Source organism: Pelodiscus sinensis, chromosome W (assembly GCF_052426305.1).
Source record: "Pelodiscus sinensis isolate ZL-2025 chromosome W, ASM5242630v1, whole genome shotgun sequence".
Taxonomy (NCBI): domain Eukaryota; kingdom Metazoa; phylum Chordata; order Testudines; family Trionychidae; genus Pelodiscus; species Pelodiscus sinensis.
In genome coordinates, this window is record NC_143084.1 from 11592037 (window position 1) to 11734799 (window position 142763).

A 142763-nucleotide genomic window follows, 5' to 3' on the forward strand; every position below is an offset into this window, starting at 1 on the left:
TGGCCAGAGCGGCCACCAGGGAAAGCTGGGGAGGGCTAGCCTCCCACTAGTTCGAATTAAGGGGCTACACAGCCCTTAATTCGAACTAGTAAGTTTGAACTAGGCTTAGTCCTCGTGGAATGAGGTTTACCTAGTTCGAACTAAGCGCTCCGTTAGTTCGAATTAAGTTCGAACTAGCGGAGCACTAGTGTAGCGCCTATCAAAGTTAGTTCGAACTAACATCCGTTAGTTCGAACTAACATTGTAGTGTAGACATACCCTAGGATCCTGTTCAGTAAATCTCCTTAACATGCCCTTCAGTGTCCGATTAAAACGTTCAACCAGCCCGTCAGTCTGGGGATGGTACACTGAAGTCCGTATGCTTTTAATTTGGAGCAGGCAGCATAATTCCGCCATTAGTCGGGATGTAAAATTGGTACCTTGGTCGGTCAGTATTTCTTTGGGCAGCCCGACGCGGGCGAACAGCTTCACCAGTTCTGTTGCCAGGGTGGAGGCGTTCGTGTTTCGGAGGGGTACGGCCTCAGGATACCTCGTGGCATAGTCCAAGACGACCAATATGTACTGATGGCCCGCCCTTGACTTGTCTAGGGGCCCTACGATGTCCATCGCTATCCTTTCAAAGGGCACGTCTATTATCGGGAGGGGCACCAGGGGGGCCTTTGGTACATTCCGGGGTCCCGCCTTCTGGCATTCAGGGCAGGACTCGCAAAAGTCTCGCACCTCACGATACACCCCGGGCCAGTAGAAGCGTTGTAATAGTCGCTTTACTGTTTTTTCCTGTCCCAGGTGCCCCGACCAAGGGTTGGCGTGGGCCACCTCCAGAAGGCGGTGCCGGTACCGGCGGGGTACGAGGAGTTGCCGCCGGGGTGTCTGCTCCTCCCCCCCTCCGTCTACCCTATATAAGCGGTCAGCATGTACCTGAAAGCGCGGTCCCCCCGGTCCTTCCGCCATTGCCCCTTCCTCCTCGGTCTCCTCTCGTGCCGTGGCCCAAGCATGGCGCAACGTGGGGTCCTCCCGTTGTTCCTGGAGGAAGTCACCGTCGTCGAGTTCAAGGGAGATCTCGGTCTCTGGGTTTGGGCCTTCCGCTCGCGGGGTGCTAGGGGTTTCGCCCCCCGGGGGTTCCCCGAGGGCTCCCAGTTGGTCCCCCGCCGCCGCCGGGGACCCGCTAGCCTGCCATTCTCTCACTGCCCTGCGGAAGCCGGTCCAGTCGCGGCCCAGCAAGGCCAGATAGGCTAGCTGGGGTGCCAAGACCACGTAACACCAGTTGTCTTGGTTCCCGTCGCGGATCTGCACCCACGTGGTGTCATATTGGTGTACGTCCCCGTGCACACACTGCACCTGTACGGGGGGGCCCCGTGGACCTCTCGGGTGGACTAGGTCAGCCCGCACCATGGTTTGGCTACAACCCGAGTCCAAGAGGGCGGTCACCCGTTCGTCCCCGATCATGACCACGCGCATTAGCTTACCTTCCTCGGCGGGTGCCCCATCCCCCGCCAATGCCTGGGCGTAAGAGCAGTCCATAAAGGGACAGTCTTTTATGAGGTGTCCGTCCTGCCCGTACCGAAAGCATGGCCCCCTGGGCGCGACGGGTTTCGGGGGGTTTGCCCCGGCCTCGGGAGAACGGCCGTCCGTCTCTCGGAGACCTTCCTTGGACGGGAGAGACCCCGCTGGCGCCAATGGCCGACGAGCTATACCTCTTCCAGCCCCCCACCTGTCGCTCCTCTCGGGGCTCTCCTTGGTGTGGGGACCTCTCCCCGATTCCGCTCTGCGGGGTGGCAGTGGCCGTTCCATCCTGTGGCCTCTCTCCCACCCCTCGGCGGCTTCGTAGTCGTTCATTAATTCGACCGCTTCGCTTAACGTTGAGGGGTGGTGCCATCGTACCCAGCGGGCGCCCCCGCTAGGCCATATATTGACGAATTGTTCCAGGACCACCAGCTCGGCCACTTGCTGCCCGGTGCGTTGGTCGGGGTCCAGCCATCTCTACCCGGCCTCTCTTAGCCGCTGGGCTATGACCCTGGGCCGGGTCCCTGGGGTGTAATGCTCACCCCTAAACTTTTGCTGATACGTTTCGGGGGTAATGCCCATCTGGTCCAAAATAGCTTCCTTCAGTTTGTAGTAGCGTAGCGCATCTCTGTCGCTCAAACTCCGGTACGCTAACTGGGCCTGCCCCGTCGGATAAGGAGCCAAAATGGTGGCCCAGTGAGTCTCCGGCCACCTAGCGGCTGTGGCCACCCGCTCGAACGTTGTTAAATACGCCTCTGGATCGTCGGCGGCCCCCATTTTCGTCAATCGGATACTCGGGCGTGGTACGGCCCCCACGTCCTCTTCTATGTCTTCCTCCTGGGTGGTCGCTCCCAGCCTCAGAGGTACTGACAGGTGGACTTGCTCCCAAAATTGCTCCGCCAGCTCCTTTATCAATTGTCTTTGTTGCTCTTGGTGTTGTATGGACAACTGCTGGATCAGCACGTTCTGCTGCTGCTGACTCTCCCTTTAGGCTTCCTTCATCCACTCCAACACCTGAGCAGGATCCATCTCATGGGTCCTTTCCTGGAGACGCTGAGACTCTCAGCGTTCCCTTGCTTTCGGCTTCTACCGAAAAAAATATTCGTAAGTCTACTCCCTTTTGGGAGCGTTTCCCCTCCTTACCAGGGGTGTGGATCCCTCTTCAAGGTGCCCACATTCTCCACCATGTGTACCCCGTCACACCCCAGTGTACCCCGGGGTACCCCAGTCCCTGGCCGGTACCTCCGGTCCTCTACTGACCTTGCAGGCTGTGTACTTTCTTCCTTTGCTGCGTAATAGTCCCCTCGACCGCGGGGTGGGGGAAGGGGGGCCTGGGCCCGCCCTCAATCACGGGCCCCAGCCCAGGACCCTAAGGACATGGAACTGGCTTGCTCCGTTCCGGCTGACGGGGCTCCTGCTGTAACTCGTCAGCCCACCAGCCCACGTAGGCTCTGTCCTGGGCTGCTTCCTTCCCCCGCCCCGGCGTTCCCCGCTCGGGGAGTTTACCTTAGTCCTGGCCGACAGACTGCTGACCCTATCGCCACCCCCGCCCCGGGAGGGCTGTGCGAATGGGGGAGGGCTATGAGCCGTGCCGCCACCCCAAGGATGTCGCCCGATCCCCGCCGAGCGCCAGCCCTGGCCGCCACGCCTCCTAGCCTGCCGTTCCTCTCCCCTTTCCTGGCGGCGACGCTCTCCTTTTCAAGCGTCCCGCCGAAGACACCCCTGGGGACGTCACAGGTTGGGGCGGGGCCGTAGCTGCCCACTCCGGCCGCTGGTTGGCTGCCGGCGGGGTCTGTCAGGGCGGGGGAACTCCTCCGCACTGACCCCTCCCCTGCTGCTGCGCCGCGGCCGTGCGCCGCCGGGTCCGCCGGCGTTTCCAGCCCCGGCGCGGCCTGGGTACACGCCGCGCACTCTCGGGCCGGCCCCCCCCAGGTGCCGAACAGCGCCTGTGCGGCCGGGCTCAGGAGGCGGGGAGGGGCCGCCCCGCCACAGTTGTTTATTGGGAGGTAAGGAGGGAAGGGGAGGGGATGGGAGGGAGATGTCAAGGGCGACAGAGGCAACCCTACTATGGGGCCTGGGAGAACATCTCCATCAGGGCCTGCCGGATGCACACCCCATCCTGGCGCGCCTGGCGGACGGCAGCTGTGCGAGGCTGTTCGAAGGCCTGGCCCTCGCCTGCCATCCATGCGGGGAGGAAGGCCTCCCTCCTCCGCTCCACAAGATTGTGGAGCACGCAGCACACGGCCAGTACCTCCGGGACATTCCGCTCACCCATCTCCAGACGGGTGAGCAAACAACGGAACCAGGCTTTCAGGTGCCCGAAGGCGCACTCCACTTGGTTGTGGGCCCGGTTGAGGCGATCGTTGAACCGGGCCCGGTTGTGGTCTGGCCGCCCCATGTAGGGCTGCATTAGCCAGGGCAGCAGGGGGTAGGCCGCGTCCCCCACAATACACGTGGGCATGGGCACGTCCCCGACAGTCAACTCCCGCCGGGGGAAGTAGGTGCCCGCCTCCAGCCTGCGAAACAGTCTGGAGTTGTGGAGGATGCGGGCGTCGTGTGCCCTGCCGGACCAGCCCACATAGACGTCCAGGAAGCGGCCCCGGTGGTCCACGAGAGCCTGGAGAACAATAGAGCAGTACCCCTTCCTGTTTGTGAAATGGGCCGCTCGATGCTCCGGGGCCCGAACGGGGATGTGGGTTGCATCCAGGGCTCCCCCGCAGTTGGGGAACCCGAGGGCAGCAAAGCCGGCCAGCGTAGTGTCCACATCTCACAGGTGGATGACTCTCGGTAGCAGGACGTCGTTGCTGGCGTGGACGACCTGCAGAAGGGTGCAGAGAAACACTGGGGAACACATCACATACGGCAGGGTGAGTGTGCGCTCCCTTGCCCCCCCCCCCCGTGATTCCCTCTGTCCTCACGCGCACACACACATGCGCACACACACACCAGGGCCCCCTCGCCCCCCCCCCCCCCCCCACCAGCAGGCCTGTGCAAGGGAGGGACGGCCCAAACCCCGGGTGACCCAGCCTGGAGTCTTGCCTGCCCCTGGGCATGGAGTGCAGCACCCTCCCCCCCGCCCCCCCCCCCCACTCCCCCCAGGACTTACCTGCATGACGACAGCACCGACGGTGGATCTGCCCACCCCGAACTGTTGTGCCACCGATCGGTAGCTGTCCGGGGTGGCCAGCTTCCAGACTGCGATGGCGACCCTCTTGTCGAGGGGGATGGGTGCCCGCAGCCGGGGGGTGGCTCTCTGGAGCGCAGGGGTGAGCCAGGCACACAGCTCCAGGAACGTCCGCTTTCGCATGAGGAAATTCCGGAGCCATTGCTGGTCGTCCCATTGCCCCAGGACCAGCCGGTCCCACCAGTCGGTGCTGGTGTCCAGTCTCCACAGTGGCCTCTCCACGCTGGGGTGGGGATGCCACAGGGACGCCATGGCCTCCCTGGTGAGGGAGTCCAAAGCAACCTGCGCCTCAAGGTCCTGAACACGAGGGCACCAGCCTGGAGCAGCAGCTGCAGGCACTCGAAAATGGCCGAGAGGGGCCAGAGCAGGCACATGGCCACCCCTGGCTCCATGGCACAAGAAACAAGCTGAGATAGAAAAATCAGCCAAAGGCACTAAAGGCACAAGGCTGTGGTGTCCAATAAGGCATAGAGCAACCACAAATAGAACTGCTACAGCTGTCAGTCCCTACAAGAGGTCCTAACGCACGCAGCAGGAGACAAATGGCTCTCCAGAGAGATCCCTTTAAGCACGTGTCTGAACGGAGCTCCAGCCCCGCCCCCGGAAAGGGCTGGTGGCCTTTTGCCCTCTGCAAAATGGTTCCAGGCTTCTGCTTTTGCACAAAAGCATCCCACCAATGTAGACGCACTTTTGCACAAAAGCATCCCACCAATGTAGACGCACTTTTGCACAAAAGCATCCCGCCAATGTAGACGCACTTTTGCACAAAAGCATCCCGCCAATGTAGACGCACTTTTGCACAAAAGCATCCCGCCAATGTAGACGCGCTTTTGCACAAAAGCATCCCACCAATGTAGACGCACTTTTGCACAAAAGCATCCCGCCAATGTAGACGCGCTTTTGCACAAAAGCATCCCGCCAATGTAGACGCACTTTTGCACAAAAGCATCCCACCAATGTAGACGCGCTTTTGCACAAAAGCATCCCGCCAATGTAGACGCTTTTGCTCAAAAGTGCATCGTTCTTATGATGAGTCCCAGACCAATATAGATGCTCTCTTGCGCAAATACTCTAATGCAAAAACTCTTGCGTTAAAAGTATTTGCGCAAAATCATGCCAGTGTAGACATAGCCCAAGAGTGATCCAAAATGGCAGCCTCATGGCCACATTATCTGGGTTTTTTCTTAGAGCCCCAGCTGATGGACTCAGATTGCAGGACAACCACATCTTTCATGTAACAAAAAAAAACCAAACATGCGGGCTAGAAGCTGGGGAACACAATGGGATCCCCACTAAAGGCTTAAAAATCGGAAAGCAAATTTTAAAACAAATTATGAAAAGAAAAATCTCAAGTTATTTAAACCAATCTCATGGTTTTTGGGGTTTGACTTGATTTTTGAATGATTGAGGTTAGATCTGAAGCAGAAAGATTGACAGTTTTTGATATCATCCTAACTGCTGTGTGGTAGTGTATGCCCACCCTGTCACAGGAATAGGGTTATTCTGGAGAGCGGTCGCCGCCTCATTGGTCACCTCATGCCCCTTACTTCAGGGCAGTAGGGCCTAATAAGCAGAGTCAATGAGTGGGGAGTTTTTACCCTGGTAGGGGTACCCATGCCCACCCTGCTGCACTGGGTCCCGACCCAAGGCCCTATGAGCATAGGGCAGTGTTTCTTAGTGTGTTCCGTGGCACACTGGTGTGCTGCGAGGCAGTCGGAGGTGTGCTGCAGAGAGAACAGAATTCAAAAGGACCACCCTTAAAGGGGCAAGCCTCTTTTTTTGCTCAACAACTTTTCCCTGGGGCTGTGTTTCCCGAACAGTGAGATGTGGAACTCAGGGTTCCCCCCAAAAATTCTGCTCCCCCGCCCCCTGCAGAGCCCATAGGCAGCTCCCGCTGCAGCTTCCCACTCCCCAGCCTGCAGGACAGCCCCTCTCCCACGGGGACTATGTTGCTGCGCAGCCTCCTCCTCCTCCACGTGTGCAGGCGGCTGCTTTTACAGCAGCCGTTGCTGCTGGGAGGGGGAGGGGTGGCTGGAGCTGAGGAGCAGCTCCCGGACCTCGGCGATTTAAAACTGCCGTCTGCAGGGAACCCGGCTCAGGCTCTGTCCCCTGCCCCCACCACCTCGGGGCGTGCTCGGGCTCTGCTGCCCCCCATGCGCTGCTGCTCTCTCTCCCCTGCGCCCCTTCCCAGCCTGCTGGGGAAGTGGAAGAGTTTAATCTGGCGGGGACGGTCGGGGTTTCTACTCCCCGCCCTGCCAGTGGGAAGCCTTGCCTGGTGCTGCAGCTGTGCTGGGTTCCCCGCTGCATGGGCGGCGGGGGGGAACTGAGCTCTCCAGCCCCCCCGGCCCCCCCCCAAGGAACAAGAGCATGCTCCCTGGAGGCTTTCCCTGCTACAGCAGGGTGCCAAGCCAGGTAAGCGTCCCCCCCTCATGCCCAGACCCCCCACCCAAACCCCCTCACTCCTCTCAGCCCTGCCAAGACCCCACACTCCCAGCTTGCTCTGACACCCTGCCCCAAGTCCCCTCCTGCACTCTCCCTCCTGGCCAGACACATGACCTTATTTAGCATTTGTTTATTATTAGCCTTACTTTTTTTTGGTCTACATTTTCAGCTCCACGTACCAGACTGTTATTAGGGCAGTCTTCCTGGAGGGGGCGGGGGGCGTCATGGTGCATTTCAACCCCCAGGCCCATTGGTTGGTTAGTTTTTTTTACTCAACAAATTTTTCCTGGAGGCTGTTCTGTTTTGTTTTTTTGCTCGACAAAAAAATCCTTGGTGTTCCCCTATAAAAAAGTTATTGTTCGGTGTTCCTCAGTCTTAAAATGTTTAAGAAACACTGATCTCTCCACTTGCTTGTAGGGATCATCAGTTGGAGTCCAGGCAGCCTCTTCCCCTGCTAGACAGCCAGCTCACTTATTAACCAGTCAGTGAAGTCAGCCTTTCCCAATCACTGGTCCCTGAACTGCTGGCTGCTGAGCCACAGCGGCTGCCAGAGCTGAAGCCAGCTGTTCAATGTGGCTCAACTTTGGCAGCCATGGTGACATATTTTGCTCAGTGGCCATGATGGGTCTGAGGCAGCAGCAGTAGAAACCTCCCTCCCTACCTCCCACCCAAATAAGATGACCACCTGGCCAGGGCTCTGCACTCCCCCCCCCCCCCGGCCTCTACTTATGGGGGCACGAGACACACTTGGGGAGGAAGGGGGTACAAAGGATGAGGGAGCACATGCGCTGCCAGCAACCGCTCTCCCTGCCCGCATGGCAGTCACAACTACACTCCCTAGTGGGGGCAGCCTTGCTCTGGAGAGTACAAGGGTGGGATCAAAGGGGTGTTGGGTGAGGGTGTGGTGGGGTCATGGGGCAGGAGGATGTTGGCATGGGCTGTAGGGGTCAGAAGTTAAAGGGTCAAAGGGTCTTAGGCACTGGGGAGCAAGATACTGTGTTGGGGCTAGGTGGACTTGTAACAGTTGCATATTTGCAGAATGAATATGCAAATAAAATGTTACCAGTCTGCCAAAAGTTTGTGAATGGGTTTGCTGGTCCGTGGTATAAAAAAGGGTTGGGAACCACTGAGTTAAGTCACAAGTGAACAGATTTAAAGAAAACCCGGTTACAAGAAAATACAAAAACTGAGAACAAAAAATTAAAAATGACTTTCCCCATTACTACATTACAGAGGAGCTGAAGAATCACACGGACTGAGAAAGTGAACTAAAACAGTTTGGCTATGTGACGGGGCACTCGCGCCCCGCACGGAGAGCGCGCCGGGAGGCGCCGGGCGGTGTGACGGGGCACTCGCGCCCCGCACGGAGAGCGCGCCGGGAAGCGCCGGGCAGCCACACCGGGGGGCGGGGAACACGGCCCAGCCCGCCGCGGCGGGCTGCAGGAACACTCCGGCAGCCGGCACAGGGAGCATCGGGAGGCAGCGGGCGCCGGCCGGCAGGGCCCAAGAGGGAGGGGCCGGCGAGGCGCAGGGGGATGATGTCACGGGGGAAGGGTGGCTGGGAGGCGTCGCAGGGGAAGTGACGCGGAGGGGGAACGGAGCCAGCGGGGGATTTAAACCCGGGGTCGGCACGGTGCAGGGGAGCGCGGCAGACGGAGCTGGAGGAGGGGAGAAGGAAGGAGAGGTGAGGCAAGCGGGGTCAAGGGAGACGGGCCGGGAGGCCTGGTGGAGTAGGAAGCGGCCCAGGGCGGGGTCGTGGAGCCCGTGAGCGGGTGTGTTTTGGGGCATTCCCCCATCCGCTAGGAAGGGACCGTGGGTCCCTGCCTTTAGGGCCCTGGGCCGGGGTTCGGAGAGGGGGCGGGCCCGAACCCCCCTACTCCGCCAGCAGGCCGATCCGACTCGGGTGTAAACGCGAATGTGCGTAATAAAAGGGCCACCGGCCTTAATGGTGACTGCTCAGGCTGAACTCTATGTACCACAATTAGCTCGTAGTGGACTCTGAGGGTCGAATCCGTTTATAGGCTACAATCAAAACAGCATTCAAATCATACAATTAACACAGAAGAATTTATTTTTCCCTCCCAGTTTCCCCTTGCTAGAATTAACATGCCCATGGTCTCTGGTAGAGGGTTAACATCCTCACTACGGGTGTGTCTAGACTACAGGGTTTTGTCGACAAAAGTGGACTTTTGTCGACAAAACTATACCTGCGTCCACACTACTGCTGAGTTCTGTCGACATAACGTCAACAGAACTCAGCAGTTTTGTCGACGCTGGTAAACCTCATTTTACGAGGCATAACGCCTTTTGTCGACAGAGTTTGCATGTAAACTGTCCTTTGCGTCTACACTACCATGTCGACAGAGCAGCTTGCTTTGTCAACAGAACTCAATGCAGTCTAGACGCTCTTTGTCGACAGAAGTCTGTCGTCTAGACGTGCCCTACCTGCTTGCAAAGTGCTTCAGAGTGAGGGACAGCAGTCTGCTTTCTGCTCCTGGCTCAGCCTCTCCGAGCTAATACAGGGCATGAGGTCCTTAGAAAAGCAGCTGCCCTTCCTGCTTGACCATGGGGTCTGACCCCAGCAACAGAGACAGACACTATTGGAGCAGACCCCAAACTACCACACCCAATGCCAGAAGCTTCTGGGTGTGCACTGCTAAATCTGCCTAGCAACAGTGACCCAGACACTACTCACTCCTACCTCCTGGCTGGGGGTCTCCGGTGCTGGAGATTGAGAAGAAGAGGGCAGCAAGGGGCAGATCGCCACCTCGGCACTGTAGGGGAGCATGCACAACCCTGCCTTGGCAAAAACTGGCAGGCTTTGTCTAGACTGGCAAATTTTTCCGCAAAATCATCTGCTTTTGTGGAAAAACTTGCCAGCTGTCTACACTGGCCGCTTGAATATCCGCAAAACCACTGACGATCTCATGTAAGATTGTCACTGCTTTTGCAGAAAAACTATGCTGCTCCCGTTCAGGCAAAAGTCTTTTTCCGAAAGACTTTTGCGCAAAAGGGCCAGTGTAGACAGCAGAGATTTCTTTTCCGCAAAAAAGCACGTCTAGATTGGCACGGACACTTTTCCACAAAAAGTGCTTTTGTGGAAAAGCGTCCTGCCAATCTAGACGCGCTTTTCCAAAAATGTTTTTAACGGAAAACTTTTCCGTTAAAAGCATTTCCAGAAAATCATGCCAGTGTAGACGCAGCCGTGATGTCTGCCTTGTCCAAAGTGTGGATTTCTGGCCTGTCTCAAGTCTGGTGCAACAAAGCACGCAGGCAGGGCCTGAGAGTCAGGAACTGTTTTGCATAACAATGTAGATTAAGCCTGGTACACGAGACCACGTCAAGAACACAGGACAAGCGGGCTTGTACTGGTACTCGTTTCTGACAAGCAAAAAGTACAGATGAAGCCATAGAACTATCAACTACGCACATAGCAGCAACATCCTGAGTAGCAGGCTGTATCCCAAATAGGGGCAGTGGGCATTTGACGTATCCTACACAATACGTAATCAATTGGTAAATATTATTAGAACAACCAAGTCTCACTTTGGGTTTAGTAAGAACAATCGTTGGGAGGGAATGGGCAGGATTGATCCACAAGTCCTGCTCCAGGTAACTAGAAGTGATTAGGCCCTCCACACCAGCTATGTCAGTGGTGGCATTCCTATGGGTGGGAAAAGACGGAACCATGACTTCCTGCCTGGCACTGTAGGTAGCATACGGGTGAAGTGGAAGTGAATTAGGCTTTATCATTGTATATAGTAGATCTATTATGAGAGGGGTAGCCATGTTAGTCTGGATCTGCGAAAGCAACAAGGAGTCCTGTGGCACCTTAGGGTATGTCTACACTACCCCGCTAGTTCGAACTAGCGGGGTAATGTAGGCATACTGCACTTGCAAATGAAGCCCGGGATTTGAATTTCCCGGGCTTCATTTGCATAAGCGGGGCGCCGCCATTTTTAAAACCCCGCTCGGTCGAACCCCGTGCAGCGCGGCTACACGGGGCACGAACTAGGTAGTTCGAACTAGGCTTCCTAGTTCGAACTACCGTTACTCCTCATTCCACGAGGAGTGACTATAATGCTTGCAGCTTCAAACTGAGGTTGTTCAAAGGTTCAAAAAGTGTCCACGAGGTATGCTAGTGAAAGTTGAAATGTTTGGTCTGTAAATGCATGATATAACTCTGTTTTCTTCTGTTGCTTGAGGAAAATTTCCACTTCGTCTTTCAGTTTGAATAATCTTGAAAGCATGTTACCTTTGGAAAGCCATCGTACCTCCACGAGAAACAAAAGAGTTATGATCCGCTCCCAAATCTATGCAAAGAGCATCAAAAAAGCCTCATATTTAAAGCACTGTTCTTCACAAAATTGACAATTTTGATGGCCAAATTCAATGAGTCACGTAGGTCATCTGGAAGGGTTTTAGCAGCCAACGCTTGTCTGTGTATGACACAGTGAGTTGTGGTTACAGCTGGATTTTTTTTTCTTTCACCAATGTCACAAATCCAAAGCGAAAGCCAAGCATTGCTCGAGTCTGTGCATACACCAACCAGTATTCCCCATGAAAGTCTATTTTCTTCAAAAAATCTGAAATCGTTTTCTAAATATCAGAAGCCTTTGATGTGGTTGTCAAGTCCTTTGAAAAAAAGCAGTTCTTCTTTCACAGTTCCATTGTTAATTAATCGAAAGTAGACAAGCAACTGACAGCACTGTGCTACATCAGTGGTATCGTCACACTGAATTGCAAAAAAAAAAAAAAAGGAGAAGCCAAAACTGCCTCCACAACTTGAAATTTAAGATGTTTTGCCAACTCATTGATGGGACATTTCATGGAATTGTCAGAAAGTGAAATTTCTTGCTTTCCACACCAAGCACAATATCAGCTGCTTTTAACAAGCAAGGCTGCACAAGAGTTTCTCTGATTGTGTGCGCTTTCTTGGCTTTAGTGATGAGCAATGACAGTTCATAAGATGCTTCTTCCACTGTGGCCGATACTTGATGAAAAGCTCCAGTAGTGTCCAGCTTCATGTGTTACAAATTTTGAAGTTTAGCAGCAAAAAGCTCTCTTTTGGTTTCTCTGTCAAAGCACTGTAGTTCTTTGTCCAGTGTCACTCAAGACGAGTAGGTCTCAAGGCGTCATTGCTAAGAACTGTGTGGTATACTATGCATTGAGGATGATCGATCCCGTTTTTTTCTATGACAGTGAAGCCATACCTAATGTAGTCTTCCTTTTCTTAATCGCAGCCATAATATATTAATTAAAAAAAATCTATAAAACTAATTTTCCCAATTAGAATAAATTTAATGGACACAAGTTACTTTGATAAGTTATTGCAAACATTTATTTACTACTACTATTACGTACGGATGCGTGCTGAATTATATATACCCCAGCACCAGTAACCGTGCAAGACTGGTTACCTACTCCCACGACAGAACAGTCCCAAACACTCCCACAAGCGTGCTAGAAAGTTCAAAAAAAGTTTCATTGCCTTCTACATCATTCTTTGGCCTCCCCACAAACCAAACTGGTACCCCTACACGTCAAAAGGCAAATATTTTCCTGGTATAAAATGTGAAAATTAAAAATTGTTTACCTTACTGTCTCCAATCTTTTTACACCCAAGATCACTTTTTAAATGTCAGGGCAAGCCTCAAGATCCCACCCCTTTCTAGAGGCCCTGCCCCCTCCATTTCCCTCCTCTCCATCATTTGCTGCCCCCAGCCCTTACCTAACGCTCACTGGGTTGAGACAGAATGTGCGGACTCTGGAGTGGGAATGAGGGATTTGGGTGTGGGAAGAGGTGGAGAAGGGGGGGCTCCAGGCTGGAGAGTGTTGGGGTCAGGCGGAGGGTTGTTGTGCTGAGCAATCCACAGGCTTGTGGCTATGAGAGTGCAGGAGTTCAGGTTGGGGTGTATGAGGGGCTCGGGGCAGGGGGGTTGGGAGTATGATGGGCTCAGGACACAGATTTGCAGTGTGTGGATTGGGCAGTAGTGTTGTGACAGAAGACTGAGGATGTGAGACACTCAGGACAGGGGGTTCCAGTGTGTGATAGGCTCAGGATTGAGGTGTGTGTGTGCGGATGCAGGAGTGTTATGATGCTGCGGCCAGATGGGGGCCAATTGGGGCCAGCACAAATGTTTCAGCATTGTCTTTATTTATAGGAGGAGCGGGGAACCTGTTATGGGTCAGGGGTCACTGACCCACAGAAAAATAAGTCAGGGAACACACAAGTGAGATGCAAAAAAACCCAAACCCAAACCCAAACACTCCTACCCCCCCCCCCCAATATTCCACTGATGTGGCCCCAACTGAGTCACCTCCCTCCCCTGGCACCCCAGTCCCATGGGGGGTAGGTAAGACTGAGGCTCAAGGCATCAGGCCAGATTAATTCTTCTGGGGTTTGAGGGTTAGTGGAATTTGTGGGTCCCTCTACACTCTGAGGTGGGGCCAAAATGAGGGACCCAGTGTTCGGGACAGGGCTGCCAGTGAGTGGGATAGGGATGGGGGTGCAGAATTTGTGAAGAAAATAGGCTACAGGAGCAAGCTGGGGGTAGGTGTCTGGCCAGGAGGTAGGGGGCAGGAGCAGAGTCCTGGTGGGGCCCTAAGCAGGGGGCACCCTGAGCAGGGGGCAGGTGAGGTCCTGGGCAGGGCACTCGTGGAGGTCTGGGCAGGGGGGACAGGGTACTTGTGGGGGTCTGGGCAGGGGGGCAGGGCATTTGTGGGGTCTGGGCGGGGGGGGGGGGCAGGTACCAGTAGAGGTTTTGGGCAGGGGGGCATGGTGCTTGGGTTCTGGGCAGGGGGGGCATGGCACTCAGGGGGTCTGGGCAGGGGGGCCAGGGCACTCGTGGGGGTCTGGATGTGGGGAGAGGACAGCTAAGCTGGTACCTAGGGGTTGCGCAACCAAGTCCGGGGGCTCAGAAAGCATGTGTGCCACTTGTTCCCTGGGCTGCTTCCTGAGTCTGAGCTAGCAGCTGTTTGCAACTCTGCTGGCATTCGAGCCTTTTTAATCAGTGATTATTCAAGGAGCGGAGCTCCAAGGCCCCTATTGGGGGGGAGAAAATTAGCACCTTTTCAAAGTCAGCTCCAAATTAGCACCTTTTCAAAGCAGCTCTGGGGCTTGTCTGTAGCCCCAGGAGGAGGGAGGGAGACAGACCTGGGGAAGCCACAGTGCAAAACAAACAGTTAAAGATGAACTTTGGGTGAGGTAACGCCAGTGCAGGCTCTTTCTTGGGAGGGGGTTGGGTCACCTCGTGCCCCCACCCCGAATGTCTTCACGCCCCCCCAGTTTGGGAACCTATGCTCCAGGGCATGTTGATCCCCCTCTGAGGCAGCTGGGGACAACCCTAAAGCCTCCACCTCTTGGGAGAGTGTGATGGGGTGAACAGGACCCGCACTGAAGGGCTGGGAGTAGCCCAGGCCCAGCTGGCTGAAAGAGCCCCGCCCTTCTGGCCCTGCTGGGCATGCTCCCAGCAGAGCCAGCATATAAAGACAGAGGGAGGCCGGCAAGAGGGGAGGCAGCTGGAGGGTAGAAGGGCCTAGGCTGCAACCAGAGCAAGGGCCAGCATTGGACTCCGGGAGTGAAACCGGTAGCCAACCCCATCTGAGGGACCAGACCACCTATGCCGCCAGCCCTGGCCCCGGCCCCGGCCCCGGCAAGGACTGCTGCTGAGGTGGACAGACCACAGGGGTGCCAGGGTGGTAGGAAGCAGCCCAGGGCAAGGGATTGCTATCGGCTGGATTCCCCACTGAGCAGTGTCAGCCGATGGTCAGGGCAGTGTGTGTGTGTGTGTGCACTGAGAAGAGGTTTAACGTTTGTGACTTTACTGCTAGGACTGGGGTCCCGTTGCAGAAGGCAGCCAACAGGCTGACAGACGCCCTGGGCCTATAGGAAGAGCCTGTTACATCTCAGATTTTAGCTGCTAGAATACAGGATCCCTTTGCAGCGGGCAGTCTAGAGATGCCCCAACGGATCTGTCACCTGGGAGTGACACAGATCCAAACGCCCAAGCTCTCCCTATACCTGTCCCTTTATGACCGGCTGAAGTTCTTTTAAATCGTGCTTGGTTCTGTTACAGCAACTGAAGGAGTCAGGTTAAAACTTAAACAGTTACAGGTTTATTAAAGAAGCTTATAAATCATATGGTTACAATGGCTAGTGCTCTATTTCTTAACTGCTAGCAAATATAGATCTTAAAAATGGTTACAAAGAAAATAAAGATAGAAAATAGAAATAATGGTACCAAGTGACAGCTTCATCTTTAAAGAGCTCTAAGTCTATGTGTACACTTAAGACAAAGGACACATCCAGGTACAATTTTTACCCCCTTCTGTGCCTCTCGACTCCAGCGGGTCAAGCCAGGGCTGGTCCCTCAATTCCTAGGAAAGACGAATACGAGGTGGGCATCCCCGTGGAACCTCGGGAGGTCAATCACCTAACCCAACCAGCAGATGATGGTAGATTGATGCTCAGAGTAAATGTGCTGCTGGACCCATCTTTATACCCATAGGGGCCCGTATCCTCTTTCTTATCGAAGATGCCAAATTGTACTGGTCCGTTTTGTGGCGCCAGTTCTTACAAGGGAGTTTCAACTTAATTTACACTTGCAAGAGAGAGAACTAAATTGTGAGTACTGGACATTCCTTAGTGGGTGAGAGATTCCTCCCCCCGCGGATGGATGTGTGTTCGTATCAATATGGGATTTTAGTCAAGGGCACTCCTCGGCAGCCTCTTGGTCAGCAGTTGGCATATCTCTGTTTACAGCCACTCACGGTCACAGCAGCCTGCCATATCCGGGCCTCCTGCTCAAGGCTTTTACTGCTCTGTGTGCCCTGCATGCTCCAGGCAAGCAAAGATGGATGTTACAGGGGGGTTCCTGTCTGGCTACAAGGAGGCAGGAGCAAGAGTCCCTGCCTACAGGGCCCTGGGCTGGGACCCAGTGGAGAGGGAGGGCCCAGGTCCCCCTACCACCCCTTCCTGCACCCTGGGCAATCACCCTGGCTGCGAGAGGCCTTTTCCCAGAGTTAGGCCTCAAGTACCGTATATGCCCTGGCAGAGTGGCCCGGACTTTGTAGTGGGACAGCTAATGCTGTATAAGCCCTGTTAGAGGGGCTGGGACCAGGACACGGGCCCTTAGAAGGGGGACGCACCCCACGTCAGGGTCGTAACCCCCCCCCCCCCAACAGAGAGGAAGACGAGTCTGCTGCCCGCTGCCACATGGTCGCCCTTGTCGACAGCAGGGTCAGCGGTTGCCCTCACAGTGGAGGTGGGGAGGGTGGGAGCATCCTCCATGGACACTTCCTCTTGCAGGAACTCCGGAAGGGAGGCCTTTACCCATTCTGCAACTGCTGCGGTCACCTCAGCTGCCCCATGGCGCTGTGAAGCGTCCCGGGGCTCAGAGGGAGGGATGGCTCCTATATCCACCCTCAGAGGAACGAGGGGGGTATCCTCCCCTTCAGTTGGTGAGGTGGAATGCCGGGCTCACTTGCAGCACCTCCCAGCCCTCGGAGGAGGAGGGCTGGGCCTGAATGGGGGAAGAACCAGGGGACAAGGGCAGCAGTGGGAGGGCAAGGGAGGACAGGGGCTGGGCAGCTGGGGAAGGGGAACCTCCCCCTGAGGTAGGCCCTGTCCGAGTCCTGTCCCTGACCCCGCCGCCCTTTCCTCCGCGGGCCCGGCCTTGCCACTTTTAGCGGTAGCAGCAGCACCCACTCACTCGTCTGGGCCCTGCGGAGCCTGGGCGGGACTGATGATGGTCATAGTTGGAGGAGGGGAGACCCCAGAGTCCAGACCATCAGGGCCACCGGTGATGGTAGGGCCGGTACCCTCCTGGGCATCGGGGGTCCCGAGTGCATCTCCGAGCCGGGCCAGAGGGCAGTCCCTTCAAACGTGCCCTGCCACCCAACAGAGAAAACACCAGGCATCCCCCAAGGAGTAATATACCCGGTACTGGGTCCCTTGATGGGGCACCAGAAGTGACCCTTCTAGGGCTTCTCCACCACTTCCCGCCTGCAGTAGTTGGATTTGTACCTGCCGGCGAAAGGAGGGGACGTGGCAGAGGGTAGGATCTTTACAGCCCAAAGGAAGGGGACTCAGGACTGACAGAGGCCTCCCCAGGGTGGAGAGGAAAGGCAATAGGGTGGCATTGGGGAGTAAGGGAGGAATGGAGGAAAATACCACCCGTACGCCCAAGTCCTCCAGAGGCTTGAGTGGGACATGGACTCCCCCCACCATCAAACCTTTCTCCACTGCCTCCTGCGCGGCAGACTCGGACGCCAGGAAGAATACCACCTTCCCGAACATCTTAGAGGCCACCACCACGGCTGTGAGCTCTACCACATGTGCCACCGCCCTCACGTAGGTTTCCACATGGGGCGAGGCTGACACCAAGAGACAACGGACCCCGTGCCTCCTGGTCAGGGTGGGGAAGGGGCCGCACCCATTGGAGATGGAATTCCGGGAGGCAGCTCGAGTGGAGGCAGCAGGTAGGGGGGTAGTGGCTATGTGGGCGTACGCCCTGGGAGCCGGGACACCATCACCCCCAGAGCTGGTGGAAGGAACAGGGGGACAGGAAAGAGGGGAAGCTGTGGCCATGGTTGTGGCCACAGCAGGGGGGTGAGCCTTCCCCACCGGAGGTTTTGCCTTCTGGGCGGGGCTCTTGCCCTTCTTGGTCCCCTGGCCCTTCCTGCCCTTCAGGGAGGCCTTCTTAGTGGTGACACTGGGGGCAGAAGGTGCCGTGGCAGGAGTGGTCGGGGTCCCAGAATCCCCGTCCATGTCCACCACTCTCACTGCATGAGTGGGCAGCCTGGCAGCCTCAGAGGGGTTGGCATTTGCAGAGGCAGTGAGGAGGGGTGGGCAAGGGGCAGCAGTGGTGTCACATGACTGCCCCTCCATTGTATTCATGGGTGGGTGGAAGGACAGGAACAGACAATTGGGAGAGGTCAATAGTGCCGGGGAAGGGAAGAAGGTTCACTGCTTCCCCCCCCCCCCCACCTGGAAGCGGGGTGAGAGGGCAGCAATGCACATAGGAGGAGGGGGGGGTAAAGGAATAAGGGGTACAGCTCCCAGCACAGGATGGTAAGAGAGGCTCCTCCAGCTGCACTGGGAAGGTGAAAGGGTACATTTTTTGACAGACATGGGGGGGGGGTAACTAAAGAAGAAAGGGAGGCTCAGACACCAAACAAGATGACAGAGGGGGGCCTGGGTACATGAGAGGGGAATGGTGGAGAGGGGAGGCAAGCTGTGAGGAGAGGCCTGCTCAAGATGCAAGAGGGCAGCAAGACACTGCTGGGGGGGCAGGGGAGAAACTAGTGTGCTTATGGGCACCTGAGTGGCAGGGTTGCAGCACCAGCTGCAGGACCCACCAGAGCAAGGGAGGGGCGGGGAGGCAAGCAGTGGGGCCAAGGAAGGAGATGGCCCCTGCAGCACCTGAGGCTGGGGAGGGAGCAGCAGCAGCAGAGATGCAGGGGAACCGGGGGTGGAGGGAGCACCGCAGAAGAGCTGTACCAGCTGCCACCTAGGGACCCAGATGGAAGGAGGGTCCCTTACAAACTCCCCCCCCCCCCCCGACACACACACACACACACACACAGTTCCAATACTATTACCCTTACGATTGTCAGATGGGATGTTGTGGCCTCTTTCTTTCCCCACGCGCAGAGGTGTGCACAATGCATTAGGCAGTAGGAACTGGTTCACCTTCTTGTTGCAGTGAGTAATGTAGTGGGGACACCTTACTCAATACCTCCCATGGATTAGATTTTCTACCCCTATATTTATACTCAACTTGGTTGTTCTAGTAATATCTACCAATCTACATTTTGTGTAAGATCCCTATTATGCCAATATCTATGATACATTTTGCTATGCCAAAATATTGCAAAAGCAGTTAATTAGTTTTTTGGCTGTCTCTGGAATTTTTCCCTTATCAAAAATGGGATGTACTAGTACCAGGTTGCTTCTGGTCATCTTGGCCTGGTCTTGCAGTCCTTTACAAGTTATGCATGATTGGGCAAGCACTCCTGACTCTCCCCCACCCTTTTTGGCTTTGTGTGTGTGTGCACTAGACTTGAGACAGGCCTCGGGTTTGCTTTGTTAGAGATCCATACTTTGGATAGGGCCAGGACAAGGCCTAGCAATGCAGACATTGTTGTTCTGGTCAAGGGAGAGCCATCCAGGCTCCCCTACAGCTGACCAGGAGCATCTGTCCTGATAGCCAGTTTTGCCAAGGGACAGCCCCCACAAAATGCTGAAAGGGGCAAGTGTAACCTGTGCTATAGTACCCAGACTGCAGATTGTGGGCTGAACACGGGTCTGGGACCCAGGAGTGAGACGGACCCTGTCACAGTATATGTATTTAGCTTCACTGCAAGTTTCACGTTCTACCCAACCTCCAGTGTGTCTCCCAAATTGAAGGGGCTAGATGGCAATGGTGGAGTCCAAACATGTCCATTCAATACTTGAAATGCCCAAGCAGGGGGCTAGTTAGTGGTTTCCTGTAACCTGGCCACTGAAACTAGCCTAAAGCCAGCAGCAAGCCCAGGACAAGCTCTCCTGGCCCTGGTCTACACTAGGGCTTTATTTTGAAATAACCCCCTTAGGTCGAATTTCTAATGGCAACAACTTTCAGTTGCTATGGCCCTAGGCTAGAGTTGGACTGATACAACTGGAGGTAAAGAGCTCTGTGTCAGTACAGGTCCCCTGAGCCCACCCGTGTCCCTGAAACACAAAATGCAAGGCAAGAGGATGGACCTACAAGCTATATAAAGACCTCCCTCTACCATATATTTGGTTTGTCTTCTGTGACCCAGAGAATCTGAATTACTTGATCAGGCCCTGAGTAATAACCAGACAAATGGCCCTGTGGATTTATAAACATTTTAACAAATGAAGGTTGAATTAAAGGAGCACGCTTTCCTCCTCCCTGCTCCCAATATTAATGTGTAAATGAGATCAGACAGCATCAACCAGAGCCTCGTGTACTGTAAATACATTTCTTACACTGTCCCACATAAACACTGGAAAAGACAAAGATCAAAATGTTTGGCTGTGCAGAGCAGTGTGATGAAATGAACATGTTGCTTTGTGGAAGGGGGGGGATGCCTGAGAATAACAGACTGGATGGAGACCTAGGAACCCAGATGATCTGGGGGGCCTCAAAGGGGGAAAATCCCCACTAGCAGCAGGAACAAATAAATAATTCTGTTCTCTGATTAATTTCTGCCTTTGATCTAGTGTTTTTTTTTCTTCCTCCCTCTAGCTGCCTTTCTGTCCCTCTTCCTGCTTTCACTCCCCTTCCAACACATTTTTTTTTCCATCCCCTCTTGCAGTTTGATTTATCCCATGGCCGGCTCTGAGAGCTTGACATCCTCTGATGAATTGGCATGGCTTGTCTGCTCAGAGCCCATTGCTCCTGCGTCTGGAAGGACATTCCCAGTTTTTATTCATTTTTCAAAAACCAGGCATCCATCTAGTTGGTGTTGTGCAATATATTTAATTCATATGTCGCTCTCTTCCTCATTTGGCATTAGGGAGATTGCTCTCTCACACACGGCTCAACCTGCCCCATCCTAGGGTTATTTAGCTTAACCATGACAGCTGCTAAATAATAGGGTGTTTCTCCCACAGCCAATCCCTACCTTCTGAGGCAGTAAAAATCACATGGGTGTCTCTGATATTTCCCTGCCCCGTTGCCAAAGAGATGGACCTTGGAGACAGAACAGTAGAGTTAAATGGAAGTGGTCAGGATAAATACAATCAAGTGGCTTATCTCATATTGGCATGGGTGAGGGCAACAGCCTCAGAGATTTTAAATTTAAAGAGATTTTAACGTCAATGGAGGATTGCAAGAGAGCAGGGTTTCACATTGGACATTAGACAGGGACTTCCATTAACATTTCAAAGAAGGGGAAATAGGGGCTAACAGCAAAATAAAATGTCTAGCCTCTCTCTAAGGGGGTATCTCCTTGTTGGCCACACAAATGAGCATAAAACACCTGGCCTAGAAATTTCCTTGGGCCTGGCCAAGATTTTTTCAAAACTGTTATTTATTATTATTGTTGTTAGTTATTTAGGGAGTCAATAATTTGTTGTTCAACTTGAAATGTCTTAGAGGGGCCTGGTTTCTCACAGGATGGGTGCTCGGCCCTTTCTGAAAAGCAGGGAGCTGGGTACTTAACTCCCCCACCCCCAGCAAAGTCTAGAAAACATGACTAACAAAGCCTGAAATGAGGCCCCATTTGGCTGGCTTTGGGTTGTGTAATAAACCAAAAACTTGGTGTATACTCAATGAACTAAGATTGCTGAGCTCCTGAACCTTTAAGCATGGTGTAACACACATTGGCTACGTCTAGACTACATCCCTTTTCCGTAAAAGGGATGCAAATTAGACGTATCGCAATTGCAAATGAAGCGGGGATTTAAATCTCCCCTGCTTCATTAGCATAAAAATGGCTGCCGCTTTTTTCCGGCACGGAGCTTTGCTGGAAAAAAGCACCAGTCTAGATGCGGCTCTTTTGGAAAATAAAACCTGTTCCGAAAGATCCCTTATTCCTTCTTTTAAGAGGGATAAGGGATCTTTCAGAAAAGGCTTTATTTTCCGAAAGATCCGCGTCTAGACTGGTGCTTTTTTCTGGCAAAGCTCTGTGGGGGGGGGGGGGGAGGAAGCAGCAGCCACTTTTATGCTAATGAAGCGGGGGAGATTTAAATCCCCGCTTCATTTGCAATTGCAATACGTCTAATTTGCATCCCTTTTACAAAAAAGGGATGCAATCTAGACGTAGCCATTGTTTTCCCTTCCATGGCACTCAGTGCTCTGAGACTGGGAAGAATCTGAGCCTGAAATTTCTGCTGGATGAGGACCAGTTTATGATTGTCAGTGTTAGACCATGGTCCTGTACAAGTCGTCAGAAGTAGAGACTGAACATTAGAACGGCCGTACTGGGTCAGACCAAAGGTCCATCTAGCCCAATATCCTGTCGTCTAACTGTGGCCAATGCCGGGCACCCCAGAGGGAATGAACAGAACAGGAAATCATCAAGTGATACCTCTCGTCATCCATTTCCAGCCTCTGACAAACAGAAGCTAGGGGCACCATTCCTACCCCTCCTGGCTAATAGCCATTGATAGACCTAACTTCCTTGAATGTATCTAGCTCTTTTTTTTTTTTGAACCCTGTTAGTCCTGGTTTTCACCACATCCTCTGGCAAGGAGTTCCACAGGCTGACACTGTGCTGTGTGAAGAAAAATTTCCTTTTGTTTGTTTTAAACCTGCTACCTATTCATTTCATTTGGTGGCCCCTAGTTCTTATGTTATGGAAAAGTTATTTACTTGCTCCCATATTTACTTTCTCCATACCTGTCATGGTTTTATAGACTGTACTGGGACCCAAAGGATTTGACGCCATAAGGCTCCAATGCCTGACCTAAGTGTGAGTTATAACATGCATAACTTGACATAATGTGGCAGCTCAGCTATGAGTTTTGGATGCACTAGAACTTGAAACTCCTAGTGAGTCTCCTGGCACGGACAACCCCATGCAGCAAATGATGTTTCAGGACAAAGCCAGCTCTAATTAATGGGTTAGGTAGGACCTTTCCCTGGTTAACTGCCTACTGGAGGTTTCTTGCACCTTCTTCTGCAGTCCCTGCCAGGGACAGGACACAGATAGATAGATCACCCGTCTAACCCAACTGGTAATCCCCATGTTCTGATGACTTGAAACCAGCCACAGACCTTTGCCCACCAAAAGGGCCAAGTTGCTCACAGCTCTAGTTGCTACCCAGACGGTAGATTCAATGGACCATAAAAACTTCATGAAAAGAGATTGTGCCATTGTGGTGCAGAAGCCTTACTTTGTTGTTGTGGGTCACAGAGCACCTTATTCTGGGTGGTGCTGAGTACCAGCAATTCCAACTGACATCATTGGGAATTATTGGTACTCAAACTCTCTCTGGATCATGCTCATTCACAGCACAGCTCTTTGCTCTGATTTTCCATGTGTGTGTGTGTGTGTGTGTATTTTTTTTTTTTTGCATCTTTGCTGCCTCTCTCATTGATGGGTCTTGATTTTTTTTTTTTATCCCCTGAGGAACTCACAGGAATGACATCCTCATCTTGTGTCTTCCTTGTCCCAGATTGAACTTCCATTCTCCCAGAATGCACTGGGACAGAAGTAGTAAATCTCCTCAAGGAAACTTTAAAAAATTCCATCTGTACCTCCAGTTTTTATATAATTTTGGAGCTGCTTATGCACTTTAGCCAGAGGAATATTCTATTTCAGACACTATTCACTAACCCATTCTCCAACTCCCACCTCTTTTTAGTTTTTATTTAATTTTCCATTTTTTGTTCCATAGTGAAATCATGTTTTACAAAGAAAAGTTTTAAGAGTTTTAGTATATGGCAGCTTCGATCTTTCTCTGTAGTGTAGACATAACCAAGCTGATGAGGCTCTTAGGCTGCGTCTAGACTGGCAAGTTTTTCCACAAAAGCAGCTGCTTTTGTGGAAAAACTTGCCAGCTGTCTACACTGGCCGCTTGAATTTCCGCAAGAATACGGACGATCTCATGTAAGAAATCAGTGCTTCTTGCGCAAATACTATGCTGCTCCCGTTCAGGCAAAAGTCCTTTTGCGCAAATGCTTTTGCGCAAGAGGGCCAGTGTAGACAGCTAAAAACTGTTTTGTCCAAAAAAGCCCCGATGGCGAAAATGGCGATCGGGGCTTTCTTGCGCAAAACCGCGTCTAGATTGGCACGAACGCTTTTCTGCAAAAAGTGCTTTTATGCAAAAGCGTCTGTGCCAATCTAGATGCTCTTTTCCGCAAATGCTTTTAACGGAAAAACTTTTCCATTAAAAACATTTGCGGAAAATCATGCCAGTCTAGACATAGCCTTAATGTATTTAAAAGGCTAAAGCGCAGCTGGCAGACCTGGCACAAGCCAGGAATCAGCTGGCCTGGCTCATGCTGTGTTCCCCACCCCGCTGCTCACCAGCCTTTCAAATGCATTAAGAGCCAGCAAGCTCTCTTAATACATTTAAAAGGCAGAGCTGCAGCGGGGTTAGCTCCCAGGGTGGGAGCTAACCCCGGTGTGGCTCCCCCGCTTATTGACTAATTGACTAGGTCAGCGTTTCCCAAACTATGGGCCGCGGCCCAGTACCGGGCCGTGGGGAAAAAAATACCGGGCCTCAGTATGCCTGGTGGCTTCCGGCAGGGCCGGCCTTAGGCCGATTCGGTTGAATCGGGCCCTGTGCCCCTGAACCCGGAAGTGCTGGCGAGTTACAGAGCCGGGGGCCCTGCTCCACCAATATGTGGGGCTGGGTCTCTCCCCCAGCTCTGCGTGGAGCGCACCCTGACCCGTCCCTGCCGTGTGCGGCTCCTCCTCGTTGGCTGCTGCTGCCCATGCGCAGTGTTGCACGTGGGCGGAGAGGACATTAGGATATGTTAAAGGCCACCAAAATGCAGACTAGTCAGTAGAAGCTCTTTTTAACAATAAGGTGGATGGGCTAGCAAGGACCCCTGTGTGGCTGCAGTCACCACACGTGGGGCCCTGCGCCAACAGCTGAAGCAAACTGAGCACCCGGTAGTGGTACCAGCACGGTGGGACTGACAAGAAATTGTATGTTGGGCCCATGCACTTGCTCATGAGGGGGTGGAAGGGACTTTGCAATGAGCTAGACACAGCCTGCTGGCCAGGACAGCGACAGGACGTAACTGGGTACAGAACTGTCTTACATGTGTTGCTTTTAACCCATGCCGGCCAGGGGAATCTGAGGATCACCTGCCCTTAGGTCATCAGCGGGAGCCAGGAGGCCTGTGGGCCCGCCTCCAGGTAGATTTTGTTGAAGGGTTACCCCCTGGGGAAAGAGGGTGTACCTCACTTTTGGTAGTAGTAGATGCATTTTTGGGATGGGTAGAGGCATTTCCCATGAAAACCCACAGTGCTGAAAAAACAGCCAAGGTTTTATTTAAAGAGATCATTTGTAGATATGGATCTCCTGAGGTGATTGACTCAGATAGGGGTCCCCAATTTCTGCCAGCAATCTGGAAGGCATTGTTGGATGCTCTAGGGATACAACGGAGGCTGTATATCCCCAGGCACCCTCATAGTTCTGGGCAGGTGGAACGTATGAATCGTACCATTGAAGCAGCCTTATCTAAAGTCTTGTCAGAAAAGGGGGGATCCTGGACTAAACATCTGCCTTTAGTGTTAGCTGTACTAAGGAGTAGATCTTGATACAGTAGTTCAATGACAAATACTTTGCTTCAGTTTTTAATGAGGCTAATGAAGAGCTTAGGGATAATGGTAAGTTAACAAATGGGACTAAGGCTATGGAGGTAGATATTACCATATCCGAGGTAAAAGCCAAACTTGAACAGCTTAATGGGAGTAAATCAGGGGGCCCAGATAATCTTCATCCAAGAATATTAAAGGAACTGGCACATGAACTTGCAAGTCCATTAGCAAAAATTTTTAATAAATCTCTAAACTCAGGGGTTGTACCATTTGACTGGAGAATTGCTAATATAGTTCCGATTTTTAAGAAAGGGGGAAAAAAAGTGACCCGGGTAACTATAGGCCTGTTAGTTTGACATCTGTAGTACACAAGATCTTGGAAAAAAATGTTGAAGGAGAAAGAAGTTAGAGACATTGAGGCTAATGGCAATTGGGACAAATTACAACATGGTTTTACAAAAGGTAGATCGTGCCAAACCAACCTGATCTCCTTTTTTGAGAAAGTAACAGATGTTAGATAAAGGAAATGCAGTGGATCTAATCTACCTCGACTTTAGTAAGGCATTTGATACAGTACCACATGAGGAATTATTGGTTAAATTGGAAAAGATAGGGATTAATATGAAAGTTGAGAGGTGGATAAGCAACTGGTTAAAGGGGAGACTACAGCGGGTCATATTGAAAGGTGAACTGTCAGGTTGGAGGAAAGTTACTAGCGGAGTTCCTCAGGGATCAGTTTTGGGGCCAATTTTATTTAATCTTTTTATCGCTGACCTTGGCACCAAAAGTGGAAGTGTCCTGATAAAATTTGCGGATGACACAAAGTTGGGAGCTATTGCCAATTCAGAAAAGGATCGGGATATCATACAGGAAGATCTGGATGATCTTGTAAATTGGAGTGATAGCAATAGGATGAAATTTAATAGTGAGAAGTGTAAGGTTATGCATTTAGGGATTAATAACAGGAATTTTAGTTATAAGCTGGGGACACATCAGTTGGAAGTAACGGAGGAGGAGAAGGACCTCGGAGTCCTGGTTGATTATAGGATGACTATGAGCCGCCATTGTGACATGGCCGTGAAAAAGGCTAATACGGTCTTGGGATGTATTAGGCGAGGTGTTTCCAGTGGGGATAAGGAGGTGTTAGTGCCGTTATACAAGGCATTGGTGAGACCCCATTTGGAATACTGTGTGCAGTTCTGGTCTCCCATGTTTAAGAAGGATGAATTCAAACTGGAACAGGTACAAAGAAGGGCCACTAGGATGATCCGAGAAATGGAAAACCTGTCTTATGAAAGGAGACTCAAGGAGCTTGGCTTGTTTACCTTAACCAAAAGAAGGCTGAAGGGGGACATGATTGCACTCTTTAAATATATTAGAGGGATAAATGCCAGGGAGGGAGAGGAATTATTTAAGCTCAATACCAATGTGGACACAAGAACAAATGGATATAAGCTGGCTAGTAGGAAGTTTAGACTTGAGATTAGACGAAGGTTTCTAACCATTAGAGGAGTGAGGTTCTGGAACGGCCTTCCAAGGGAAGTAGTGGGGGCAAAAGATCTATCTGGCTTCAAGATTAAACTAGATGGCTATGTCTACATTGGCCCCTTCTCCGGAAGAGGCATGTTAATTTCCAACTGCAGAATAGGGAAATCCGCGGGGGATTTAAATATCCCCCGCGGGATTTAAATAAACATGGCCGCCGCTTTTTTTCCGGCTTGGGGAAAAGCCGGAAAAGAGCATCTAGACTGGCACGATCCTCCGGAATAAAGCCCTTTTCCGGAGGATCTCTTATTCCTACTTCAAAGTAGGAAACTAACATGCCTCTTCCGGAGAAGGGGCCAATGTAGACGTAGCCGATGGGTTTATGAAGGGGATGGTTTGATGAGATAACATGATCTTGGTAACTAATTGACCATTCATTATCCGTGGGAAATAGGTCAATGGAGGGATGATAGGAGTTACTACAGAGAACTTTCTGGGTGTCTGGCTGATGAGTCTTGCCCACATGCTCAGGGTTTAGCTGATCGCCATATTTGGGGTCGGGAAGGAATTTTCCTCCAGGGTAGATTGGCAGAGGCCCTGGAGGTTTTTCGCCTTCCTCTGTAGCATGGGGTACAGATCACAGCTGGAGGATTCTCTGCATCTTGGGGTCTTCAAAGTATTTGAAGGCTTCAATATCTGAGATATAGGTGAGAGGATTATTCTAGGAGGGGGTGGGTGAGATTCTGTGGCCTGCACTGTGCAGGGGGTCAGACTAGATGATCATAATGGTCCCTTCTGACCTTAAAGTCTATGAGTCTGAGTCCTTTTGTCTGTCTGGGTGAGTCCTCTGCAGCTACAGGGAGGGACAAGCATGTCTCTCTCTCTCCAAGAAACAATTCTTCATTTTCTGTGAGTAGGGTAAAGTTTAGGTAGTTTTGTTAGGCTTTATTGTTTTAAGGGTTGGGTATGGGACCTGCTCTCTGGCACTGCTTAAGGGATGTTTGGCTTTTCTTTTTAACTAAATTCTAGCCTATGGTGTAATTCCTCCATGAGTATATTTTGTTACCTTTCCTTCTGATCCTTATGCTTGCAACAGGAATATTGTTGTAACAATAAAAGTTTTCTCCTTTCTTTTTATTAACCTGGCAGTGGTTACTTGTGTGTCCTGATTTTCATAATAGGGGTGAGATTTCCCAAATGATCTTTCCCCTAATTTCGTTGTTAATATTTGGGTGGTGGCAGCGGAAGTTTTATTCCCAAAATCTAGGTTTTTGAAGATTTTGGGAGGAAGTTTTATACCAAAGCCTGGTAGATAAGGCTTTGGGGTACACTTGCTGGTCCCCACTTCTGCATTTATCATGCCAGAGTGGGGAAGGAGCCATGACAGCCCCTGACCCAGTGGCCCCAAAATATGAGACAGCAAGCCACTGGCAGCCAGCCCTCCACCGCTCCCCAGGAGCAGTCTGCCAGCTCCCAGGAGCCTAAAAGGGGCTGGAGAAGGCGGGCGCCTTCCTGGTTCAGGGTGGAGATCATGGACCTTATTCAGGTTTGGGGGGGATACCCCCAACATCCATGATCTCAGCCCTAGACGGAGGAACACGGCCGTCTATGGTAGGATAGCTGCCAGCCTGGCCACCAAAGGCCACATGCGAACCCAGGGGCAGGTTTGCATGAAAATCAAGTTGGTCCGGTGAGACCCTGAGCTTCCCCTCCCCCTTCTTCCCCTCCCTTCCAGCTCCCTTCTCCCAGGTTTCTCCCTCCCCTCTCTTCTCCCCTGTCTCGCCTCCTTTCCCAAGTCTCACCAGCGTTTCATCGCCCACCCCCCCCCGCCCCCGTTTTGTTAACTAAAGAGAGTTTGTGTTCATGAAAATACATGTATTTTATTTGACATCAGGAAGGGGGGTAAGGGAGGGGTAAGTGGAAGGACATGAGGGAGGAATGAGGCACAAGCCCCCAGTGGGGCAGACCAGGGAGGCTCTTAGTGCTCCTCAGGGTGGAAGCTCTCCCGTAGGGCCTCCTGGATACTGACAGCCCCCCAATGGACCTCCAGGCTGGCAGCCTGCAGAAAGTGCAGCCAGGCTCGCAGCAACGCAGCCACGAGAAGCACCAGAGTGCCCGGGGCAGCTCTGGCTCCATGTTGCAGAGTGCTGTGGTGGCCTGAATGAGGGCAACCAGAGCACGCAGAGACAAAATGCTTTGCTGTCCCTCATCGAGGTAGGCAAGCAAGCAGGGAAAGCTGAGAATCGGCTGTCAAGGGGGGGTCCCTTTAAGTACAGGCCTCAGATACATTGTGTGGCTGCTGCCTGAGGCTAACTCCTGACCTGATGGCCTGCCGGACCTGGTTCCGGTCGGCCTTAAATGTGATTCAGCGTCCAGTCAGTGTGGATGCGATATTTCGAAATGCATTTTGTGTAGACGTGTTATTTCAAAATAACTTATTTCGAATTAACTATTTCAAAATAAGATATTTCGAAATAACGCTGTAGTGTAGACATACCCACACTGCGGAGTGGTGGGGCAAGGCACTGCTGGGGAAAGCTCACACTGCAGGGTGCAGAGCAAGACAGTGCTGTGGGAAAGTTCACACTACATGGTGCAGCGCATTGCTGTGTGGAAGCTTACACTGTACAGGGTAGGACACTGCTGTGGGAAAGATCACACTGCAGAGGGCAGGGCATTGCTCTGGGGAAGCTCACAGTGCACAGAGCAGGGCACTGCTGTGAGGAAGCTGACACTGCAGAGGGCAGGGGCAGGGCATTGCTGTTGGGAAGCTCACACTGTAGAGGAAAAAGCAGGGCACTGCTATGGGAAACCAAACACTAAAGAGGGCTTCAGCGGGGGAGGGGGGAGATTGGACCTGCAGACCGCGGTCCCTGCACTTCCCCTGAACGAGTGTCAAGCCCTCTGAGGTGGAGACAGAGGTCTGGCCGGCAGGGGGCACAGGTGGTACTCGGGGGGAGGGGGGCGGTCTAGGACGCAAGGGAGGAACAACGGGGGGCAGAGAAACCTCCCCCTGGGGTGATCCCTCTGCTTTGCCAGGGGCAACCACACCACCCTCTCCACCTCAGGCCCCACCGAATCAGGTTGGACAAAGGTGGAGCCTGCCTGCTCGCCAGAGAGTTGCCCCCTGAGCAGAGCCGTTGTCAGAAGGAGGAGAGGCAGCTGTGGAGGCTGGACTATCAGGGGGCCGGCGGTGTTGGGGCCAGGGCCTGGTCGCCTCCTCGGACTGGGGTGGGGGCAGTCCCTCCAGATGTGCTCCATCGCCTGGCAGAGGAAGCATCGGGTCTCCCCCAAGGAGTAGTGTACCCGATAAAGGGCCTCCTAGTAGGGCACTAGGAAGGACCCCTTGAGTGCCAGCTGTGACGGTTCACACACCCCCCCCCCAAGCTTTATGAAATGGACTTATGGACATTTATGTCCATAACTCAAAGGTGCTTTGAGCAAATTACTTCATGTAACCTTCATGTCATAATCCACTGGATCTGTGGGATGGGGTGTCTACCCTGCACTGGCCCTTTAAGGGATTAAAACCCAGCCCTGGGTGAGGGCTTGGAGGGCTGAAGACATGGAGCAAGTAGCTGCAACAGATAGATGCCAATTAGGGCCCAGCTGTGGGCTGTATAAATAAGGGCTCCAGGGGCATTGGGGAGCAGGAGGGATCTAGGTGCTAGGGAGGCTTCCTAAGCCAAGGGCCAGGCAAGGTCCAGCTCCCAGGGCCTGAAGCAAGGCCTCAGGGTACTAGGGCTCTGGGGAGGCAGCCAAGACAGGCGAAGGCAGCAGGTTCACACCCCTTGCCAATGATGAGTGGTCATTTCAGACTGCAGTTTGCCCCTGTGGTAGGGGCTAGCTGAAGACTGGCAGTGGGTCACTAAGGCAAGGTGAGCATAGGGAGTTGGGGAGCTCCCTGAGAGGGAGGACTCCAGAGTGTGGGGGCAATATCCTGGGTAGGGCACCACGGTCTGGGAGAGAGATGGGCCCTGACAGTGGTGGTGAATAAGAAGTAAGAGTGGGTGAGACACCAGCCAGAAGGGGCATTCTAGCACCAAAAATGCTAATTGCCTGAGTGACCAGCAGGAGGTGCACTTGGTGCTGAGTCTGCCCTATGACAATTTGTTTCTTTGTGTATGTATTATTTTTGTGTGTAAAATTAGACATGTGGAGTAGGGAATACTATATGGCTGCATCTAGACTGGCAAGTTTTTCCACAAAAGCATCTACTTTTGTGGAAAAACTTGCCAGCTGTCTACACTGGCTGCTTTGAATTTGTGCAAGAACACTGACGATCTCATGTAAGATTGTCAGTGTTCTTGCGCAAATACTATGACTCTCCCGTTCGGGGAAAAAGCCCTCTTGCGCAAATGCTTTTGCACAAGAGGACTGGTGTAGACAGCTGAGAACCATTTTGTGCAAAAAAAGCCCCGATGGCTAAAATGGTGATCGGGGCTTTCTTGCGCAAAACTGTGTCTAGATTGGCCACGGATGCTTTTGCGCAAAAAGTGCTTTTGCAGAAAAGTGTCCGTGCCAATCTAGACGCGCTTTTCCACAAATGCTTTTCACGGAAAAACTTTTTTCCATTAAAAGCATTTATGGAAAATCATGCCAGTCTAGACGTAGCCTATGGGTTTTAAGTGTGTGAATGAAAGTCATCAAGAGAGGCTTCAGTGTCTGAGCAGTCATTTGGGGGGGGTGTACCCTCTTGGCAGGGCTCGCTGCAGGAAATCGAGAGTGAGCTGTGACAAAGCCGCCTTCACCTCCTGGAGTAGGTACAGGGGTGTTGGGAGGGTGGAAAGCCCCATGTGCCGAGCGAGTGCTCGGGGATCCACCCAGTCCCCCCTGTCGTAGTCCAGGAGGTCTCCGACCTTTGTGGCTTCTGCCAGGATCAACCTCCAGCACACCGAGGGAGACTCCGCCACCTGCACGCACAGGGCTGGATTGTGGAGCAGGGGCTCCGCGAGGAGGTCTGCTCCCTCAGAGGCCACAACGGACCTGGTCGCCGAGAAGAGCTTCCAGGTCTGGAGGAGGTCCTGGTAGAATTCCGGCAGTTCTGAGAGGTCTCGTGGAAGACCCCTCAGGTGGATAAAAAAGAGCTGCCGGTCGTATCGGAGCCCTCAGAGGTGGCGGAGGAAGGCGCGCGCCAAAGTGCTCCACACTGGACTACCTACAGTATAGAGGAGTCTCTGCAGGGCCTGGAGGCGGAAGGTCCGCCAAATTCAACACCAGCTCCTCCATGTGAGCCCAGAATGACCTTGGCGACCCCCAGTACCTCGGGCCGTAGGGCAGGGGAGAACAGGGTGACCACCCCAGACAAGCGAGTGCTGAGGTGGCTAAAAAATACCCCGTCCCCCCACTCCAGCCTCAACGGCTTGAGTCGTGTGGGTCTCCTGCAGGAAAACCACTGAGTACCCCCCCTCCCGAACAAAGGCGAGCACCCGGCTCCTGTGGAGACCCGCCCTACAGCCCTAGGAATTTAATGTCACCATGGTGTATTTCATGATGAGGGCTGGGGTGAATCCTCATGGGCAGGATAATCGGTCCCCCCGCAGGTCCAGCAACAGGCCGCTCCCTGACCCGAAGGCCAGGAGAGTGTCATGGAACTTGCAGGACCAGCAGTAGGCCGCGATGTCCTGCCTCTTGGTCCCTCTCCTCTCCTGCAAAAGTGCCCTTGTGGCCCTGAGGATATGGTTGAAGAACTCCCAGTGCAGAAGGGCGAGCTGCACCTTGTCCTTGGCCCCGCGGGTATCCGCGAGGAACTGGCAGAGCTTGGACCTCAGCGCTGAGAGGGTTGGCGTAGCAGGGTTTTCCTCCATCTGGGCCCCTGTATGGGCCCCACGGGCCACGGAGACAGGCAAACAGGGATCCGATATCTGGTGCAGTGCCAGATGCGGTGGTGCTGCAATGCCCTTCTCCATCCCCAGCGAGGGATGGGGTGGCGGAGGGAGCAGAACAGCCCCTAGAGAACTAGGAATGGGGGACATGAAAACCATCCCCTGAGGGCTGCTCACAGCTAGTGGGAAAGAGAAGGCCCCCATGGGAGTGGCAATAACAGTGGGATGGGGGGGGCAGTGGAGGGGGAACGGGCATCGCGGTGGGGAAGGAAGGGAGAGTAGGGTCAGGAACAGACACCAGGCCTGAACAAGAGTGTGGAATGAGGGGGATGGTGGTGGTGGTGGGAGCAGGACTAGGAATGGGAGCTGGACTGGGACCCTAAATAGGGGTGGGATCAGGACCGGGGCTATGGACAGGAATGGGGGAAGGATCGAGACAGGGAGAGGGGCCAGAGCTTGCAATAGGGGCAAGGGGACAGTGCTCCAGGTCTGGGCCACCGGGCTGCGGCGCCTCCTGAATGGGGTCGGGGATTGAGGTGGGGAGGGGGCCCGCGCCGAGGCCGGGCTCGGATGGCTGGGTGGAGCTCGTGTCCTAGGCCATGGCATCGGTTACAATTATACCAATTGTTGGGCCTCCAGCAGGAAGAGACAGCGACCGCTCCGCTTCGAAGGTGGAGGGGGCACCCACAAGCCCGGGACCCGGCTGCTCGGTGCCGGCCATCGCCCCTAATGGCTTGGCGGCCTCAGACGAGGTACCTGTGGTGGCTGGGCCGACAAGGAGCATTAGGGGCGCCCTGACTGCGAGAGCGGAGATGGCCACCTGCGGCATGCGGGAGGGAGGAGGAGGAGGGGTCCGAGGCCCGTTGGCAGGGGGTCGTCCTCCTCCTGGGCTAACTGGGTCAGACCCAGGGTCTCGATCTCCTCAAAGATGGAGCAGAAATCCATCTCCACGGCCCCAGAGTCCTCCCCACCAGCCGCCGAGGCACCAGTTGCCTCGGCAGTGATGACGGGAGCGTGGATGGGAAAGGGGCCGGGGGAGCTCTATCCGAGGCCTCCTCGGAGATAGGCTCCGCGAGGGGGACGGTTCCGTCTCCCTCCGCTGCCATGGCATTCTTGTGCTGACGCTCATCGGGGGTGATGCTGACAGTGGTGGCTCCCCTCATTATTTTGCGGAGGCCTTCCCGCCTTCCTCATTCGAGGGGGGGTGGCCACGCCAATGGGGAGTATTAGGGACACCCTGAGGATGAGAACAGGGGTGGTTGTCTGGGGCATGGGGGAGGGAGGAGGAGGTGGCGGCGGCGGCGGCACCACTGAGTCGCCACCCAGACCGAGGCCTGTTGGCAATGGGTTGTCCTCCCACTGGGCAAGCAGGGTCAGACCCAGGGCCTCGATCTCCTCGAAGATGGAGCTGAAGTCCATCCCCACTGCCCCATAGTCCTCCCCGCCGGCTGCCGAGGCAGTAATTGCCTTGGTGGTGACGACAGGGGGCACGGATGGTAAAGAGGCCGGGGGAGCTCCATTTGAGGCCTCCTCGGGGATAGGCTCCACAAGGAGGACGGTACCGTCCACCTCTGCTGCCATGGCAACCTTGACCCTCGCCTCCTGCTGATGCTTGTCAAGGGCCGTATCAGCTGCTGTGGCCCCCCCCCTCAATATTTTGCATGGGGCTTTCCCACCCTCCTCATCTGAGGGTGGGGGATCGAGCTCACGGACCGCAGGCTCTGTGCTTCCCCCAAATGAGTGTCCAGCCACCTCAGAAGGAATCGAAGGGGTGGTCGGCAGGGGCAGAGCCAGGGGGCGCAGGTGATATTCGGGGGTGTCTGGGAGGAAAGGGAGGAACAATGGGGGGCAGGGAAATCTCTCCCTGGGGTGAGCCCTCTCCCTCATCTGGCAGCGAGTACACCACTCTCTCCTCCTCGGACCCCGCTGGATCTGGTTGTACAAATTCGAGGCCAGCCTGCTTACCTGGGCGTGGCACTCTTGGTGCCTAGGCGGAGCTGTTGGTAGGAGGAGGGGCAGCTGTGAAGGCCTGACCACCAGGGGTGCCGGCAGTGTTAGGGTCAGTGCTCTCTTGGGCCCCAGGGGGCTGGATGCCACCTCAGACCGGGTCAAGGGACGGTCCCTCCGGACATGCCCCGTCACCCGGCAGAGGAAGCATCAGGTCTCCCCCGAGGAGTAATGGACCCAGTAAAGGGCCCCCTGGTAGCACACCAGAAAGGACCCCCTCCAGCGCCACCCCATCACATGCTGCCAGCAGCATTTGTCACTGCATCTGCCAGCAGAATGACAGAACGTGATGGAGGGTGGGGTCCTTGCAGCCCAATGGGAGAGGGATGATGGTGGATATTGGTTTCCCCAGGGAGGAGAGGGCAGGTAACAGGGCAGCATTGGGGAGGAAGGGTGGAACGGAGGTTAACACCACCTGTACGCCCAGGTCCTCTAATGGTTCTAGGATCACGTGCATGCCACCTCTGCCAGGCCCCTCTCCACCACCTCCTGGACAGCGGCCTCCAAGGCAAGGAAGAACAGCACCTCCCCGTACATTTTGGAGGCCGCCACCACGGCCGAGGACCCCACCACCCTTGCCAATGCCCGCATGTATGTTTCGACGTGGGGCAAGGCAGGAACCAGGAGGCAGCGGATGCCGTGCTTCCTAGTCAGGGTGGGGAAGGGGCCCCGGCCACCAAGAATGGAGCTGGAGGCGGCAGTTGGGGCAGAAGATGCAGTGGCATGCAGAGGGTGGCAGTGGCCACCTGGGCGTACGCTCTGGGGGCCACGGATGGAATGCCCCCAAAGTTGGTGTGGGGAGCAGCAGGGGAAGAAGGAGTTGTGACAGATGTTGGTGCTGCAGCGGGCATGGCTGGCCTCGGGAGGTCCCTTCCGGGCCAGGCCTTTGCCCTTCTTCCCAGCAGAGGTGGAAGCCCCTCCAGAATCGGGGGGGGGGGGGGGGGGGCATCGGCCATGCCAGCAGCGGAGCCTGAACCAGGGGTCAGGAGGTCAGCCACAGTGGTCTTTGGGGCCAGTGGCAATGGGGGGGAAACATGGGGTTGACAGGATCAGGGGTGGGGGCAAGGGGTCTCCTCCATCATGACAGAGGGGATTGGAGGAGGCACAGACAGAGGGGGAAGGGGGACAAGGGTCGACTACTCCTCCCCACCAAACAGCAGGCAGGGGAGGAGGGCATCTGTCAAGGCTGTTCCCCACTCTGGCACGACGAATGCAGGAGTTGGGGACCCACAAGAGCACTCCAAAACCTTGCCTCTACAGCAGTGTTTCCCAATTCATGCTCCGTGGAACCCTGGGGTTCTGTGAAGTGAAAGTAGGGGTTCTGCGAAGAGCCAGCACTCCCCCGCCCCCTCTGAAAGAGAGAGAGCGACGGCTAGCCAGCTCCTTAAAGAAGCAGCACACTTGTTTCCCATTCCTCCCTGGCGACGCAGAGGCATAGGGAGGCGGGGGCAGAGGGAACAGTTGCTCCCGGAGGGCACACTAGGTGGGTGCCAGACAGGGATGACCTCATGTGACCCACAGCAGGGAGAGAAGCACTTCCCTTCCCCAAAGGAGCCAGCACATGTCACGTTACCGAATTGGAGGGAAGCAGCCAGATCGCTGCTGCACCCCTAGGTGGGGGTGTTGGGCCCAGAAATTGGTATAAAAGGGAGCCATGTGGGGTATTGAATGGGAGCTTGTTGTTTTCTGATCCTGTGTACACTGTTTATGTGAGTGTATAATGTCTATGTGTGTAGGTAGGAATCTGTAATCTGTGTGGAAGCTGAATATTTCTGTGAATGTGGTTGAGCATGGCTATGGACAGGCTGAGTAGTGAAGCCCTGTGGAACAATGGCCCTTGATGGCCCAAGGACACACCTAAAGCAGGAGGGCGGAGACCCAAGAGCTGCCAGCAGAGAGAGGCTGAGGACCAGGTGACCTGCTGAGACCAGAAGAGGCCAGGAAGGGGGTATAAAGAGGCCATGTGGTCGATGCCATTTGGTTCTTAGCTCAGCACTTCATCCCAGAGGCAGCACTGCAGGGATTGAAGAGCCCGGAAGACCTGTGAACCCATCCTGATCGTAGAATGTGCAATAAGAACTTTTAAACCAGCAGCTGTAACATCTCTGCTAGAGCCTGCATCGAGGACTGGGAGATTCGGTGCATGTAACGTACTGTACTTTAATAACCTTACTCTCAGGCTTTTCTTTCTTGTAATAATAAACCTTTAGATATAGATTCTAAAGGATTGGCCCAGCGTGATTTGTGGGTAAGATCCAGAGGATAAATTGACCAGGGATCTGTGGCTGGTTTCCTGGAACCGGACAGAACTTGTTCAGGGTAGGTGGGATTGGGTGCTAGGACCCCCCACCTGTGTATGAGGCCTGGGGCCATCTGGGGCACGGATACTGCTGGGGTGTCGGAGGGGTTTTGCTTGTGAGGCTTCAGGCAGGCAGCTGAAGCGCTCTGTGAGACTGGTTTGTGGCCGGTTTGGAGAGGTCACCAGTCGGGGGCTGTAAGTAGCCCCGGATTTGAGCAGTTCGCCCTGAGCGGACGCCCTCAGCTGTGCCCAGACACGGCCCAGTCCGTCACAGCGCGCTCTGCCTGAACAGCTGGGGCTGTGGCACCCGGCAACTTAGTTCCGCCGCCTTTCTGCACGGTGCGGGTGCAGGGGAGGGGAGAAGTCAGGAGACCCGGGTCTGAGCAGCTCCGACTGTGCAGGCAGCACGCTCTGCCCTGGAACTCACTGCGCCCTCCCCCCCTGCAGGACGGCATCGTGGAAGTAAGTTGCTGGAGTGCAAGAGCCCCTGCTGCTCAGGCAGCTCGCACGCCAGCTGTTTGGGGAGGGGAAGTGCAGTCGCACACTTCCCGGAACCCAGAGGTGCTGCAGGATTGCCAGGTACTGCTCCCAGCTGCCCCTGTCCCCTGCCCTGACCCCCCACGAGTACCCTGTCCCCTGACATCGCCAGCACTGTCCCCAGCACCCAGTCCCCGCTCCCAGCAGCACCCTGTTCCCAGTCCCAGCACCCTGCCGCCCACCCCAGGACCCTGGCCCTGGCCCCAACACCCTGCCACCCACCGCAGCACCCAGCACCACCCTGTCTCCGGCCCCAGCACCCTGCTACCCACCCTAGCACCCAGCAGCACCCTGTTTCTTGTCCCAGCAGCCTGCCACCCACCCCAGTGCCCAGCAGGATCATGTCCCTGACCCCAGCATCCTGCCCCATCACCCCGCCACCTGTGCCAGCATCCTGCCACCCAGAAGCACCCTCTCCTTGGCCCCAGCACCCACTAGCACCCTGTCCCCTGCCCACACCAGCAGAGTTGGGACCACATTAGTGAGGCTTTGGGGGGGTTTTTTGCATCTCACTTGTGTGGCCCCAACTGACTTTTCTGTGGGTCAGTGACCTTTGACTCAAAATGGTTCCTCACTGCTCTCATAAATAAAGACAATGCTAAAACCTTTTGAGTTTGACATAATATTTTATTTAAAAATTAAGTCAGGCCAACAAGCCCCCAATTGGAGCCAAATCCCCATTTCACTGCAGCATCATAACACTCCTGCACCACCTGACCCCAAATCTGAGCCTATCATACACTGGAACCCCCGTCCTGAGCCCCTCACATCCCCACACTCCTGCATCCCCACATCCTCAGTCTTCTGCCACAACACTCCTGCACCATCCACACACCACAAATCTGTGTCCTGAGCCCATCATACTCCCTGCCCTGAGCCCCTCACGCACCCCAGCCCAAACTCCTGCACCCTCACAGCCACAAGCCCTGGCTTGCTCAGCACCCCAGCCTTCCACCTGAACCCAACACTCCCCAGCCTAGAGCCCCCTCCCTGAGTCAACAGCCCCTTCTCCTGCATCCAAATTCCCTCCCAGAGCTTGTACTTCTCACCCCTTCCCACACCCAAATCCCTCATTCCCACCCCAGAGCCTGCACCTCCTCTCTCAACCCAGTGAGAGTGTATAAGGCCGTGGTCACCAACCGGTCGATCGATCACGAGGGCTCGACCAGTTGACTGCGAGGCGTTTGGGCCCCCACCCCCCATTTTCCCCCCACCTACCTCCAGCATAGTGCTGGCTTCCTGCGGGGTGGACAGAATTCCTGCCTGCAGCTTCACGCCACTTCCGGGGGTTCCGGAAGTGCGGTGGCTGCTCCCCTCTGACAGCTCTGTGGCGTGCTGGGTGCGCTGCAGGAGGGGGCGACGGCCCTGGAGGAGGAGTGTGTTGGCTTCCCTGCGCCGCCGGAGGGGTGAGTCCAGCGCAGGGGTTTCCCTGTACTGTGGGAGGGGGGTTTGGCCCCGGGGCAGGCATGCGCGGGGGTTAGGCTGCGCCGCAGGGGGGGGGGGGGGGGGGTTGGCCTCGGGGCTGGCCTGCACGGGGGTTTGGCTGCGCCACAGGAGGCACACGCCGGCCCTGGAGGAGACACGCGCCGGCTTCCCTCTGGGGGGGCAGGGAGAATTGTTACCTACCAGCTCTGTGATTCTTGGGGAACCAGAACATGGTCACCTGTCAGCCTTGTGCTCTTGGGGAGCCAGGGAGTGACATTCATGGAAAACCATCCCCCTCCCTCAGGCCTCTGCTAGAATCAAAGACAAAGCAATGAAAAGGCCGGGGAAGACACACCTAAACTGCTTCAGACAAGGGTGATACAATTAAGGAAACACCCCAGCCTCATTTGCATTAAAGATGGAACAGAGGGACATCTCATTAGCATACAGAATGGAGAGCAGCTCTTCCAAGGCAGGAACCGCAGTGAACTATGGGACACCAAAAGCAGAGAAGCACTGCCTGATGGGAAATCCCTGCTCCAGATGCTCACACCCAAATTAGTCATTATCAGACCAATTCTAGTAACGATCCTATTGACATCCAAAATACTGACACTGCCTAGTTGCATTGTGAGCTCGTTCAAGGAACATCCCCCATAACCAGGGGGTGATCAGTCTCTATTGTCTCTCCTCTTTCTCTTTGAACTATCCCTATAAAACTCCTATCCTTGCCCCAAGAAAACTGTTCTGATACCTGGACTTAAACTGCATCAGTTCCATTGAGACTTCTTCATCTCCTGTCTGATCGTGCTGGGGGGGCTCTGTCCTGCTTTTTCTCCTGCCCTCTGGACCCCCCGGCTCCCATCACCATCTGGGAATCCCGATCAGTGCAAGCTCCGTGGAGTGGTGAGGTCTCTCTCTCGTGCTCGCTCTCTCTCTCTCTCTCTCTCTCATCAACTATCTCTCTAAGCATAGCCTCCTGACCCTGCCCTGTGTAAACTGTTATATGGTTACCTAACGTTTGTAATCAGTTTCAATTTAGATTTAATATTGTAATTGTTAGATTTAATATTGTAACTGTTTGATATCTATTCACTACTCAGAAATAAATCACTTTCATTGTTAAGCTGGTTGCTTCTCTCTCTCTTTCTTTCTCTTTTGCTCACTCTTCCTCAAGGGGTGTTGTTTTGGCTTCCCCATTCGCTTTGCAACAACGCTTCTTGTATCCAAGCAAAAGATCCCTGTAGTGCCCAAAATCCTGTGGGGTTTGCTCATCATGTGGGTTACCAGTGTTAGGCCCTAGAAAAAATAGGCCTAGTGCAGTTATGCTAAAGCAAATGTAACAAAGGTTTCTGGGTAGTCCCTGGACAGAACTGGAGATAGGTTCAAGCAGGGACGCACCCTACACGCTTGCTCAAGTTGGCAAAATGAGATAAGCAAAAAGCTGCATTTTTGTACCTGCTGTGATGAGGAACAGTTTGTTTTGAGAACTGATAAGGAGACTCCCTGTTTCTGCTCTCCCCGTTTGTTCCAAACTCCCTGTTTCTGTTCTCCTTTGGCCATAACAAACTGTCTCCTTATTGCCCAGTACCTGTCTTTTGGGCCGATAAGAAATTGCTGATGCATTCTGAATTGCTTAAGGCCATGATGTATAGTTGGCCAGGTATGCATAGGTATTAGAGGTTTCTAACTGATAAAGGGGGGTTGGTTGCTTGGGCGAATAGTCTATGACACGACAGAACTGTCTATATAAGCCTACCTGTTAATGAAATCGTGGCTGGTTCACTTTGGAGACGGGCCGCTCTCTATTGTAAGTGCGCACTATTCAATAAAGAGCTTGTGATTGGATCTTGCTGGTGTTGCCTGTCTCTTTGCGGTCAGACAACGAACAGAGGCCGTCCGGGTTCGAGTCCCCAACACCAGTGAATGACTGTGCTGTGAAAGTGGGGATGGGGGTGCTGAACCTGGGGGCTTATGAGGATGGCAGCTTAAAGTGCTGTTTAATCCAGCCCACGGAGTCCAAAGGCACATGAGGGTGCAGTGTGGCATTGCTGTGAAACCCAGCCTGCTGAGTCCAGGGACATATGAGGGGGTCAGCTTGTGAGCGCTGAGTACCCAGTCCTCTCAGACGTGCTCTGATTAGTGGGGGTGAGTGTCTGTGTGTGTTGCTAAGGTGGGAAGAGCCCCATCCTGAGAACCTAGTTCCTGCAGGAGAGCTCCAGTGGGAGGGGGAATTGGCAGCAGGGAGAATTCAGCTCCATATGAGAGCACAAGTAAGCACCAACAGCACACTGATAGAACTGTTAACCTTCCCCCAGTCCCATAAGGGTAACCCTAATAAATGAGCATACCCCAGAGTATTGGGCAAATCTGGTAACACTGAGCCCCTCATGTACCCCAACCCAAACTCCTGTACCCGCTGCTTCTGCAGCTAGTCTTGGTGCTGTCCCCTCCAGCCATGGGCTGCTCCATCTCTGGCTCCCACTTCACAGCCCGGGGGGCTGCATCACTGGGGAAGAGCTGTTGGGGCTCAGTCCCCTATGCCATCCAAGCCCCCAATGTGTAACCGCTTATTCATTGGTATGTGTAACATTGGTATGCCATAGGGAGCTGTCTGCTGGCAGCAAGATGCAGTCCCAATCTGTTCAGTCTCTTCGCACACAACCTTTCAGGGGCTCTAATCATTTTCACTGCCTGGCTTGGAAATCTCTCCATCTTTTTGGAGTAGGGTGACCAAAAGTGAACACAGCCAGCAGTGCAGGTGAGGGCAAACTCTCAACTTGTAGAATGGCATGAAAATTAAGGTTCTCAATTAATTGTAGTTGACTCAAGCAATTAATGCAAAATAAATTAGCTAGATTTTAAAAAGCAGCATTAGGGCCTGAGCTATGGTGCTGGGAGCTGCACGAAAGCAAGTGGCCCCCACCCCACAAGCCGAGACCCCGCACTCCCACCCCGCTCATTCAAACCCCCACACTAGAGGGGTGTCTGGTTGATGAGCGTAGCAAGCAGGGAGCATGGCCCTCTAATAAGAGTAATAGAAATAACATTTGTAAAGGAGCAAAGCTACCAATAAAATGGGTTAGAGGGTTGGGAATGTAATTCAGGGAATCACTGCAAGAGATAAGACATATCTGAACTGTTATGAGACTTCATGTATTAACTGATTAGAGACTTTTAAGGCCTCAGAATGTGTTACATGCTCCCTCACAGCTGCATGTGGGGTGCTTACAGTGTTTTGCCCCACGTACTGTAGCAGTGCAGAGATGTAGGGGCTGTGGGGCTAGCAGGGAGGCACTAGGGTAGCTGTACATTTAAGAGCAAACAGGAAGCTATCCTGTGTTCAGGTACGTCTCTCCCTGAGAGAAATAAAAACCCCTCTCTGCCCCGCCCCCCAGATTTGCACACTTGGCAAGGAGCTCATCCCTTTGAGTAATTGCTACTCCGTTTGCCCCTCCCCGTGTGGGGTCAAAACTCCGTCACAGGGACTGGCAGTGTCTCCCCTAGCTCCAATCCCCCCACCTGATTTTTCCCTTCCAGCCCCCGTTCTGCCCTACCATCAAGAAAGTTAGTTAACCCCCCCGGTTAATTTCTACCCGCTGCGATTTACCCCTGAGCCCCTTGTTAATTATTGTAAAGAGCAGGGAACAGCGACTAGGTATGACATTCTATGGGGCAGCTGCTTGTGACGCTGCAGCGGTCTGCCCTGGGAGGGGCTGCACATAGCGTGCTCTAGTCCCCGCTGCCCCCAGTCTTTGCCAACCCAACAGCATTAGCCGCCTTATACCTGATTAGCTCTCAGCCAAACCTGCTCATTCCTATTGGCTCGCCGTTTTATTACTATACAAATATGGGAACTACGAGAGCCAATAAGAGAAGAGTAGGTAGTTAACGTTCAAGACCATAGGCGGTGACTGAATGGCTGGTTTCCAGCCATTTGACTAGTGCGTTCGGATACCCCTTGTCGCGGCAGGAAGAGGAGGGTGATAGATGTGGCTCGGATGGGCGGGGCTAAGCTGTGAACAGGAGCCGGAGATGGGGGTGTCTGGGGTGGCTCTGGTACTCGCGGCCCTGCTGGGGGCCTCGAGAGCCGGCCTGGCCGACAACGTGATCTGGGCCGTGAACGCGGGCGGTGAGGCCCATGTGGACGTGAACGGCATCCACTTCCGCAGGGACCCGCTCGAGGGCCGGGTGGGCCGAGGTGAGGCCTCGGGGGGAGGGAAAGAACTGGAGGCTTGGCCACGTCCCGTCTTCCTCCAGCTTGTTCTCATCACCTCGTCTGTCCCCAGGCTGCCCTCCCGCCGGGAGCCTTTCCGACCTCTCCCTTTTCCTGCTTTCTCTCTTCTCTCCCCGCCCCCCGGATCAACCCAGGCTCGCCGCTACCTTTTCCCGGGACGGGCGGGCTTCTCGCCGTGCAGCGGGCGGTGTGAGGTAGCGAAGGCGCGCATTTGAAGGGCACTTAACCATTTCCCCATAACTCCCCCTAGGGGCCTAGCCGGCTGCCCCAGCGTGTCTCGCCCTTGGGCAGGCTCGGTGAGTGCCTGGAGCACTGGCTAATGAAGCCGCCTGGAGCCAGGCTACACGCTTTTTTGGTGCCCTAGCCGGGGATATTTGGGGACCTCTGGCTAAGGGGCCGATTGGGGCCAGGTGCGGCCTGGCATAGGGCTTGCTGCCCGCCTAATCCTACCGGAGGAATGGCTCCTAGCCAGTGTCTTTGAAGGGGGGAATAAAGGGGATGACTGCTTCCAGAACTTCAGAGCCCTGCTGCCTTGAGCGTTGGATGGTGGGAGAACCCAAGCAATCTGTGAAGGGGCCGAACTCCTGGGCACAGCATGTTCTCAGTGTGCTACGTTAGCCTCTCACCCCCTTCAGCCTGTTTCTCTCCTATTGCTTCTCTCCTCAACTCTTCCTTTCCCTGTTTGAACCCCGTGGCTGTGGGGGGAACCAGGCTCTTCTGGAGGAGTTCCCTGGATCAGCAGTTCTCTGTACCAGTCACCCAGGAAGTATTGAACCCTCCTCCTTATCTGTTAAAGTGATAACTGATTCTCTGCCCCTAGACTCCTCTCTGTCTTGGCTGCCATTTCCTGCTGATAACTTACACACTTGCCTTGCTGAGTACCCATTCTGTGCCTTCTCTTGGTGTTCTGTAACTTCCAGTTGCCAAAGAGGATTTTTGTTAGGGGGAGTAGAGAGACAGGAAAGGGAATGGATGCAATTTAGTACCTTGTTGCACATTGAGCCATGTGGCAATGGAAGGCTGCCCTCAGGGCTGTTCCCTTACTGCTCTCCAGGTGAGGAAAGGGACAAGGTGATAGTACTGAACTCTAAGTCTTAAATGTTGGCAACACATGTGAACTTGTAGAATGCTCAGAGGTTTTTTCTGCCATTGTGTTGCCCTCTCTGGTCAGGTGCTTACATGAGAGCAGCTGTTTGCAGAGATGCAGTCTGACTTTACAGCATGGCTGTGTCTAGACTGGCATGATTTTCCGTAAATGCTTTTAATGGAAAAGTTTTTCCGTTAAAAGCATTTGTGGAAAAGAGCGTCCGTGCCAATCTAGACGCAGTTTTGCACAAGAAAGCCCCGGTCGCCATTTTCGCCATCGGGGCTTTTTTGCGCAAAACAGTTTTTAGCTGTCTACACTGGCCCTCTTGCGCAAAAGCATTTCCGGAAAAGGGCTTTTGCCTGAACGGGAAGGTCAAAGCATTTGCGCAAGAAGTACTGATTTCGGACAGTAGAACATCAGTGTTCTTGCGCAAATTCAAGCGGCCAGTGTAGACAGCTGGCAAGTTTTTGTGCAAGAGCGGCTGGAAAAACTTGCCAGTCTAGATGCAGTCTGTGTGTTCTGTTTCAGCAGGCAGGGCAGAAGAGTTGAGAGGTTGGTGTCATCTCTCCGATTGTCAGCCTAGCTGCTCTAGCATGTGATCCTAACTGAGCAAAAGTTGCTTATTTGTTCATCTCTCTGAAAGGTTGCACTTTTATTGAAACTGCTAGGGTACTAGCATCTCACTGAGAATAGTCTAGATCTAACTTGAGAGGGTAGCCTCCAGTGGGAGATAGGAAAAAAAAGAAATGAGCACTTTAGGCACCCTGCATCAGATTTCACAGGAGCAGAGAGCCTGAGATCTGTGTTGTCCATCTCCAGCTGTAAATATCAGTGATACTTATCAGCAACAAAAACTCTAAAAAGTTATTCAGCTTCTATTAAACAAGGCCTTTGGGGGGTGGGGGCGGGGGGTTTGCCTACAGGAGCTGATAAACTGCTATGTTGGCTATTGCCTGCAAAACTAGCTTGCCCCAAAAAAGCCCAACTTTATTGAGCATGCCGTGTGTCTCACCAGAAGTATGGTCACTCCCTGCAACTGGATGAGACTTGGAGCATTTAGCTTTGTAAAACTTCAAGATCCCTGCTTTAGACTGCAGGCATGTCATCTGAGGAGAAGTCTGTCCTCATGGACTGAAGTGGAACTTGATGTTGAGTGGTCAGGCTAGTGACATGTAACAGCTTGCTCCAGTATGACAGGCAGCTCCTTTATCTCCATCTGAGTGGGTTTCTGAGAGACCTCTCCAAACTGCTGGCCTTCTACCAGGACCTCCAGAGCTGGAAGCTGCTTTCAGCGGCCATGTCCTTGAGGACCACTGTGGAGGCAGACCATCTCACAGAGCCTCTGCTATGCAGTCTGTATCTCCATCTGCAGGCATCGTAGTCCCCCTTGGTGCTCCAGAGGTTGGTCCTGGCAGAAGTCACCAGGATCAGAGACCTCCTGGACTGCGAGTGGGAAGACTGGGTGGATCCTCTGGCGCTTGTCCAGCACATGGGGCTCTCCACCCTACATACTCCCTGGTGTATGCTTTGGGAGGTGAGGGATGCTTGACTGCTCACTGCTCAGGTTTATCTTGACTGGGTCCTGTGAGAGGGTGCACCCTGCCTGCTCCTGGCTCTCCGGATCTCTCCATCAGTGGCTTTTGTTACACCATCTTTTTGGTTCCTGGAATTACTCATTCTGCTCCCACTTGTGTAGATGAGCAGATAATGGCTGCAGCAGAAATCCTGCTACTGATAGCTTAGGAGTCCTGGGATGGTGCCTTAGGGTTTCCCTCAAGACTCAAATTCTGATCCTGGGACTTAAGGAAGAAAGTATAGCTAAGGGATTTCTAGCATATCCAGATGCCAAATAAATGAAGATTGTGGCTACTTTGGTTACTTTTAATGTGTAATGGTTTGTTTCTGTCTTGGTGCATCACTCATTCTTCACCATCACTAAAATGCTGCTAAGTCAGATCCATTTCCATTGCATCATACAGCATACTGTAGCATTCAAATGAATTAGTCATTTGTGTGAGTGGGTGAGTTCACTCTGACACTATACCCCCATATTTTTATAGAAATGTGTTTTTTAAATATGAATATGCATAGCAAAATGGGGCAAGTAACCTATCATTCAAGAGCTTGTAACCCCTGGACATGTAAATTTCATTTGTGTGCATGTATTATTCTTGTAGGTGAAGTTAGAAATATAAAGTGTACACCTGTTTGTTAATCTAGGTCAGCAGTCACCAATCAGTAGATTGGGATCTACCAGCAGATCTTGGAGCCTCTGACAGGTGATCCTGACTGGTTTGGCCAGGAAGCTACCAAGCACTGGCACTTCAGTTGCCTCTCCACCCACTGTCATGCTGCTCCTGCCCTCTGCCTTGGAGCTGCCCCACCTGGGAGCCTCCTGCTTGCTGGGCAGGGTGTGGGAGGGAGAAGGGGGGTGCTGATGTCATGGTGTCCCCCTGCTCCTGTACCCTATCTCCACACAGAGAAGGGGAGGGAGCTTGGCAATGAAAATCTGTCACTCTCACACACCGTGTGTGTCTGTCATTCTCTCACACTCAGTGTCCTTCCCTCTCATCTCCTGACCCAACACACATGTGGGGGGTGGTGGTGGTTACTACTTTTACTGCTTGCAAAGTGGGTTATTTTGGGGGTTTGAGTGGTCTGTGCATTTCATCACTTTCATTTCTCACTTACGCTAACCTGTTGTGGCTGGAGTTGTCATCCCTGTGGTAATTGCTGCTCCTGGAAGTGGCTGGCATGTCCCTGCAGCCTGAGAGAGGCAGAGCAGGGGGTCTCCACACGCTGTCCTTGCCTGCAGACACCGCTCCTGCAGCTCCCACTGATCAGTAACAGGGAACTGTGGCCAGTAGAAGCTGTGGGCTCAGTGCCTGTAGATGAGGGGCAGCACATGACGCCATGGAGCCTTTGCTGTACATGCCAGCTGCTTTCAGGGGTGGTGCAGGGCCGGGTCAGGAGCAAGCCTGCCTTAATCCTACTGTTCCACCACCTGGAAGCTGTCTCAGTTAAACAGTGCCCAGCCAGAGCCTGCTTCCTGAACCCCTGTCCCAGCCCTGGACCTCCTCCTGCACCCAACCTCCTGCCCCAGGCATGAGTCCCCCTGCACCCTAACTCCTTCCTAGAGCTTGAACCCTGAAACCCTCCTGGACCCCGACCCCAATCCCATCCCCTGCCCTAAGCCTGGAGCCCCTCCCACACTCCAAACCCCTTGGCCCAAGACCAGAGCCTGCATCCCTAACCCAGCCTGGTGAAAGTGAGTGAGGTTTGGGGAGGAAGGGGGATGGAGTGAGCAGGCTGAAGCTTTAGAGAGGGGGTGAAGCAGGGGTGGTACCTTAAAGGGGCAGGAAGGAAGTGGGGCAAAGGGTATTTGGATTTGAGGTAGAGCTTACATTGCACTTAAATTCAAAAAGTGATCTTGTGGTTAAAAAGGTTGGAGACCACTGCTCTAGGTCTTCTAGTGAAAGCCATTACTGGTACTCAAGGAACCAGTGCTCACGAGAAGCATCTGAGAATAGTCTTGTTTTTCCTGTAAGCCTAAACTGTGGTTGGTCCTACAAAAACGTGACCATACCACCTGCTTGTGGACTCCATCTTGAATTTGGTATTTTTCCAGAGAGATGAGGGGAGTGGGACAAAGACTTCCCTCCCTGGGGAAATTGTATTTAAGGAATGGGAAGCAAATGGTAATTAATCTTTAGCTGGCTTCAAAGACTGCTTCCCACCTCAAGGGGGACATATGAAAGGACCTGGAAAGAAAATAACTGATTGGGGAGGAGCTGTTAGGCCCAGGTCAGAGAGAAAGATCAGCTCTGGCCTGAAGTTCTTTACCTGAAATAAGGACTAGGGTGAGAAATGTATGACTTGCAACAATCTCTCTTAATTAGGCTTAGCTAGCATGTTTTGATTATATTAGCTTAATAACTTGCTTTGATCTGCTTATCACTTGCACCCACTTAAATCCTACTTTTTTATACTTAAAATGATGTTATGATTATAAAACCCAGGGTAAATAGTTACTGTGGTGGACAACAGCTGTGTATATCTTTCATTGATAGAGCAAACTTATGAGCTTTCTCTTTCTCAAATTTTTATACAGAGTAAGATGGATTATTTGGAGTTTTGGTCCCATGAGGGCTGTCAAGTCCCTGTAATTGAGCTCCTAGAGCTGAGCTGTTGTCTGTCTCTCTGTTAAGGATGTTAATTGACTAGTACATTTCAAAGGAGGAATGCGGAACACCACATACAGCCCGGGCCAGCGGGAAGTCCCGCTGACTAGGCTCCACAAGGGCGCTTACCCTGTGAAATGCACAAGAGTCCCAGGGGCTCTTGTGCATTTGAAAGCGGAAGCATCTGTGTGGGCCCCGGCGTCAGCAGGACTTCCTGCTGATTCTGGGCTGCACATGGGCCAGCTTGGAAATGTACAGGAGTCCCCAGCAGGGGCTCTTGTGCATTTCAAAGTGGAAGCACCCTCATGGAGCCTTGGGTCAGTGGGGGACTCAGAGTCCCCCACTGACCCTGGGTTCCATGCTGCACTGCCGCTTTGAAATGCCTGTAGAACCTGGGGTCAGCTGGGGACTGATCCCGGGCTCCGTGCAGCATTTCCATGGAACCCGGGGTCAGCTGAGGACTCTCCAGCTGATCCCGGGCTCCGCTCAGCATTTCAAAGTGGCAGCACTGCATGGAGCCCGGGATCAGCTGGGGAGTCCCCAGCTGACCCTGGGCTCCATGCGGTGCTGCCGCTTTGAAACTCCATGGCAGCGTTTCAAAAGGGTAGCACTGCACAGAGCCTGGGATCAGCTGTGCGGCGCTGCTGCTTTGAAATACTGCCCCCCCCCTTTGCTGCCTCTATCTGATAGAGGCAGTTGGGGGGGGGGGGGAATTGACGAGTCAACTCGACTATCCAATAAGGATTTGCTTATCAGATAGTCAACTAGTCCTTACTCTGCTGAGGGGCTAAGGATGTTAACAGAGACTATTACCCCAATTCTGTACCTTGGCTGTGGTAAATGAGAGTTTCTGGTTCAGCAGCATAGGGTGGTGGGGAGCCCCAGAGGGTGGGTATGAATTATTGGTTACTTGCCCCATTTTGGTTACTTGTCCCATTTTGCTATGTACATTCATATTTAAAAACACATTTCCATAAAAATATGGGGCACAGAAGTGTCACAGCAACCGTCAGTGTGAACTCACACAAATGACTATGCTCAATGGTATGATCATCCCATCAAGTGACAGTCTCAAGGGGGTCTCTGTGATCCAACCCATCATAGTCATTATCCCAGCCTGACAATGAACTTAGTTTCTCTGTACACCTGTCTCTAACCTGCAGGGTTAAATAAGAATTGATCTAGTGTTTATGGGCTATTTGAACTACTATAATTAGTTAACATGTAACTTGGGAAAAGGGATGTATTTACAGCAGGATGTGAGAACAGTGGGAGCTTTTAACCTCCTGTGGTTCTGATTATCAAAGCTCCATGACCTTCGCTGGTGATTACAGAACAATAGCAGTTTTACCCCAAGGTTCTCTCAGTGTAACTATATAGCTGTAATCTCTGTAGCATGGTAGATATGTCACTGAAGATTTAGAACTAGTGTTGGTTTCCTTTCTGTCACTTCCATTGTCTTGGACGTTGGTACTGTGCAACTGGGTAAAACTTTTGGATTACTCTGTACTGGCCAAACCAAACTAATGCCTGTTTCTGTGGACATGGCAACTGTTGGCTGACCACTAAAAGCTTGGATCTGCTTTCACTGCTGCCTGGAAGTGCCAGTTGTGCAGATGTCATCCAGCATCTCCCCTACTCCATCAGATGGAAATAGCATTTTAGCTAGTAAGCTCTTGGGGGCAGGGTTGGGGAACCTTTTTTGGGTCGGGGACTGCTGATCCACAAAAAAATCAGTTGGGGGCTGCACACAAGTGAGAAGTATTGAGAGAAGCCCCTGACTGAGAAGGAGAAAGACATTCCCCTTGCACACCAAAGCCTAGGGGGGCCCAGGCAAGTAAACCTTGTGTGCTCCAGCTCTGAGGCTGGGGGGGGCTGGAGCACCAGCGCAGACTCCCCATTGATGAGTCTTGGGGGCCAAATCCAGACAAGCTGGGGGCTGCATCTGGCCCCTGGGGCTGAGGTTCCCCACCCCTGTCTTAGGGGCTCATGCCGTCTTGTGTTTTTGTGAAGTGTCCAGTACAATAAGGTGCCAATGCTGATTAAGGTCCCAAAGTTCCATTATAGTACAGATATTAAACAAGGAAGGGCAAACAAGTATTTAACCTCCATGATGGCTTCAGATTCTGGCACAGCTGGAAATATTCTTCAAAGAGTCTTCATTGTGTGGTGTACAGCTAACAGAAGTAAAGGCTCACTGCACACGTGGCTCTGATGTATAACCCACAGAATCATAGCTGGGGTAGATTGCATGGTCATCACAGCCCTCATGTATGCACATCCTTATTGATTCAGGTTCCTTGCATGATGTTTGGATAACTATTAGCAAGAAGAAAGGAGTTTTATTAATATCCCTCTAATACATGCACCCAGCCTGCATGTTTTTGATGGAGCATGGCTTTTAATGTTTTTAGGAGAAAATGTAATCTGTTTTTAATTTCAAGTCAGTTGCAGGGGACAGGATTATATTATCTGAGGTGACTTGGTCCTAAATTGATTTCATTTCATTTGTGTACCGCATCATGATTAAAACATTAGAAGTTCTGCATGCTCTTTCTCTAGCAAAGTCTGATTTTTGTGGTCAAGTCCTCTGATGCTATAGGCCTCACCCATGTCCAGCCAGGTCTTATTTATTTGGAGAGAGGGTTAGGGAGGTAAGTGGATCAGCAGGCTGGAAACAGAATGTCTATACTAGCTAAAATAAGGGGAACGCCCAGGGAAACACTTGCGATGGACAGGGTAACAATGGATAAGATCAACCTGGAAGGTAAGCTGAGGTAAAGTGTAAGTCGTGCGTGCTGTACAGGGTTTGGTTTCTACAAAGCAATTTAAGCCAATTCCAAGATGTGTGATGCAGTGTAATTTGTACACTTATATAAAGGAAGGGATTTGCTGTGTAACCCTCTGTGTAGTATGCTCCATACACCACACCCCTTGGGCTCGTCTACACTGGCCCCTTTTCCGGAAGGGGCATGTAAATTTCACCAGTCGTCGTAGGGAAATCCGCGGGGGATTTAAATATCCCCCGCGGCATTTAAATAAAAATGTCCGCCGCTTTTTTCCGGCTTTTAAAAAAGCCAGAAAAGAGCGTCTAGACTGGCCCCGATCCTCCGGAAAAAGTGCCCTTTTCCGGAGGCTCTTATTCTTACTTTGAAGTAAGAATAAGAGCCTCCGGAAAAGGGCACTTTTTCCGGAGGATCGGGGCCAGTCTAGACGCTCTTTTCTGGCTTTTTTAAAAGCCGGAAAAAAGTGGCGGACATTTTTATTTAAATGCCGCGGGGGATATTTAAATCCCCCGCGGATTTCCCTACGACGACTGGTGAAATTTACATGCCCCTTCCGGAAAAGGGGCCAGTGTAGACGTAGCCCCTGGGTGTGATCAACTTAATCTAGCTTTACCATATGTCAAATAAAGGAAGCTGAGGAATGAGACTGGAGCTGAACTCAGATTGTGGGGAACTGAGTGGAAAAGGTCTGTGGGAACACCAGTGTACTCAGTCCATGAAATAGGACCTCTTTTCTGCTAACTGGCTTGGGGCTGGTTGCTATGCTATTAGCAATGTGTTAAGAAATGTGTTTCTGTAGGATTCTGTTGGGTTCTGGGTTTCCTCCAGCCACTGCTCATCCTGTCTCCTCCTCTACTGGATTTAAAAAAAAAGTGTGGCTGTTGGTAAAGTGGGAATGGGGATTTTTAAAGTAGTGCCCCCATTGGTCAGAATTAGGAGGTAATATGGGGCCTCGAGAATTGGTCCTCTTGCGGATGCCCGGAGGTTGTTTAGAGCTGTCTTCTGCTGATGCCTCAAAAGTTAACTCTTGCATTCTTGTTGATTTTTGTATTTGGAACCCAGCCTCTGACTATGGTGTGAAGCTGCCAATCTTGCGGTCCAACACCGAGGATCAGATTCTGTACCAGACTGAGCGTTACAATGAGGAGACATTTGGGTATGAAGTCCCCATCAAGGAGGAGGGTGACTACGTTGTGGTGTTGAAGTTTGCTGAAGTCTATTTTGCACAGTCCCAGCAGAAGGTAAGCCAAGTCTCCCCCTGACCCAGGAGCCTTTCTTGGTTATTTTCTGGTGATGATACTTTCTGTCTAGGGCTGTGTATGCCAAGTTCCTGTGATGTAATTCAGGACTGACAATTACCTTGTTTGCCCACACTGAGGGTGAGGATCTCGTGGGAGCTACACTGTATCAGTTCCCTGTACTCTGGTCTGCTAACCACCCAAACAACCTCCTTGAAAGCTTTGCAGGCCTTTACTCTGCCTTGCAGGTAAACATCACTCTCCAAAATACCTTGTGGAGTGTTTCTCTACAGCAGTATTTTTCAAACTTGGGTTGCAAGGTATCACGGCTTACAGGTCGTGCCTGCACTTGGCCAGTCAGTCCCGGGCGGAACCCCCCTCTCCAGAGAGGTAGCCCCTTCTCGGGGATTCCACTTCAAGTATAGTGGCAGTGAGACAGCTCTTTGTCAGGGAGTCCACTCCAGTGCAGCGACCCTCTCTTGAGGTGCCCACTCTCACCTGGGGGGTCTGCCTCTCTGCCTCCGGGGCACATCTTCACTCATGCCGGAGATCGACCTTCTGGCGTTTGATTTAGCAGGTCTGGTATGGACCCATAAATCGAATGCTATGGGCTGCGCCGGCCGGCAGCTTGTACTCCTTGCAGTTGTGAGGAGTAAGGGAAGCCAATGGGAGCATTTGCCCCTGTTGGCCGCCTGCTGCGGTGGCTTACCTTAAGCCGAGTTGCGTTCCTTAAGCAATCTCTTCCATCCCAAAGGTGTTTGATGTGCGCTTGAACGGTCACGTGGTGGTGAAGGACTTGGACATTTTTGACCGAGTTGGACATAGCACAGCTCATGATGAGATGATTCCCATCAGCATCAGAAAAGGGAAGCTCAGTGTCCAGGGAGAGGTTTCCACGTTCACAGGGAAGCTCCACATTGAGTTTGTCAAGGTAACAAATCCTGGCTAGTGGAAACCCTATCCAATCCCTCACACCGTGCCGCGTGGTGCAGTCGTGTATAAGGAGAGGGAGGGGAGGTGTAATATACCTGGTCAAGTCTGGGAACCTCTGAGAGGGTCTTCTCAGGGCGAATTGCTCAAAACTTGGGTTACTTACAGCCCACAACTGGACTCCTTTCCTATACAGGCAACAAACGAGTCACGCAGAGAACATCAGCTGCCAATCTGGCCAGCAAAATGCCCCAGACTTTCAGACGCCCCAGCTTTCTCCATGCCAGAACCAGACTCAGACCTTACACAGGAGAGAGGTTATAAAACCCAGTCTCACCTACTATGAACAGATCCTCCTGGTCCCGAAGGACCAGCCACAGTCCCAGGCCAATTTATGCCTCAGATCTTACCCAAAGAGCATGCTGGGCCAATCCTTTAGAATCTAAAGGTGTATTAATAAAAGAAAGAAAAGGTTGAGAGTGTTAAAGAGAATACATTACATACATCAAACACCAAGTGCTTGATGCAGGCCCTTAGTGGAGATGTTACAAACTGCCAGCTTAAAAGTCTCTGGTGTACATTCTGTATCAGGACGGGTCAGCAAATCCTTCCTGGCTCTCTGTCCCGAGTAAGGATGTTAAGTAACGGTTAATTTGCTGGTCGAGTAGTTGATGAAATTTCTATCGACTAGTCGATAGGTACTTATGCATTCTTCCTTTGAAATGTACAAGAGCCCCTGCTGGGGCTCTTGTACATTTCAAAGGAAGAATGTGGAACACCGCGTACAGCCCAGGGCCAGTGGGAAGTCCTGCTGACTCCGGGCTGCACACGGGCCAGCTTTGAAATGTACAAGAGTCCCCAGTGGGGGCTCTTGCGCTGCTGCTTTGAAATGCACACCATGGAGCCCGGGGTCAGTGGGGGACTCCCCAGTTGATCCCAGGCTCTGTGCAGCATTTCAGCGGAACCCAGTATGAGCTGGGGACTCCCCAGCTGACCACGGGTTCCACGCAGCATTTCCCCAGAACACGGGATCAGCTGGGGAGTCCCTAGCTGACTCCAGGCTCCACGCGTGGCAGTGCCGCACAACTGATCCCGGGCTCAGCTGTGCAGTGCTGCCACTTTGAAGTACCCCCCCCCCCCTTTGCTGCCTCTATCTGATAGAGGCAGCCGGGGGGGGGAGGAATCGACTAGTCCTTAGCATCCCTAGTCCCTAGCAAGGATGCATCTGGAATCAGCAGCAGTACTGAGGACAAAGATGGAGTCGGCCTCATGGCACTTGTATATTCCTGGTGTCTCCCAAACTGGAGCTGGTCACATGATCAAGTGACCTGTCTGTGTTTCACATGCAAGTAGCCATGAGGCACTGGCTGGTCTGCAGGTTTCCAGACGCATTCCTCAGGTGTGTATTGGCCACTCTGAGAGCCATTGTCCATGCAGCAGTGCTAGTTAGCACAGCCGTTCACTGAACAATCCTTCACAATAGGCAGTCCAGGCCCATTGCTCTCTCCCAGACAGAATATTTTCAATACAAGCACAGAGCCCATATTCATAACTTCACATACTCCTATATTTGTATGATATTTGTATCATACATAGAATCAGCAGAGTACATGCTTCCATTTGACACCTCATATGGCCCACTTTGTATAGAGTTTGGGGCCAAACACCCATTAGTGGGTACAGCAGTGACCTGCTTGCTCATATTAAAATCCAATAATGTGACAGGAGGTGACTCTGATAGGTGAGGGTATTCCTTTCTTTGACCCTGCAGCACTGACCTCTGCCTTCCCTTTCTCTAGGGATACTATGACAATCCGAAAATCTGTGCACTATACATTCTGCAAGGAACAGTGGATGGTAAGTTTTTAACTTCGAATCCTTCAAGACTCTAGCTTGGAGAGCAACCCATTACCTTTTAAAGCATATGTATAGTGGCAGCTTTCACTGACCTGTCTCAGCCAGGCCCATCACCCTCAGCTGTCACCTGTAAAGACTTATCCTAGCACATCCACAGGTGTATTGTCTCCCCACTCCTTGACTCCAAGGCTGTCTCTAGACTGGCAAGTTTTTCTGCAAAATCAGTTGCTTTTGAGGAAAAACTTGCCAGCTGTCTACACTGGCCGCTTGAATTTCCGTAAGAACACTGACGATCTCGTAAGAAATCAGTGCTTCTTGCAGAAATACTGTGCTGCTTCCGTTCGGGCAAAAGTCCTTTTGCGCAAAAGGGCCAGTGTAGACAGCTCAGATTTGTTTTGCGCAAAAAAGCCCCGATCGCGAAAATGGTGATAGGGGCTTTTTTGTGGAAAAGCGCGTCTAGATTTTGCGGAAAATCGTCCCTGCCAATCTAGACGCGCTTTTCCGCAAATGCTTTTAACGGAAAAGTTTTCCGTTAAAAGCATTTGCGGAAAATCATGCCAGTCTAGACGTAGCCCAAGAGTACGAGGCTGCTTCATTTGTAAAGTAGGTTGTGTGTCTAATTGAAAATCTGGGGGCCTTCTCAGTGTCACCAGGGTGTGGGGAGCCACCGGGCCCTGCACCCCCATCCGCAGCCAGATGAGACACTCAGCCAGCAGGTAGAACAGAATATTTATTAGTTCACAGGGACACCATGGAGAACAGACTTGTGAGCATAGGCACCAGATGCAGTTAGTACAATCCAACTTGGGGAGGGGGAGGGCCTAGAGCCAGCACCCTGGGCTCCCCCGTGCATCCTCCACCAGCTGGACTGTGGGTGATACACTGAGGCCCAGGTGTGCTGGACCCCACACTTCTCCCACAAGCACCGGAGCAGGACTGACATGAAGTTGGACCCCTGGTCCATGAAGACCTCCTTGGGGAACCCCACCCTGCTGAAAATGGCCATCACGGTGTCTGCCTTGATAGAGGACAGAGGCACAGTCTCGAGCTAGCAACTAATGTAATCCACCACTACCAGGATGTATTTCTTCCGACCGGGTCATCTTGCTGACGGGTCCCACGATATCCCTCTGGAAAGGCTCCTTTATGATGGGCAGGGGTCTCAAGGCAGCTTTCTCCTTGTCTCAAGCTTTCCCCACCCACCGGCGGGGCTCACAGGACCGGCAGTACTGCTGGACAGCAACAAAGACCCCAGGCCAGTAAAAGTTCTGCAGCAGCCTCTGCCTGGTGCGCTGAATCCCCTGGTGCCCTGAGAACAGGACGTCATAGGCCAGGTACAGCAGCTTGCAGCAATACTTTTGGGGAACCACCAGCTATCGCTGGACCCCCCCCCCCCCCCCCCAGCTCCACTTGCCCTGGAGGGAGCCATTCCCGGTACAGGAATCCCCTCTCCCACAGGAACCTCTCCTGGCAGCCTTTCCTCAGGGGCTGAGCTGCACCTCGGCCTGGAATTCAGCAGCCAGGGAAGGAATGGGGACCTGTTCCCCCCTCGCTACCTGGGTCTGGAGTCCCAGCCCTGCTGTGCCCAACCCCTTGGGGTCCCTTGTGTGCTGGGATGGGGCCCTGTGCCCCCTGCAGGTTGCCCTCCCCAGGGTCAGGCAGAGTGCCCCGCTCTGGCTACGGGTAACTACAGGTAACTGGCTATGGGGTCTTCCAGCCAATCCTCTAGGTCACTGCCCATCAGCTCCCCAGCTGGTAAGGGCTGGTGCACCCCCACTTCTTTAGGCCCCCCCCCCCCGTTTCATATGCACTCGGGCCACAGGTACCTTGAACAGGGTCCCACCTATGCCCATCGGGGTCGGGTGGGAGTTGGGCACCATGCAGTCTGGGGCCACTAGCTTGGGCTGGGCCAGTGTCACCTGTGCGCCTGTGTCCCAGTAGCCCATCACCTTCCTCCCATCCACCTCCAGGGGCACGAGGCACTCGCTCTGTGAGGGCTGTCATGGCTCCTTCCCCACTCTGGCATGATAAATGCAGAAGTGGGGGCCAGCAAGTGTACCCCAAAGCCTTATCTACCAGGCTTTGGTATAAAACTTCCCCCAAAATCTTAAAAACCTAGATCTTGGGAATAAAACTTCTGCTGCCACCACCCAAATACTGATAAAGAAATCAGGGGAAAGATCATTTGGGAAATCTCACCCCTAAAATAAAAATCAGGACACACAAGTAACCACTGCCAGGTTAATAAAAAGAAAAGAAAGAACTTTTATTATTACAACAATATTCCTGTGCAACCATAATGACTATATGGGAAGGTAACAAAATATACTCATGGAGAAACTCCATGGGCCTAGAACTTAGTTACAAAGAAAAGCCAAAACATCTTTTAAGCAGTGCCAGATACCAGATCCCATACCCAACCCTTAAAACAATAAAGCCTAACGAAACTGCCTAAACTTTACCCTACTTACAGAAAGTGAAGAATGGTGTCTTGGAGAGAGAGAGAGACATGCTTGTCCCTCTCTGTAGCTGCAGAGAACTCTCCGAGAGACAAAAGGAGAGGGGAAAAAAAACCAAATTCCTTTGTCCCAGTTTGAAAGTCCCACTTACATTCCTACTGGTCACTCCACCTGGCTAGGTGTAGTTAACTCCTTAATCCCCAGGCTGCTAGCTAACCCTCATCATCATGACATACCCCCCAAATCACAGACGGTGCTGGACAGCCTCTGGCCACGTTGCCTGTGATTTCTTCCTGGAGGTCTGAGATAAAACATAGTAAATACATTTATGCACACTTGACTAGATGGTTGAACACATGAAAAGTAAACAAAATGCTTCCACATCCATGGAGTACCATAACAGATATACAGAGAGTATATTTAGTTGAGTCCAGAAATGCCTCTCTGGAGAGGGCATCGGCCACCTTGTTAGAGGCTCCTGAAATGTGCTGTACCTCAAAGTCTTGTAGTGCCAAACTCCACCGAAGGAGCTTCTTGTTGGTTGCTTTGACCGAATGAAGCCACTGGAGAGCAGCGTGGTCAGTCTGTAGATGGAAGCGTCGCCCCCACGCATACGGTCTTAACTTCTCCAGAGCGTACACAATCGCATAGCACTCCTTCTCGGAGACAGACCAGTGACTTTCTCTTTCAGACAATTTTTTGCTGAGAAACACGATAGGGTGAAGTTGTTGATCTGGTCCTTCCTGCATCAGAACTGCCCCCACACCCCTCTCGGATGCGTCTGTGGTGACCACGAAAGGCTTGTCATAGTCTGGGGCCCTCAGTACAGGGTCAGACATAAGGGCTGTCTTGAGCTGGGTAAAAGCTCCCTGGCACTGGTCAGTCCACTTGACCCCATTAGGTTGCGTTTTTCTAGTAAGATCAGTTAGAGGGGCAGCGACCTCACTGTAGTGTGGTACAAATCGCCTGTAATACCCGGCCAAGCCCAAGAAGGATTGGACCTGTTTTTTTTTTTTTTTTTTTTATTTGGGGACCGGCCAGTTGTTTATAGCCTCTACCTTAGCCTGTAGAGGGTTGATAGTTCCTTGACCCACCTGGTGTCCAAGGTAGGTCACCCTGTTGTTCAAGCCAATGTGACTTTTTTTTGCTTTAACTGTTAGCCCTGCCTCCCTTACGCGTTGGAAGACAGCTTGGAGGTGTCCTAGGTGCTCTCCCCATAAATCAGAGAATACAGCTATATCATCTAGATACGCCACCGCAAATTCTCCAAAACCAGCTAATAGGGTATCCACGAGCCTTTGGAAGGTGGCAGGTGCGTTGCGCAGCCCAAAAGGAAGAACATTAAACTCAAATAGGCCAGTGTGTGTAATGAAGGCTGATTTTTTTCCTTCGCTTCTTCCTCCAGAGGTACCTGCCAGTACCCCTTGGTTAAGTCTAGGGTGGAGATGAACTGAGCACACCCCAGTTTCTCCCAATAGCTCATCTGTGCGTGGCATGGGGTAGTTGCCTGGGCGAGTTACAGCATTTAGCTTCCGGTAGTCCACGCAAAACTGGATTTCCCCAGCTGGCTTGGGAACTAGGACCACTGGAGAAGCCCACGCACTCCCCGAAGGGTGAATTATGCCCATCTCTAACATGTCCTTGATTTCCCTCTCTATAGCCAATTTGGCTGGAGGAGCCATTCGGTAGGGTTGGGCCCTGACTGGGCGAGCGTCACCAGTATCAATGGAATGAGATGCCTGTGCGGTCTGTCCCGGGGTGGCTGAGAACATTGGGGTGAACTGGGTGCACAGCTGCATGATCTGTAGGCGTTGCTCACGGCTGAGGCTCAGGGAGAGGCTTACCTCTTCTACTCTACCCTGGCTCTTCCCGTCGTAGTAGGCTCCCTCAGGCCACCCCACCTCTTCCTTCTCCTGGGCGGTGAATTGAAGAACCTTGAGTTCTCGGGAATAAAAGGGCTTTAGAGAGTTGATGTGATAGACCTTAGGCTTAAGGTCAGGATCAGGAAACGCTATAAGATAATTAACTGCCCCTAGATGCTCCTGGACCGTGAAGGGCCCATCCCAGGATGTTTCCATTTTGTTTGCCTGGAGTGCCTTCAGAACCATGACTTGCTCCCCTACTTTGAAGGACCGGTCCCTGGCATGTTTATCATACCAGGCCTTTTGCTCTTGCTGAGCATTTTGCAAGCTCTCTTGTGCGGGAGTTAGAGTGTCTCGAATGGTATTTTGGGGGTTGTAAACAAAATCCAAAACGTTAGTTCCTGGTGAAGGGTTAGTCCCCTCCCATTGCTGCTTTACCAGCTGTAAGGGACCCTTAACTTTGCGGCCATACACCAGTTCAAAAGGCGAAAGTCCCAAACTGGGATGTGGGACATCTCGATAAGCAAACAGTAATTGTTGTAAAGCCAGGTCCCAGTCATTGCAACGTTCATTCACTTGCGTATCATGGCTCGCAAAGTCCCATTAAATCTTTCCACCAGGCCATTTGTTTGATGGTGGTAGGGAGTAGCAACTAGGTGCTCTACCTCATGGGCTTCCCAGAGGTGTCTCATAACCTCTGCCAGGAAATTGGCCCCTGCATCTGTGAGGATCTCTGAGGGCCAACCTACCCTGGCAAAGATCTGTTAGGGACTGGGACATGGTCCTAGCCGTAGTGCTTCCTAGAGCCACGGCTTCAGGCCATCTGGTGGCAAAATCCACGAGGGTCAATATGAACTGCTTCCCCCTGGGGGTCGTCTTAGGGAAAGGACCCATAATATCCACAGCTACACGCTGAAATGGGACCTCTATGATGGGGAAGGGTTGGAGGGGTGCCTTGGCATGGTCTTGGGGCTTCCCCACCCGCTGGCACACCGTACATGTACGGACATAGTAACCCCCTGGCTCATCCCCTCCCAGTAGAATGACCTTCTCAACTGGTCTTTGGTTCAGCTCATCCCAGCATGGCCACTAGGGTGATCATGGGCTAAGCTTAGGAGCCTGTCCTGGTACTTAGTAGGAACCACCAACTGTCTCTGAGGATGCCAGTCCCCTTGGTGTCCACTAGAAAGGGACTCTCAGTATAAAAGTCCTCTTTCTACCACAAACCTGGTTTTGTTCGAAGAGCTGAGGGGCAGTGGTTCGCTTTTGGCTGCTGTCCAAGCACCTTGGAGGCTCTCATCTGCTTTTTGTTCGGCCTGGAACTGCTCTCTTACAGCCGGAGACGTCCAACCAGGGCCCACAAGAGGCACTGCGGGAGCAGGTAGTACCTCTACAGGTGGGGAATCACTGTCTGCTGGTGCAGATTCATCTGTGGCTGTTGACTCCATGGTGCCCCTAGTGGCTGACTTAGATCCTAGTATCGGCAGCCCCTGTCCTTCCAGTTCTTGGGCTAGCCCTACCTGGGTTTCAGGAATTGGATCACAGGTTGTGGTTGCAGCTGCTGGTCGGGGCTTGGGTGCCATGACTGCAGGGTTCAGGGTGTCTGGGTGTACAGTCTACATAGCCTTGCTACGTGTGATCACTCCCACCCTCTTAGCTTGTTGCACATGCTTGGCCACATCCTCCCCGACCAGCATAGGAATGGGGTAGTCATCATAGACTGCGAAAGTCCAAGTTCCAGACCAGCCCTTGTACTGAACTGGTAGCTTGGCCGTAGGCAGGTCGAAGGGGTCGGCCTTGAAGGGTTGAATGGTGACTAGAGTCTCTGGGTCAATGGCCTTGGGGTCCACCAGAGCGTGGTGAATCACTGATACCTGTGCCCCGGTGTCTCTCCATGCGATAACTTCCCGTCCCCCCACTCTCACAGTCTCCCTCCGCTCTGGGGGGGATCCGTGAGGCATCTGGGCCTGAGGCTCCTTGTGGCAACCCCGGAGTGATGAGTTGTAGCCGGTTGGTGCTCTGGGGACAGTCGGCCTTTACATGCCCCGGCTCATTACATTTAAAGCATCGCCTCACAGCGGTATCATGGGAACGGGGGGGGGGGCTCCCAGCAGATGGTATGGAGGAACGGGGAGAGATCTGGGGTCTTCCTGGGTGTATGTAGGGCCCGTCTCTGTGGGGTGGGGGTCGGGGGGATCCCCAGGTGTTGATGGGCCCCCTCAGACTGCTTTCCAGGCTGCTGTGGCCCCTCAGTTCCATCCATCTGGCCCCAAGCACTGCTGCCTCTCTGAGGCTTTTTGGTTTTCTGTCCAGGATGTACCCTCTAATCTGTCCTGGCACACCCTCGAGGAACTGTTCCATCTGCATCAGGAGAGAGATTTCTTCCCGAGTGTGGGCCTGCTCTCCAGAGAGCCACGTTTCCCAGTTTTTGAGGACACGACTAGCATGTTCGGGGAATGGTGTGGTTGGGGTCCACTTAGAGGCCCTGAAGCGACACCGGGCCTGTTCAGGGGTGAGGCCCATCCTGAGTCTGGCCTCCTGCTTAAACAGTTCATAATGATTTGCCAGGTCACCTGGCAGGTCCGTGGCTACCCCCAGTAAGGGACCAGCGATTTGGGATCTTAACTCTCTCATGTACTGATCAGGAGGAATGTTGTACCCCTGGCAGGCCCTCTCAAAGTTGAGGAAAAAGTCCTCAACATTATCCCCTACTTTTGGTACATGGGGAACTTTCTGGGGGGTTGGTTGATGATGGAGGTGGGAGTGTTAGGTGGGGTACTTGCGGTGTCCGGCTGGTTGGCTTTCCCCAGCGCAACTTGGGCCTCTAGTTCTGCTCGCCTCGTCCCTGCTGCTATCTCTGCCAGTTTCACCTCCTGTTGTATATGCCTGTCTTCGGCCTCGGTCTCTCGTTGTGCACGCCTGTCCTCCAGCTGTAGGAAAAACTCCATCTCCTTGTCAGTTAGGCTGTGTCTAGACTACATGGCTCCGTCGATGGAGCCATGTAGATTAGGATTATGGGCAAAGGCAAATGAAGCCGCGATTTAAATGATCGCGGCTTCATTTACATTTACATGGCTGCCGCGCTGAGCCAACAAACAGCTGATCAGCTGTTTGTCGGCTCAGTGCGGCAGCCATGTAAATGAAGCTGCGATCATTTAAATCGCAGCTTCATTGGCCTTTGCCAAAACAACAAATCTACATGGCTCTGTCGATGGAGCCATGTAGTTTAGACGTACCCTTAGAGGCCTGCTGGTCCTCATGGCATAATCGCACACAGAAGGCGCAGGTGTGGGGGAGGGAGAGCGGCAGCCGGCTGCTCCTGCCTCCTCAAGATCCCTTCCCCCAGGGCTCACAGAGGTAAGCTCTTGTTTCCCTTCTCTGGGGTTGGAATCTTTCCAGGTACTTAACATCATGCCTGGCTCTGAGGCTGTTTCTGCCTCAGGGTGTTGCTTAGGAAGGGTTGGGTTCTCTAGGGTTACCTTGCCTGATCGCAAGAGCATGTACTGGGCTCCTTCCCTGCCCTATTCTAGCCTAGCTATCCAGTTGTCACGAAAGCTATTAAAAACAAACAAACAAACTGGTTGGGATGGTCTGTGTCTGGCTTAAGCTTAACCTTCTGTCTGCCCCTCTCAAGCAGCCCAGAAAACAAAAGAAAAAGAGAAAAAACTGCAAAGCTTGCAACTCAAAGAAAAACCTGTGTCCTTTTAAAAATCCTGGGTTCTCAAAATAATCCCACTGCTATGCCACGGCTCCTTCCCCACTCTGGCATGATAAATGCAGAAGTGGGGGCCAGCAAGTGTACCCCAAAGCCTTATCTACCAGGCTTTGGTATAAAACTTCCCCCAAGATCTTAAAAACCTAGATCTTGGGAATAAAACTTCCACTGCCACAACCCAAATACTGATAAAGAAATCAGGGGAAAGATCATTTGGGAAATCTCACCCCTAAAATAAAAATCAAGACACACAAGTAACCACTGCCAGGTTAATAAAACGAAAAGAAAGAACTTTTATTATTACAACAATATTCCTGTGCAACCATAATGACTATATGGGAAGGTAACAAAATATACTCATGGAGAAACTCCATGGGCCTAGAACTTAGTTACAAAGAAAAGCCAAAACATCTTTTAAGCAGTGCCAGAGAGCAGGTCCCATACCCAACCCTTAAAACAATAAAGCCTAAAGAAACTACCTAAACTTTACCCTGCTTACAGAAAGTGAAGAATGGTGTCTTGGAGAGAGAGAGAGACATGCTTGTCCCTGCCTGTAGCTGCAGAGAACACACCCCGAGAGACAAAAGGAGAGGGGAAAAAAAACCAAATTCCTTTGTCCCAGTTTGAAAAGTCCCACCTACATTCCTACTGGTCACTCCACCTGGCTAGGTGTAGTTAACCCCTTAATCCCCAGGCTGCTGGCTAACCCTCATAATCAGTGGTCCCCAACCTTTAGAGGCCTCCCGGGGGGTGGGGCCGCGCATCCGGGGGCATGCCAGGGGACGGGGATGCCCTTGCACTCGGTGCCAGCATGTGCCCCGGGGCTGAGGCTGTCCGAGGGCCGTGCGCCCGGCACCGGTGCGTGTCGCGCACCCGGGACCGGCGCCTCCCGTGCGCCGGGGGCAGGCTGGCCCAGGTTGGGGACCACTGCTCATAATCATGACAGGGGCAGCCCTGCCCCTACCTGGTACACTGAGAAACCTGCCTCTGGAGTGTCAGGCCCCCCAAAGGAGCTAGTCCAAGGGACTCACCACTCCTGAGCTGAGGGCAGCCTGCCCCTCCTCCAGCCCTACCCAGTTAACCCTGTGAGGTCTCGGTTTGCTCAGCCTGTCTTAGAGTTTGGGACACTGAGCCCACAGTGATGACAGGTCAGGTTCCATTGGTTCCCTTGGGACCGGCTGGTTTGCCTGGGTATTGGCTGTCCCCATAGGGAGGAGGTTGCTGGATCCTCCCTTCTGGGGGGCACTAGTGGGTGCCTCTCCTCACTCCACTGTTGTGAGCTGATCTTTCTGGGATTCCCTTTCACAGGTGGACCGGCTGTTTGTAAGCTCATCAGCCAGCTTCCCTGTACTGTGCTGGTCCTCTGGCTTCCTGTCCTTCAGTCACAGTCTCAGGGCCCAGGGGACGGGGGCGGGGCAGAGTTCATAGAGCTGTTCCAGGACCATCAGCTTAACCAGGTCCTCTGGGGTCTGGACCCCAGCCCCAAATACCCGTTTGTGAATGTATCACACCATCCAGGAGACCAGCTCCATGTAGGTCTCCCCAGGGCCCTTCTGCACACTCCAGAATTTTTTCCTGTATGCCTCAGGGCTCGGCCCAACGTGTGCAGCAGGGCTTGTTTGACCCATTCATAGTCCCCCTTCTCAAGCTCGTCCATTTGGCTGAGTGTCTGTCATGGCTCAGGTCGTCATCCCCCCCCCCCCCCCCTGCAGTGCAGCAGCCCCTTCTGTAACCGTACCGGACTCAAACCGGTGTAACAGAATGACACGGATGCCCGAAGGAGGATTTACCAGACCTTTATTAATCAGCGCTGATGGTCGTCCCCTCGAGCTTTACAGCAAAAATGGCAAGGAGCGACCCCGTGCCGCTCTGTGCATAGCCTTTTATCGGATACATGAATAACAGCTTGATTGGCTTTTACATTTCATTGGTTAAAGCACAGCAATACATTATTTCTAACGTTCACGATTGACATTCCAGTAACTGGGGAGGGGTACTCTTATCTTATGCCTATGTGCGGTTTTACTCTGCCTGCTTGTGCCTGTCACAAGTTAGAAAATGTGAAATACAGCTTCATTCTTGCTCACAGGCTAGTGGGCCCCTAATTGCTGTTAGGCTAGTTCCTTATCTTTTTCGGGCAAGGGGCAAATTCCACTACACTTCTCGGGGAGCCCACTCCACTCCAGCGGCAGTGATACAGCCCTTTCTCAGGGGGTCTACTCCAGTGCGGCGACCCTCTCGTGGGGTGCCTACTCTCACCTGGGGGGTCTGCCCCTCTGCCTCCGGGATGGCGCCTCGCAGGGCCTTCAGCCGCCTGCCTCTGCCATGAGCCCCTTCGGGGGTCCACTCCCTCTGTACCCCTGGAGCCTTCACTCCCAGAGGGAATAGTGCAGCCCTGTTCTCCAGCCCAGAGCGACTCTCAGCGAGCACCAAACAGGAGGGTTTATTGAGCTTTGAATGCAGCAAAGGATCTCTCAGGCCTGTAGGCCTGGCCTCCCTCAGCCAGGCATGTCTGAGTCCCCCCTGCAGCCAGGTGGGCTCTGTCTGCTCCCATTCTGTCCCGACCACCACCCCCTCCCCCAACTTCCCTCAGAGCCTCCAATATCCTCAGCAACAGCCCCTCCCCTGTCCATTGTCTTCCCTCCAGATAGACAGGGTTGCCTGGGCCCCTCTCTTCTCCGCCTCCCCTCTCCTCCATCCATTGTTCTCCCCTGGCTGGAACCAGCTGGGTTGGTCGCAGGGGTCTCCTCTCTGCAGCCCATTGTCTTTCATCTGCCCAGAACCGGCTGTGTCCTCTGAGCAGGGTCTTCCCGTGACCAGGGCACCAGATGCCAGGGCTCCAGTTCTGTGCTGTTCCCTGCAACAAAAAACTCCCTCTCCCCTTGTCACATTTAACCAGTAACATCCCGGGGCACTAAGTGCCCCACTCTACATGCAACCCCCCTCCTCTTGAGCCCCCAAAACTCCCTACTTCCTCACATCTCTCCCCCCCCCCCCCCCGACCAAATTGAGCAGGGTCACTCAGGGTATGTTTACACTGCCACCCTAGTTCAAACTAGGGTGGCTAATGTAGGCAATCGAAGTTGCAAATGAAGCCCGGGATTTAAATATGAAAGCCTAATTTGAACTACCTACTCGGTGCCGCGTGTAGCCGCGGGCACAGAGTCCGAACTAGCGGACGTTTAAAAATGGCGGCACCTGGCAAGATGCAAATGAAGCCCAGGAAATTCAAATCCCGGGCTTCATTTGCAACTTCGATTGCCTACATTAGCCACCCTAGTTTGAACTAGGGTGGCAGTGTAGACATACCCCCAGTGACCTGGGGAAGTTCAGACCTCCCACTATGGGATGAAGCATCAGCTATGACATTAGCGCTCCTCTTAACATGGACCACATCCATGGCGTAGTCCTGCAGGAGCAGGCTCCATCGCAGCAGCTCGGCGTTGGCCCCCTTCATCTGGTGCAGCCAGGTCAGAGGGGAGTGGTTGGTGTACATGGTGAAATGTGGCCCAAATAGATACGGCTGCAGTTTTTAAGGGCCCACCCTAGCTCCAGGCATTCTTCTCTATGGCCCTGTAGTGCTGCTCCCGGGCAGCAGCTCCTTGCTGAGGTGCATGATGGGGTCCCCCCCTTGGAGTCAGTTTGCATCAGCACCGCGCCTAGCCTAGTGTCGGAGGCAGCAGTGAACAGAAGGAAGGGTTTGCTAAAGTCCAGGTTGACCACCACCAGGCCCTGGATGAGGGCCTCTTTCAGTGCGCAGAGAGCCCCCTCACACTGCTCAGTCCAGACCACCTTGTCAGGCTGGCCCTTCCTACACAGCTCTGTCAGGGGCGTGGCCAGGGCACTAAAATGGAGCACAAACCTCCAGTAGTACTTGGCCATCCCAACAAAAGCCTGGACCTGCTTCTTAGTCTGGGGAGTGGGCCAGTCCCGGATGGCTTCCACCTTAGCTGGCTGCAGCTTCAGCTGGCCACTCCCCACCTTGTGGTCTAGATACATCACTTCCGCCATCCCCCCACTACACTTCCTGGCTTTTACGGTCAGCCTGCCATCTTCTTCACCTGGATTGTATGGGCTTCCCAGGTCCAGCTAAAGAGACAGATTGTCAGTATAAGCCAAAGCAAAGTTCTCCATCCCTCTCAGTAACTGATCCACCAGGTGCTGGAAGGTGGCAGAGGCCCTGTGACAGGGTGCTTGCCCTGCACTGGCCCTTTAAGGACAAAAACCGAGCCCTGAGTGAGAGCTGTGGGTGAAGCCCCAGCTGAGGCAGTTCTGGCTAATGAGGGCCCAGCTGGGGGCTATATAAAGAAGCGCTCTTTGAGGGAGAAGGGGAAGCTCACTCTTGCTCTAGCTAGGGATCAGTAGGGACCTGACTGCCAGGGAATCAGGAGGCTTCCTGGAGGTAGAGCGGTGCTGGGGAGACTCTGGCCAAGCAAGCCCCCAGACTGCAAGGCTGGAAGCTACTGGGGCTGCGGGAGGCAGGCAGGGGCAGCAGGTCCACACCCCTTTGCTAGTGATGAGTGGCCATTACAGACTGCAGTTGGCCCCTGAGGCAGGGTCTAGATGAAGACTGGAAGTGGGTCACTGAGGCAAGGTGGGTGCAGAGGAACTAGGTGTTACCTGGGAGAAGAAGTGGGTGCCCCTTGGGAGGGGAGGACCCTGGAGTGCATAGTTGGGTAACCCTCCCCCCCCCCCGAAGGGGACACGGAGACTGGAGTGGGCACAGCCAGAGGGCAGTGGCCTGAAGAGGATGCTGTGGTCAAAGAGTGACATGGGTCTGGACTAGAGGGAAGAACAAGGGGAGACACCAGCTAGAGGTAGGCATCCAGTGAGCTGGCAAGTTAGTTCCCAGACTTCTGGCTAGAGGTACCATGGTACTGAGTCTGCCCCCTGATAGGCCCCTTTGAGGCCAAAAGGCAGGACCAGGAACTCAGAGCCCTATTGGGGTGGTGAAGGTCGACTTCACTCTGGCCTTTGGGCTCACTTCTCCTCCCGGCCTGGGCTCACTAACCTGGCTGTGCATTGGGTGGAGACAGGAGGAGAACAGCTTCTGGGAGGAATGCAGTGGTTCTCTGATCTCTGCCAGCTGGGCTGGAATTAGCTGGTCAGAGAGGGGAATTGACTAGAGCAGGGTGCCAGCCTCAGCCTCTGGGAGGAAACCTATAGAATCCTAGGGCTGGAAGAGACCTCAGGCGTCAGAGTCCAGCCCCCTGCCCTGCCGAAAGCAGGACCAATCCCAACTTGACAAAGCCCTGGCTGGGTTGATTTAAGCTGAGATATGAAAACCTCTAGGGATGGAGATTCCACCCCCTCCCTAGGTAACCCATTCCAGTGCTTCACCACCCGCCTAGGGAAATAGTTTTTCCTAATATCCAACCTGGACCTCTCCCACCACAACTTGAGACCATTGCTCCTTGTTCTGCCATCTGTCACTACTGAGAACAGCCTCTCTCCATCCTCTTTGGAACCTCCCTTCAGGAAGCTGAAGGCTGCTATCAAATCTCCCCCTCACTCTTCGCTTCTGTAGACTAAACAAGCCCAAATCCCTCAGTCTCTCCTCGTAGGTCATGTGCTCCAGCCCCCTAATCATTTTGGTTGCCCTCCGCTGGACCCTCTCCAATGCGTCCACATCCTTTTTGTAGCAGGGGGTCCAGAACTGGACACAATACTCCAGGGGCTCGTCTACACTGGCCCCTTTTCCGGAAGGGGCATGTAAATTTCACCAGTCGTCGTAGGGAAATCCGCGGGGGATTTAAATATCCCCCACGGCATTTAAATAAAAATGTCCGCCGCTTTTTTCCGGCTTTTAAAAAAGCCGGAAAAGAGCGCCTACACTGGCCCCGATCCTCCGGAAAAAGTGCCCTTTTCCGGAGGCTCTTATTCCTACTTCAAAGTAGGAATAAGAGCCTCCGGAAAAGGGCACTTTTTCCGGAGGATCGGGGCCAGTGTAGACGCTCTTTTCCGGCTTTTTTAAAAGCCGGAAAAAAGCGGCGGACATTTTTATTTAAATGCCGTGGGGGATATTTAAATCCCCCGCGGATTTCCCTACGACGACTGGTGAAATTTACATGCCCCTTCCGGAAAAGGGGCCAGTGTAGACGTAGCCCAGATGTGGCCTCACCAGTGAGGAATAAAGGGGAATCATCACATCTTTAGATCTGCTGGCAATGCTCCTCTTAATGCACCCCAATATGCCATTCGCCTTCTTGGCTACAAGGGCCCCTGTTGACTCAGATCCAGCTTCTCATCCACTGTAACCCCCAGGTCCTTTTCTGCAGAACTGCTACTTAGCTGGTTGTCAAAGTCAGACAGGACTCACAGATTTGGCAGACTGCTCTGTTTATTTCAGCAAAGCTTTGCTAAAATGCATTCAGAAAATGTGAGTACCATACAAGGTTCAAACCCCTTGATTTTATACAGTCAAAAGGCCAAGTTAACAAGATCAAAGGGTGTGGCAAAACTTCACATTATTAGTGTGGTTAAGTATCTTCATTTCAATATCAAGCACACAGCAATCTCCTGGCTATATCTCCCTGATTATCTAGAATTGCTTTCTGTCTAACACCTAATGTTTCTCTTCCTGTTAAACTCAGGCCCAAATTGGCTAGCACCTTGATCTGCATACCTACAATCAACATTAACATACTTTTCTTCTTCCTCTTAAAAGACAAACAGAATTCCTTCAACTTATTCAATTATTACAGTACAATTCATCTTTCTCCTACAGTATAATTCTTTCTACTTTCACAATCCCTCCTTTTGGTCAAGCCTCGCCTATGACCAACAATTACTGGGTTCCTTGCATTAACCGTTCTTTGTCTTTTTGTTCATTAGTGATATTTAAAAGCATCAGATTAGCACTCTGGTGAGGGGACATGTCTGTGACATGTCTTGCACAGTTTTGGATACAACAGGAGATTAACTGAAAACATACAAACATTATTAAGATTCCAAATAGGATAGTCAGGGCTTCCTGAAACAACCAGTTTCCTATGCCAGAGAAATTGGACAAGTTACTTAGCCATTTTCACAGGGAACTTGGCTCTTCGTTGGAAAGGTATGCAATCTTTTTTAAGTAGCTAGCGCGATCTATTCTATCATTGGTGTTGTCTGGTATATATACACAACATTCTTTGCCAATGAGAGCACAGGTCCCTCCTTTTGCTGCCAGCACTATATCCAATGCCTGACGGTTTTGGAGGACCACTTGTCTGATCGCTCCTGTTTCTTTGGCCAGGGCCCTTAAACTTTTTCCAGTTTCATTTTCCATGATTTTAACTACTGTTTGTAACCTCAGAAGCCTTTTTGCATGATGTATTACTCCCCCAAGTGGGTCAAAGGAACCACCAATAGCCTCTTCCCAAGTTAAAGGGCTTATGTGATTCACATACCATTGGGCATCCGACAAGTCCCTTCTTTTTCGCCTAAAATTACGGAGGCGTTCTCATGGGAAGGACTCTAACACTCGGAATTGTGGGAAGAGTTGGGCGGGATAACAGATACCTGACCAGTTAACTGGTAATGTGGTATAGGCCTTTGTCCCACAGACCCAATGATGCCCTATCAAAGCCGGGAAGGGTCGGTTGCACCCCTTTGCCATATAGGTGTCTACAAAGGAGGAGTAATATCCCCCGAAGGGCACACGGTGATTCTCCTTACGGGGAGTGGTGTTATTTGCATGGCATTAAAGATTGTACTGATGTTACAATATGCTGGAGACAACTGCTCCTCCCCAGATTCAGCCCCGTCCCATTACACACCAAACACCAGTGACCTTTTTTCTCCTCCACACTTATCCGTTTAGATACATTTATTCCCACAATTATTCCCACTGCTTCCCAAGTGTCATTACTGTTCCATGTCTTGTTAAACGGGTGAGGCCTGGGGAATTAAGTGGGATTGCCAAGACAGGAACCAGCTTGTGAGTGGGATGGAATGTGGCTGCAGACCCAGCAATTAGAGATATTAAGGGTCTGAGTGATCCATACTTGCTGGTGGATAAAAGAATTGTCATTGTCATTGTGGATTCCCCAGATCTTAAGACACCAGTGGCCGAGGAACAGGCCCCACCAGAGGCACATGTTGGAGGCAAGACCCTTTTGGTTCTGACAACCTCCACTGAGGGACCCGCAGTTACGGTTTTATGTCCACCAGGCAGCAGGCGCTAGGCTCACTACTGCTTCTTCTTGGGCCTTGCTTTTGGTCCTCATCTGCTTCAGGCAATCCTTACGCGAACGTAGGTTGTAAGGTATTGCAGGCTGTTCCTCTACCGTCTTCTTCTGGAGTCAGAATTGACTCTGCATGGTCCTGAGGTGATGATTGGTCCGCTGGGGATGGTGCCTTCTTACACTGCGAAGCCTGTATCCATGCTGCGATGCCGGATAACTTAACAGCCGTCTGGGCAGTGAGCAGCACCTGATGCAGGCCCTTCCACCGGGGTTCCATGGCGTGTTTTCGTTGGTGGTGTCGTACGTAGACCCAATCACCTGTCTCGAGAGTGTGGCAGGCATCCGAGGTGGGTTCCGTCGGCCAGGCGGCTCGAACCTGTGAATGGAAGTGACTTACAGCTTGCATTAGTCCCTTGCAGTACTGAAGGAGTGTACTGTGAGTCAAGTTCAAGTCTGAGACTGGAGTAATGGTAGCCATTGTTCACGTAAACAATTTCAAAAGGACTTAATTTATGTCTTTGGGATGGTAGGGACAGTGCAGCAGGTGTGTGACATGTAACACACGATCCAGTGCTGAACAAGTTGTTCAGTAAAACGTGTACCCCGGTCACTGGACAGAGTGGCAGGAGTTTCTTTGGCAGGCATAATATGATTTAACAAACATTTGGCAACAGACAGCAAATCAGCTTTGCGACAAGGAAAGACTTCAATCCAACCCGAAAATAAGCATACCATAACCCAAATAAATTCATATAGTTGACACACAGGCATTTGTACAAAATCAAGCTGCCAATGCAAGAACAGTGCTTGGGGCAGGCCCCAGAACCCTTGAGCTACCTTTACAGGTTTGCCAACATTGTAGCTTTGGCAAGTGGTACAGGCGGCACAGTGGTGAGCTGCAAAAGAGCTGAAATGGGGGGCCCACCATTCTGCCTTAGTTACAGCAGAGATCATACCCTCCTTTCCGACATGCGAAATGCCGTGTAGCAGGGCGGCCAGAGCTGGGTAGAGCGAAAAGGGGGCCACAAAGGCACCAATAAGGGGGCGCCAAAGGGAATCAGGGTGTAGAGAGCAACCCCGGGCGACCCAGGAGTCTTTTTCTGTTTCTGAGGCAGAGTCTTGGAGCAGGGTGACTTTAGAAAGGGACTGCGGTGGTACAGAAACAGAAAGGGAACCGAGAAACGCACCTGGGGAAGGTTCTATGGCAGCATTACCCTTAGCAACATCAGTATCTGCTGTGGAGTGACCAGGGCACTTAACAATAGCTAATGCAGATGGGAGTGCATACAAGAGAGCAGCAATGTAGGGGCCATTCTTGATAGGGGTACCAGCAGAGGTAAGGAAACCCCGAGCTTGCCAGAGGGTGCCAAAGTCATGTACAACCCCAAAAGCATATCGAGAATCAGTGTAAATGGTGGCGGAGCGTCCCTCAGCCAGAAAGCAAGCGCGGGTTAGGGCAACTAGTTCAGCGACTTGTGCTGAGGTCACAGAAGGTAAAGGCGCAGCTCCTAGGGTTTCAGAGAGTGATACCACAGCGTATCCTGCGAGGAGACGACCTTGGCTATCTCTAAAGCAGGAACCTTCAGTGAATAACACAAGGTCGGAGTTAGAGAGAGGGACATCAGAAAGGTCGGGGCATGAGACGGTGACAGCAGAGACACTTGCAAGGCAGTCGTGGGGTTCACCGTCATTAGACAGAGGAAGGAGAGTGGCAGGGTTCAACTGAGAACAGCACTTAATGGTGATATGCGAAGCCGAAAGCAGTAAAAGTGAGGCGGGCGGAGGAAAGGTGAGCTGTATTACATTGTAGCAGGAGAGTATCTATAGAGTGAGGGACCATGAGAGAAACAGGAGAGCGGAGGACAAGGGACTCAGACATTTCAATTAGGCATGCCGCGGCAGCCACAGCACGCAGACAGGGGGGTAGACCTTGGGCAACAGGATCCAAGGTGGCAGAGAAATAAGCTACTGGACGATTTTTGCCACCATGCTCCTGAGTAAGAACCCCAAGTGCACAACCAGATTGCTCGTGGCATAAAAGGGTAAAGGCTTACAGTAGTCAGGTAACCCTAAGGTGGGGGGGGGGGGGGCAGTGAGAAGCACTAAAGAGTCAGTTTCTGAGGCAGATAATGAAGGGGAACAGAGGAGTAGATCATTTACACATTGGACCAATGTGGACCCAGAGGGGAAGACCAGGTTAACAAGGTCTTTGGCTAATGCTTGGGAAAAGTAAGACGGGCTTTCTGTGTACCCCTTGGGAAGCATACTGCTGCTCCTTGTAAGAAAAGGCAAAAAGATACTGGAACTTAGGGTGAACCGGGACAGAAAAGAAAGCAGAACACAGATCAACATCAGTAAAATGAGTTGCATCTGGCAGGATAGAAGCCAGATTAGTTGCTGGGTTAGGGATTACAGGAAAGGTGGGTACAACAATGCAGTTAATAGCTTGAAGATCCTGAACAAACCGCCATGATTTACCATCAGCTTTTCGAACTGGGAGGATAGGGGTGTTACAGGGGCTGGAACAGGGGACAATAATGCCTTGTTCCCACAGGGTGGATATGACCGGAGCTGAAACCTCTAAATCCCCAAAACCCGGTGCCACAACCCCTTCTCCGACCTTATCCCCATTCTTGGTACCCTCCCCGTTCCCAGTACTGTCTGCCCTGCCCTGAATAATGCTGTATTTGCAGAGCTATCAACTTTTGTGAGGACTGCTTCTCTTTTCTTTTAGAGTGCAGTGGCAATGCTCTGCCACTGCTTGCAATTTGTCCATGGTCTTGGCCTCCCATCCAACACTTATTTGCTTTAACATACTGCTAATAGCAGATAAGAGGCTATTAACAAACGCATGCGCCAGGGCGCCCTGTCCATTTTTACCTGGTTGCTGTACCCCAAAAACCCCCAAAAAAACCCAAACAAACAAAAAAAACCACCAGTCAGTCTGTGTGATAGTTGCCCGGGTTTTTTTTTTTTTCTTTGTTGCTGTTTACGGGGTTATAAGTAGCTTACACAGTTGCAGGAGGTCTGCTTCAGAGGGTTCATAGGCATTGCACACTAGCAAAATTTCTCTGCAAATTTGGTAGGGTTTTCCTGGGGCTTTGGAAAACCTTTTAAAATCGAGTGGAGCTCCGTGTGGGCCAAGGGTTTATAGCTTCAAGTAGGACCGGTCTGAGTCTTCTTGGAGGACGGGGTAAAGGGAAGCGCTCGATCTGGTGGTGGGAGAGGAGGTTTCCAATAAAGCTTTTTCTTATAATTAGAATTTTTAAGGGAGGCGAGCTTCGATTCAGTTCATTTAAGATTTGCCTCGTCCCACCACTGCATGAAGCTATCTACCTCTCCTCTAGCCAATTTAGTTTTGGGAAGGCCAAGTTTGTCTTTTAAGACGTCCACTTGGTCTTTGTTCCAAGATCCTAACAGTGGCCACTGAGTTTTGGGATCCCCCCAGAGTCAATCTAGATCATTTTTCCAGAAATTTACAGGAGTCCAGACCCTTTCTAAAATATATAAACTGAGCCAGGGTCCCTTTAGGGAACTATCCCTGCTTAGACGTCTAGTTACCCATACAGGAGGACTTCATACACCAATCACACAAGGAGGAAATTCGGGTTCGTCAGAGCGGTGCCCAGTGCAACACACAAAAGAAGCCCATAGGCTACTGCCTCAATCGCCCTTGCGTTCACTCCAAGGATTTTATCCAAGGTGCGGTGCGGCTGCGATTGTGCAGATTCCAGTCACACAGACCGCGGGGACAGGAGCCCCTTGGTCGGCCAGTCCCTGGACAGGGATGGCTCCCAGACTCACTCACACCACAGGGAAGACGGATAGACACAGAGACAAGACAGTCCTCAGTCCGGACAAAATAATTACCTGACCAGAGTCCTGATGTTAGATCCCGGGATCCCTACCAGAACAGAGCAGGAACCAACAGGTTCGATGGCGTAGACTTCGCTGTGGTTGTGCACCTTTCCGTTCTGGTGGAGGACCGCTCGGGCCAAATGCCCAGGTGCCGGCTACCACGGTCATCCTGCAAAACAGTCAGGGATCACACAGCCTCAGCGAAGACGGTTGCCATCTCGGTGGAACCTCCAAATTGTCAAAGTCAGACAGGACTCACAGATTTGGCAGACTGCTCTGTTTATTTCAGCAAAGCTTTGCTAAAATGCATTCAGAAAATGTGAGTACCATACAAGGTTCAAACCCCTTGATTTTATACAGTCAAAAGGCCAAGTTAACAAGATCAAAGGGTGTGGCAAAACTTCACATTATTAGTGTGGTTAAGTATCTTCATTTCAATATCAAGCACACAGCAATCTCCTGGCTATATCTCCCTGATTATCTAGAATTGCTTTCTGTCTAACACCTAATGTTTCTCTTCCTGTTAAACTCAGGCCCAAATTGGCTAGCACCTTGATCTGCATACCTACAATCAACATTAACATACTTTTCTTCTTCCTCTTAAAAGACAAACAGAATTCCTTCAACTTATTCAATTATTACAGTACAATTCATCTTTCTCCTACAGTATAATTCTTTCTACTTTCACAGCTGGTTGGTCCCCAGCCTGTACCAATGCTTGGGATTCTTCCGTCCCAAGTGCAGGACTCTGCACTTGTCCTTGTTGAACCTCATCAGATTTCTTTCGGCCCAATCCTCTGTCTAGATCACTCTGGACCAGGGGTGGGTAATAATTTTTGAAGGGGGGAGGGGCTACTTCACAAATTTCAGAAGTTTCCAAGGGCTGACCCGTAAGGGGCACGGCCTTGGTCCATGTGGTGTAAAAAGATACCCATATGTATTTTTACACAAAGTAATTAAAGTGTAATAATTAACTGCATACAACATTATCCAAAGGTTATCATAGAAGGGAACACTTGTTATTACAAATTTTACACTAACATTGAGAACACTTGTAACAACAACACTAATGCTAAACTTTTAGTTCCATCAGTGGTGGGCAGTATCCGACCCGCGGAGTGGACAGGGTTCACCAGGGTTAGCCCTGGCAGGCCACCAATACTTTATTTACATGCACCTCCACTGGTACAGCTGCTTGGACCTCCCCTTCACCGTGAAGCACCATCTCCAGCCAATGGGCACTGCTTGAATTGGGATGCCACCTCCTACAGCTCACGTGGGCTGGGAATGGTGATCCACAGCCAACAGGAGCTTTAAATCAGTGTTTCTCAACTTTTTTTTTTTTTTTAAATAAAGTGCCCCCACTACCTACAGTTTTCAGATGCACACAATTGTTTTCTACAGTCGCAACACATTTGTTTAAACAACTTAATCATAGCTGGGTGGGCGATGACATTTTTGGGTGTAAAAAGTACAAAAATAAAGTGCTGTAAAAACAAACAAAAATTCAGTTCTCTCCAAACTTCAGTTGTGTTGACCCCCCCCCCCCAAGCTTCTCTCGAGTCCCCCTAAGGCCGTGGTCACCAACCGGTCGCTCACGAGCTACTGGTCAATCTCAAGGCCTCGACCAGTCGCTCGCGAGGCATCCTGTAAGCCCTGCCCCCATTTCCCTCCCACCCCCCCAGAAGCCCCACTACTTACCTCCAGAGAAGACAGAGGTAGTGTCAGCTTCCGGCGCGCTGGGGTTTGGCCCCGGGGCTTCCCAGCGCGGGTAGGGGGGTGTCAGCTCCCTGGGCAGGTGTGCACGCGTGAGGCTTTCCTGCACGGGAGGGCGGTTGGCCCCAGGGTAGGTGAGCGCGCACGGGGCTTCCCTGCGTGGAGGGGGAGTTGGCCCCGGGGCAGGCACGCACAGGGCTTCCTTGCGGGGGTCGGCCCCCTGGGCAGGCACGCATGAGGCTTTCCTGCATGGGGGGGTTTGGCCCTGGGGCAGGCACGCGCGCGGGGCTTCCCTGTGCGGGTGGGGGGGTCCGCCCTCTGGGCAGGCACGCGCCCTCTGGGTAGGCTTTGCTGCACGGGGGGGGGGGGTTGGCCCTGGGGCAGGCATGCGCTGGTTTCCAGGGGGGGGGGGGGGACAGGGGCGACGGACTCTGCCTCCACTGGCACCCTGCCCCTTGTTCCTACTCCCCTGTCCTCAACTACAGAATGCTGTCCCCAGCTACAGAACTGTCCCCACTCCCTGAATTCTGTCCCCATTTGCGTCCCCACTCCCCAAACTGTCCCCTGCTGCAGAACCCTGTCCTCTGCCCTCCCAGCACCCTGTTCCCTCTCCCCTGCCCCCAGCCGCAGAACTCTGTCCCCACAAAATGTATAATTATAAATGCTTCATTTTAGATTTAAATAGCATGAATAAAAAACAGACCATTTATTTCATAATTATAAACACGTTATTTTAATTGTATGTATCGCATAATTTAAAAATAAACTGTTTATCAGAGAGTGTAAGTAAGGGCTGGGGATAGCAAGTGATGGACAGGAGGAGAATAGAGAGGCTTCAAGGAAGGGGCGGGGCTTCAAGGAAGGGGCGGGGCGGTAGATCTTCACCTGTTCTGAGATTTAAAAAGTGATCTTGGGTGTTAAAAGGTTGGAGACCACTCCCCTAAGGGTACTCGTACCACTGGTTGAGAAACACTGCTTTAAATGGCCACATCTGCAGAGGCACAGGGTAATAAACACTGGCAGAAGCCACGTCTCATATATTGCCCACCTGAGTTTAATGCAACTTATGTGCATTAAATGTAAGCATAAAAGAAAAAAAAATGCAACTCAGTGTGAAGAAGCAAGTCTGTGTTGGGCATTAACAAGGGACATGAAGTCAGGTGTCACTTCTGATGTTACAATGCGGAGCACTACTGCAAGGTGGTCATCGGTGATCCAAGAGCTGGTCTTTGATTTACTGAATTTCATGACAGAAAATGTCTGCTCGCAGATGTAAGTTGCTCTGCACAATACAAGTGTTGTCGTCTTCGAGTGATTACACATGTCCATTCCAATTAGGTGTGTGCATGTAGCGTGCACATGTTGTTGGAAGTTTTTCCCTCAGCAGTACCCTTAGGGTCAGCGGGGAGCTCCCTGGAGTGGCACCGGTATATTGGCCCATATATACCCCTGTTGCCCCCCTCACCCACTCAGTTCCTTCTTACCGCTGTGATGGTCGTTGGAACAACACTCAGCTCATCTAGCGATAGTTGTCTTCAGTATTGCTTTGTTTCTTCAGTTAGTTTAAGTACCTGCAGTTAAGTTAAAGACTCCTTTGTTGTTTTCGTTGCTGTTTGCTGCCATGCGCCCGCAGCAGGGCATGCTCGGACCGCGAGGCTTTAAGTCCTGCAAAAAGTACCACAAGCCTATGCCCCATGGCAACCCTCATTCCTCGTGTTTAAAGTGCTTGGGGGAGACGCACCTCACGGAAGCCTGCAAAATGTTTAAGCCGTGCACAAAACGCCCGAGAGAGTCACGTCTTAAGATCATCCTTATGGAGGCGGCTCTCCAGCCAGTACCAGCATTGGAGTCGGCACCAGGTCCTCGAAGTGCACCGGTGTTGGTGCAGGACTCCCCCCTGCACTGTGCCTCACCGGCACCACAGAGACCTCGACACCAGTCTCAGTCTCTGGCACTGTAGAAGAGGCAGCCCAACAGGGGACAGTCTTCTGCTAGACACGTGCCCTCCAGTGGGGCACGTGGTGTTGGCAAGTCCGGAGCCTGGACCTTCCAGGTTGGGCAGACCTTCCTCCCAGCATAGGGAGTTGAGCCCATTGGAGGACTTCCCTGAGCCCTCCACACCAGAGGCCTTAGAAACGGCAAGGATGCTCATAGACTCTTCCCCCTCACCGCCCCCCCACTCCAGCACCCTCCAGGCAAAACAGGATGTCCTGGCACTGGCTGTTGAAACAACCCAAGACCACAGCACCGGAGGCCCAGGCCCACCGCCCCTCCCTCCCAGCTCGACTGGCACCGCTCACAGCACCGACCAGCAGCGCACCCCTACCCACGGTGCCACATCAGGATGCGGTACCATTCCCCGACACTGGGTCACACTGTTCCAGCACCTACCTCTGCACTGGACATGCGTACCGCAATGCCACCACGTCCACCTGCTCCATAGGTGTCTGCATCTGCTCCTCCCTGGTCCACCTCGGAGTACACGTCTGACTGAGGCGGAATCCACCTGGTCTTCTCAGGGCTCCTAGTCTCAGTCACGGCATTGCTCCTGTTCACAGCACCATAGTCCACCTCGTCCATACCAGATCCCACTTTACCCCAGCCTGGTGGTCTGTTACTTTGGACCGCTGGGTGCTCAAGATAGTGGAAAGGGGTTTGGATGGTGACCTGGGGCAGGTAGAGGGGAGAGAAGGGATGGGTGCTAGAAGCAGGCTCTGGCTCCCAGAGGTGGCTCCCAGTCAGCAGCCCGGCAGGAACCTGAGGCAGGCTGTCTGCTGCAGTCCCAGGGTTGTGGGACCATGTGGCTCTGCTCCAGGGAGGGGGCAGGGAGGGAGGCTTTGTTCGCTGCCCCTGCCCCCCAGCAAAATTTCTCAGCTCCTTGTGGCTGGAAACTGGTTAATGAGAGCTGAGAGATTTTGCTGGGGGGCAGGGCAGCACATAAAGCCTCCCTCCCCAGCATCCAGAGCAGAGCTGCTTTCCACCTAAGGGTTGTGGGGAGGCGGCTGTGGGCTGGATCTGGTGGTTTGGCAGGCCAAATCCGGCCTGTTGACTGCCTCTTGCCCACCCCTGCCATACTAATTTCTGTGCAGCCTGCAGACCCCAGCTCTGAAGGCAGCAGGTGTGCAGTTCCCTGCAGCTGGAGGAGGCTCCCAGAGGTGAGTGGTATATTAACACATGGGCCCAGGACAACTTAAAAATGGGCCTCTCAGCCGTGGCAGGAGCCATGAGGTAAAAGCCCTGATCCCCAGCAGGCACTGTGGGGGCTAAAGCATTGGTAGCCCCATGAACCCAGGAAGGAGCTACATGAGATGGAAGCCCTGAGTCCTAGCTGGAGCCTGGGTAGCAGCTGCTAGGAAGGGACAGCTGCCCAGAGTCTGGGCAGGAACCGCAGGGGAGGGGAGGGCAACAGCATTCCCAGAGCCCAGGTGCCCTGAGCCAGAGCAGGAGGAAGGCAACAAGCCCTGGAGCTTGAGTGCCCAGAGCCCCAGCAGGAACTGCAGGGGAAGGAGTGGGGGGACGGTGGCAGCAATCTCAGAGCTGGAGTCCTGAGCCCAGGAGCCATGGTGGGAGGGGAGCCCCAAGCTAGGCAGAAACATCAGGGGCTGGCGCTGCGGTGTGATGGTAGCCCTGAGCCCAGAACCTGCTGTGGCAGTGAGGGAAGTAGCAGCTTGGAGTCATCACAGAAGCTGCAAACTCTAGCAGCAGCCCCTAGTCTGGGCTCCCTGAGCTGGTGCAGAGCCTGAAGCCTGTGCTGCAGCAGCCCCAGAGGTAGAAGTGACTTCACTCCTGTGCTGCCTGTGGAGGTACGGTTTGATCTCCCTCCAATAACACCTGAGCAGTGGAAGGAGAAGTCCTGTCCTCCAGCATGGCTGATTTCTGAGAGATGAGATTTCACTGGGCACGGTTAATTTCATGTGAAATTGGTAGGGTCCTACTCAGTGTTCTGAGTCATAGGACCTGCTGGAGTCAGAGCACTTAGCTAAGACCTTTGTCCTATGGTGGGTCCGCTTGCTGTTCTAGAGATAAGAGATTGCTACCCTGCAGGCAAAGAATTGGCCAGGTGGTCTGGTGGCAGCATTGTAACTTGCTGTGTGGGGAGTTTGAATTCAGGTCTCATGCCAGCAAAGACTGGGGTGAGTTAGGACACATTGTTTTGATAGATATGTGGAGTGGCAATGGCAGGTTATGGGGAAGGTGCTGGAAGATAGGTCTCCCTTTACTGGTTGGGAGGCACCTGGTTATCAAAGCAGTAAATCTCCATCCTGCCTGGGATCTTTCAAGGCTACCAGAAGCATTAGATAAACTTAAAAACCAACAAATGGTCTGGTAGCACTTTATAGACTAACAAAACATGTCGATGGGATCATGAACTTTTGTGGGCACAGCCCACTTCAGATGACCAGAGTTTTGAGTTTAGGGTGTGCAGACCCAAAATAAATAGGGGAGAAGGGAAGGAAAATATGGAAGGGGGGGGGCAGGAAATAAGGAGCAGAGGGTAAGAAAATATCAAAGGGAAAACCAAATAGGCAGAACTGGTAATCAGTAAGCACCCAAAGATTGGATAGTTAAAAGAACCAGATAAGGATCAAAGGCTAGCAGTTAGATAGGAAGGTGTAGCCCAGTGGGGCACACCCAGAGAATGAGGGGTATCCCCCTTCAGGGTCCATGGGTGGCCACTCAAACCCACTACACACAGTTTAAGTTGGAGCCTCAGTTCAGAGCAGGCTACAGCACTGGCAGTCTATGGGCCACCCGGCTGAAGCAGGAGCCAAGCTGTTTGTGGCCCAGCCCTAGTACAGGGTGGGCTGCAGCTATAAGCAGTTTCTAACCCAGTTCTACCACAGGGTAGGGCAGCAGCAATAAGCAGCTTGTAGCCCCAGCCTTATGCAGGGGGAGGCCACTGCAATTAGCAGTTTATAGCCCAGACCTAGCACAGGGCAGGGTGGCAGTTCTTAGAAGCTCAGCCCTGGTGCAGGGTGGGGCTGCAGCAAATAAGCAAACCAATTCACAGCAGGTATGCACAGGTAGATAGTCTAGCTTCTTGTTCAGGAGGGGTTCAGGCACCTTGCCTGTGGTCAGAGAGAGTGAGAGGGGAGACTGCCACCCAATTAAGGGGTAGTGGAAGGGGAACGCAGGCCCTCCCTACACCACTGCGTCCCAGCCCAGGGCCCTAACAGCAGCAGAGCAGTCAGCTGCTGGGTCAGCAGGGATCCTGGTCCAGAACACACTGACCTGTTGTTTGGTCAGCAGGGCTCCATGCTGCAGCCCACTGACCTTTGGCTAGACCAAGGTTGGCTATCCCTGGGCTGGTGCCATTTCTCCCCTCCACAGATTGTACCTTTGTTCAGGGCAAGTCTTCAGGGCAGCATAGGTTGAAGTCCCCAGGCCAGATACACAGGCCCACCAGGTAATCCTCCAGGAGCAGGCCCACCCAGTGGTCAGCTTCCCCCAGGTCTGATTACTCACTGGGTTGGGCTGAGAAGGTTTCTGGCTCCCTTACAGGTTGGGGATAGAATAATTCTAGACCCCAACTAGCCTTACAGGCAGACCTTTTTATATCCCCAGCCCTGCACCCTGGTTTCCTTCCAGGTGAGTCATCAAGGTGAGCCCACCAAGACTCAGGGAGAGGCATTTCCCCCTGGGGTCAGTGAGTGGCCACTCCTAACCAATCTAGAGAAGGAGGAGAGGAAGCAGGGTGCAGCTGCTGCTCTCCTCCTGTTTCTGCTGCCCTGTCCCACCCAGCCTGCTGAGGCCTCAGCTGCTGGACTTGCTCCTCCTGGACAGTGCTCCTGCTCCCCACCACCAGCTGCTACTGCTGCCTGAGGGGAGAGGGAGGGCCTGCCCCTCCCCCACTCCAGAGGAAGAGGACCCCACCAGCACCCACCATCCAGAGGCCTTCCCCCCCTGGCTGCTACCTGCCCGCTGCTGCTCCTGCACCACCTGCACCCCGCCGAGGGAGAAAAGAAGAGGACCACCAGTTGGAGTGTGGAGGGGGTTGGTTTGTTGGGACTGAGCTTTTTCACCTGCTCCTGGGGTGGTGGTGGACTGAGTTCCTAAAAGGGGGGCTGGGGGAGAGGCGCAGAGCCCCCCCTGCCCCACATACCACAACCCCCTCCACCAACTCCCTTGCACCATCTGGACTTGCCCCTCAGCGGGGTTAGCCATTTCCCCCCATCCCTTTACTATCTAGGACTGTTTCACTGCAGCAGCAGGCGAGGATTGAGCCCCCACAGGTGCTCATGGGCATACTCCCCCTATCTTTTCCCTTTGGACTTGGCCCCTTCCCTCAGCAGTGTTTGGCTGGGGGGCCCCTTCACCCTTGTTTTCCCCACCTTGCCCCCCACTACAGTAGTTCACCCACCCCGCCAACCAGCTCTGTCCCCCCTCACCCCAGAGTTTGCTGACCTGCCCCACCCAGCCCCAGTTTGTTGGCTGTCTGCTGTAGTGCCTGTCCTGCCTCCCAGCTCTTGCTTTGCCTTGCCCCACATTGTTCCCCCAGTGCTATCCCTTCCCCCAGCCTCCCAGTAGTCCTGTTTTACCCAGAGTACCTGGTCCCTACCCCGATCGCTTGTATTCCTTCTCTAGCACGGAGGAGTGGCTAGCACTTCCTTTTGACCCCCCTCCCCTGCCTCTATCTTAGGTGGGAGGAGTGGTTGTCTTGCTCTCCCCAGTTCCCCTATTGGTTTCCCCCCATCAGCTCTGAGGGCGATCCACCTGTAGCCCCCAGGGTGTATGCCCAGGGGGCCGCTGCTGTCCCCCACCGTGTCATCTGCCCTGCCCACCGCCTCAAGCTCTGTCCCAGGTGGCTGGGGCCCCTTCCCCACTCTGACCAAGAGGCACGGCATCTGTTGCCTCCTGGTCACCGCCTTGCCCCATGGCGAAACTTACGTGCGGGTGTTGACGAAGGTGGTGGGGGGGCCTTTAAAATGTACGGCAAGGCGGTGTTCTTCCTTGCCTCGGAGGCCACCACCCAGGAGGCGGTGGAGAGGGGCCTAGACGTGGGGGCCGTGCACGTACCCCTCGAACCGCTGAAGGACCTGGGCGTACGGGTGGTTCTCGCCTCTATCCCACCCTTCCTCCCCAATGCTGCTGTTGCCTGCCCTCTCCACCCTGGGGAGGCCAGTATTCACTATCAGTCCTCTCCCACTGGGCTGTAAGGACCCCGCCACACCGCCATATTCTGTCCTTCTGCCAGCAGGTACACCTGCAGCTGCTGCCGGCGGCACATGGCGGGTTGATGTTAGAGGGGTCCTTCATGGTGCCCTAACAGGGGGCCCTCTACCAGGTCGATTATTAGACGGGGGAGACCTGCTGCTTCCTCTGCCAGGCGATTGGATATGTCCGGAGGGACTGTCCCTTGGCCCGGGCGGAGGAGGTGTCCAGTGCCCGGGAGGGCGCTGGCCCTAACACTACCGGCCCCCCCTGGTAGTCCGGTCTCTGCAGCCGCCCCTCTTTCAACTGACAGCTTTTCTCGGGAGCTGGAGGCACCCCCTCTGGCGTGCCTGGGCGAGCCCTGCCTCCGTTCCACCTGTCTCTGTGGGGCCTGAGGAGGAGAGGGTGGTGCGCTCGCTGTTGGGTGAGGGAGAGGGCTCTCCCCAGGTGGAGGCTTCCCTACCCCCCTCTCTCCCTCCCTTGCCTCAACATCCCCTCCCAAACAACAACTGCACCCCCTGGCTTCGCCCCTGCTGACCAGTCCTCCACCTTGGAGGACTGGACGCTTGTCCGGGGGAAGCACAGAACCCATGGTCAGTTATTTCGAATTAACTTTAATAGCATCTACACAGGCAAACCGCTATTTCGAAATAAATTCGAAATAGTGGAGCCCTTATTTCAAATTTGGTAAACTTCATTCTACAAGGAGTAATGCCAAATTCGAAATAGCTATTTTGAATTAACTGCTGTGTAGCCACTTAATTCGAAATAGGGGGCCTCCAGCCCTTCCCAGGGTATGTCTACACTACCCTCCTAGTTCGAACTAGCGGGGTAATGTAGGCATACCGCACTTGCAAATGAAGCCCGGGATTTGAATTTCCCGGGCTTCGTTTGCATAAGCCGGGCGCCGCCATTTTTAAATCCCGGCTGGTTCGAACCCCGTGCCACGCGGCTACACGCGGCACGAACTAGGTAGTTCGAACTAGGCTTCCTAGTTCGAACTACCGTTACTCCTCATTCCACGAGTAGTAACGGTAGTTTGAAGTAGGATGCCTAGTTCGAACTACCTAGTTCGTGCCCCGTGTAGCCGCGCTGCACGGGGTTCGAACCAGTGGGGTTTTAAAAATGGGGGTGCCCGGCTTATGCAAATGAAGCCCGGGAAATTCAAATCCCAGGCTTCATTTGCAAGTGCGGTATGCCTACATTACCCCGCTAGTTCGAACTAGCGGGGTAGTGTAGACATACCCCCAGAGAGCCCTGGTGGCCACTCTGGGCACAACCAGAAAAGCTTACTCTCCTCTCCCCCAGCCCCAGAGCCATTAAAGGGGTAGACCCTGGCCACAGTGCCAGTGCCAGCTCCAAGCCTGCCAGCAGTGACCACTGGGGCCCCTGACCCAGTGACCCCAAAACATGAGCCAGCAAGCCACTGGCAGCCAGCCCTCCACCGCTCCCCAGGAGCAGTTTGCCAGCTCCCAGGAGCCTGACAGGGGCTGGAGAAGGCGGGCGCCTTCCTGGTCCAGGGTGGAGATCATGGACCTTATTCAGGTTTGGGGGGGATGCCCCCAACTTCCATGATCTCAGCCCTAGATGGAGGAACACGGCCGTCTATGGCAGGATAGCTGCCAGCCTGGCCACCAAAGGCCACATGCGAACCCAGGGGCAGGTTTGCATGAAAGTCAGGTTGGTCCGGTGAGACCCCCCAAGCCTGAGCTTCCCCTCCCCCTTGCTTCCCCCTTCTAGCTCCCTCCTCCCAGGTTGCCCCTCCCCTCTCCCACCTCCTTTTCCCAGTCTCCCCAGAGGTCCACACCCACCCCCCAGTTTGGTTCAATAAACCCAGTTTCTATTTTTGAACATACGTGTCTTTTATTTGACATCAGGAAGAGGGGCTAGGGATGGGTAAGTGGAAGGACGTGAGGGAGGAATGGGGCATGAGCCCCCGGTGGGGAGGACCAGGGAGGCTCTGAGGGCTCCTTGGGGTGGATGCTCTCCCTTAGGGCTTCCTGGATCCTGACAGCCACCCGATGGACCCCCGGATGGCAGCCTGCAGCAAGTGCAGCCGGTCTGATGGCAACGACCCCACGAGACACACCAGCGTGCCCGGGGCAGCTTTGGCTCCATGTGGCTTAGTGCTGTGGTGTCCCGACTGCGGGCACTCAGGGCACTCCAAGACAGGACTGCTTTGCTGTCCCTCATCGAGGTAGACAAGCAAGCGGGGAACCCTGAGAACTGTCTGTCTGGGGTGGGGGTAGGGTCCCTTTAAGCATGGAGCTCAGTTAGCCTCAGGCAGCAGCCCCACACACTGGCTGGCTGTGTCTACACTGGGCCACTTATTCCGGAAAAGCAGCCGCTTTTCCGGAATAACTTGCCAGCTGTCTACACTGGCCGCTTGCTTTTCCAGAAAAGCAATGACGATCTACTGTAAAATTATCAGTGTTTTTCCAGGAAAAACGATGCTGCTCCAGTTCGGGCAAAAGTCCTTTTCTGGAAAAACTGTTCCGGAAAAGGGCCAGTGTAGACAGCACAGTAGTCTTTTCCGCAAAAAAGCCCCGATCGTGAAAATGACGATCGGGGCTTTTTTCCGGAAAAGCGTGTCTACATTGGCCATGGACGCTTTTCTGGAAAAAGTGCTTTTCTTCCGGAAAAGCAGCCTGCCAATGTAGACGCGCTTTTCCTGGAAATACTTATAACAGAAAACTGTTCCGTTTTAAGCATTTCCGGAAAAGGGTGCCAGTGTAGACGTAGCCGCTGTGTCTAGACTGGCCAGTTTTTCCGGAAAATCAGCTGCTTTTCCGGAAAAACTTGCCAGCTGTCTACACTGACCGCTTGAATTTCCGCAAAAGCACTGACTTCCTACTGTAAGAAATCAGTGCTTTTTGCGGAAATACTATGCTGCCCCCGTTCGGGCAAAAGTCCCTTTTGCGCAAAAGGGCCAGTGTAGACAGCTCAGATTTGTTTTGCGCAAAAAAGCCCCGATTGCAAAAATGGTGATCAGGGCTTTTTTGCGCAAAAGCGCGTCTAGATTGGCACGGACGCTTTTCCGCAAAAAGTGCTTTTCCGTTAAAAGCATTTGCGGAAAATCATGCCAGTCTAGATGTAGCCACTAAGTCCCAACCTGATGCCCTGCCGGCACTGGTTCCAGCCAGCCTTAACTTCAGTTCACGGTCCACTCAGTGTTGACACGCTATTTCGAAACAGCAAAATGCTATTTCAAAATAGTTTTTGTGTATAGATGCATTATTTCAAATTAGCTTAATTCGAATTAACTATTTCAAATTAAGTTAATTCAAAATAGTGCTGTAGTATAGACATACCCTTAGACTGGTAGGGGGTGGGGAGCCCTGATGTGCAGTCAAATGACCTTTTGATTTGGTAACTTATGTTGTTGGCTCCAGTGATGAATTTGCTTGTATAGATATGTGGACAGTTGTCACTGTGGTTGATTTTAGGGCTGGGTTCCTGGAGGCTTATCATGTGGTGCCAATGTAGACACAGCCTAGGTGCTTAGTGATTACCAGTTCTGCCTGTTTGGTTTTCCCCTATTTGGTTTTCCCTTTGATATTTTCTTACCCTCTGCTCCTTATTTCCCACCCCCTTCCATTTTTTTTCCTTCCCTTCTCCCCTATTTATTTTGGGTCTGCACAACCCCTAAACTCATAACTCCCGTCATCTGAAGAAGTGGACTGTGCTCACGAAAGCTCATGATCCCATCTACATGTTTTGTTAGTCTTTGAAGTGCTACCAGACCATTTGCTGTTTTTTAAGTTTATCCTGTACAGACTAACTCGGCTACCCCCTGAAGCTTCAGAAGCATTAGAGATTGGGTTAGGGCAGATGTGCTTGTGTGATGTAGCTCTTCCTGAATAAGAGGTTGGAGAGTGGTGATGCTGCTCTGTCCTCATAGGCATCTTCATCATATACTAATATTTGCTTCACATATTGAGTGGAGCTGTCCAAGTATCTCCATGGATTAGGGTGCTTGCATTGGAGTGAGCACCTTGGCAGTGTGGGACTGTGTACCCATCTGCAGGGTGTCCCTGAAGCCCTGTTTGAGCTGGTAGGGTGTGGGATGGGGCAGATCACAAAGGGACAGTTGGAATCAGTTGCCTGTTGCAGTCCTGACAACTCCTTGCAAAGTTCACCACTGAATTTCTTTCTCTTCCAACAGATGTTCCAAAGCTGCAGCCTCATCCTGGCTTGGAGAGAAAGGAGGATGAGGAAGATGAAGAATATGATGAAGGCTCCAGCGTTAAAAAACAGGCCAATAAGAACCGGGTTCAGTCAGGCCCCCGGACACCAAACCCCTACGCCTCGGACAACAGCAGCCTCATGTTCCCTATATTGGTGGCCTTTGGTGTCTTCATTCCTACCCTCTTCTGCCTTTGCCGGTTGTGAGGGCAAGCCCCATGCAGAGATTACAGTAGCTGGGGCCACAGGCCAGGAAGAAAGGAGTCAGACCAAATACAGTTGCTTTCAGTTTCTCCATATTTTTCATCATTTAAAGGGAAAAAAGTTCATTTGGAATGAACGCCAGGTACAGGTAAAGGGGGGCACTTGCCTTCCCCCAGCCACTGAGCAGTGAGGCCTTGGCATCTCCTGTTGCACTATAAGCAGCATCCCTTCCTTTCCAGGGCACTTGAGATTAAACTGGATCCTTGCTGTTTGTCTGGGTTGTAAGAAGTTGATGCTGGTGAACTTTGATCCATATCCCACATGGAGAGGAAGCTGCATGACCTAAGCACTGGGCCCTCGTTCAGGGGGATAATCGATCCCAGTGTAAGAAGCTAAGCAGGGTAGCACACTCTGAATGTTGCCTGGAAAAACAGCCTTTGAAATGAGGCCAGGTGTCTGTTTCGGTCAGAAGTGTGCACAGATGTTCTGGTGCCTTTGGGTGACTAACAGTTACAGGGGAAAGAGACTGGCTTTTCAACAGCTACCTTAATGTTTGTAACTAAATGCATGGTACTTCTCTGTCCTAAAGATCCACAGGCTCAGACTTACTGATGGATCTCCAGGAAAAGGTTCTAACTTCAGAATGAGAGTTGCAAAAAGAGCTGAGGGAATTATTCGGCCTGATTTTCTTCACCAGTGGGGAGAGACTTTCCTAGTCTGAGAATTGCAATGTTAGATCGTTGCTGAGGGAGTTCTACCGTGGCCTGCAATATCCTGGCTTCTTGCTGCAGTGTCTCTGCACTAGTGGCGCTCGGTTGCTGTATCAGTTGTGGCTTTTATTTCCATTTTAATACTTTTCTTCACAATGGCTCATTTCAAGCTCACCTCTAGTGCACAATGCCTTCCCTGGAGGATCTGAGAACCAGGTGACCAAAAAATGGAGGCTGTGAGTCCCCAATGCTTGGGCATGTCTGCTATGATCAGTCATCTGGCAACCATAAGACAGAGCAGTGCAACCCTTCAAGTACTTGCCAGTGACCCTCTAATCTTTCTGCATCAGCTGTGTTGACCTGATCATCTGCAGTAATGTGAGATTGCAGTCTGTACCTACCATTACTGGTAACTATCTTACGCAAGCTTTGGAATATTAGGATGTGCCTAAGAGTTGGAGGCTGGCAAGTGCCAAGGAGCTTAGCCTTTTGGAATGAATGTATGTGTATGTCCATCCAATGTAGGGATGTTAAATTTAGATTAATTGGCAAATGGAATAGCTGATGCAATTTGCATTGACTATTCGATGAGTCGATAAGGGTGCCTCCCTGGGGCTGTTGCTACACTTCAAAGGGGAAAGCGTTGCAAGGAGCACGGGGCTAGCAGGGGACTCAAGCAGTCCCCCACTGGCCCCATGTTCCCCGCAGTGTTTCAAAGCGGCAGCGCCGCATGGAGCCTGGAGTCAGCTGGGGATCCAGCTGACCCCAGGCTCCATGTGGTGCTGCCTCTTTGAAGCACCCCCCTGCTCCCCACCCCCCCATCCCAACCTATTTCTGATCGAGGCAGCAAGGGGAGGGGGAAGCGACTAGTCGTTCACATCCGTAATCCAATGTGGAGAATCTGAAATAGATGGAAACTGCTGTAGATCAATTTGATCAGCTTCCATGGTCAACTGGTGATGGGTCTGTGACGGACCGGGCCGTGTCTGGGCACAGCTTAGGGCGTCCGCTCAGGGCGAATTGCTCAAATCCGGGGCTCTTTACAGTCCCCCTGACTGGCGACCTCTCCACACAGGCCAAAAACCAGTCTCACAGAGCGCTTCAGCAATCTGCCTGAAGCCTCCTGAGCAAAACCCCTCCGACACCCCAGCAATATCCGTGCCCCAGATGGCCCCGGGCCTCATACACAGGTGGGGGGTCCTAGCACCCAATCCCACCTACCCCGAACAAGTTCTGTCCGGTTCCAAGAAACCAGCCACAGATCCCTGGTCAATTTACCCTCTGGACCTTACCCACAAATCACGCTGGGCCAATCCTTTAGAATCTATATCTAAAGGTTTATTATTACAAGAAAGAAAAGCCTGAGAGTAAGGTTATTAAAGTACAGTACGTTACATGCACCGAATCTCCCAGTCCTCGATGCAGGCTCTAGCAGAGATGTTGCAGCTGCTGGTTTAAAAGTTCTTATTGCACATCCTACGATCAGGATGGGTTCACAGGTCTTCCGGGCTCTTCAATCCCTGCAGTGCTGCCTCTGGGATGAAGTGCTGAGCTGAGAACCAAATGGCATCGGCCACATGGCCTCTTTATACTCCTTCCTGGCCTCTTCTTGTACGCAGCAAGTCACCTGGTCAGAGGCCAATCTCTATATTTCCTGCTGGCTGCCCTCAGGTGACAAATCCCATTCTTTGGGTGTGTCCATAGCCTATTGAGAGTCATTGTTCCACAGGGCTTTGCTACTCAGCCTGTCCATAGCAATGCTTAACCACATTCACAGAAATATTCAGCTTCCACACAGATTACAGATTCCTACCTACACACATAGACATTAAACACTCACATAAATAGCGTACATAAGATCAACAAACAACAATCTCCCATTCAACACCCCACATGGCTCCCCCCACACCAATTTCTGGGGCCAACACCCCCACCTAGGGGTGCACCAGCGATCTGGCTGCTTCCCTCCAATTCAGCAACGTGACAGGGTCTGAGCTACCTGTTTACTTTCCACTATTGATAGCTTAGCAAGTGGACTCTGCTCCTGCTTGAAGATCATGTGTTCTCTAGGTGGGGTGGCATGAAGGGCTGCTTGGCTCTGGATCTGAGTCTGGAGGACCTTGGACAGCTGGTGTCACTTAAGACAGGGGTGGGGAACCGTTTTTAGGTTGGGGGCCGCTGACCCACAGAAAAATCAGTTGGGGGCTGCACACATGTAAGAAGCAAAAAAAAAAAACCCCTCACTGACGTGGCCTCCGACTGAGGAGAAAGACACTCTCCACATTCCCTTCACGCACCACCAGAGCCTAGGGGGGCCCAGGCTAGTAGATTTTGTGTGGTTCAGCCCCATGGGGAGGCATGGAGTGCCAGCGTGGGCTCCCCAATGCTGGGAGGGAGAGCCCCAAGCCTCAGGGGCCAGATCCAGGCAAGCTGGGGGCTGCGTCTGATCTCTGGGCCTGAGGTTCCCCACCCCTGGCTTAAGATCTGAATCTGCAAGGTGCTGAGCAGCTTCAGTTCCCATTGACTTACGGGAGGTGTCCGTGCTCCCTTCTTCACAGGAAGTGCCCAGCAACTTGCACAGTCAGGATAAAAGGTGCTCTTTTTGGTGCTTAAGTCTTGAGGTGCACAAGCCTTGTCCACTTTTATTCTAATAACATGCATCCTCTAGATCCTCAGTGCAGAATTTCTTTGCCTTAGGCTAAATCTCTCTCTTCTGGCAAACATCTCATCTGCTTCATACTGTGCCACTTGACTGAGTGGTAATCCCCCTGCTGCTGCTCCCTGGATTCTGGCTTTTCCTATCCATTGCTTTTTGAGCACACCTGCTCTACTCACACCTGGCCTTTTGATAAGCTAGACAGACCCTCTTCGTGAAGGGTCAGTGGAGCTCTATGAATAATCTGTTTACAGCTGCCAAGGCCTTTACTTTCTTCCTATTTTCAAGCTGTGGAAAGTGTTACTCAGCCATGAAGGCTAAGACAGGAGTGAGGAGCACTATTAGAGCATTAGTTCCCCAAAGCAGCCATCTTTCCGAGCATGTGCATTGCTGCTTTATATTTAACCACAATTCTGATTCTGCAAGACCAGTGCAGAATATAAGATCCAGCTGATCTTTCTCCCATTGCTACTGTTAGCCACTAAATGTGTACACAAGCAGTTGAGTTGGTAAAACAGTCAGAGAATGCTTGGCTCCCTACTGGGAGGAGAGAGTCCACAGTAGCTCTCCAGAGCAAGCCAAGTTCTGAAACACTGGGAGGCCTGGAACTAGCAGCTTCATTCCGCTGTCTCTTCCTGGACCTTTATCACTCCTAAATGCTTATTTTTTAATGTATGAGACAATTAAAGGTGTATTTTGGGGACTTTTTTTGTTCTGAGTGGCAATGCCTGTAACATTTTGTCTGATCTTATGATTTACCTGGATCTCTTTGCCGATCATGTGGTCACTCTAACACACTAGAACAACACGAGGTTTGGAGCCTTAATCAAATAGCAAGAGCTTCTTGGGTTCATCATATACTGCCCCGATTCATTACACAAACCAAGAACTTGGCCTTGAAAACAGCCCCCCTTTCAGTTGAGGAGTGTGCTCTTCTCTTCCCCTGAGATGCCAGTATTTCTTAGACACAGGTCTCCTTCAGCACCTCTGAGTTCCTGCAACTTGAGCTCAAGGGGTGACATGTAGGATCATAGGAGTTAGAGATGGAAGAGGTCTGATTTATTAGTCCGCTCCTCTGCAAGGACAGGGAAGTGGATCCCTGTTTCTTATGATAGTGGCAATGCACTGATTCTGTGCTGGACTCTCACCTGAGGATTAAGCAACATGTCTTTAGGGGTAGCCTGCACAGCATTATGCTTCTGTTGTGTGTTGCAGCCTATGGTTCTTACATGGAAATGAATTCAGTTTGATTCTTTTTTAAAAGTGGTATATGCTTTGCTCTATTTACCCTTAGCTTAGTTATCGGGCCTTATCCTGTGCACTAGAGGTGAGGTGCTCACATGGGTTTGAGCCCCCACCCCTGAACTCAGGGGTGAGCAATAATTTTTGCAGGGGGGGGGGCACTTAATGAATTTTGGAAGTGGTTGTGAGCTGCCCCAGAAGGGGCGGGGCCTTGGGTGGAAGGGGCTGTTCCCTCTAGGTGCGACCCACTCCTGGCGTGGGGGGAGGAGGAGACTTTGCGTGCTCCCCCCCACCTCCAGACCCTGATTGGCCTGGGGGTGGGAGAGCATGTGAATTCTTTGCGCCCTGGCCCCGCCCTGCCAGGGGCATGCGGAGCCTAGAGGGAAATGCCAGCCGTTTTGAACAGCTGGTGGTTTCCTCTGATGCTGCATGTCCCTAGTGGGGGTAGGAGACTTTGCGAGCTCCCCCGTTCCCAGGTCTTGATTGGCCTGGGGGCGGGGAAGTGGCAGGGCAGCTGCTGGCTGGATCCAGTGGTTTGGCAGGCTGGATCTGGCCCATGGACCCCATCTTGCCCACCCCTGCCTTAGCTGCTTGCCGGGTCTACTGGCACCATTATGGTGCTATAATGAAACAGTTTTCCTTTTTGCTTTCCTTTTCCAACTCTTCCTTTTCTGGCAGCTTCAGGCTTCACTTGAATGATCCTTTTGGGACAAATGAAGCAAGTACTTAATTTTTATCTTTTGAATAAGGACTATAGAAGGGTAAGGTAGGGTGGATTGCAGTGGCCAGAGTGATCCATCCAACATATGAATGGATGTTGAGTTCTGATTATGGCTCACTTTTGCCTCGATCTCTTCATAGCTGCAGCTGGCTAAGAGTGACAAGAGATACATGATTTGGGGGTTTGGGGTAGAGATGGGTTTAGGGCTACTTTATTTTTCTGTTGTTGATATGTTGGGTTAGCATTCAGACATTGCCTTTCATTGAATTGATTTCCATTTGTTTTTAGGGATGGATGGCTGAGCAAGTACAACAGTGTGAACAATGCTGCATTTCCAGGCCTGTAACTATTAGTGCAGTGCTACTTGTGACATTGTAGCCTGGTGGAAATGAGGGGAGATGCAGTGATTTGCTTCCATGACTTGCTTCAAATCCTGGCAGGCTGTTCACTTTTGGAAATGCTGGACTGCTATTTTGCTTCCCTAAGCAAGAAGCTTTTCCACAGCTTTACACTCTGTTAGTCTATAATACAGGCTAGTGCTTGGGAAGGTTAGGAGACCAGTTAGAAACAAGGAAGTGTAAAAACTCTGTATCACGTGCAAACAAAGAGCAGCAGACAAATATGGACCCTGGTCCGTGTGTGTGCATCCTTGCAACAGTGGGCAGGGTGAAGTGAGTATGTGGAGGCTATGGCTCAGTGTCCCTTGAGAAGCCTGAGGACAGGCAGTTGAGTTCTATAGACAGATTGACGAGACTTTTTTTCTAAACAATGTTGATTCTAAAAACCTAACAGAAGCAACGTGATGATGATATGGCTTGACTTGAACCTTCCCAGCCCAGGGTATTCAAATTGCAGGTGGAGATTCTTTTATTTTTTTCCTCCCCACCTGCTTGTGCCTAGGATGTGGGATCTCAGAATGGCAGGCATCCTTACAGGGCTCCGGTGTGTGTGTCTTCCGCAGTGCGGTTGGGAGAGTGAGGATCTGTTTCATCCTTAACTCTGAATCCAGTGGGCTTAGGTAGCTTTAAGCCAGCCCTGGACCTTTGTACCGTAGTGTTTGCGCAAATGGAATGATAGCTAACCTTTCCCTGTGGGATTGCAAGTGGAATGCCAAAGCAAATTCTCATGTTCATTTTTGGTGCCTTTTTGTTGTGGTTTGATCACAAGGCTCTTTGAAGAAGCTTCTGTTTTAAGGAACTTGTTTCTTCTTTAAATCTATCTCCTGGAGGAAATGGTCCCTACTTCAGGCACTTCCCCCTCTAAAAGCAGAGGGCATTATTTACCATCTTGGAATGTCCTAGCTGAAATACAGAGCTGGATGAATAGTAATGGATGTGCTAGGGGAACTGGTGGGCTCCTTTCAGACTGGCCATCGCGGCAGAGTTCTAAACCAGGAGCAAAATACAATACTTGATCCCTGGCCTTGCTGTACTTAAAACGGGATTAACAGCAACCATGGAAACATAGTCCAGTGTCAGCTGTAGCCTGATCAGTCCCTTTGTAAAGGGATAGAAAACTGCTGCAACTTGCATCTGTAACAGATCCTGAGAGAGTCTAAGTAGTTTGGGACTTAAACTCCTGCCAGTAGCAGAACCTCTAAGGCATCTGTCCACTCCTTGTGCCCATTAGAGCAGGAGAGAGTTCTGCTTAGTGGGACTCGCAGGGTCTGGAATTTCACTGTGGCGACGTCTAGACTGCAAAAGTGCATAGAGAAAGCGATCTGCTTTTTTGAAAGATAGCATCCACAACTCACATTTCAGCTGTGATTACTATGGACGGAGTGGTCACCAGGGCACCTGTGCTTTTTCCTCTTTCCGCTTCTTGCGAAAGAACTCCCTCTTCCCTGTCACTCACACCTTTTTCCGAAAGAGCTCTTTCAGAAAAAGGCTTCTTCCTCATAGAAAGAGGTTTACCAATGTCAGAAAAACCCCTCTGTTCTTTCAATTTTCTTTCAGAAGAATGCAATTGCAGTGTGGACATAATTGAAAGGGGTTTTTTTTGGAAAAAAGCCTCAAAAGCATTTCTTAAAGGGGCCATGTTGCTTTGTTGTGTGTGTTTTTTGCTTAACTCCTCTCGGGGTCAGGGGTTTTTTTTTCCCCAACAACTTTGGTCTCTCCCCCTTTTTTTTTCCTCAACAGAATTTTTTCCCCGGTGGGGTTTTTTTTTTTTGGGGGGGGGGGGGGGGTGTTGGGATTGGGTATTTTTAGTTAAACCATCTGGCAACCCTATTCCTGGACTCTGGAGTACTCAGAGTTTATAGCTATATATTAAAGCACTTTCTGAAGAGATCAGGGAAATGCCATGGGGTGCACTGCACCTGGTCTAGCCAGCACGACTCTCGTGGCTGATATTATTTGTTTCCTCCTTAAGTGTTTCATGGGGGGGGGGGGTGGCGGCAAAGTGCTTTCTTTCCTCCCAGAGACAGTTGTTGTCAGCTCAGGAAATGTGAATAATCCATAGCAAACAGCAAGGACTCAGGAGGCTGTGTGGTAGAGATTTATAGCAGGGATGGGGAAATAGCTCAGACAGGTGTCAAGCTGTTTTTAACAAGTTTTGTTTAACCAAAAATTCTTCTTAGTGTGTGTCTGGATCTAGGAAATGCAAAATATTTGAGCCATAGTTATTTCTTATTCATCTGTTAGGGATGTGCTTATTTGTTCTGTCATAGTGGTTCAGTTTCAATCCAAACATGTTCATTTGGGGATTTTGGAGTTAGTAAAACAGCCACTAGACTAGAGGTTTGTTGGTAAACTTGGATCCAGGCTGCTCCTGGGGACTTCTTCCACTCAAGCTCTTGCTGCTTGTAGTGACAGTGTTTGGGTCCCATCTGCACAGCAGCTCTTAACTCTGTTGAAAGTGGGTGCCATGACTTGGATATGGTTGTTTAGACAAGGCCTGAATGAGCTGCTTGCATGTCCTTTCTTGCCAAGGGAACACTGACTTCTGTACTCAGCTGATTTTTGAGCACTAAGGGCCGCACAGTTGCAAGTTACTCAAGGTTGCAAGACTTGAGTGACAATGAAGGATATAACGATATGGGGAAAAATCCATTTATTTTGGGGCGATTCTTTGTGTTAGTAATCAGTACTAAAGGGTTCTGAAGAAGATTTTTTTATTTTTTTTACTGTCCATTGCTTTGAGTTATAACAACTTGCAGTGACTGTATCAATCTTGGGCCCTGGGTTAAAAGCATAGATATCTGTGTCTTAGTAGACTGGCTTTGCAAAGACTTGTTCTTTTGGAGAGAAGAGCTGGATGGGTTATTTTATTTTTGGTACATGTAGCTGTTACTTTTTAATTTTCTCAGGATGGTTGGTTGAGGGAATATTCTGAAATCTACTGCCTGGCAGCTTTAACCAGCAGTGTATTTAAGGAAAATAAACAAAATTATATTGTCACTTGGATGATCTAGTGCTTTAAAAAATTAGGAAATCCCTCTTTGCTTTGAGAGAAGGGGCGTTTGACATCTTGTTACTGTGTTGGGGCTGGAGCCCTGACTTCACTGGAGAGTGGATTGGAGAGATCCAATTTTAAATCCCACCACTACTGCAACTTGAATCCTTGAGCCCCTGGGCAGCAATGACTCTGCTTCTCTTTTGTTCCTCCTTGCTAGTGTTCAGCTCTGTCACGGCTGGGTTATTTCCCCTCATCTTTATTAGATAGGGGAGAACTGTGTTGTCCGATCTAATATTGCTTATAAATTTCTGGTTACCACGTTTAGGGTTGACAGGTTCTTTGTCCCAGGATCAGACCCAGTATTCAATTATTCTATGCTTGGAAACCCTGATGTGCACAGATGCAACACTCATGCTATAGGAACTCCTGCATATTTGCAAATATAGTTTATTAATTAAGCACAGTCACAAACACCCCAATTTAATAAGATAAATAGGGAATGTACATCTACATTTCCATACCATATACACACACACCATTCCTTCTAGAACAACCCAAGGTGTTATCCATCATCTTCCTCCTCACCTGCACTTTCCCCATCATCACCAGTGGCCATCATTCTGGCACCTCCCAAGGACTACATCTCCTTCTCCTCCCACCCCTAGGCTGGGATGCCACGTTTATCATATGTTATGCTGATGTTATGTTTGATGCATATTCAGTAGGGGATGTTTCCTTTTCTCCTTATTTGTATTTCCACACCTTACTAATGGTGAAGTGTCTTTTTCCAGTAGGTCAGTATATCATTGATCTGAACTTATTATCATGTGTGTTAATTCATTACCATGGGCCTTTTGTGGTTGTCTATCACATTTGTTATTTCTGTCCTACTCGGTTATTCAGTCTGGTCTCAACTTGTTATTTCGGGCTTTTCTACGTAACTAGCCAATTAGCCCATCATAAGATGGGATTTTCAGGTCTCTCCTCCACATCGGTCTTCTCTCCTGAGCCTCCGATCTCTCGCCCCATCTCTCTCTCTCTCTCTGTCCTCCTCCTCCTCCTCCCCCCCTCCCCCTCTCAGCTCTCCTCCCCCTCCTGCCTCTCACTCACTGAGCGGCGCGGAAGTCAGCTGAGCGCCACGGCGGGAGGCGAAGGACGTGACTCAGGCAACAGCGCCGCCCAGAGGGAACAGCCACCATTGCAGCGTTATAGAGTCTCAGACATTGGGCTACTATATATATATATATATATATATATGATGTACCTGCTAAGTTTGAGGGTATTCTTGAAAGTGCCTGTACCATAAAGAGTCCATCAATCTTACCACCATCTGTCTAGGTGAAAGGTCCCGAATATATGTGAGCTAACTGTGCTATCTGGCTGAAAGGTCCCAGGCTTGTGTTACAGCCAAAATAAACCTACTGTAACTTATTATAATAAACATAATCAAAACCATAAGGAAATAATACATATATAGGCCAGTGAGCAGATTAGCCCTATAGGCTACAACTGCAACTTGTTTTTATACTGCACAAGATTCCCTGAAGTGCTGAGGTGGGCCTAGCTGTTTCCATTTGTTCCAGCCGTAGAAGAGGCTCTTGGCTCGGATCAGGCACGATGGAGGCAGATTCTGCCTCATGGGTATCATTTGATCTACGTCAATCTTAGTTGGAAACAGGGAGGAAAAGGGGACCCAGCCCTGAGCCAAGAGGCTATCAGGGTTACTCACTTATCAGGTGTTGCTACCTTCCCCTGTGCTACAGAGCAGCACTTGTGGCATGGCAACTGCTATTAACTGGTAGGCTACGTCTACACTGGCCCCCTTTCCGGAAGGGGCATGTAAATTTCACCAGTCGTCGTAGGGAAATCCGCGGGGGATTTAAATATCCCCTGCGGCATTTAAATAAAAATGTCCGCCGCTTTTTTCCGGCTTTTAAAAAAGCCGGAAAAGAGCGTCTACACTGGCCCCGATCCTCCGGAAAAAGTGCCCTTTTCCGGAGGCTCTTATTCCTACTTCAAAGTAGGAGCTCCTGGCTGCTAGTGCCCCCTGCCCATAGGGCTCCTGGCTGAGTTGCTGTCCCCTGCCCCCTACTGCACTCCTGTCCCACCACCAGATCTCCCTGTTCCTGGAGTCTGTGGTCCAGGAGCAGATGTTGCTGTACCAGAGAGAGTCACAGTTTAGGAAGGTACAACCTGTATACAGTTTGCCCCTCCTGTGTCCCCCACCCCCTCACCAATGTCAACTGCACACACTCATCCCACCTACATATGAGCATTATCAAAAGCTAAGAGGAACAATCTGTGTTGGATTCCTTTGCATTAGGATGTTTCTGCTGTGCCTGATGGTAAAAATGGCACAGCCCCACATGAAGCTGTAGCAGCTGCCACATTAAATTTAGAAAAGTTAGATGTCTGCAAGTCATCAGGGCCTGATGAAATGCATCCTAGAATACTCAAGGAGCTGATAGAGGAGGTAGCTGAGCCTTTAGCTATCATCTTTGAAAAATCCCTGGAAGTCAGGAGCGATTCCAGAAGACTGGAAAAGGGCAAATCTAGTGCCCATCTATAAAAAGGGAAATAAGAACAACCCAGGAAACTATAGACCGGTCAGTTTAATTTCTGTGCCAGGGAAGATAATGGAGCAAGTAATTAAAGAATTCATCTGCAAACATCTGGAAGATAATAAGGTGATAGGGAACAGCCAGCATGGATTTGTAAAGAATAAATCATGTCAAACCAATCCGATAGCTTTCTTTGATAAGATAACGAGTCTTGTGGCTAAGGGAGAAGCGGTGGATGTGGTATACCTAGACTTTAGTAAGGCATTTGATACAGTCTTGTATGACCTTCTTATCAATAAACTAGGCAAATACAACTTAGATGGGGCTACTATAAGATGGGTGCATAACTGGGTGGATAACCGTTCTCAGAGGCTACATCTACACTGGCACCCTTTTCCGGAAATGCTTAAAACGGAACAGTTTTCTGTTATAAGTATTTCCAGGAAAAGCGCGTCTACATTGGCAGGATGCTTTTCCGGAAGAAAAGCCCTTTTTTGCGGAAAAGACTACTGTGCTGTCTACACTGGCCCTTTTCCGGAACAGTTTTTCTGGAAAAGGACTTTTGCCCGAACTGGAGCAGCATAGTTTTTCCAGAAAAACACTGACAACTTTACAGTAGATTGTCATTGCTTTTCTGGAAAAGCAAGCGGCCAGTGTAGACAGCTGGCAAGTTATTCCGGAAAAGCAGGCGCTTTTCCTGAATAAGTGGCCCAGTGTAGACACAGCCAGAGAGTAGTTATTAATGGGTCACAGTCATGCTAGAAGGGCATAACAAGTGGGGTTCCGCAGGGGTCTGTTTTGGGACCAGTTCTGTTCAATATCTTCATCAACAATTTAGATATTGGGATAGAGAGTACGCTTATTAAGTTTGCAGATGATACCAAGCTGGGAGGGGTTGTGACTGCTTTGGAGGATAGGGACATAATTCAAAATGATCTGGACAAATTGGAGAAATGGTCTGAGGTAAACAGGATGAAGTTTAATAAGGACAAATATAAAGTACTCTACTTAGGAAGGAATAATCAGGGTATGTCTACACTGCATTCTTCTTTCTTTTTCCTCATTTCTCTTTCCTTAAAAAATGAGGTTTAAGGGTTATTTTGAAAGAAGGTTTTTTTTCTAAATAACCCCATCTAGACAGCATTTTTTCTTTCGAAACAGGGTATTTTGAAAAAGCACCCAGACACCATTATGCAAATGAAGCATGGGAAATTCAAATCCACGCTTCATTTGCAATTTCGCTTGGCTGCATTTGCATTCTTCTCTCGAAAGAGGAAAGCAGTGTAGACATACCCTCAGTTTCACACACACAGAATGGGAAGCAACCGTCTAGGAAGGAGTCCTGCAGAAAGGGATCTAGGGGGTCTGTCTAAGGGCAACCCCCATGTTGGGGTGTCACCCGGGCCTGGGGCATTCTTCAGGCCTCCCTGGCCCAGCCCCAGAATACAGTGCCCCAGGCTTAGCCAGAAGGCTGTATTTCCCCTTAGTCCTAAGGTGCAGTGCCCCTGACTTAGGGAAAATATGGCCCTTGGGCCTAGCCCTTTAAATGGTCCAGTCCCCTTCCAGGCTTTGGGGGTAAGAGGGGCCCAGGTCCACCCTCTCCACCGGGCCCCAACCCAGGGCCCTATCAGTGGTGGGAGGTTCCCATCACTAGCTCGGCAGGGAGTTCTCCCTGAAACTTGCCAAGCCTTTTCCTGCTCCCCCCCCGAGTCGCTTCCTACCCCCTTCCCCAGCCCACAGCAGTCCCACCTGTTGGTGCAAGACTGGTGGTAGTAGTGGCATTCCCAGCCCTGGCATCTCATGCAGCTGCAGCAGGTGCAGTGCCCATGTCTAGGGGGGTTGGACAGTGTAGTCTGCATTGTGGTTGGGCTCAGCCTGAGGCGGATAGTGGCATGGTTAGCTGGTCCAGCACCTCTCACTCTGGTGGCAGCAGTTGCTGCTCTGGATGTCAGGCAGCAGCTCCTTCTCCTTCAGAGATCTGCCCCCAACTGAGCAGCTCTGCAGCCTTTTGTACCTGGGCTGCTCTGGGAGCATGCCCAGCAGGGCTGCAGGGGTGGGGCCCCCTCAGCCACCTGGGCCAGGTGGACTCCTTGAGCTTGAGTGTGGGGTGTGGCCACACCATGACAGGGTCATAGTGGACCACAAACTGAATGTGAGTCAGCAGTGTGATGCTGTTGCAAAGAAAGCAAACATGATTCTGGGATGCATTAACAGGAGTGTTGTGAGCAAGACACGAGAAGTCATTCTTCCGCTCTACTCTGCGCTGATTAGGCCTCGGAGTATTGTGTCCAGTTCTGGGCACCGCATTTCAAGAAAGATGTGGAGAAATTGGAGAGGGTCCAGAGAAGAGCAGCAAGAATGATGAAAGGTCTAGAGAACATGACCTATGAGGGAAGACTGAAAGAATTGGGTTTGTTTAGTTTGGAAAGGAGAAGACTGAGAGGGGTTTTCAAGTACCTAAAAGGGTGTCACAAGGAGGAGGGAGGAAAAATTGTTCCCCTTGGCCTCTGAGGACAAAAAGCAATGGGCTTAAACTGCAGCAAGGGAGGTTTCGATTGGACATTAGGAAAAAGTTCTTAACTGTCAGGGTGGTTAAACATGAATAAATTGCCTAGTGGGGGTTGTGGAATCTCCATCTCTGGAGATACTTAAGAGCAGGTTGGATAGCTATCAGGGATGGTCTAGATGGTGCTTGGTCCTGCCGTGAGGGCAGGGGACTGGACTTGATGACCTCTCCAGGCCCCTTCCAGTTCTAGGATTCTATGAAATGACTGGATAGGATTGTCTAACTGCAGTGTCCTGAGTCAACCACTGCTATGAATAGGTTGTAGTAATTGATGGTAAGTTTGGGGGAAGGGAAGCTACTGGGGTTCTGAAAAGGGAGAAGGCATGGAGACTTGTCAGCTTCTCCCAACTGCAGTACAGGCATTTGCTCTTTTGGGGTAGAAAAGCATGGAGTTTATGGCTTTCTCTTTGAAACAGTACCAACTGTTGGCTTGGATCACTATTATTCACATTCAGGAGGTATGTTGCAGGCTTTACTGAGATGTAGAAAGTCTTGTCTCTGTCCCATACAGCTTACTTAATAAACATGCAGAGGAAGAATGGGAAGTGCATGAGGTTGGGGCAGGTGCTTGAAGGCTGGTGTAGTGAGTGAAGGTAGCCTAACTGTAAGTCTGCTACTATGTTGGTCCACTACAAATATAGACTATTTAAAGGTAGGGTTCAGATCTTGCCATGGAAGTCTGAGAGGTTGGGGGCAATAAACAGATTCATGGAAGTCTATGACCTGTCAGTGATTTTTACTAAAAATACTTTTGGAGGGACTAACAGAGCCCTGACGGGATGACCTTGGCAGCTGCTCCAGCCCTGACACTGTTCCTGTGGTGGGGGCTGACTGCTACTGCTCCAGGTTGGAGATGACCCTACCCTGGGTTCACTGCCCTGGCAGTAGAGACTGACTGCTAGCCCTGGCCTCTGCTCTGCTTCTGTTGCTGTTCCTCCTGGCTGAAGTGGAAGAAGTCCTGGAAAGTCACAGATTCCATAACAGCATCATATTCTTACTTAAGGGTTCTGACACCTACTGGCTGCATGAGCCAGTGCTTGGGAGAGCAAAAGAAACTATAACTTGATTAAGTGAAATGATTTACCATTGTTCTGTGAAACCATTTGCTCCTCTGTCTCCTCAGGGCCGGAAGCTACCTGTCCTCTGTAATTAAATTGCCCCAGAAGATACTTTTCTCAATTAAATTAATGAGTAATAATGCTTCTATGTGCTCCAAGCCTCTGTTTGCTAAGGACTGAAGCTGCTTCCTTAATAACAGCTACTGGGAGAAATAGGGCCTCATGACGCATCTTAGTCCCTGAAACCTTGTGGATGGGAACAGTGCTGTTTTAATATCTTCAGTTAATTCCTAGAAGTCTGCATTTCCAGCCCAAATTCATCAGCCTTAGAATCCTTGCAGTGACTTACTCTATGACTGCTGGAAGCAGATGCTTCATCTAGAAATTTTTAAAAAATACGTTAATGTTAAAATGAATGAACTCCACCCCTGGGCTGAGGGGTCCAAAAGTGTTGTTCAGAATGAAATGTAGTTGTGAACACAACCTACAATGCTCTCTGTGCAACCTGTTCTGAAATGTAAACTTGGTCTGAGTGCCCTTTTGTGCTCAGGCATATTGCTCAGTATTGCAGATCCAGGGCTAGCTGTAGAAATTCTAGCTGCATTTGGGTAGAGCTGGAAGGGGAGGCAGGATTTGTGTCTGCAATGGGAGACAACGGAGAGGTGATTAAGGCAGCTACAGTGCAGAATACAAAGCTGTTCTTAGGATTGAAGAGTAGCCCTTATCCCATGTTTGCAAATAACAAATATGCAAATGTTACTAGTCCACCCAGCCCCTTGCTCCCCAGTGCCTAACACCCTTAGACACCCCCCACCCCGTGCTCTTTGACCCTGCGATGGAGCAGGGCTGCCCCGCACTCCCGCCCGGAAAAGGGAGATGGTGGTGCGGCTGGGGACGTGGAGCGCAAGTTGCAGAGCTGCAAACACGGCGCGTGCACCGGGAACCGAGCTGAGGCCTGGGGGTGACGTCAGCGGCTGGCGATGGGGCGAGGGCGTGACCACACCTCCCCAGGAGAGGAGGATGGCTCGGGGGGAGGAGAAGGCCGGGAGGGGAGGCAACGGTGCCCACACTGGCAGACGCTCCGACAAGTCATGCAGGGGGAGGGAGGGAAGCTGCCGTGGAGGGTGGAGTTGATAAGGGGCTGAAGATAAAGGAGGGGGACGGAAAGGAGAAGGGGTGAAGAAGAGACCTGTCAGGTGGACAGGTGAGCCAGGGCTGGCAGGAGGCCAGCCAGGAGGAAGTGACCCAGGGTAGGGTTGAGTGGATACCCGAGGGTTGGTGCATTTAGGGGGTAACACCCTGTCAGCTGACTGTTGGGGTAGTGAGTGGTGTGTATGTGAGTTCTATTATACACCAGAGACTCTAACTGCTAGGACACAAGGTTCCTTCGCAGCGGGCAGCCGGGAAATGGCTGACGGGTGCCCTAAGGATCTGTCCCGTGGAGGCGACACAATCGAAACGCTCAGCTCTGCCTGCATCTACCCCTTTGACTGGCTGGAGTTCTTTTAATTATGTCTGGTTCTGTTACAGCAACAGGAGGAGTCAAGTTAAAGCTTAAACAGGGAGGGTATGTCTACACTACAAAGTTAGTTCAAACTAACAGATGTTAGTTCGAACTAACTTTGATAGGCGCTACACTAGCGCTCCGCTACTTCGAATTTAATTTGAGCTAACGGAGCACTTAGTTCGAAGTAGGTAAACCTCATTCTACGAGGATTAAGCCTAGTTCGAACTAGCTAGTTCGAATTAAGGGGTGTGTAGCCCCTTAATTCGAACTAGTGGGAGGCTAGCCCTCCCCAGCTTTCCCTGGTGGCCACTCTGGCCAACACCAGGGAAACTCTATGCCCCCCTCCCAGCCCCGGAGCCCTTAAAGGGGCACGGGCTGGCTACGGTGCCCGTGCCAGGTGCAAGCCTGCCAGCACCCAGACAGCAGACCCTGCACCTGGCACGGCACAGAGCCACCCACCCGATGTCCCCCAGCCCTCCCCCTCTTCCCGGGACCAGGCTGGCGGCTCCCGGGAGCTTGCCCGGGACCGCAAGAGGCGGGCACCCGCCTGGGCTAGTGCGGACATCGTGGACCTCGTCCACTATCTCCGCACTAGGCACAGGAAAGTGGCCGTCTAGGGCAGGAGAGCTGCCAGCCTGGCCACCCAGGAGCAGGTGTGCAAGAGAATCAAGGGGGTCCACTGAGACCCCCGACCCTGAGCCCTGAGCTTACAATGGCCGTCCTGGGTCAGACCAAAGGTCCATCTAGCCCAGTAGCCTGTCTGCCGACAGTGGCCAACCCTAGGGACCCTGGAGGGGATGGACCGAAGACAGTGACCAAGCCATTTGTCTCGTGCCATCCCTCTCCAGCCTTCCACAAACTTTGGGCAGGGACACCACTCCTACCCCCTGGCTAATAGCACTCCATGGACCCAACCTCCATGACTTGATCTCACTTCCCTTTAAACTCTGTTCCAGTTGTAGCCTTCACAGCCTCCTGCAGCAAGGAGTTCCACAGGTTGACTCTTTGCTTTGTGAAGAACAACTTTCTGTTACTAGTTTGAAGCCTGCTACCCATTCCTTTCCTTTGGTGTCCTCTAGTCCTTCTTTATGGGAACTAATGAAGAACTTTTCTGTGTGCACCCTCTCCACCCAACCCCTGCTTTTAGAGACCTCTATCCTGTCCCCCCTCCGTCTCCTCTTTTCTAAGCTGAGAAGTCCCAGTCTCTGTAGCCTCTCTTCATATGGGACCTGTTCCAAACCTCTGATCATTTTAGTTGCCCTCCCCTCTCCCAGCCTCTCTCTTCCCCTCTCCCACCTCCTTTTCCCAGTCTCCCCCAGTTTTGTTCAATAAAGACAGATTCCATTTTTGAACACAATTGTCCTTTATTTTGTACATCAAGAAGAGGGGCTAGGGAAGGGTAAGTGGAAGGAGGTGAGGGAGGAATGGGGCATGAGCCCCCGATGGGGAGGACTGGGCTGGCTCTGCGGGCTTCTGGGGGTGGAAGCTCTCCTGCAGCCCCCCAATTGCCCCCTCTCCCCAGATGTCAGCCTGCGGCAAGTGCAGCCGGGCTGATGGTCGAGTGGTGTGATGTGCCCAGTGTGGGCACTCAGGGCACGTCAAGCCAGGACTGCTTTGCAAGTGGGGCACCCTGAGAACTGTCTGTCCGGGGTGGGGTTTGGGACCCTTTAGGCACAGCCCTCGGCTAGCCTGACACAGCATCTCCACGCTCTAAGTCCTCCTCTGATGCCCTGCCGGCACTGCTTCCGGCCATCCTTAACCCCGCTTCAGGGTCCACTTAATGTGGACATGCTAGTTCGAATTAGCAAAACACTAATTCAAACTAGTTTTTTAGTCTGGATCCGTTAGTTCAAATTAGCTTAGTTCGAATTAACTAATTCGAACTAAGTTAGTTCGAATTAACGTTGTAGTGTAGACTTACCCTTATAGATTTATTAAAGAGGTTTCTAAAGCATGTGGTTACAGTGGCTATTGCTCTATTTCTTAACTGCTAGCAAATACAAATCTTTAAATGGTTACAAAGGAAAAGGAAAAGAAAAGGAAAAATAAAAAAAACAAAGAAAACAAAACAAAAATAATGGTACCAAGTGACAGCTTAATCTTTAAAGAGCTCTATTCTATGCATGCACTAAAACAAAAGGACACATACGGGTACAATTTTTACCCCCTTCTGCGTCTCTCGATTCCAATGTGTCAGGCCAGGATTGGTCACTCAATCCCTAGGAAAGACGAATACGAGGCAGGGCATCCCCATGTGGACCTCGGGAGTTCAATCACGTAACCCCGACCAGCAGGTAGTTGGTGGATCGAAGCTCAAATAAGTGTGCTGCTGGGCCCCATCTTTATACCCATGGGGGCACGTATCCTCTTTCTTATCTAAGATGCCAAATTGTGCTGGTCTGTCTTTGTGACGCCAGTTCTTACAAGGGAGTTGTGAACTTAAATTACACTTGTAAGAGAGAGAACTAAATTGGGAGTACTGGACATTCTTTGCTCAGCGAGAGGTTCCCCCCCACGAGGATGGTTGTGTGATCGTATCAATATCAGTGCTAGCCAAGGGCACTTTCTGCTGCCCTTGCAGGTCAGCACTTGGCGTATCTCTGTTTACAGCCATCCAGGGTCACAGCAGTCAGCATATCTGGGCCTTCTGTCAAGGCTTCAAAGACTGCTGATTTTATTGCTCTCTGTGCCCTGTGCGCTCTGAGGCACCTAAAACGGGCAAGCAAGATGGATGTTGCGGGGGGGGGGGGGGGTCCTGTCTGGCTACACACCCCACCAACCGAGACAGGGAGGATTCTCCGTCCTTAGGGCCCTGGGTCGGGACCTGGAGAGAGGGCTGGCCCAGGTCCCCCTCCCGCAGCCAGGGAGCTGAGCTGGCCGTCTTTTACACTGAAGTGCAAAGAGATCAGGGGGTGGTTCCCCATGCTGCGCCAAGTGGGTGTGAATAAACGTGTAATTGCCAAAAACTGTGTGGAGGGTCACGTGGGTTATTACGTGAACGGTCACAGACCCTTTAACCTCTGACCCCTTATCAAAGCTGTTCCCCACTCTGACATGCCAAGTGCAGAAGGTGGCGGTCCGCAAGAGAGCTTCAAAACCTTGCCTCTACAGGCACTGGTTACAAAAACTTCCCCCCAAAATCCTAACACACAGGTTTTGGGGAATTGCTGCCACCATCAAGTGCTTTTGATCCCTAAAAAAACCAGGGGTGAACACTTGAAACCACCCCCAGGGGTACCCCAAGCTCTTTTGCCCTAAAAGAGCTTGAAACAGAAAAGAGAAAAACAAGCTGCAGTCTCTGGTAGCTGACCCCTCAGTCAGAGGCCTGCAGACACAGACAGACCTTCCAGGACACAAGAATCAAATCCTCACCTTAAGATAAGTGATTTTTATTACAAAACAAAAGCTATACTTGAGAAAGCAGACGTGGTTGCTAGATGTACAAAGCAACTGAGGAAATCAAATTAAAACAATGGAAAAAAACTGGCACAACGCTTAGATGGTAAGGGGGGAGGGGAGGTATTGAATCACACAGAGAAGTTCAAACCAAACCACAAAATAAAGAAAAATTACCCTGAACGTGACTGGACTCTCATTTCCCTGGTACTCACTTTCTTTGTTCAGTCCGCTCCCATGCCCTGAATTCCATGGTGGTCCTGCCTGGGTTTAAATCATTCTGTCTCTCTCAACTCCTAGTAAAGTGGCACCTTAGGGTATGTCTACACTACAAAGTTAATTCGAACTAACGGATGTTAGTTCGAATTAACTTTGATAGGCGCTACACATACAAACCGCTAGTTCGAACTTAATTCGTTAATTAGTTAATTCGAACTAGTGCATCTAGACCTAAAAACTAGTTCGAATTAGCATTTTGCTAATTCGAACTAGCATGTCCACGTTAAGTGGACCCTGAACCGAGGTTAAGGCTGGCCGGAAGCAGTGCCGGCAGGGCATCAGGTTAGGACTTAGAGCGTGGAGCTGCTGTCTCAGGCTAGCCGAGGGCTGTGCTTAAAGGGACCCAACCCCCACCCCGGACAGACAGTTCTCAGGGGTTCCCTACCTGCAAAGCAGTCCTGGCTTGGAGTGCCCTCAATGCCCACACTCGGCACATCACAGCACTCAGCCATCAGCCCGGCTGCACTTGCCGCAGGCTGCCATCCGGGGGGGTCAATTGGGGGGCTGCAGGAGAGCTTCCACCCCAAGGAGCCCGCAGAGCCACCCCAGTCCTCCCCATTGGGGGCTCGTACCCCATTCCTCCCTCACCTCCTTCCACTTACCCCTCCCTAGCCCCCCTTCCTGATGTACAAAATAAAGGACACGTGTGTTCAAAAATAGAAACTCTCTTTATTGAACAAAACTCGGGGAGACTGGGAAAAGGAGGTGGGAGAGGGGAAGAGAGAGGCTGGGAGAGGGGAGGGCAACTAAAATGATCAGAGGTTTGGAACAGGTCCCATATGAAGAGAGGCTAAAGAGACTGGGACTTTTCAGCTTAGAAAAGAGGAGACGGGGGGGATATGATAGAGGTCTATAAAAGCATGAGTGGGGTGGAGAGGGTGCATAAAGAACAGTTCTTCATTAGTTCCCATAATAGAAGGACTAGAGGACACCAAATGAAATGAATGGGTAGCAGGCTTCAAACTAGTAACAGAAAGTTCTTCTTCACAAAGCAAAGAGTCAACCTGTGGAACTCCTTGCTGCAGGAGGCTGTGAAGGCTACAACTGGAACAGAGTTTAAAGGGAAGTGAGATCAAGTCATGGAGGTTGGGTCCATGGAGTGGTATTAGCCAGGGGGTAGGAGTGGTGTCCCTGCCCAAGGTTTGTGGAAGGCTGGAGAGGGATGGCACGAGACAAATGGCTTGGTCACTGTCTTCGGTCCATCCCCTCCAGGGTCCCTAGGGTTGGCCGCTGTCGGCAGACAGGCTACTGGGCTAGATGGACCTTTGGTCTGACCCAGTACGGCCATTGTAAGCTCAGGGCTCAGGGTCGGGGGTCTCAGTGGACCCCCTTGATTTTCATGCAAACCTGCTTCTGGGTGGCCAGGCTGGCAGCTCTCCTGCCCTAGACGGCCACTTTCCTGTGCCTAGTGCGGAGGTTGTGGACATTGGAGGCTTCCCCCCAAACCTCGATGAGGTCCACGATCTCCGCACTAGACCAGGCAGGCGCCCGCCTCTTGCGGCCCCGGGCAGGCTCCCAGGAGCCGCCAGCCTCGATGCGCAGGAATATGTGTTCTTGATCTTATAACTCACTTGGGGTACGTCTACACTGCATCCCTAGTTCGAACTAGGGATGCAAATGGAGACAACCGAAGTAGTTAATGAAGCGGAGATTTCAATATCCCGCGCTCCATTAACATGATCTCGCCAGCGCGCTAGTTCGAATCACAGCTGATTCGAACCAGGAAGTGCGCACCGGGACGCGTTAGTTCGGACTAAAGCCCTTAGTCCGAACTAATGTTACTCCTCCCACATGCACTCACCCTCCAGTGGAGATGGAGGAGGGTCGGGCTTGGAGCAGAGAGGAGGCTCCAGCTGCCAGTGGCAGGCGAAGTAGGAGCACGTGAGCTGAGGGATAGCAGGGGGAATAGAATGGGATTAAATTGGAGCCTCCCTAGCATGGTGCCCAGGGCAACTGACCCCTCTGCCCCCCCCCCCCCCCCCCGCAGATCTATCCTCTTATGCATGTGCAAGATCTGTGAGAGCTGTCCCATGAATCTGCAGTTAGTGTCTGTGGCGCCTGCTTCTGGGTGGTGTCTCAATGCTGCCACATTCACCTCCAAAGAGGGGGCTTCCCAAAGCAGGCCCTTGCTGCAGACCCCCAAGGCATCCACAGGTCCAGTCTCCTTTCAATGGGCCCACTGCCCAGGGCTCATTGATCTTGGATCTGGCTTCCATCCCCTCTCCAAACTTTGCAACTGCCCAGAGGTGTCACCTTCCGCCTTCTCCATTCCCACCTCATTCGCCCACAGGGACAGTCTCTGCCTCACTTGTCCTAGGGACTATTCTACCAAGACGTAATACAAAGTTTCCATGTAAAAGCACTCAATACAAAGCTAAAAACTTCAATGAGAGAATGATTAAAACAGAGACGTGTCTACATCTGCCACAGGGAGACACCTCTGCCTGCCTCCACCCCTCTCCCCCAGAGTCTACAGCCCCATTGCAAAGCGGGGGAGGGGAAGGAAAGAGGCTGAGGCCCATCCAACAGGACTGAAGCAGTCATGCGCAAGCCATGCCCGGGAGCCATTCTCCTGTCCATTGCTGGTGCTGTGTTGCTTCAGGCATGCTGAAATGCAGTCACCTCTGGGGTGGGCTGGACAGCTGTTTAACACCTGCACAAGGTTTCAGGCAGGGGGCAGTGCGGGCTGCCTTCCTGCAGGGCCCTCATCAGAACTACTGTGCCCTCCTGGCTTAGGAAAAGAATAAACAGGGGGATTGGAAATTAACCCGCCCAGTCTCACGTCCCCTAGGCAGGGAATGAGCCATCTACATTAGGCCCCAGCTGGAGTATCATGTCCACTTCTGGGCGCCACATTTCAGGAAATGTGGAGAGACTGGAGGAAGTCCAGAGAAGATCGACACAAATGATGAAAGGTCTAGAGAACATGAGGTATGAGGCAAGGCTGAAGGAATTGGCCTTGTTTACCTTGGAAAAGAGAAGACCGAAAAGGGACATGAGAGCAGCTTTCAAGTATCTCAGGGTATGTCTACACTACCCCCCTAGGTCGAACTAGGGGGGGCAATGTAGTCATATAGAGTTGCAAATGAGGTGTACAGCTCCACGAGTTCCACGAGGAGTACAGCTAGTTCAGATAGGAAGCCTAATCCGAACTAGCTAGTCCGTGCCGCGTGTAGCCGCGCGGCACGGGGTCTGACCTAGCCGGCATTTAAAAATGGCGGCGCCGGCTTTATGCAAATGAAGCCCGGGAAATTCAAATCCCGGGCTTCATTTGCAACTCCGTATGACTACATTACCCCCCCTAGTTCAAACTAGCGGGGTAGTGTAGACATACCCTCAAAGAGTATCATAAGGAGGAGGAAGAAAAATTGTTCTGCTTGGCCTCTGAGGTTAGGATGAGAAGCAATGGGCTTAAATTGCAGCAAGGGAGGTTTAGGTTGGACATTAGGAAAAACTTCCTGCCTCTCAGGTTGGTTAAACACTGGAATAAATTGCCCAGGGAGACTGTGGAATCTCCATCACTGGAGATATTTAAGAGCAGGTTGGACAGACACCTGTCAGGGATGCGCTAGGGCAACTCAACTTTGGAAGCCCCGGGGCCACACTGATACTTACAGAACATGCTGAGGCCTCAACTTAAGTGTGGTTGCTTATGCAAGCAAATATATACAAATAGCTTCTCTCACACTGACGGGAATGAATACAAAGATGAAGGCAAGACTACACAACACACTGGCCCTATTTAAGTCAGTTCTGCTGATATTAATAAAATGCAACATTTCCCCGATTTCTACCCATGTGACAGCACTTTTCATGAGCAATGACAGTCCAAGAATTTAACTACTAAAACACATCAACAGAAGATCATTACACTGACTACTTTTGGTTTGGCTCCCACTCGCCAGCCACGTGTTGATCCCCACACAAACCCAAACTGCACCGCGGGGCGCAAACAAACTGGCCGTGGGCAGCAGACCAAGTTATTAATAAATATTTTATAAACCTTCCCCTTTTCTCTCTGCTGCCATGTCTCCTCTCCTTGCTCCATCATCTCCCCTGGTGCCTGCTGCCCCCCAACCCCTCACCCTCCTCTGCTGTCCTGACTCCTGCCCTTCTCACCGCCCTCAGCCCTCCTGCGACCTGCCCCCCTCCACCAGGCTGTGCCCACTCCTCCAGTAGCCCCACTCTGATCATGTGAGCTACCCCTCCTCATCCCCTCTCAACACCTCCCTCTACACACCTGCCCTGCCTCTCTCCTCTGGTGCTGGTCCCTCCCCTGCAGGTGTCTGCCCTTCTGCTTCACCCCAGAATCCCCTGGCACCTGCACCTTCCCTTAGCCCTGCACCCTCCTGGTGCCTCCCCCTTCCCTCACTGCCCCTGCCCCCTTTGCCCTCTTTCCCTGATGCCCACCCCCTCACCACTCTCTGCCTCGTTCCACTCCTGCCCCTCTGTGCCCTCACACATGCCTTGCTCCATCCCCACCTTTCTCATGCCTACCCCTTCTTTCAAGCCTTCTCCCAGCACCTCCCCCTCTAGCCCCCAATGCCCTTACCCTCTCCTCTCCTCTCCTCTCCCAGCATCACCCTGTCCCCCATCCCACTGACACCTCCCCTCCTGCCCTTTCCCTCATTGTCTGCACTTGGCCCCCTGCCATTTGTCTCTCCTCCACCCTGTCCCTTGGTGCCTTCCCCTTTCTTCCCCCTCCCCCTCTGCACAAGCCCCTTCCTCTCCCACCCCTCCCCAACCGCACAAGCCCCTTCCCTACCTTCTGCCTTACACTTTGCAGGGCCAGAGTCTGCACTCAGGACCTGGAGTTTGAACCCGGAGCCAGCCACACCCCCCACAACGTGGCTCCGAGGAGTTTTAAAATCCCGGGCCGTGACATCACGTCACGCCCGGATGTCCTCCCCGCCCACCTGCAACGCCGCGCATGGCAGCGCAAGGGGGAGCTGCGCTGAGAGCCGTGCACGGCAGGGACGGTCCAGGGCTGACGGGGACACTCTGGGGCTGGGGTGAGAGGACACGCAGCGGGGGGGGGGGGGGGGTGCCGGCAGGGGGCGTCCAGGGCCTGCTCCAGGCAGAGCTGGGGGAGAGACCCAGCTCCACATATTGCTGGAGCAAGGCCCCCCTGGCTCTGAATATTCACTCGCCGCCCATGGCCCCCGGCACACTTCTGGGTTCAGGGCACAGGGACCCCTTAGGCACGGGGCCCGATTTGGGGGAATCGGTCGAATCGGCCTAAGGCCGGCCCTGCACAGGCATACCACCCCTCCCAGCATCCAAACTGCCAATCTCCACACATAGAGGTTGCTCCCACTGAGCACCCCTACACAAATTACGGTTAGCTTGTGCAAGTCCAGATTCACAAGCTTCACCATCCAACAACTCATCACTCTCCAGAACTTTCTCTGGAGCAGTCTGGAGTGGCTGGCCAGAGTGAAGTTTTAGCTGAGGAAAAAGATAAACACTTCCCTGATTACTGGGCTCTCCCTGCCCTGTTTTAGATTCCAGCCTCACCTCTGAGGCATCAGACAGACATGCAGGAATCTTACTCACAGACACACACAACACTCTCCCTCAGGCAAATATTGAGAGAAACTTTTACCTTGTTCCCAGTAGGACTGACTAGCCACAGACAACTCAGAATCACACTCACCCCTTTCACAAACCTTCCTGTTATCTACAGACAGCACAGAAGATTTATACTCATAGGGTGCGTCTAGACTGGCAAGATTTTGTGTGAAAGCAGCCGCTTTTGCGCAAAAACTTGCCAGCTGTCTACACTGGCCGCTTGAATTTGCGCAAGAGCATTGACTTCGTAATGTACAAAATCAGTGCTTCTTGCGCAAATACTTTCATGCTCCCACTCAGGAAAAAGCCCTCTTGCGCAAGAAGAATTGCTTTGCGCAAAAAAGCCCCGATGGCTAAAATGGCCTTCTTGCGCAAAATCGCGTCTAGACTGGCCACGCATGCTTTTGCGCAAAAGCACTTTTTGCGCAAAAGCATCCTTGCCAATCTAGACGCAGTTTTGCAGAAAAACTTTTCCGTTAAAAGTATTTCCGCAAAATCATGCCAGTCTAGATGTAGCCATACGTGTTCTGGGGCTGGGTTAAGGTACCAGCCCAATTACAGATTTGCCATGTCATAATCACACCCCATACCCACACAGTTGTACACTGAACTCCTGGGAGGATACAGTCTCTGTTGTTCTTCCACTCTCTGGGTCTGGCGTTTCCTGGGGTATTGAACAGTGACTGCAGCATTCATGGGATCAGGGTGGTTAGTTGGTGAAGTTGGTGCATCTGCTCCCATTCGCCTCATCTCCCAGTACCATCTAGCCATTCCAACTATGCTTGTAACTGGGGTATTGTTTTGATAATAAAAGTTCTTTCTTTTTTATTTAACCTCGTATTGGTTAATTTTTGTGTCCTGGTTTTACTTTATAGCTGAGGTTTCCCAAGTGATCTCTTCCCTGGTTTTTCTTGTAATACTTGGGTGGTGGCAGCAGTTTTTATTTCCCAAAGTCTGGGTATTAGGATTTTGGGGGAAGTTTTTGTACAAAAGCCTGTAGAGACCAGGTTTTGCGGTGCTTTTGTGCCCCCCCCCCACTTCTGCATTCATTGTGCCAGAGCGGGGAACAACCTCGACACCCCTTCAGCCATTTTTCCTTTATTAAAGGTTGTGACGGACCGGGCTGGGTCTGGGCACCGCTGAGTGCATCTGCTCAGGGCGAATTGCTCAAACTCAGGGCTCCTTACAGCCCCTGACTGAAGACCTTTCCCAAATAGGCCACAAACCAGTCACACCAAGCAAAACCCCTCAGACACCCCAGCTCTCCCTGTGCCACAATCAGCCCTGGGCCTACACACAGGTGAGGGGTTATAGAACCCAATCCCACCTACCCTGAACGGGTCTTTCCGGTCCCAAAGAACCAGCCACAAACACCCGGTCAATTTACACTTTGGATCTTACCCACAGGACCACGCTGAGCCAATCCTTTAGACTCTAAAAGTTTATTAATAAAAGAAAGAAAAGGTTGAGAGTCGTGTTGTTAAGGAGAATACATTACATGCATCGAATCTCCCAGTCCTCGATGCAGGCTCTTAGCAGAGATGTTACAAACTGCTATTTTAAAAGTCTCTGGTGTACATCCTATGTCAGGATGGGCCAACAATTCTCCCTGGCTCGCTGTTCCTTGCAAGACTGCATCTGGAATCAGTAGCAGAATTGAAGGCAAGATGGAGTTCGCCTCGTGGCATTTTATATCCATCCCTGGTATCTTCCAAGCTGGAGCAGGTCACATGACTCAGTGACCTATCCTTGTGTCCCAAGTCAGCAATCATGATACTGTCTGGTTTGCAGGTCCCAGACACATTCCTCTGGTGTGTATTCGCCTCTCTGAGAGCCTTGATAATTAGCATAGCCATTGGCTGAACATTCTTGCTCCATTGCTCTGTCTCCGACAGAGAATCTTTCAGCATCAACACAGAGTACATATTTATAACTCCACATACAGATATCACACAAGTACATGAGTAGAATATATAGCATCAGTAGAACACAAGCTTTCACTTGACACCTCACATGGCCCCCTTTGTACATACTTTGGGGCAAACACGCCCCCCCTTGGGTGCAGCAGTGACCTGTCTGATCCCCTTAACATCCAGTAACGTGACAAAGGTCTTATATATAAGCCACTTTAACCCAGCTGTTGAATTTTTCAAGCCAGCCTTTCCATTTCACCAAAAAATACTCATTCCTGTCCCGTCATTTTTTCGCTAGAATTTTTTTCTATCCTATAAACCAGGTCCTGGTTAGGGTTTAGTCTTTGTAATTAGACCTCGCTACTTCCTCTTCTCCGTAATCTTTTAATGTGTACACTGGCCTTTGTCCTCGTAATAAAACCAGTCACAATAAATATTTCAACAGTAAAGGTCTGCTGATATCCCTTTTCAAAAGCCCCCTTTTTAAAGAAAGGAGACCACGTGAGGGTCTCTAAAACAATCACTCACAGGCCCTTTATTTTAAAACTATCTCCATAGACTGTTTTCCACGTGCTCAGCCCGTTAGCGTGTGTTACGTCAACCGGGCGTCCTCTAATAGTTCTGTGATAACTTCTGTTGTACCTGTCTATGAAGGCCTGCAACACATCAATATATCGAAAGGTTATACCTCCACATCTTTGATTTTTAAAGTTCTGTTAAACCTCTCCACAACGCCGGCCTTAACTTCATTATTGGTAACAAAATGGTTTGCGCCGTGGTGCGTGAGTAAAGTCTTTAAAGCCTGGTTTAAAAACTCTTTCCCTCTATATGTCTGTAATTTTTGAGGCACGTGACCTTTAAACAGCTTTAAACACCTTAGCCACTTCTGTCTCGGTTTTATTCTTTAGGGATACTGCCCAGGCATATTTAGACAGAATGTCTATCATTGTTAAAATATATTTACGGTCATCGTTGTGATCAGAATAGGGAGCCATGTGAACCAAATCCACCTGCCATTGCATGTCCACATCAGACACAACTGTTTTATTTCTTTTAAATTTAATTCTTGCCGGTTTATGTAAAGTGTAAGCATCTTGATCCGCTAGCCAGGCAGCAACCTGCTTTTTACTCAAATTTTTGTGGTGCCTTTTAGCAGCCTGGAATAAGGGCATTACTCCCCCAAAACTTACAACTGCTCCGGGAGAATAATAAATTGTCTTTAAGCAAGTTGGCCATGTCTAACCCGTCTTACTTTAAAACACAAATACAACTCTCCCTTTTGCTTTATTGAATACAGAATTGGGTATAAACATCTTGTTAAAGAAGAAACAGGCAACCCAGGAGCGGATGGGGTAAACAGAATCACTTTATTGCCTACACACGTTTACCTCAGACATTAACACAGTGTCCAAGTGGCAACAATCTGGTGACGATCACACCCTTTTATCTGTTTTAGTATGTTAATTCACATGTCTATCACTACTTTTCCTAAAGCCTTATTTAGTAATGTTAACTCCCATAAAATGAATATTAATAAGCAAATAATGAATACAATTATACCCGCCCCTAATTACTATTTACAGATTTTCTAATTAAATCAACACATTTCTATGCTACAAACTAACAGGTTACAGAGATTACAAGGAATCTGACCCTGATGATGTTGTGCAGAACCAATGAAGATAAGCAAGAGACACAACAAAGTAGAACAGCTGCATGCTTCTCTATTTTTCTAGGCTACAAAATGAAGGGAAAGAGCATGTCCAAGGATAATGCCTGCAATCCTTGCCACCATCCCAGACCAGTATTCATTTTACATATCCCAACACATCTTAGTTTTTAAAAAACAGCCATTTTTTCTGAGGCAAAACCAGCATAATATAAACAATGTATTTTAATTGATATTCAGCTTAAAGTTTTTTGACCCCTTAGGTTGAGGTTCTGACATGTACAAAGTTTTGTGACTGATTTTACAAACCCTGCTACACACTGAACAACCAATTTTCGCTGACACCTTGTCTGACTGTTTTATCAGGTCTGAGGTCTCCACTACACCTCTGATCATTTTGGCAACTTCAGATACAGTTTCAGTGGTCATGTTAAGTTTTTTCCATTTGTAGCCTTCAGCTATAATTGTATTTAGCACCCGTGCAACATTCAGTTTAGAAGAACTACAGCTAAGTTGGTAAAACTCCTCTGAACGGTTCCAAAACACATAGTTGAGGCTAAGCGGGTCAGGGAAGGGTACTCCACATAAATGTGAAAGAGCTACAGGCGATATGGAATGTGTGTGAGGTGTTCCTACTGCACTTAAAAGGCAGGGTGGTGCGTGTACTCACAGAAAACACGGCCACAATGTATTACATAAACAGACAAGGGGAGGCCCTGAGCTCCCAAGCTCTGCATAGAGGCAATGTGGCTCTGGGAGTTTTGCATTGTGCATGGCATCACACTGGAAGCCTGCCACCTCCCAGGGGTCCAAAACGCAATCGCAGATCATCTCAGCAGAGAGTTCTCCTCTCACCATGAGCGGGCACTCTACCCCAAGGTGACTGCATCCCTCTTCCAAGACTGGGGACATCCCCTAGTACATGGGTCAGCAACCTTTTCAAACCAAAGAGGCAAACTACATCAAAATTCAGAACAAGTGGTCAACAAAGAGCTGTATAAGAATGCTCATTTGTATGACTGAAAATCTACAACTTAATATTATTGATAATCGACATAATGATTAATAATAGCATAAATGAAACATTGTACTCAAGGACTTTAATGGGACTTCTGTCAAAGAAATGTGCAAAAAGATGCAGTAGCAGAAGACAGCCTGAATGCATGCATGAAGCTGGATTTGACCAGTTATGATGCAAACTTCAATCTTGATGTGATTCAAATGAGAGAAAGCCTGCTCACACATATAGGTGGAGCCAAACATTGAAAGTAAGGCCAAGCTGACATTCTGCACGGTGTTCTATGTGACAGGAAGTTCTTTCCAAGTTTGCAGAATCAGATTATCATCGTGCTCCAATTTCTTCATGTTGTTACCCCAAAAATAATCTCACTGGAGACCACCCAAGGTTACACTAGCAATGGGTTTATTGTTTGAGGAATTAGCACTCCAAAGCACACACACACCCCTCCATTTATTCATTCACTCACTCACTCACTCACTCACTCACTCATTCACACCCATTCATTCCTGCCCTCAGGCACTCACACACTTACACAGACATATGGGTTGCAGAAGGAGCCAAGGCATGTGGATCCTGGAGGGTCTGTCTGCTCATCATGGCTGGGGAAGCTGGTCAGGAGGAGAGACACTGGCTGTAGAGACGGATGTCTCAGGAGCAGGGGAAGAAAAAAGAGGGTCTCACATGTGCTCCCTCTCCTTATATTGTGTCTGAATGGCTCCTGTGACTCATCCACCTCGTTACCAGGGAGCATGCCCAGACTTCCCTTTATCAGCAAAGCAGCAGTCTCTGATGACTCACCATGTGCTCCAGTCTTAGCATTGCAACCTAAACAAAACACACACACACACACACACACACACACACACACACACACACAGGAGAATGCAGTTTAGAGCAAGTTACAAAGTGGCTGAGAGGGCTGAGAGTTACAAAGGTTACAAAGTTGCAGCTCACAGTAAGTTTGAGAGTTACAAAGTTTTGCAAAGATTACAGCAAGTTGCAAGGTTTGACAAAGATCACAATGAGTTGCAGTTTAAAACCTTAGACCTTACAGTTAGTGTAGTTTCAGAAAATGAATGTGTAAAATCAAGTAAGCTCAGGTGGAGGCTTTTTTATGCAACACGTCAGCCCATTTGTGCAGTTTTGCCAATTCTGCACATTGTTGATCAAGGCATTCTAAATCAGAATTCAGCTTGATGAATTTTTCCACCCAGATATTCGACTCCTTGAAATCTCCTATTTCCATTTCCAAATCGCTGACTGAGATGCTTGGAATAACTGTCAAATCCAGTTCTTCAACAGACAATTTATGTGGATGAATCATAAACTTACACAAAGCACTGTGTTTGCAAAAGTCAACAAAAACGAGACTTGACTGTCATCAGGAGCTCAAACAACTCCGGCAAGATGCTGCAAATCAAGGCTGTTGTGTGGAGTCTCTCTCTAATACAAATCACAAAACATTTGTAATTTTTCAAAATGTGCCAGTCTGCCCACCTCAATATCTTTCATTAAGACAGTCAATTTTGATGCACAGTCCTGACTCTGCAGCAGGCAGTGTTTGGATTTATTTCCTTGCCCTTGTAGCTTAAGGTTCAACTCATTCAAATGACCGGTAATGTTGACAAGATAGTAAAACTTGAGCAACCAGTCAGTCTGAAAGCTCAGTGTGTTTGACACCCTTCGTATCCAAACATTGATTACTCTCATTAATGTAGGCGGCAAAACGAGACAAAAATTTGCCACGAGATAACCAGCAAACATTGTGCATTAGTAGAGCGAGGTATTCAGAATCTACTTCCTCAAGCAGTGACTGAAATTGACAGTAATTAAGGGCTTGGGCAAGAATCCAATTGACAATGGGAACAACCAGTCCCATTACATTTCTGAGTTCAGTTCCACAAGATTGAGCACAAAATGCCTCCTGATGCAATGAAAGTTCAAAAGCAGGCAATGCAGCTGTTCTGAGAAAAGTAAAGAATCCCCAGTATTTGCTGGGTGCACCGACTATACACACAGACACAAGATTATCCGACTGTATTTTTTTTCTCGTTTATAAAGTGCATCAGAGTTTTAAGGATGTGTTTATCCCTTGTTTGATTTGTCATTGGTAATATCTCAATTTCTTCATGTACAGCATTTCCATAAATATATCATCCCAGAATACACAATTAATTAATGTCACATGTATTGGTTGTCTTGTCCGAAGCAAAAAAAAAAAAAGTACCTGTACTCAAATTTTGCATTTATTCCTTGTTGATATGATGGGCCATTTTCACAGCTCTGTCATGGACCGTTTTTGCTGATAATGGCATGTCTCGAATTTTCTGTAAGATTTTTGTCCCTGTTGTGAAACTCATCAAATAGTTCATTGCTGCATTAAAAAAAGCCTCCATCTGAGCTTACTTGATTTTACACATGCATTTTCTGAAACTACACTAAACTGTAAGGCCTAAGGTTTTAAACTGCAACTCATTGTGATCTTTGTCAAACTTTGTAATCTTTGTAACTCTCAGAAACTTACTGTAAAATGCAACTCTCAGCTACCTTGCTTGTAACTTGCTCTAATCTGCATTCTCCCCTGAGTGTGAGTGTGAGAGTGTTTGGCTGTGTCTACATTGGCCCCTATTCCATAATAGGGATGCTAATGTAGCACTTTGGAATAGGCAAATCCGCGGGGCATTTAAATATCCCCCGCAGGATTTGCATTTTCATAGCTGCCGCTTTTTTCCGGCTTGTAGATAAGCCGGAGAAAAGCGCCAGTCTGGACGCCATCCTCCGGAAAATAAGCTCTTTTCCGGAGGATCACGTCCAGACTGGCGCTTTTCTCCGGCTTATCTACAAGCCGGAAAAAAGCGGCAGCCATGAAAATGCAAATCCCGCGGGGGATATTTAAATCCCCCGCGGATTTGCTTATTCCAAAGTGCTACTTTAGCATCCGTATTACGGACTAGGGGCAAATGTAGACGTAGCCTTTGTGTTTAAAGAAGACTGGGAACAATGGAGCACATGGTGATGAGTTATCACAGACTGCTGCTTTTGCTGGATAAAGGGAAGTCTGGGCATGCTCCCTGATGACAAGGTGAATGAGTCACAGGGGCCATTCAGACACAATATAAGGAGAGGGAGCACATGTGAGATTCTCTCTCTTTCTTCCCCTGCTCCTGAGACATTCATCTCTACAGCCAGTGTCTCTCCTCCTGACCAGCTCCCGAGCCATGATGAGCAGACAGACCCTCCAAGATCCACATGCCTTGGCTCCTTTTGCAACCCATATGCCTATATGAGTGTTTGAGGGCAGGAATGAATGAATGAATGAATGAATGAATGAATGAATGAATGGAGGGGCGTGTGTGCTTGTTTGTTTGTGTGTATGTGAAAGAGAGAGAGAGCTCTGTATCTTCTGTAGTTTATACCTTTAGTGGCAGCTCTGTGTTTTTTGGTTTAACCTTGTAGTGCAAATAGTGGAGTGCTAATTCCTCAAGCAATAAATCCATACTAGTGTAACCCTGGGTGGTCTCCAGTGAGAATATTTTTGGGGTAACATTCATGACTAATTTTTAGCATGCATCTCTTCACGTAATCCCCGTCAGTGAAAGGCTTCCCCTCTCGAATACTGCTGTATGAGCCTGCAAAACTTGCAGAGTTTAAAATCCCACCTTTTTTTGACCATGCCAGCAGGCTATTTTGTCCAATGTTCATTTTTTGTGCATCACCTTCGGGGTATTTTGTAACAAATTCTTCAATTTTTGTCATGAAATTTGGGGTTTTTGTTTGAGAACAGTCTCTCACTACAAATGAGACAGTGTGACGATCCAGACCTATCCAGAAAAGCAGATGTAAGCAGGGTCTGAATCAATGCTTCCATTACAGCTAGCTGGAATGGGAAAGAAATCCTGGGTGTGGTTATGTAAATACAGTTCAGGCAGGTTGCTATAGGCCTGATAGATATTCAGTTGTTAGAATGGTATTTTGCCTTTTATAATTAATTTGGCTGTTGTGGGGGTCACAAACCACGTTAACCCTAAATGTAGGAATTGTAAAATATGGCCACCAGTGCTTGAGGTTATTGGGAATGCAGAAAAGCAGACTGTGTTTAACTCATTCAAAGGAGAGAGACTGTGATTGTAAAGAATCTCGGATGGACAAGGCTTTCTCTTCCAGACTCTGTGAAGTCAATTGGGGGTGAAGGGCAGAGCTCTGAACCAGCAGGCTGTCATATTGCTGGATATTGAGGGGAGCAGCCCGATCACTGATGCACCCATAGATGGGGGTGTTGGCCCCAAAAATGGTATAGAAGGGGGCCATGTGAGGTATTGAATAGAAGCTTATTATCTGATAATCCTATGTACGCTGTTCATGTGTTTGTATAATGTCTGTGTGTGCAATTATTAGCATGTACTTGTATGCACACTGAAGATTTCCCTGCATGTGGTTAAGCATTGGGCAGGGCCGAGCCTGTGGAACAATGGTTCTCAATGGGCCAAGGACACACCCAAAGAATGGGGGCTGTCACCTGAGAGCAGCCAGCAGGGAACACAGAGAGGCTGAGGACCAGGTGACCTGCTGCATACCAGAAGAGGCCAGGAAGGAGGTATAAAGAGGCCATGTGGTCGATGCCATTTTGTTCTCAGCTCAGCACTTCATCCCAGAGGCAGCATTGCAGGGATTGAAGAGCCCGGAAGACCTGTGAACCCATCCTGATCGTAGGATGTGCAATAAGAACTTTTAAACCAGCAGCTGTACATCTCTGCTAGAGCCTGCATCGAGGACTGGGAGATTCGGTGCATGTAACGTACTGTACTTTAATAACCTTACTCTCAGGCTTTTCTTTCTTGTAATAATAAACCTTTAGATATAGATTCTAAAGGATTGGCCCAGCGTGATTTGTGGGTAAGATCCAGAGGGTAAATTGACCAGGGATCTGTGGCTGGTTTCTTGGAACCGGACAGAACTTGTTCGGGGTAGGTGGGATTGGGTGCTAGGACCCCCCACTGGTGTATGAGGCCCGGGGCCATCTGGGGCACGGATATTGCTGGGGTGTCAGAGGGGTTTTGCTCGGGAGGCTTCAGGCAGGTTGCTGAAGCGCTCTGTGGGACTGGTTTGTGGCCTGTTTGGAGAGGTCACCAGTCTGGGGGCTGTAAGGAGCCCCGGATTTGAGCAATTCGCCCTGAGCGGACGCCCTCAGCTGTGCCCAGACACGGCCCGGTCCGTCACACAGGCTACATGCCCTCCGGGCATGAGCTGTAAGACGAGTTCAATCTGTTTCTCCCCACCCCTCCCGCCTTTCTAATGATAAAATAATAAAGAGACTCCTTATGGAGTCTGTTTTAGTTCTAAGAGATGTTATTCCAGTAGATGCTGCAATCTTTTGGCTGGACTGTGTTGTAGGCCAAGAGCTGAAATCAATAAGAAAATGACAGAGAGCTGAAATCACTTGGTTTTGCCTAGAGACAAATCCATCACAGGGCCAGCATGGTGGCTGGCAGGAGGAAGAAGTGGCCAGCAGGGTGCCTGGCAGGCGTCCAGTGGGAGTGACGGCAACAGCCGGCGGGAGCAGCTGGCAGGGAAGCTGGAAGGTGGCCAGCGGGAGCAGTGGCAATGGCCTGCAGGAGCAGTGGCAGGTGGGAACAGCTCGCAGACAGGTGGTGGGAACAGTTGTCTGTGGCAGACAGGAGCAGCAGCAGCAGCAGCCGATGGGTGCAGCTGCCAGGAGGCCAGCAGGAACAACAGCAGTGGCTGGCAGGAGCAGCAGTAGCGGTCGGCAGGAGCAGCTGGCAGGTGGTCGGTGGGAGCAGTTGGCAGGCCTCTGGCGGAAGCAGCTTGCTGTTGCTGGCAGGAGAAGCACCAGCAGCTGTCAGATATCCAGCAGTGGCCAGCGGCCAGCGGGAACAGAAGCTGTGGTCGATGGTAGCAGAGGCAGTGGCTGGCAGGAGCTGCTGGCGGTAGGCCTGCAGGAGCATCTGGCAGACAGCCAGCAGGAGCAGCAGCAGCAGCTGGCAGACGGCTAGTGAGAGCAGCGGCCGGCGGGAGCAGCTGGCAGGTTGCTGGCAGGACCAGTGGCAGCTGTTGGCGGGAACAGCAGTAGCTAACATGAGTCCAGCAGGAGCAGCGCCAGTGGCTGGCGGGAGAAGCTGGCAGGCAAGCAGCGGGAAAAGCAGCAATGGTTGGCAGGAGCAGCAGCAGAAGCTGGGCGGCAGGAGCGGATTGCAGGCGGGTGGCGGGAGCAGCGGCAGCTGGTAGGCAGCTGGCAGGAGCAGTGGTAGCTTACAGGTGGCTGGCGGGAACAGCTGGCAAGTTGCCAGCAGGAGTACCTGGCAGGCAGCCAGCAGGAGCAGTGGCAGCAGCCAGCAGGAGAAGCTGGTGGGTGGCCCACAGGAGCAGCTGGCAGGTGGCTGGCGGGAGGAGTGACAGCGACTGGCGGAAGCAGCTGGAAGGCAGCTAGCGGGAAGAGCAGCAATGGTTGGCAGGAGCGGCCGGCAGGCGGCCGGCATGAGCATCTGGCAGACAGAAGGCCGACCAGCAGGAGCAGCTGGGAGGTGGCAGGCAGCTGGCGGGAGCAGCTGGCCGGCAGGAGCAGCAGCAGTCGGACAGAGCATCTGGCAGGTGGCCGGCGGGAGCGGATTGCAGGTGGTCGACGGTAGCAGCTGGCCGGCAGGAGCAGCAGCAGTCGGACAGAGCATCTGGCAGGTGGCCGGCGGGAGCGGATTGCAGGTGGTCGACGGTAGCAGCTGGCAGGCAGGGGGCTGGCAGGAACAGTGGCAGCGGCCGGTGGGAGCAGCAGCAGCAGATGGCAGATGGTCAGCAAGAGCAGCAGCAGTGGGCGGCGGGAGCAATTGGCAGGGAGCCGGTGTCTGGTGGGAGTAGTGGTAGCTGAGAGGCAGTCGGCAGGGGCAGCTGGAAGGCAAGCGGTGGGAACAGCTGGCAGGCTGTGCTGCTCTGATTGCAGGGGAGATTGTTAATTTTGGAACCTGATGACCCAAAGTAGATGGGCTGGAGTCAAGTTTCAATTGCCCCTCTTTGCTCCAGCCCAGCTGGATCATGGCACAGTAAAGCTGTCCCTGCTGGGGCAGCCTTGGCAGGATGAACACCATGGCCAGCTGGCTGGGCCACATGGCAGCGGGTCGCTGCCCCTCTTTGCTCCGGCTGGAGCCGGAGCCTGGTGAAGCTGTCCCTGCTGGGTTCTAGCTCCAGCAGACCATACTGACTAGCGTGCACAAATAAATCATAAACATGTTAAATTCTAAATCCAAACAGCTGTAAAAGCTGTCTTCAGTCTGACCCTGACAATACTACCACCACACTGTACAAAAACACAAATATCACACATTTGGTAGTTAGTGCTATCTTGCTTTTTATTTTAGCTATACATCCCTGGCTGGCAATAATCATGAGTGGCGAACCTGGGCCACCTAAGAAACCGAAAATGTACAACTTCCACGTGGAACAGGAAAATGAATTTCTGTTCACAAATGTAGAAGATAAGAGCGTATGCCTTGTATGTCAAAGTTTATCACTGAGTAAAAGGGGTAATTTGGAATGACACCACACAACAGTATATAGTCAATTCAAGGACAGTTTTCCCTTGAACAGCATGCTTTGTACAAAGAAAGTTATCGAACTGAAGGTCATTTTGAAAGCTCGACAGTCATTATTTTTTAAACGAGCAGCAAAAGGCAAGGTCTGCACTGAAGCATCATTTCGCATTTGCCATCTGCTGGCAAAACACAAGAAATCATTCACAGATGGCGAAGTAATTAAAGAAGCAATGATTGTGGCCACTGACTCTTTATTCAAAGATTTTAAAAACAAAGAAGAAATAATGACAGCGATCCAGAACATGTCACTTGGTGCTTCCACAGTAGCAAGACAAGTGGAATCTTTGTCTGAAGACATCTTTCAGCAACTACAGCAGGACCAGAAGGACTGCAAATGCTTCTCACTGCAATTTGATGAATCTGTTGACAACACAGCCCAGCTGATTGTTTTTGTGCATATGGTTTTTAAGGATTTTAAGGATATGACAATTAAAGAGGATCTTCTCACCCTTTTGCCCCATAAAGAGAGAACAAGAGGTGAGGATATGTACAATGAATTCAAAAGGTATGTGCTTGAGAAAAACATTCCAATCAAGAAACTGGTTCCCATCACAACGGATGGTGCACCAGCCACGCTTGGTGCAAATGTGGACTTTGTTGCATTTTGCAGGAATGAGCCTGATTTCCCTCCTTTTGTCAATTATCACCGTATAATCCACCAGCAAGTATTAGCGAGTAAAGTTATGGACTTCTCTCATGTAATGAAAGTTGTTGTTAAGATTGTAAACTCGATTTGAGCAACACCCCCTGTTTAAATCCTTACTCGACGAACTCGATGCTGCCTATGGTGAACTAATCCTCCGTGCTGATGTGAGGTGGTTAAGTCGAGGGAAGGTCCTGCAAAGATTTTTAGAGCTGATGCGTGAAATCAACACTTTTCTTAAATCAAGGAATGAAGTGTACAGTGAGCTGTCAGACAGTGCATGGTTGCTAGACTTTGGGTTCCTTACAGATATAACATAAAAACTGAACGAGTTGAACTGTGAACTGCAGGGAAAGGACAGAGACTTAGCACAATATGATCAATGCTGTGAATGCATTCAATTTGAAACTGGGCCTGTGGTCCTCCCAATTAAAGAATAAAACACTGCTTCACTTCCCAAGTCTGGAGCGAATACTAGAAGAAATCAAAGAGAAAGAAAAATGGTTCCACCCAGAAAACTTCTGTGCACACCTGAGGAAATTAGCAGAAGAATTCAACAGGCGATTTCAGGAATTAGATGTGATGGAATAAATTGTCATGTTTGTCTCAAATCCATTCCTTCAAGTAGAAGACATTGGCTACCAAATTCCATCAGGTGTTTGATTTACAAAGCAATGGAGTTGATATGGAGATAATTACTTGCAAAATGATATTGAGCAGAAAGTCAGAGCAAGGGACAGTGATTTTTGGGGACTTGTAAACAGAGAAAAGTACCTGCTTCTATCATCCTGTGCTTTCAACGTGAAGGCTTCCTTTGGCTTCACATACCTCTGTGAGACAGCGTTCTCCCAAATGAAGATAATCAAGTCCAAGTATCGCACCCGCCTCACAGATGCCCATCTGATGTACTGCATACAACTAGCAATCTCAAACTACAACCCAGACTTCAAGGCACTGGCATAATGTTCAGTCACAGGTGTCACACCGAGACATGGTGAATAGAGGACAAAATGTATAATTATAAATACTTGATTTAAGATTTACATAGCATACATTAAAAATAGACTTTATCTACAACATTATCTTAGGGTAGATCTTGGGTAAATTCAAAAAGTGATCTTGGGCTGATTTCATGATCACTTTCACCCAAGCTGCCTTCCACTTTCAAATTCTCAACCAGTTCCTCCCTATTTGTTAAGATCAAATCTAGAACAGTTTCCCCACCGGTAGCTTTCTCAACCTTCTGAAATAAAAATATGTCTCCAAAGCGGTCCAAGAACTTACTGGACTTATCCAGCAGTCCTTTAGGGCATGTCTACACTACAGCATTGTTTCGAAATAGCTCACATTATTTTGAAATAACAAGGTGCGCATCCACACAGCTAGCCTGTTTCAAAATAATTTCAAATTAACAGGCTTCTTATTCCGGAATAATAAACCCTCTTTTCATGAGGAATAATGCCTATTTTGAAATAGGGTGAGTGTGGATGGCGCAGCTGTGGTTATTTTGAAATAATTGGCCTCCAAGGCTTCTCACAGCTGCCCTGGTAGCCACTCTGTCCACACCCCTCAAAACTCTATAGTTTCCCTTCCCCTGCAGCCTTTAAAGCTGCAGCCAGAGGGGAAACTGCTTGGAGCACAACACAGGCCCTGACAGCCTGGTGCCACACAGCAGGACCCATTTCTGCTGCAATGGCTGACCCCAGTGCTCCCACACATTAGGGCTAGGCTTCATGCACCCTGTCTCCTGGGATGACTGGCCTTCTCTCTGTTCTTCACAGGTGGACCAGCTGTGAACATGGTGCGTACACCACCTCCCGACCCCACAAGAGCCATCAGCGCAGACAACCCTGTGATGGCCTGGATCGGGAACACATTGCCTGCCTGCGTGCCCTACAGTGGTGTCTTAAGTAGTAGGAGCAGAGGTGGGATGCCGACTTGGAGGAGCACTGTTCTTCCTGGGAGCTGTGCCAGCAGAACCAGTGTGCGGCATACACCACCGCCATCGATCGCCTGCTCACCACAATGGAGCAGTCCAGCAGCTGCCCCCAGATCCCGCTCCTTCCCAAGTGCCCCCCGCTCCTGCTCCTGCCCCTGCCCCTGTCCCCTCCCATGCCCCTCTGGTTTTTCCCCCTAGCCCCCCCCCCCATGGCCACTGATGGCCCCACACATGAGATGGTGGGATCACCCGAGGCAGGTGCCAGTCCCAGCCCCCTCCCCGAGCCCCTCCTCCCAGGTTCTTTCCCCAGTTATATATACTCCAAATAAAAAAAACCAGACAGTTTCTCGTTTCAGACCAAAAAGTCTGGTTTATTGTATCTGCAGGGGAAGGGAGCACAAAGGAATGGAGGGGTGGGGGAGAAAAGGCACAGAGGGGCAATGCAGAGGCCCCTTGTGAGGAGGCCCTGGGGAAAGCGTCACAGCTGGCCTTGTCTGAAACTCTCCCTCAGGGCCTCCCAGATGTGCACAGTCCCCTGATGGGCCTGCCGGATGGCAGTGGTGTGCGGCTGCTCAAAGGCCCTTGCGAGCCGCTAGGCCTTTGCCCCCCACCCTGGCAGGAATGTGTCCCCCTTATTCTCACACAGGTTGTGCAGGACACAGCAGGCCCTGCTGCATCAAGGTCCAGGCAGGTGAGGAGATACCGGAGCCTCCCCTTTAAATGGCCGAAGGCACACTCCACCATGAACCTGTTCCTTGGTGGGGTCCAGGTGTCTCATGTAGGGCTTCAGGGCTTCATGAGCCAGGGGAACAAGGGGGAGGCTGCACCACCCACGATGCACGTCGGCATGTTCATGTCCCTGATCCTGATGGTGCCGTTGGGGAAAAAAGTGCCGGTGTGCATCTTCTGGAAGAGGATGGAGATCCTAAAGACGTGGGTGTTGTGTGCCTTCCCCGACCACCTGATGTTGATGTTGGTGAACCGGCCTCGGTGGTCCACGAGGGCCTGCAGCACCATTGAAAAGTACACCTTCTGGTTGATGTAATCGGAGGCCCCGTAGTCAGGGGCTCAGATGGGTATGTGGGTGCCGTCAATGCCCCCCCCCCCCCACAGTTGGGGAAGCCCATGGCAGCAAAGCCAATGATGATGGTGTCCATGTTGCCCAGGATGACAACCCTGCACAGCAGGATGGTGTTGATGGCCCTCAGCACCTGTAGAAGGAGACAAACATACAATCACAGGGTTGCCAGAGCCCTCAGGAATTCCCCGTGCCCAAGCCCCTTCTCACAGCAGGAGCAACCCCAGGTACCCCATTTCCATCAGAGCTTTGTGAAGGCAGAACTGCAAAGCCTCCAGGGCGGGAGTGTTCCCCCCCCACACACACACACTTCCCTAGGGAACTCCATTCCAGTGCTTCACCACCCTCGTAGGACAATTGCAAGAGAGTCAAACATGCATGAGCACGGCCCCAACTGTCAAACTCCCCATGACAAACTGTGATGGTGACCCGCTTTTGGAGGGGGATGGTGGTTTACATGTGGGTGTCCCATCACTGGAGAGCAGGAGCAAGCCACTCGCAGAGCTCCAGGAAGGTGTCCTTCTGCATGTGGAAGGTCTGGAGCCACTGCTGGTTGTCCCACTGCTTCATGATGATGCGGTCCCACCAGTCAGAACTGGTGTCCCAGCGTCAGAAGCGGCAGTGCACGGTGCACAAGGGAGGGCAGGAGGGGCTGTGCTGCATGTGGAGTGGGGTGAGGAGGTGCCCCAGAGAGAGCTGCAGGTCCTGTTCCTGCAGAGCCATGAGAGCAGCCTGCAGTAACTGTACCAGGAGGTGCGGCAGCAGGTCTAAGAGCCAGCAAGTGCTTTCCAGCAGCTCCGGCTCCATGGCTGGAGTGCTGAGGTGTCCACAAGGGCAACCAGAGCGCACAGTGAGATGAGTTTGCTGAAGGTAGGGAAACTCAAGGAGGTAGGGAAAGGTGAGACGTGACTGTACAGGGGGATCCCTTTAAGAATGCGTCTCAGCTAGCCTCAGGCAGCAGCTCCAGGATGTGACTGCTCTCCTGATGCCCTGCCCAGAGTGCTTCTGGGGGCTTTAAATGCAATTTGGAATCCAATGAGTGAGGACACGCTATTTCAAAATAGCTCAGTGCTATTTCAATGGGCATTTGTAGTGTGGATACGATATTTCAAAATAGTTATTTTGGGAGTTATTATTGCAAAATAGATTATTTTGAAGTAAGCACATAGTAGACATACCAATTCAATCACCTTACACATTTTTCTGTCTCCACAATGAGCAGCTTTGTCTTCACCAGTGAAAGTTAGAAAAGTTTGCATTGTGCTAATTCTTCATTACCTGTTTTTTTTTGCCACAGCCACTTTACTGATCAAGAGCTGCTTCTAGACCGGGGTGGGCAATAATTTTTGAAGGGGGGCCACTTTGGGAATTTCTCAAGTGGTTGCGGGCTGCCCCAGAGCCAGGAGCTGCTGTGGGCTGGATCAAAGTGCTTGGCGGGCTGGATGCTGCTTGCTGACAGCCATTTGCCCATCCCTGCTCTAGACAGATGAAAGATGTTTGATTATCTGCCCAGTGAGCTCACTGCCAGAGTAACTGGTTAATTCTTCTTCGAGTGATGCCCCCGCGGGTGCTCCACTCTGGGTGCTGGTACATCCTCACACCGGCGACCGGAGATTTTTCTAGCAGTGTCCTGCCACGCCTGTGCCCTGGCACCTCCTCGTGCCATTGGTGTCATTTAGGCATGTGCACGGCATGGCTCCCTCAGTTCCTTCTCTACTGTCCTCGGTGGCAGATGGAGCTCCTTGTCTTGCCCGTTTCAACAAAAAAAAACACAAAAAAGTGTTAGATTCCCTCAGTTTTCCTCATCATTCCAAGTTTTGAGTCCCCCCCCCCACCCTATAACCCCCCCCCAAAATGTCTTCATCGGCCTTCCGATCTTCGTTCTTGCCTCATGGCTGGATCCTCCAGCTTCAAGTGCTTATTTACAATGAGGTTTACAGGATCTTTCGAAAAAGGCTATATTTTTCAAAAGATCAGCCTCTAGACTGCTGCTTTTTCTCGGCAAAGCTCCATGCCAGAAAAAAGCGGTGGCCATTTTTATGCTAATGAAGTGCAGGATATTTAAATCCCCGCTTCATTAGCAATTTCGACGTGTCTAATTTACATCTCTCTGCCGATAGAGAGAGGTAGTTTAGACACACCCTAACTGTATGGTATGTTTAAAACTTGTACAATTGGCTCTCATCTTCCCCACTCCCTCTGTCCTTCTGATTCATGGAATGAAACAGAAATGAGTTTCCCTGCATTTTCAACTCCAAGTAGATTTCTTATCTCTGAGTGAATAATACTGAATGATGAAAATACTCTCTCTGTAACTGCAGAGGAAGCTGCTGCCGTGAAAAGTTGGCTTAGCAACTGAAGGAACTCTGTTTTAAGGTGCTTGGCTAATGATTTCCACCAATTCAAGGGAGCAACATTGTTCAAAACATCATGGCTGTGTCTACACTGGGCCACTTATTCTGGAAAAGCAGCCACTTTTCCGGAATAACTTGCCAGCTGTCTACACTGGCCGCTTGCTTTTCCAGAAAAGCAATGACGATCTACTGTAAAATTGTCAGTGTTTTTCCGGAAAAACTATGCTGCTCCCGTTCGGGCAAAAGTCCTGTTCTGGAAAAACTGTTCCAGAAAAAGGCCAGTGTAGACAGCACAGTAGTCTTTTCCGCAAAAAAGCCCCGATCGCGAAAATGACGATTGGGGCTTTTTTCCGGAAAAGTGCGTCTACATTGGCCACGGACGCTTTTCCGGAAAAAGGGCTTTTCCGGAAAAGCATCCTGCCAATGTAGACGCTCCTTTTCCGGAAATACTTATAACAGAAAACTGTTCCGTTTTAAGCATTTCCAGAAAAGGGTGCCAGTGTAGACGTAGCCCATCAGTAAACATGTAGGCTATGTCTACACTGGCACCCTTTTCCAGAAATGCTTAAAACGGAACAGTTTTCTGTTATAAGTATTTCCGGAAAAGGAGCGTCTACATTGGCAGGATGCTTTTCCGGAAAAGCACTTTTTCCGGAAAAGCGTCCGTGCCAATGTAGACGCACTTTTCCACAAAAAAGCCTCGATGGTCATTTTCGCGATTGGGGCTTTTTTGCAGAAAACAGTACTGTCCTGTCTACACTGGCCCTTTTCCGGAACAGTTTTCCGGAAAAAGACTTTTGTCCGAACGGGAGCAGCATAGTTTTTCCGTAAAAGCACTGATGATTTTACATGAGATCGTCAGTGCTTTTCTGGAAATTCAAGCGGCCAGTGTAGACAGCTGGCAAGTTTTTCCAGAAAAGCGGCTGATTTTCCGGAATAACTTGCCAGTGTAGACACAGCCGTACTGATTAAGATGCTATGCCCCTCTCTAACAGTCATTCCTCGTGCATAAAGTGTCTGGGAGAAGCCCATCAGACACAAAAGTGTGCTCATTGCTCAAACCTTACAGCCAGAGCATGCCGCGACCGCACCAATAGACTGAAAATTTTTCTGTATGAAAAATCGCTCCAGCCACCTTGTGAAGATTCATCATCCATCTCAAAACCACCAAGTGAGCTGAAAGGTATCTACCTCTTCCGGCAAGCCAAGGTCGAAAACCCGTTTCCCCGGCCAGATGGCTACCCTCAGCGCCGAGCTCGACGAGGGTAAGTGTTGGAGACAGGCCCGGCACTTCAGACATGGCACCATCCAAGGCGCTGGCACCACACAAGAAGGCACACTCGGAGCCCAAACAAAAACAATTGGCACCATCGGCACCGACCGTACCGGCCAAACCTGCCACACTCCTGAGGCACAGACTGGCACCAAAGTCGGCACCACAGGCAGCACCGGTCGCAGCACCCAAGAGACCTCGCACCGAGATGCCTGCTCCGAAGCACCCGTTACTGATGGTGCCAGCGGCACTGACCACTATGCACCAAAGCTCGGTGCCGACACAAGAGTGCCCGCAGCACCGTTCTACTTCAAGTAGCCGACGTTCTTCAGCACCGTCATCTCCATACTCTTCAGTACAATCCATGCACTCACAGATCACTGGTTCCACCAATCTGCCCTAGCAAAGCCGGCACCGGACCACACAGCTGCTCCTCATCTCAGCACTCCAGCCCTACTCAGAGATATCCACCCTGGGAGTCTGGTCCTGCCACATATGCTTACCCACTGTAGGGGAAACTAAGGCAGTCCATGGTATTTTGCTAAGAACCCCTATTCAATCTATTTGATCCTAAATTTGAGACAGGCTTGGGAGCAACACAGCACAGGCTGTTAACATGACCCTGGTTACCCTGGCAACCACATTCCAAGGGACTGCTTTCAGATAAGGCATTGGCTGGTATCACAATAAACTTTGTTTAAGTTAATGAGTGTAAGTTGTACTTACTGTCTTCCTTTAATCCTAGATAATGAGCCTGGGACCCCAGATGGACCCTACCAAGGAGAGGGTAGGCCCACTGGTCAGTGAGGAGGGAGAAACAGTAACAGGAAATTTGGAAATGGCAGAGATGCTTAATGACTTCTTTGTTTTGGTCTTCACCGAGAAGTCTGAAGGAATGCCTAACATAGTGAATGCTAGTGGGAAGGGGGTGGTTTAGAAGATAAAATAAAAAAAGAACAAGTTAGAAATCACCTAGAAAAGTTAGATGCCTGAAAGTCACCAGGGCCTGATGAAATGCATCCTAGAATACTCAAGGAGCTGATAGAGGAGGTATCTGAGCCTCTAGCTATCAGCTTTGGAAAATCATGGGAGACAGGAGAGATTCCAGAAGACTGGAAAAGGGCAAATCTAGTGCCCATCTATAAAAAGGGAAATAAGAAAAACCCAGGAAACTACAGACCAGTCAGTTTAACGTCTGTGCCAGGGAAGATAATGGAGCAAGTAATTAAGGAATTTATCTGTAAACACTTGGAAGGTGGCAAGGTGATAGGGAACAGCCAGCATGGATTTGTAAAGAACAAATCATGTCAAACCAATCCGATAGCTTTCTTTGATAGGATAACGAGTCTTGTGGCTAAGGGAGAAGCGGTGGATGTGGTATACCTAGACTTTAGTAAGGCATTTGATACGGTCTCACATGATATTCTTATCAATAAACTAGGCAAATACAACTTAGATGGGGCTACTATAAGGTGGGTGCATAACTGGCTGGATAACCGTACTCAGAGACTAATTATTAATGGTTCACAATCCTGCTGGAAGGCATAACAAGTGGGGTTCCGCAGGGGTCTGTTTTGGGACCGGCTCTGTTCAATATCTTCATCAACGATTTAATTATTGGCATAGAAAGTACGCTTGTTAAGTTTTCAGATGATACCAAGCTGGGAGGGGTTGTGACTGCTCTGGAGGATAGGGTCATAATTCAAAATGATCTGGACAAATTGGAGAAATGGTCTGAGGTAAACAGGATGAAGTTTAATAAAGACAAATGCAAAGTGCTCCACTTAGGAAGGAACAATCAGTTCCACACATAGGCTGTGTCTACATTGGCACCCTTTTCCGGAAAAGGGATGCTAAAGAGACAAGTCGGAATTGCAAATGCCGTGGGGGATTTAAATATCCCCTGCAGCATTTGCATGAACATGGCTGCCGCTTTTTTCCGGCTCAGGGCTTTGCTGGAGAAAAGCACCAGTCTAGACGGGCTCTTTCGGAAAATAAAGCCTTTTCCGGAAGAGCCCTTATTCCTGATTTTAAGAGGAATAAGGGATCTTCCGGAAAAGGCTTTATTTTCTGAAAGATCCCGTCTAGACTGGCGCTTTTCTCCGGCAAAGCCCCGAGCCGGAAAAAGGCGGCAGCCATGTTCATGCAAATGCAATTCCGACTTGTCTCATTAGCATCCCTTTTCTGGAAAAGGGTGCCAATGTAGACACAGCCATACAGAATGGGAAGTGACTGTCTAGGAAGGAGTACGGCAGAAAGGGATCTAGGGGTTATAGTGGCTCACAAGCTAAATATGAGTCAACAGCGTGATCCTGTTGCAAAAAAAGCAAATGTGATTCTGGGATGCATTAACAGGTGTGTTGTGAGTAAGACACGAGAAGTCATTCTTCCGCTCTACTCTGCGCTGGTTAGGCCTCAGTTGGGCTATGTCTACACTCGCAGCGTCTTGCGCGAGTAATATGCAAATGAGGCTAAGCGTGTAATATCACCGAGCTTCATTTGCATACCTAATGAGCCACCATTTTTTCAGAAGAGGCTCTTGCGCAAGAAGGAGCGTCTACACTGCCCCTTCTTGTGCAAGAAAAACCCTCTTGCGCAATGTCGCTCTTCCTGAAAAGGTGTAACGGCCTCATTTGCATATTACTTGCGCAAGAAGCCACAAGTATAGACATAGCCTTGGAGTATTGTGTCCAGTTCTGGGCACCGTGTTTCAAGAAAGATGTGGAGAAATTGGAGAGGGTCCAGAGAAGAGCAACAAGAATGATTAAATGTCTCTTGGCCATCTTGGCCTCTGAGGATAGAACAAGAAGCAATGGGCTTAAACTGCAGCAAGGGAGGTTTAGGTTGGACATTAGGAAAAAGTTCCTAACTGTCAGGGTGGTCAAACACTGGAATAAATTGCCCAGGGAGGTTGTGGAATCCCCATCTCTGGAGATATTTAAGTGTAGGTTAGATAAATGTCCATCAGGGATGGTCTAGACAGTATTTGGTCCTGCCATGAGGGCAGGGGACTGGACTTGATGGCCTCTCGAGGTCCCTTCCAGTCCTAGTATTCTATGATTCTATGGGACCACGCCAACGCGAGGCGGTATCACCCCGTAGTAGACACAGCATAATTTTAATTGTCAAAGATACCATTAAACATCTTGGCTACGTCTACATTGGCCCCTTTTCCGAAAGGGGCATGTTAATTTCAGAGATTGTAATAGGGAAATCCGCGGGGGATTTAAATATCCCCCGTGGCATTTAAATAAAAATGTCCGCCGCTTTTTTCCGGCTTTTAGAAAAGCCGGAAAAGAGCGTCTACACTGGCCCCGATCCTCCGGAAAAAGCGCCCTTTTCCGGAGGATCTTATTCCTACTTCAAAGTAGGAATAAGATCCTCCGGAAAAGGGCGCTTTTTTCGGAGGATCGGGGCCAGTGTAGACGCTCTTTTCCGGCTTTTCTAAAAGCCGGAAAAAAGCGGCGGACATTTTTATTTAAATGCCGCGGGGGATATTTAAATCCCCCGCGGATTTCCCTATTACGATCTCTGAAATTAACATGCCCCTTTCGGAAAAGGGGCCAATGTAGACGAGCCCCTTATGTTTATGTTGGCTTATTTAGCTTGTTAGGGACAACTACCTGTATTATTGATAAGCTGTTAATTGGCGATGGGCAGAGATGCTATGTAATCTCTTGTATTTATTGGCTTACGTGCTCATTCCATCTTGCTGCTAGACCTATCAAATCACTTCCCCTCCGTCCACTTCATAGACTCATAGACTCATAGACTTTAAGGTCAGAAGGGACCATTTTGATCATCTAGTCCGACCCCTTGCACAGTGCAGACCACAGAATCTCACCCACCCCCTCCTAGAATAATCCTCTCACCTATATCTCAGATATTGAAGCCTTCAAATACTTTGAAGACCCCAAGATGCAGAGAATCCTCTAGCAAGTGATCCGTGCCCCATGCTTCAGAGGAAGGCGAAAAACCTCCAGGGCCTCCGCCATATTTGGGGTTGGGAAGGAAGTTTCCTCCAGGGTAGATTGGCAATCAGCTGAACCCTGAGCATGTGAGCAAGACTTCCCTAATTTCAAGTCTAAACTTCCTACTAGCCAGCTTATATCCATTTGTTCTTGTGTCCACATTGGTATTGAGCTTAAATAATTCCTCTCCCTCCCTGGTATTTATCCCTCTAATATATTTAAAGAGTGCAATCATGTCCCCTCTCAGCCTTCTTTTGGCTAAGGTAAACAAGCCAAGCTCCTTGAGTCTCCTTTCATAAGACAGGTTTTCCATTCCTCGGATCATCCTAGTGGCCCTTCTTTGTACCTGTTCCAGTTTGAATTCATCCTTCTTAAACATGGGAGACCAGAACTGCACACAGTATTCCAAATGGGGTCTCACCAATGTCTTGTATAATGGCACTAACACCTCCTTATCTCTACTGGAAATACCTCGCCTAATGCATCCCAAGACCATATTAGCCTTTTTCAGGGCCATGTCACAATGGCGGCTCATAGTCATCCTATAATCAACCAGGACTCCGAGGTCCTTCTCCTCCTCCGTTACTTCCAACTGATGTGTCCCCAGCTTATAATTAAAATTCTTGTTATTAATCCCTAACTGCATAACCTTACACTTCTCACTATTAAATTTCATCCTATTAATATTACTCCAATTTACAAGATCATCCGGATCTTCCTGTATGATATCCCGATCCTTTACTGAATTGGCAATAGCTCCCAACTTTGTGTCATCTGCAAACTTTATTAGCACACTCCCACTTTTAGTGCCGAGGTCAGTAATAAAAAGATTAAATAATAATGGTCCCAGAACTGATCCCTGAGGAACTCTGCTAGTAACCTCTCTCCAACCTGACAGTTCACCTTTCAGTATGACCCGCTGTTGTCTCCCCTTTAACCAGTTCCTTATCCACCTCTCAATTTTCATATTAATCCCTATCTTTTCCAATTTAACCAATAATTCCCCATGTGGTACTGTATCAAATGTCTTACTGAAATCGAGGTAGATTAGATCCACTGCATTTCCTTTATCTAAAAAATCCGTTACTTTCTCAAGGAAGGAGATCAGGTTGGTTTGGCACGATCTACCTTTTGTAAAACCATGTTGTAATTTGTCCCAATTGCCATTAACCTCAATGTCTCTAACTACTTTCTCCTTCAACATTTTTTCCCAAGACCTTGCATACTACAGATGTCAAACTAACAGGCCTGTAGTTACCCGGGTCACTTTTTTTCCCTTTCTTAAAAATAGGAACTATATTAGCAATTCTCCAGTCAAATGGTACAACCCCAGGCTGTGTCTAGACTGGCCAGTTTTTCCGGAAAATCAGCCGCTTTTCCGGAAAAACTTCCCAGCTGTCTACACTGGCCGCTTGAATTTCTGCAAAAGCACTGTAAGAAATCAGTGCTTTTTGCGGAAATACTATGCTGCTCCCATTCGGGCAAAAGTCCCTTTTGCGCAAAACTTTTGCCCAAAAGAGCCAGTGTAGACAGCTCAGATTTGTTTTGCGCAAAAGCGCGTCTAGATTGGCCACGGACGCTTTTCTGCAAAAAGTGCTTTTGCGGAAAAGCGTCCATGCCAATCTAGACAATCTTTTCCGAAAATGCTTTTAACGAAAAACTTTTCCGTTAAAAGCATTTCCGGAAAATCATGTAAGTCTAGACGTAGCCCCTGAGTTTAGAGATTCATTAAGAATTTTTGCTAATGGATTTCATGTGCCAGTTCCTTTACTATTCTTGGATGAAGATTATCTGGGTCCCCTGATTTACTCCCATTAAGATGTTCGAGTTTGGCTTCTGCCTCGGATTAGGTAATATCTACCTCCATAGCCTTATTCCCATTTGTTGTGTTGCCATTATCCCTAAGCTCTTCATTAGCCTCATTAAAGACTGAAGCAAAGTATTTGTTTAGATATTGGGCCATTCCTAGATTATCCTTAACCTCCACTCCATCCTCAGTGATTAGTGGTCCCACTTCCTCCACCTGCTGCCTATATAATCTATTGTAATGTTTTGATTAACCAGTGTTCACCAGGTTAACCCCTGGGTGTCACTCCACCAGCACTGAGTGTGTAATAAATTCTCTGACTTGTTTTCACCTGCATCCAGAGTGTCCAGAATTATTCCCTACACCCACCTCCACTGCCAGCATGGTATACACACCACTACCCATACCCCCAGCCCCCTTATAATGGCATCCATGGGACTCAGGATCTTCTTGCAAGGGCCACCACACGGCTCCCTCAACAACATCTAGAAGACCACCCCAGTCTCCCCAACCCACACCATCCGCTATAACACTGAAGTCCCCCGAGCCTATCCAAACCAATATTGATGACTCCCTGTCCAAAGGAGAAAACAGGTCCCCCCTGCACAATTATTCCTCCTCACCGGAGGAGGCTGTTATCTCTACCACTCTGCCTCCACCCAACGATTCTAAAAAGTTTCAAGAACTTTTTTAAAGGGTCACTCTAGCGCAGGAACAGGACCTGCAGGAGGTCCAGGAGAAACAATACCGCCTCTTTCGAACCTTACAGCCCCCCACATCCTCCAGGATCACCTTCCCTATGGATGAGGCTGTTATGGACCCCACCGATAACATCTTGCAAACCCCAGCATCCATTACCCCCACCAATAAGAGGGCTGACAGCAAATATTTTATTACACCGAAGGGCATGGACTTTCTCTTTACCCATCCCCCTCCAAATTCCTTAGGCTGTCTCGTTTTCTGTCTGACCGAGTTGACTACTAACATGAGGTCTATGCCACAGGACAAGGATAATAAATGAATGGACATCATGGGATGTACTCTTCAGCCACCTTGATCCTTAGAGCAGCAAATTACACTGTGATGCTGGCAGACTACGATTACTCCAATTATTCCAAGATCCAGGAGCTCATACAATTTCTGCCTAAGCATAAGAAGCCAATCCTGCTCAATGTCATGCAGGAAGGGCATACCATCTCCCATACGGCATTACAGTCCACAATGGATGTGGCCGACACTCCTGCCCGCGTCACAGCCTCAGCTATTGTGATGCGCAGGATATCATCTTATACTTATCTGGAGTATTGTGTCCAGTTCTGGGCCCCCCACTATAGAAAGGATGTGGACGCATTGGAGAGGGTCCAGTGGAGGGCAACCAAAATGATTAGGGGGCTGGAGCACATGACCTATGAGGAGAGGCTGAGGGATTTGGGCTTATTTAGTCTGCAGAAGAGCAAAGTGAGGGGGGATTTGAGAGCAGCCTTCAGCTTCCTGAAGGGAGGTTCCAAAGAGGATGGAGAGAGGCTGTTTTCAGTAGTGACAGATGGCAGAACAAGGAGCAATGGTCTCAAGTTACAGTGGGGGAGGTCTAGGTTGGATATTAGGAAAAACTATTTACCTAGGAGGGTGGGGAAGCACTGGGATGGGTTCCCTAGGGAGGGGGTGGAATCTCCATCCCTAGAGGATTTTAAGTCTCAGCTTGACAAAGCCCTGGCTGGGTTGATTTAGATGGGATTGGTCCTGCTTTGGGCAGGGGGCTGGACTTGATGATCTCCTGAGGTCTCTTCCAGCCCTAGGATTGTATGATCATGGCTTCAAGCATCGGGAGTATCGAGGGACCTGAAGCAAAAAGTCGAGGATCTGCCTTTTGACAAGACCAACCTGTTTGCTGCAAAAATGGATGAAGTGCTTCATTCCATGAAGGACTCCTGCACAACCCTCTGGACTCTGGGCATGTACACGCCCCCTTTCATGAGAGCCAGATACAATACCTATCAAAGACCCAGAGAGCCATACCAACCACAATCCAAGTATGACTTTCGTCAAAAACACAGGCCCCAACGGCGTAGACCTCAGCGTCAACAACAGCATCAATCCTCAACATCCCAACCTTCTACATCAAAACAGCAGATTTGAAGGTTTGGTCGAGAGCCAGAAAGACATTCTCCCCGCGGTCACACCATCAACCAATCAGTTACAGTTCAACCACCGCCTCCAGCCCTTTTATACCAATGGGCACAAATAACATTGGACCAATGGGTATTGGAGCTTATCGAAGCTGGCTACTCCATCCCCTTCACCACCCTTCCTCCTACCCATCCCCCCACCCCGGCCCTCTTCAGGGACCCCTCTCACAAGACCCTCCTCCAGAAAGAGGTGCTTCATCTTCTACATATAGGTGCCATAGAACCAGTACCAACTGCGTTCCAAGGGAGAGGGTTTTACTCAACTTATTTCCTAACGCAGAAAAAGGATGGAGACCCATTCTGGATTTGAGGAGGCTTGTGACAGGGTGTACCAACCCCGCATTGGCCAGGGGGGTGGAGGACAGGCTTACTGGGTTGAGCAGGCCCCTCCCCCACGGCCCTTCTGGGCATGCTCGCACTGCAGCCCCAGTATAAAGGCCAGAGAAGCTGGTCAGTTGGGGCTGGCCACCAGGGGGAAAGGCGCTCCTGCCCTAACCCAAGAGCAGCAGCCTGCAGAGCAGTCACCTTAGGAGCAGCCTGAGCCAGAGGGAGCCGCAGCCGGAGGAGCCGCACGAGCCAGAGGGAGCAGCAGCCTGAGGGCAGCCTGGCGCTAAACCACACGCAGCCAGACAGGGGTAGGAAGTAGCCCAAGGGCAGGGAGCCAGAAGGGAACCTGGTGAGCTTGGTGTGTTTTGGAGGAATTCCCCACTGAGCTGGTGGTTGGGAACGTACCCACCAACAACAGAGCCCTGGGCTGGAGCTTGGTGGAGAGGGTGGTCCCAGGCCCCCCTCCCCCCCCACCCCCCGTGACCCCAAGGAAGGGGGAGCACCAATTGTTATATGGACTAGGCCACTGGGCCTGACTGTGAATTACTAGGCCACTGAGGCATGACCCGGAGTGACTAGGCTGCTGGGGCCCGACTGCCCTGAGAGAGGGGGATATTGCCTGGGCCGGACTGCCCCTGAGGCTGGGACTGGATGGCAGACTAAGCTGCCAGGGACTACTGGTGAGGGGTCAGTTTTCGGGGTGTCACCCGTCAGAAGAGGCACGGGACTGGAGGATCCATCACAAGGC

General features: G+C 51.2%; 1 protein-coding gene and 1 pseudogene across 2 annotated transcripts; one reads left to right on the forward strand and one right to left on the reverse strand.

Moving 5' to 3' along the window:
• Positions 1-42916: 42916 nt before the first annotated feature.
• On the forward strand, positions 42917-103625 carry LOC102451607 (malectin-like). 2 transcript variants are annotated; one of them, XR_012900477.2, is made up of 6 exons: positions 42917-43139; positions 52292-52470; positions 53222-53398; positions 55197-55254; positions 56444-56588; positions 88350-88395. XR_012900477.2 is itself a non-coding variant. In XM_075918558.2 (5 exons), exons 1-5 carry the CDS (start codon positions 42929-42931, stop codon positions 88574-88576), a joined length of 852 nt encoding a protein of 283 aa, XP_075774673.2. In that variant the 5' UTR covers positions 42918-42928; the 3' UTR covers positions 88577-103625. The 2 variants fall into 2 exon arrangements, 1 of the variants encoding a protein (XP_075774673.2); XM_075918558.2 differs by lacking the exon at positions 56444-56588 and having other exon boundaries at positions 42918-43139; positions 88350-103625.
• Positions 57912-67301, reverse strand: LOC149520869 (uncharacterized; annotated as a pseudogene).
• Positions 103626-142763: the final 39138 nt, after the last annotated feature.

Coding starts and splice junctions, on each gene's coding strand:
- LOC102451607 (XM_075918558.2), top strand. CDS start 42,929: ATGTGGCTCGGATGGGCGGGGCTAAGCTGTGAACAGGAGCCGGAGATG. Junction 43,140..52,291: donor CGAGGGCCGGGTGGGCCGAG/GTGAGGCCTCGG, acceptor TTTGGAACCCAG/CCTCTGACTATGGTGTGAAG. Junction 55,255..88,349: donor TCTGCAAGGAACAGTGGATG/GTAAGTTTTTAA, acceptor CTCTTCCAACAG/ATGTTCCAAAGCTGCAGCCT.